Source organism: Oryctolagus cuniculus, chromosome 11 (genome assembly GCF_051225735.1).
Source record: "Oryctolagus cuniculus isolate XC-2025 breed Fujian yellow rabbit chromosome 11, ASM5122573v1, whole genome shotgun sequence".
NCBI classification, from domain to species: Eukaryota; Metazoa; Chordata; class Mammalia; order Lagomorpha; family Leporidae; genus Oryctolagus; species Oryctolagus cuniculus.
The window spans coordinates 27,995,169-28,122,388 of NC_142877.1; the positions used below are offsets into that span (position 1 = coordinate 27,995,169).

Below are 127,220 nucleotides of genomic sequence, written 5' to 3' on the forward strand. Positions count from 1 at the left end.
TGGTTCATTTTTGAGAAGCAGAAGAAAATCATTTGAAATAGCTGCGCACTGATCTGCTGGCCCCCTTCAATGTGCACCTGACATCCCAGCATCTCTGCCGGTTTCTATCCTGTGTTTCTTGATCTCAGGCTGCGAGACCAGCCTGAAGGAAATTCATAGCCAGTGACAACTGAATTTGGTCAGAGGATATGCCAAAACCGCTGGATGATCTCGGAAGTTCACATGAAACTCTTGAGGCCTCAATATGCCTTGAACAAAAAACAGGACAAAGAGCCAGACCACATCTTTGAATGGTCAGCGCTTAGATCTGTAACTCGTAGGACTAGGCAGTCAGCCAATTAACTTACAGAATCAGAGTAAAGTAGGAAAGTGCATCTCCAATTGTTTCCATAAATGCCAACAAAAATCACTGGCCCCAAACCCACATGGGGAGCTGAGCACTTACCCTGAAGAGGGTCAGAGGCTTCTTAAAGCAGTTTCAGACCAGGCCGCATTGGGGAGCCCTGTAGGCTACAGCTTTACAAATAGGCAATGAGGCCAGAAAACCAAGCTCTCCCCCCTTACACACCTGTGGGGAGAACACGAGAGCCCTTTACCCCAGTACCCAGGGGCACAGACAGAGAAATAAAAAGGCCTAGCAGCCCTTCTCAAAGCTTGTACTTGGCTAGAACTAGAGAGCAAGGCTTGCCGGACTAAGGAAGGAGCTCTCCTGGTGTTCAACGTCCCCTTCTACGCCTGCCCTCTGCAGCAGGAGAGCAAACAGAGAGGAACCAACTAGCTACACCACCACCAGTCACCCGGCCCACCCCCCATCCCCTCCCCACCTCCACCAACCTTCCCCTCGGGCGCTACTCACTTGATCTTCCTGAACTCGTCACAGTCACAGAGGATCAAATTCATGTGCTTGTCAAAGGCCTTAAAGGTGCCGATGAAGATGCGGCCATCCTGCAGGATGCACCTCATCCTGTAGTCGATGTGCTGCAGCATCTTGCTGCTCTTGCCCACCGTCTGCAAGACGCGGTCGGGAGGGGGGACACTCAGTTCTCGGGCCCACAACCCAAAGCAGCCACACAGGCCTCGCTGTCCACATGCCTTTCTCCACCTTCCACCCACAGCCCCTGCCCGGGAATTCTCCCATGTCACCCTGTTTTCAGCCCTGACCTCTGCCCAGTAACCTGCTCTTCTCCCTCTTCCTGAAATCAGTCTTTCTAATATTACAACTGCCTTTGTCTATACAGTGTCAGTTTCAGGGGAGAGTGGAGGCTGTCATCTACCAATCTAATCCGCTCACTAGAGATCAGCCTTCAGCACCGTGCAGGCTACAGGTGTGACTCCAGGAGTGCAACACCCAATTCCCATCACAAAGGCAGAACAGGAAGCGCGGAAATGGGTCTGGCACCAAACTCCAGTTATCAGGAAGCTTGCTATCAGCAAAGAGCTGATCATCTTGGAGGTGAGGAGAGGCCAACAGTGGGCTCCAAGACTGTCTCTGGGAGAGGGAAACGTCTACTGGCCAGGATCTAACCAGTCTGGACAGGTCACAGCACTGACGAACGTATAACGCCACATTTAATTCTTAACTAATCAAACACTTCCACTTTTATAGCCTGGCTTTGGATGTAGCTTTGCTAAAATAATAGACTACACAAACACAATATGACGTGTCAGGTGCCTTTCAGTTTTTCTTCTCCCTAGAAAAAAATCACCTGGCATTGGATCTGTCTCTCCCCACCTGTCTGATTAGTGTAGGTCAGTTCCAGCTCACCCCAGGGCCTTTTATGTACCGGGCCGTGTGTTTATCCTTCACCCCTGTGAGCCTGGACAATAAATCAATGTGTGCATCAGAAACTCCGAAGTCCTGCCTGCCACCCCGAGGACTCAGCTTGGGTGGTTCGGGCTCCCTGAGAGGACAACTTTAACTGGCACCTGCCCACAGGGTTCTGACCTTCAGGGCAACACTCACTGGTCCTTACTGGATGCCCGCTATGAGAAGCAATGTTCATCTCAATTAATCCTCAAAAGTGGGGCTCTCGTCAGTCTTGTGTTACAGATTAGCGCACCCAAGCCGGGAGAGGTTAATTAACTTGCCCTGTGTCACAGCTGGGAAACCTAGCCTGAATCCAGTGCCTGTTCACCTAAGCAATTCTCTGTAGTCAGTATCCCCCCAGGTTTCACTGCTTCGGGCCTCAGCCAATACCTAGCAGTTAGAACGACCTTTCTAAACGAGCTAAGTTCCTGTCATTCGGCTGGCTGAATTCTTAAACGCGACGTCTCACCACCGACAGAGCAAAGCAGTATGCAAGGCCTTGGGCAACCAGGCTCCTGCCAATTGTTCCCAGGTCAGCCTTGACCTCTTCCTTCCTTTCCCCACCGCCACATCCCAGGTCTGCTACCCTTCCTCTGCCTTTGCTCTTGGAGTTCTCGGGGTGGAATATTCCGCCAGGAGCAGTCCGTGCAGTCTATCAGCTCCGCTCCAGCACCGCTTCCCGGAGAAAGCGTTCTCCCCCCACCCCCCGCCCTCACTTCTGCCCACGACCCGTGTCCCGACTAGAAAGTGAGCTCGGTGAAGGAAGCAAGTTCATCTCGTGGCGTGGTCCCAGCGCCTAGTAAGCCGGACATTCGCGAACGTACACACAGGCCGAACAAATGCGCCGAACGCGTCTCCAAACATCCTCATCCCCCCCCCACCCCCGCGCCCGTGCACGAGACTCAGCAAGACCCAAGGAACCGCCCCCAAGTCCTCCACCTCCTTCTGCAACTCCTCAAACTCTCATCCGCTTTCACCAGCACGAAATTCTGGGTCCTCCCTAGCCTTCCTGCGGCTCTAGCGCCTGCTCCGAAACTCCCAACATACACGAACTCGGTAAAAGTTTACTCGGTGCTACCGGGTCCCAGGCATTACCGCTACAGCGGTGTCGGGAGCCGCGGTTCTACCCATGTCCCTCCTGTACGACCCGGCCTCCGTGTCCCGGTTGTTTTTTCCCCGCTAAGTCCGAGATTTTCCTGCCCGGATCCAGCGGCCGCGGCCCGGGCCTACACAGCTCTAAGCGGCTCCAACCCAGATCAAACGCCATCCCCCACTCCACAACAGACTGGGAAGCTCCCGCGCCGCCAACCTGCGCCTCCTCACCATGTTGGCGGTTCTGATGGCTCAGATCCCCGCCGGATTCCCTTCCACCGAGGCCTAGACGCCAGCCAGCGGCCCGATTCCCGCCGTTGCTGCCGGAAGTGCAGCCTCCAGTAAAATGCGGTCGGGTACAAAGCTACTTCCGGCCACGACTCACGGCCCTTGGGTTCCGGCCCGGCACGGAGTTTTGTGTTCCGTGCAGAGGCGGGGCTTGGAGGCGGGGTTAACGTCCGGTTTTTAATGTCTTCAAGGATGCTCTTTTAACACCTTCCTAATTTAAGTGGCGCAGCTCCCAGTCACGATCGTCCCTTGTGCCCGTCCCCGCCCACCACCGCCAGGGGCTCGGTCCTCTGCTGCCACTGTCCTTGCTGTTCCGTGAACCGGCTTGACCGTGCTGTTGCCTCAGCACCTGCTTTTGCTTAGTCGGTCCCTCGGCCTGTGTGTGACGCAGCCCCTCGCTTCCTTCAAGACTTGAGCTTAAATAATGTTTTTCCCGGAGAAGACGTCCCTGGACATCCTCTTTAAAACTGCAACTACCCACCTCGCCCCCGTCTCTGCTTTTTCTCCGTAATACTGTGCCATATTTTCTGTGAGGGTACCAATTATTGTATATGGTTCCATTACTGAAATACCTAGAACACTGCTTAGCACAAAAATAAAGGAAAAAAATATTTGTTGAATTAATAAATGAATCGCATCTGAACTCATGACTTTTTTTTTCCTTTTTTTTTTTTTTTTTTTTTTTGACAGGCAGAGTGGACAAGTGAGAGAGAGAGAGAGACAGAGACAGAGAGAAAGGTCTTCCTTTGCTGTTGGTTCACCCTCCAATGGCCGCCGCGGCCGGCATGCTGCGGCCGGCGCGCCGCACTGATCTGATGGCAGGAGCCAGGTGCTTCTCCTGGTCTCCCATGGGGTGCAGGGCCCAAGGACTTCGGCCATCCTCCACTGCACTCCCTGGCCACAGCAGAGAGCTGGCCTGGAAGAGGGGCAACCGGGACAGAATCCGGTGCCCCGACCAGGACTAGAACCTGGTGTGCCGGCGCCGCAAGGTGGAGGATTAGCCTAGTGAGTCGCGGCGCCGGTTAATGACTTTTTTTTTTTCTTTAAAAAATATATTTTAGGGGCCAGCGCTGTGGCACAGTGGGTTAAGCCATGTCTGCAGTGCCAGCATCCCACACGGGGGCCGGTCTGAGACCCAGCTGCTCCACTTCTGATCCAGCTCCCTACTAATCCAGGGGGGAAAGCAGCGGAAGGCAGGCCAAGTCCTTGGGCCTCTGCACCCACGTGGGAGACCTGGATGAAGCTCCTGGCTCTTAGCTTTGGCCTGGCCCAGCCCTGGCTGTTGTGGCTATTTGGGGGAGTGAACCAGCAGATGGAAGATCTCTCTGTCTCTGTAATAAACAAATAGACTAATTATTCAGCACCTACTAAGATAAAGCACTCTTACTTGGACACAAGGAGCTTATGTTCTAGTGGGAAAGACAGCCAATACACCAAATGAAGACATGTACAATGTCACATGAGAATGATATGAGGGAAAATAATGACACAGGGGGAGGGGATGAGAGTGGTAGGGTGCACTTTTGGCAAGGCAATCAGGGAATGCCTCTCTGAGCGGCAGATGAACTGCTGTCACTATAGTTCTCTCTTCATCATCATCGCTGCCTCCCAGGCACATCAGCAGGGAATGCTGGACTGGAAGCAAAGTAGCCAGGACTGAAACCAACCCTCTGACATGGGGTGAAGGCCTTGCCAACAGAGGCTTAACTTGCTGCGCCACGCCAGTCCTGTGCTTTTTCTGACTTTCCAGACCTGCTATTCATTCTGTGGACCTGGGAAACTCCAATTGGACAAACTAATTTTTTGTAAGCTAGCAGATCCTCTCCAGTGAACAGTTTTTGGTCCAGGACAGAAGTCATTGTTAGGGCAATGGGGAGTTATCAAGACTGGGCAATTGGGGCTCTGAGAGAAGACTAAGAGGTGTGGCTAAACCATAGATCATTTGCCTGAAAACATGCATGCATAGGGGAGGTGTATCTAGGCTATCTTAGACTAGTTACTAGAGGGATGATGTGTGGCTGTCATCAGCAGGACCCTAGGAGTGGAGGCTTAGGGATTTCAGACATATTTTTTCTGCTCTGACATGGGAGTAGCTAAAAGGCCCAAATCAACGACTCATGACTGGAGGACATTTGGGCTTGGCTGAAGCATCAGCAAGGTGAGTGAGTAAAGGGTCTCTGGAATTGGAGGCTGTGAACAGACTGACCGGGAACTACAATACTGCGGTGCCGTAAAGAAGGATTCAGGAAAGAGACCGGAACAGAGACCAGAAAGATGGAAGGCTTCCAGGGAAGGGAGCTTTGCAAGAAGCCAAAGCAAGCAGTCAGGAGAGGTGACCCAGTCCCTGGAGACCTGGGAACGTCCCCCCCCCCTGCCGCTGGCCTCTCCAGATCCCGATCACCCCTACCCCTGCAAGGGAGCGGGTTCTCCAAAGCTGTCAGGAAATCTGGGATGTGAATCTGAACTGCTTGCCCCTTTCTGCTTGGATGAGTGACTAGGGTCCACAGCCTGAGCCTCTTAAAGAAAATGAGTGGCTGGCGCCGTGGCTCAATAGGCTAATTAATCCTCCGCCTGCGGTGCCGGCACACCGGGTTCTAGTCCCGGTCGGTGTGCCAGATTCTGTCCCGGTTGCTCCTCTTCCAGGCCAGCTCTCTGCTGTGGCCCAGGAAGGCAGTGGAGGATGGCCGAAGTCCATCTGTACCTGCATGGGAGACCGGGAGAAGCACCTGGCTCCTGGCTTCCAATCAGCGTGGTGCACCGGCCGCAGCGGCCATTTTGGGGGTGAACCAATGGAAAAGGAAGACCTTTCTCTCTCTCTGTCTAACTCTGCCTGTCAAAAAAAAAAAAAAAAATGAGATCGGAGCAGAAGGGAGGATGGGCAAGAACTGGTGCATGAAGAGAAAACAAGCCAATCATTCTTTGATTACTTAAACAAAGCCTATTTTTTATTCTGATTCCAAAAAGTGGAGGAAATGTCTCTTTGTTACTGCCATCCTCACTCTCACATGCAGTATAAGGGCCAGTGGTTGTGGTGGCCAGAATCCCCTTCATCCAGACACTGGATAAAGCTCTACTCTCAGCCCTGCTCACACAGGAGTCAAGGGGTGCCCTGTGGTCTCACTGCTCAAGTCCTGCCTGTGACCCCTGCACCTACAAGGCCTCCCCCTCAAGTGCACCCTCTGTTAAACATCACTGGCCCGGAGTCACGGGTCAGGAAGGCGAGCCCCTGGCTGAGTGCCAGTCCCTCAGCCCCACTGAGGAATGCACCTCTGCAGGCTGCAGCACTCTTCTCTCCAGCAGCTGGGGTCTTGGTCCTGACAAGGCCATCTGGGCCAAGTGCTACAGGGTCCGCCCATATAGAGTCTCCTTGTGGGTTGTGACACAAAAGCCTCATCCACACTCCCTGCAAAGAGCTCCCCTGAGTAGGCCACCTTGGGCCAGTTCATTCTTCTGACCATGTTCATCAACACTCCCTGAACGCTTGTCCCCCAAGTCCGCCCCTGGATATCTGCTATGGCCTCACCCACAGTCCCCCCACACAAAACCTCTCCCTTACACGTGTCCTCTTGTGTACACTGAGGGTTGACTCAAAGCTAGCTACCCGCACGTGTACACTCACACTCTGTGCCCTTGTCTGAATGTGTCCTGGGAGCCTCTGTGGTTACTCTCACACTCCATGCAAACATAGGGACTATGCACGTGGATCTCACCCACAATCCCTGTGTATACGCATCCTCTGGTGTCTGATGAGATCTGACTTCCGGCTAAATCCTCACCCGCCCTCCCTGCACACGTGACATTTCTCCCAGTGTCCTCTCAGGCATGGGGACAGCTGACTCTCACAAAAGCCTCACCCACATTCCCCACACACATAAGACTCCTCCCAAGTGTGTATCTTCTGAGGGCTGACTTGTCACTGAAGCCTCGTCCATACTCCGGGCACACACAGGGCTTCTCCCCAGTGTGACCTCTGATGTCTGATGCAGGATGACTTGTCACAGCCTCACCCACACACACTGCAAACAGGAGGCTTCACTCTCAAGAGCGTGCGCTGATGGCTGCCGAGGACTGGCGTCTTCCTACAGCTCTGCCCACACTCCCTGCACAAGCAAGGCTTGTCTTCTGAACGTGTTCTCCGGTGTCTGCTGAGGTTGGACTTCTAGCTGAAGCCTCAGTCACACTCACCACACTCAGATGGTTTCTCCCTCAAGTGTGTGCGATGGTAATTAAGAAGAAGTGACGTTTGGCCAAAGTCACGGCCACACTCACTGCACACAGATGGCTTCTCTAGCGAATGTGTCTGATGGGATCTGAGGAGGGCTGACTTGGCCTTGCCCACAGCTTCTGCAAACATGGGGCTTCTTCCCCAAGAGGGGCCTGCGGTCAGTGATGGAACCTGACTTTAGGCTACAGTCTGGCTCATACCCCCTACAGCTGATTGCCCCAAATCTCAAGGTTTCTAATTCCTTCAGTCCTTTGGCTGCACAGGGCTTGCCTCCTGGGCTGAGTGTGGCTCTGTTCCTCCCACCACGTTGCCTTCTCTGGGCCTTGCTGACTGTCCTTGGAATGGGCTGAAGAATGCTCTTCTTCTCAGTGTTCACACACACAGGGTCTAAGCCACCTGCTCCCTGCAGCCGTGGTCAGCACCCTGCTGCTTCCGATGCCCTGGGAGGAACCCCCTTGGCTGGAAATGATTTTCCGCACACAAGTCCAGGAAGATCTGAAGCAAGTGCTGGCTGAGGAATTTGACAGGAGCAGACCAGCGCAGGGGAGCAAGGGCAGACTTCCGGCTTTGGCTCTTCGGAAGAAATAAGTTGTCGGAGGAGTCGTGAGCGGTGCTGCTGGGCCACTGCACCTTGTCTTGGGAGACAGAATGTCTTACTGCCGCACCTGTAATTGATAATGTGTCTCCTGAACAACTTGTTTCCCACCAGAACCCCCTATGTTCCATTTTTACACATTCTATTTTCTACTGCAATCCAGAAAATCTACACCAAAGACATCTTCTATGTCACACTAGGAGAAACTTTCAGGCAGGCACTCCACAAATAGTTTCCATTTGAGTTAGCCTTTTCCTTCTACTAAAATCATTTAAGGGGTCAGCACTGTGGTGCAACAGGTTAAACAGCCACCTGTGATGCTGGCACCCCATATCAGAGTGCTGATTCAAGTTCAGGCTGCTCCACTTCCTAACCAGCTTCCTGCTAATGTTCCTGGGAAGGCGGTAGAAAATGGTCCAAGTACTTGGGCCCCCTGTCAACCATGTGGGAAACCCAGACAGATGGAGTTCCTGACTCCTGACTTCCACCTGGCCCAGCCCTGGCTGTTGTGGCCATCTGGGGAGTGAACCAGCAGTTGGGAGCTTTCTCTCCATTCTGCCTTTCAAATTAATTAATTAATCTTTTAAAAAAATCAACTGAGCCATTAATATATGCTGTCCAAAATACTTTGCTCTACTTGGCATTAATGGCTCCTGTGACCCATGTGGAAATTTCCTCATGACTTTTTTTTTTTTTAATAATTATAAAACAGGGACTGATGGGTGGGTGTTTGGCACAGTGGCTAAGATGCTTGGGGCATCCACATCGCATATCAGGCAGGCTCTGTTGGAGTCCCGGCTCCACTTCTGATTCCAGTTTCCTGCTAATGCACATTTCTGGAGGAAGCAGATGATGGCCCAAGTACGGGGTCCTTGCCACCTGTCTTAGGAGATCTGGACTGAGTTCTGGGCTCTTGGCTTTGACCTGGCTCAGCCCTGGCTGTATTAGGCATTTGGGGAGTGAATCAGCAAATGTAAAACCTCTCTCTCCCTGCTCCTTTCAAATAAATGTAAAAATACATATATTTTTAAAGGGGATTGACAGACATGAAAAGCCACCCAGTCTGGAGGGGGTCCCAGTGTAGGAGACTATGAAACAGTGGTGACAGAGAATGCATATGCAACTCATTTGAACTTCAGAATTTCCGCTTGTAAACAAACTTAGAACGTTTCTCAGAGCCAGGTTCCCAGCTAGGTATAGGGCGTTCAGCAGTGGACAGGGATTCCAGCACCTTGTGCCCCAAACCACTCCAAAATCTGCCCTTTTTTCAGTTTTTTCAAAAATCAGTGCAAAAGAAAAACTTCCCATTGACAGCAGCATCTGCCTAAATATTTTTAAGCAAACAAAAAGAAAATATGTGGTTTCTGAAGCCCAACAAACACAACAAATTTGACACAGTGTTAACCTGTGACACAGAAGGCCTCACCACTTCTCTCCTTGCAAACCTGCTGCAGCCTCACTGGCCTCCTTGCAGTTCCTCATAGGGCAGGCACAGCCCTTCCCTAAGGTCTTCCAATTCCCCTCACTTGGATGCTCTCACTCTAGATACCTAGTGTTTTTGTTTTGTTTTGTTTTGTTTTGACAGGCAGAGTGGACAGTGAGAGAGAGAGAGACAGAGAGAAAGGTCTTCCTTTGCCGTTGGTTCACCCTCCAATGGCCGCCACGGCCAGCGCGCTGCAGCCGGCGCACCGCGCTGATCCGATGGCAGGAGGCAGGTACTTATCCTGGTCTCCCATGGGGTGCAGGACCCAAGGACTTGGGCCATCCTCCACTGCACTCCCGGGCCACAGCAGAGAGCTGGACTGGAAGAGGGGCAACCGGGACAGAATCCGGCGCCCCGACCGGGACTAGAACCCAGTGTGCCGCGCCGCAAGGCAGAGGATTAGCCTAGTGAGCCGCGGCGCCGGCCCTAGTGTTCTTATTATCTTTTTAAAGATTGTAATTATTTGATTTTATTTCACACTAGGTGGGCACAAAGCAATCTTCCTTAATAAAGCTGACAATGAGCTTCACTCAGAACATTTTTAATAATGCACATTACAGTATTCACCTTACAAATTTTTCTACAATGCCGATAAACAATAGCTTGGAAAACAATGTTCAGAAAACAAAAGCCAATGTAAAAAGACAGATTAAGACAACTAGCACATTATGGGCATTACACGGCTTGGATGTTACAGTTTTCTCATCGCAGCGTCAGTGTTAGAAACCTTTCCTTCAGCTGGCTCCACGGCTTTGGCTTTAAAGAAACGCCATTTCTTCCTGCTTTCATCTCACCTTCTGGGTCCATCCAGTATTCTGGAATATCAGCTAGAACTTTCCCTTTGAAGCCCTGAACACCAATGGACCTCACTTTCCCTGTCTGGCGCTCGCTTTGGCAGCACACAGAACTAAAACTTTCCCTATCTGAAACATGCTCTCCTCTCTGCTGCCGCCGCTCTGTTTGGAAGATGACAGAGCTCCGGACATCTTTTGCGTCTTCACAGGTTTTTCTGGAGCAACGTGCTTTTTCCTCTTTAACTTGTTGTCATCTTCACTGTCAGCATCACTGCCAGATGAAGGAACAAGCTCCTTGGACTTGGGCATTGCTCCGTTCCTGCAGCTGAACCGTCTCCTACTCGCCTACTTGCTGATACCCAGAGCGCTAAGTCTCTCACCACATTCTGTCTTTGAGCAAGTGTTACTTCCACACTGCCTTCAAACACCCCATTGCAACATTCAGCTAGTTGCTCCATTATACCCCATACCCCTTTATCCTGTTTTATCTATTTTTTTCACTATGAAGCAGTTATCACTGTGTAACATATCATACTACAATATCCCAGCACATGAAGCTTTTGTTTGTTGTCTGTCCTCTTATACTAGAAAGCAAGCCCATTTAGGGGACAGGGTTTGCTATTTCATCCTAGGTGTTCAGAACATCTCCTGGTACGTGGTGGTGGTCAGAACATCTCTACCGAATTAATGAGGAAAAGGAAAGAACAGCCTCACCCAAGGAGAGCAGATTCCTGCCACGCTCCAGCATCACTTCTTCATTTGGCTCCATCATCTCAGAGCTCAGCCTCTTCCATCCGGACGCCATGAAGATTACAGCCACATCCCTGGAGATACCGGACCCTGCAAGGAACACACTAGGGTAGAGCAGGCCACATTGCCCGGGACAGTCTGCATATGCAAGAGGTTGATCTTTCCAAAGAACATGGTTCTCCACAGCCAGTTCTTCTGGGAGTTGCCACACACCTGGTTTGGAGTAGAAGCCTGTGAGGGGTGTAGCTAATGCAGGAAATACATGTTAGGCCTTTGAACACCTAAGGACTTCCTTGGACAAAAAATTTGTGCACCCATTTGAAAACTTCAAGCAGTGTCCTTCAAGAGTAGCCTTGAGGCCGGCGCCGCAGCTCAATAGGCTAATCCTCCGCCTTGCAGCACTGGCACACCGGGTTCTAGTCCCGGTCGGAGCGCCGGGTTCTGACCCAGTAGCTCCTCTTCCAGTCCAGCTCTCTGCTGTGGCCCGGAAGTGCAGTGGAGGATGGCCCAAGTCCTTGGGCCCTGCACCCGCATGGGAGACCAGGAGAAGCACCTGGCTCCTGGCTTTGGAAGGGAAGGGAAGGGAAGGAACCCTGCCCCTGAGCTATTAAAAAAAAAAAAAAAGAGTAACCTTGGAGGGTTTGTAATGGAAGAATTCAGAGATGGAAATTTGAACTGGAGAAGGAAAAGCAATCATGGATGCAGGGCCTGTGCTGGGCGTCAGTGGGTGGTAAAGATTTAGAGGAGACAATGGAGAAAAAAAAACAAAAACAAAAAAACAAAACCCTTGATTACCAAGACAAGTTGAGTGAACAGATGGGGTCTGGAAGGTGCATTTTTGAAGAGTCTAGGTCACCAAACGGTAACTGTAAAATCCCTGGGTTTTTTGTTTGTTTGTTTGTTTGTTTGTTTGTTTTTTGGACAGGCAGAGTGGACAGTGAGAGAGAGAGAGACAGAGAGAAAGGTCTTCCTTTGCCGTTGGTTCACCCCCCAATGGCTACCGCAGCTGGCGCACTGCAGCCAGCGCATCGTGCTGATCCGAAGCCAGGAGCCAGGTGCTTCTTCCTGGACTCCCCTGTGGGTACAGGGCCCAAGCACTTGGGCCATCCTCCACTGCACTCCTGGGCCACAGCAGAGAGCTGGACTGGAAGAGGAGCAACCGGGACTAGAACCTGGTGTGCTGGTGCCGCAGGCGGAGGATTAGCCTACTGAGCTGTGGGCGCCAGCCCCCAAATCCCTGTCTTGGCCTATGTATTTTCACATCCCTTTTCAATGAAGCCCTGGTGTTTCATTCATCTACCTAAATGCTCCACCCCTCCTAAGGCAATGCAGGCAAAAAATAGTGTGATCACAGCTCACCACGATTTGGGGCTTTCCTTCTTTTTCTTGGAGCCAGTCAGCATCACTTGAGAGAGAGCAAACCTAGAAGAAGACACAGAAGCTGAGAACCAGACTTCCCACGGTGCTCCTCAGTAGTCCTTCTGTGGCTCAGGATGCAGGAAGTAGCCACACTACTCCGCTGTGACCTCCGCATCAATCTCAGGTGAACCTGCAACCTCTCGACTCTCAGGAACTCTCATTTTCTGCCTCATGGATTTTGAGCCAATTTCCTCATGGTTTCCGTATCTTCACCATTCTTGGAAGGCAAAATCTCCTAGTCCTGCCCTCTCCAGGGCGGGATCAGGTGAGATCATGGCCCCAGAGTCAGCCCAGGGTATGCCTTGATAGTCTGCCAGAGGGTCAGGTAGACGTTCTTTCATCTCCAGATGGATTTCTGCTGCGCGGGGAGGACTCAGGTCCATCTCGTTTCCATGTATGAAGGACCTGTGGGACGGAGAAGCAATGTGACATTGCTAGGGCTGTATGTGGCCCTAAGCCTATCGTCTTCAGCAGGGGGCCTGTCATCTCACAGCCCCATCCAACAAACAGGGAGTTCTCTGGATCCTCTACCTTCTTTCTTTTCGGACCTGTAGGCCCTCGACGTTGTCCCCTGCCACTCTCCCTTACCTCTCCCAATTTACAGCTTCCTTTCTGATCAATTCAAGGTCACCTCCACTCACTCCAATCAACCAAGGCAAATTAAGGTCCCCCCACTCCCTCCTGCCTCCAGTCGCCACCTGGGACACACCCTGCCCCTCCAAACAAAAACAAGACCCTTGGACTTCACCATCAACCCTAAGTTTCACCACTATTTGGAGATGCAGAAACCCAATAAGCGTTCTCCCTCCCCAAAAATACCCCAGAATACAGAGCCCTTAGCGGGGCCCCCCACTGTCCAGAGAGGATGGCTAAGCCCACAGCCCAAATAAACTTCGCGACACACGATCGGAACCTTCCTCCCCATTGGTTAATTGGCACAGCATAACCTCTTCAAAAGAGACCAGACTCTTGCTTCACACAAGCAGGTTAAGTCCCATGGCCACGCCTGCGGTGTCCAAACAGAAACATCTTGAACATCCGGACAGAGCCCCCCGGCCCCGGCCCTGGTCGCCAGCCACGCTCTATTAGTACTAGCGTTCCAGTACTAGCCTGGCCTTTCCAGACTCTCCCTCCCCCGACAGGAAAGGGCACCCTGGGACCACGGACCTGTGCGGGCCTCGCTCACAGGGCCACCTACACCAGCCCGTCCCGCCATCCGACGCTAACCTACACCAAAGGTCCTCACAGGACCCGGTTCCCAGAGGCCGCCACGGAGCCGCTTCTGGTCCATGCCATTTATCAGCACGATGACGTCTCTTTTCTTAATATACCTGAAAAACACAGCGAGGTGCCTAGGGAAGTCTCAGATCCGAGACCCATTCATCGGAAAGACTACATTCCCCAGAAGGCCTTGGGGCAGCTTCCGCCAAGGCATTTCCGGTCGGCGAGTCCGTCACTGAAGCGCGCCGACTAGTGAGCGTGCTTCCGGCTTGGGTTTTTGCGCCTTAGCCCACGTAAATTCTCTGAGCTAAGGCCTTCCTTAGCGTACTAGGTACCTTACCTGAGGACCTTACGAGTTTGACCTCATTCCGCTGGCGCATACCTGTGGTCATTCCCATTTTCCTCGAGGGAGATACAGAGCAAAGCCATTCCCCAGCCCACTTAAGGCCTCACCCTAAGGGTGCTCCCTTGGGTGCCTCGCAGTAGTTTCCTGCTGTGGAAGTCCTCAAAGCCAGCAGCAGACCCTCATGCAGTTTCTGGAGGACAGAAGCCTCGCGCGGGCTGGAGCCTGGCGTCCTGCCCTTTATTTACGATGCTGGTTAGGAATTTGCCTACGATGGTGGCTTGTGCAGCTTGCCAATGGGGCTCTGCAAAGCGCGCCTACTACACTTCTTGGAAAAGAGCGGTTAAGTGTAATGGTAAATAAAAAATTGGATTTTCCCTGCTGCTTCCCCTCCCTCCCTCAGCGAATTTCCTTGAGACCTATTTGTAAACCACGTGCCTGATGGATACGTGTGTAGATCTTTGGAAAGAGGAATGAGTATCTTGTCAGCTTTACAAGTCGGAGTGTTTTCTTAGTGGCAGCAGTAGGGGCGAAGGAGGGGACACAACTCTGAATCTTGTGCCCAGGTCGTTAGATCCCCGCAGAGACCCCTAGAGAGTCATCACACCGAACTGCAAAAGCAAGGTTTATTTGAGAGTACAAGCCGCGACAGGGACCCCATCCAACCAACCCGTGCATCGGAGGAAAGAGTGAGGCCCCATCTTTGGGAGAGTTTTTAAAGGAAAAAGCCACAGGGTTACATCAGCGGGAGCTTTGGGTACAGGGAGTTACTTTGTTTAACAATCTCTACTGTGCTGTGCTTGGTCTACTGAGCTAGCTGTCCTTGGTAAGCTTTGATGTCTCCAGAATGCCTGAATGTCTGCTTTTACAAGAACTCGGGTCTGCTACGGGAAACAGAGGCTGCTTTATTACGGGAAACAGAGGCTGCTTTATTATTATTATTATTGTTGTTGTTTTAAAATGGAGTCACTTTGGCTCTTCAATCTAAATATTAAGGAAGATTGCCCCATCTCCCTATCATCAGGAACTTAGAGTTAATGCCTGTGGCTACCTGTTTGTAATAGAGATAGATAGAGGTCTTATTTTTCTTTATGGTAAAGGCAATTTAGCACAGATGGCTTCCCTAATTACCCAGTAACCTTAGAATAAACTGAAAAGTTGTGTAGCAAACCATGTCAGGTCTTTTTTCAAGAAGATATTGCCGTTAATCTTGAGAACGTGTGTAATAGATTGTACCTACTCAACTTTGAAAGAAGTGAGAGTTCCTTCTGTCTTAGCAACCTCATAGCAGCTTACCTATGATGTGCTCTGCAGTCTGATTAATGTTCAAAAACAAAACTGGGGCTGGCATTGTGGCTTCAGGATCCCATATCAGAGCGCCAGTTTGAGTTCTACCTGCTCTGTTTCCAGTCCAGCTCCTGGCTAACACACTTGGGAAAGCAGTAGATGGTGGCCCAAGTACATGCGTCCCTGAAAGCCCTGTGGGAGACCTGGATGTAGTTCCTGACTCCTAGCTTCTACTTGGCCCAGCCCTGGATGTTGTGGCCATTTAGGGAGTGAACCAGTGGATGGAGGATTGATCTCACTCTTTCAGCTTCCCTCTCTCTCTGTCACTCTGCCTTTTGAATAAATAAATAAATCTTTTTAAATTGCTTTCTGGCCGGCGCTGCGGCTCACTAGGCTAATCATCCACCTGCGGCGCCTGCACCCTGAGTTCCAGTCCTGGTTGGGGCACCGGATTCTGTCCCGGTTGCCCCTCTTCCAGGCCAGCTCTCTGCTGTGGCCCGGGAATGCAGTGGAGGATGGCCCAAGTGCTTGGGTCCCTGCACCTGCATGGGAGACCGGGAGGAAGCACCCGGCTCCTGACCTCAGATCGGCGCAGTGCCGGCCGTGGCAGCCATTAGGGGAGTGAACCAATGGAAGGAAGACCTTTCTCTCTGTCTCTCTCTCACTAACTCTGCCTGTCAAAAATAAAAATAAAACTGCTTTCTGTCTTTTTTTTTTTTTTTTTTTTTTTTTTTTTGACAGGCAGAGTGGACAGTGAGAGAGAGAGACAGAGAGAAAGGTCTTCCTTTGCCGTTGGTTCACCCCCCAATGGCCGCCGCAGCCGGCGCACTGCGGCCGGCGCACTGTGCTGATCCGATGGCAGGAACCGGGACAGAATCCGGTGCCCCAACCGGGACTAGAACCCGGTGTGCCGGCGCCACAAGGTGGAGGATTAGCCTAGTGAGCCGCGGCGCTGGCTATCTTTTTTACTTTTGCAAAGAGGATTTTCCAGGTTGTCAGGAAATCTTACTTTCATTTCCTTTTCATGCCATCCTTCTTTCTGTCTTTCTTCTCTTCACCGCCCCTGTATTAGCTTTCTGAGACTTCTCTGTTCTTGAGTATTATGGAGACAGAGAAAAAGGCCCCAAGGCTACTGTGAGCCAGGATGATACAGGTCAGCTGAGGACCCCTGAGTGGAGCTCCGCCTCCCCCCCAAGTCCCACCACAGCGTCCAGAGGGTCCTTGACTTCAGTGAGAGACGGAAGTCGATCTCAATCCAGAAAAGTGAAAGGAAGGTGGTCTTATTAAAGAGAGCAGCACAGAGCAGACCACTCCACAGACAGTGCAGCTCATCGTATTGTTGCAGTTCTACCTTTAAGGGGTTTAAGAAATGTGTATTAATATTTGGCTGGAATATTCATCTTATTTCTGGGAAAGAGGTGGTGACTTCCAGAAATGAATAACCCCATATCATTTTTCTCTCCTTGTATGGTCACATCCATAGGTTGCCATAACCATTGTAAATTGTCATGGTGTGAGTAGTGGTTGATTTTTACTATCTGAATGGATATAATGAGACTGTTAATCTGGATGCCATATTGGACCCAACTGGTTTGAACTAGTTCCTTCACCTGAATCTTGATCTTTAGTTTTGTTTGTTTGTTTGTTTGTTTTTTAGTCTACTCTCTGATGGGTGGAGCTAAGGCTTGCCACATACTATTTCAAGGACAGACGTAAGAATATCCTGAAAATTTGTCCTGGATGTCACAAAACAGAGTCATTCTCTTCTTTTCTCTCAGATGTTGTTGCATTAGCACTGGGCAAATCCGGCTCTGAACTGGAGCCCTCTGCCAGCACCCTTGTGGGCTTCCCATGTGAATCCCAAACAAGTGGACTTCAAAAAGATCATGGGCAATAGAATTAAAAGGTAAGTTTATTTTGGAAATGACAAAAAAAGAAGTCCAAGCATATGATGAGTCTTCAAAAGTTTTGTGGAAATGTGTATTATGAAAAAATTGTGCTTGGATTACGATTCTTTTTTTGCACCCAAATACTTGCTTTTTCTTTTTTTGACCATTTCACACATATACAGTTATTTTTGGTAATTAGTCATTCATATAATTTCTTTCAACGAAATAGTCCAATGGCAATGTAACATCTAAATATTTCCTGTGTGGTTACAAGATAATTAAGTTCATTTAGACTTTAAGCCATTTCCTCTCAACAGTTTATGCTCAGAAATAATTTTTTGCAGATTGCAATGCAAATAATTATACATTACTTTTTTTGTACTCTATTAGTTACCACAGATCAGAGAAAACACATGGTATTTGTCTTTTTGGGCCTGGCAAAAATCCTTGCTATATAATTACATTTTTCACAAACTTTTTGAAATATGATATACATGGACCAGTTAAAAAGTACAAGGACAGAAGTGACATCAATGGAAAATATAACTTTCTGCTCAATTTTTGCTATGAACCTAAAGCTATTATAAAACTGAAAGCTATTTATAAAAAGAGAAAAAGTGGGGAAACTTTGCAGTTTTTACTTGTCTTTGTCCCACTCACATCCCTGGTTCCACAATAATCCTTTGCTGCTCCTCCTTCTCCTTCTCCTTTAATGTTGTTTCAAAGGTTCACCTCTTAGTCCAGCCTCTGGAAGTGACCAGGGTGTTTCTTGTTTATTTGAGAGGCAGAGAGAGAGAGAGAGAGCATACACAAGCTCCTATTTGCTGATTGGCTTCCCAAATGCTCACAATGGAAGCCAAGAACCTGAGACTCAATCTCAGTCTCCCACGTGGGTGGCAGGAACCCAACTACTGGAGCCGTCAAACAGGAAGCTGGAGTCAGAAGCCTGAGCCAGGATTCAAACCCAGGCACTCCAATGCAGGATATGGGTATCTCAACCACTAGGCCACTGCGGGGGGCTTCAATTGAAGAGGAAATGAGGCCGCTAAACCTTTGCCGTACTTCCATGTTCCAGTGACTCAGCGTTTCCAACAACCCAAGATGGCCCCTGGGGGAGGTACCTAGCCTGACAGGAGACTTCCGTACTCGTGAACAGTTTGTGTCCTCAGCTGTGATTGGCCCTTGAGGGCATGCCCGGCTCGTGTCCTGCCTTACCATTCAGCTGGTTGGCTCAGTTCCCTTGTGCCCTGGACAGCCCCCTTTCTGTGTCTATAAAAGCTTTCCCCCTCCCAATAAAGTCGAGAACCCAGCTGCGCCCTGGGCGTTGACTGATCTCCCAGCTCTGGTGGGGTTCCTTGACCGCCTACACTCAACATCCTGCTTGGCCCCCGAGCTCCCCAGGCTGGCCCTGAGGAGCTCTATCGGACCTGCTGCCCCGTGATGAGCAGCAGGCCACCAACCCTCAGCCAGCAGGCTTGAAGCCTGCAATCACAGCATGGAACCCTAGACCCAATTTCCATGGAAGCAGAGCAGAGCTTACTCTCAAAAAGTGTGTTTGTTCTAACGCGTCTGGGATTCATGAAGTGTTGAAGCAAGGTACTTACCTTTGTTTTTACCTAACTCAAACAAGAAACAGAAATAAAAGGCATATAAACTGGAAAGGAAGAAATCAGTCTACTCACAGATGATCTGATCTGATATATAGTAAAGGCTAAAGAATTCACCCCTTCCCCCCCCCCCAGAAAAAAAAAAACCAACCATGTTAGAGGTAATAAATAATTCAGCAAAGAGGCAGTATACAAGACCAATAGGCAAAGATCAGCTGCATTTCTTTCTACATACTAATATTGAACTCTCTGAAAATGAAATTAATAGTTCCATTTACAGTAACATCAAAAATAACATACTTGGAAATAAGTTATAGCAGGGCCAGTGCTGAAGTATGGTGGGCTAAGCCTCAACCTTTGGTGCCATCATCCCATATAGGAACCAGTTCCTGTCCTGGCTGCTCTTCTTCCGATCCAGCTCTCTGCTTAGGCGTGGGAAAGTAGCACAAGATGGCCCCCAGGCTCAGGCCGCTGCACCCTTGTGGGAGACCAGGAAGAAGCTCTTGGCTCCTGGCTTTGGATTGGCCCGGCTCCAGCCTTTGCAGCCATTGGGGAGTGAACCAGCAGAGGGAAGAGCTTTCTTTCTGTCTCTCCCTCTCTCTGTAAATAAATAAATATTTTAAAAAATAAGAAATAAGTTATAGCAAGGAGGCTTAAGACTTGAACACTAAAAATTTGAAACATTAATGAAAGGAATTTAATAAGATGTAAATAAATGGCAGTACACCCTGATTCCTGAATTAGAAAATTCAGTATTGTTAAGATGGTAATACTCCCCAAAGTCATGTATGTTTTCAGTGCTATCCCTCTCAAATTTCCAATAGCCATTTCCACAGAAATGGAAAAGCAGATTCTGAAGTTGATTTGGGATCTCAAGGGACCTCAGATAACCAAAACAACTTTTGAAAAGAACAAACCATGCAGAGCCAGTGATGAAAACAGTGTTTTGCTGGCATGGGGTTGACATATGGACCAGGGGAATGGAGTTGAGAATGCCAGTTGATTTTCAGCAATGAGGGGAAAGAGTAGACTCTTTGGGGCAGGTGTTTGACAAGTCATTAAATTGCACCTTGGGACACCCATATTGGTGTGCCTGGTTTGAGCCCCTTCTGATCTAGCTTCTTGCCAGTGCACACACCAGGAGGCAGCAGATGAAAACTCAAGTGCTTGGGTTCCTGCCACCCACATGGGACACCTGGCTTGAGTTCCTGGCTCCTAGCTTCAGCCCAGCTCATCCCTGACTGTTGTGGGCATTTGAGGACTGAACCCATCCCTCCTCTCCCACCCTACCACCTTTCAAAGAAAAATAGATAAATAAATGCACAAAATGTTAAAGAGTTGCAGTCGCTGAAACAGAATTCTTATGTAGAATATTCATAGCACCACCATTTGTTATAGCCAAAAAGTAGAAATAATCCAAGTGTCTATTGTCTGACAAATGGATAAGAAAAATATGGTATAGCAATAGGTGGAATGTTATTCAGGCATAAAAAGGAATGAGGTACTGATATGTGGTATGGCATGGGTGAACCTTGAAAATATACTAAGTGAAAACAAATTTATAGTTCTACTTCTAACCCATAATTCATAAAGACAGAAAGTCGATCAGTAGTTGTCCAGTCTGGTGGGAAGGTGGAATGACCAAGTGAAGGGTACAAGACTTCCTTTCGGGATGATGAAAATGTTCCGGAGCTAGGTGGAGGTAATGGTTGTGCAATGTGGTGAGCATGCTGAATGTCACAGTACGCCTTAGAATGGTTAAAATGGAGCAAAGTGAAACTTCCTGCTTTCATTAGAATGAACCAAGATGACATCATCTTTAAATGAGCTAAAAAACAGAGGAACATTCACATGCCTCAACTGCACTTCTTCCTGCAAGTGAGACCAAATTACATGTAGCTAAGCAATGGTTTATGAAAATGAGCTTGAATTGCATACAGTTCCCTAAAGAACCTTCAAAAGAATTCAAAAATACTTGCAAGTTCTTTAAAACTTCAAGGATCTCAGAATTTCACTTAGTGAAGCAAAGCAGTATTTACGTAAATGAGCTCATAATCATGCATGTTCTCAAAGAACCTTCTTTTTTCTTTTTTTAAAGATTTCTTTTATTTATTTGAGTTACAGAGAGAGGTAGACAGAGAGGTCTTCCATCCGCTGGTTCACTCCCCAGATGGCTGCAATGGCCGGAGCTGTGCTGATCTGAAGCCAAGAGCCAGGAGCTTCTTCTGGGTCTCCCACATGGGTGCAGGAGCCCAAGGACTTGGGCCATCTTCTGCTATTCTACGCCACAGCAGAGAGCTGGATCAGAAGAGGAGCAGCCGGGACTAGAACCAGCGCCCATATGGGATGCAGCGCTTAAGGCCAGGGAGTTAACCTGCTGTGCCACAGCGCCGGCCCCCTCAAAGAACCTTCTTAGTGCTAGTCAGCTCAGAGTGAGATGAGCCTAGTCAGTATCTATAAAAATAAGCAGAGATCTCTGTTGAGAGCCAGAGTGAAGATAACTGTGGGTGAGGATCAGGGCTACAGAGACGCTGAGAGTCAGAGTGAGGCTCAGGTTGAAGCTACAGTGAAGGTGAGGGCAGGGTATTGGACATCTCAGGGTGAGAGTTAGCAATAGAGGGAAGAAGACCATAAAGATGAGCATGCATGAGAATGAGGGTGGGTGTCATTGTCAGGCTTGAGGAAGATTGGCTGTTGGGGTCAAGGTGAGAGTCAAGTTCTGCATAAGGCAGGGCTGGGGTGAGGTTCAGGATGAAAATGGTTCTGAAGAGGTAAGAAAAATCACTGTGTTTCCTACTCTACTCTTGTGCACTTAGTACCGCACTCAACACAGAATACCTCACCTCTGCTCACCAAAACATGTTTGTGTTCCCCATCCCACACATGCAGGAAGGTCTCTGAGGAGGACCTGTGTGAGAGAGTCTTAGTCTCTGCTGTGAGGAGCAGGGATCCAGCCTCTGCTATGGGACATAGACACCTAGCCTCTGGAGCTGGAATCTGGCCTGGTGGTCTCAGTCAACACCACCTCTGTAGCTGGGGAAAGGGGGCCTCTATGTGCCAGGCCTGAGGAGCCCCACCATGAGTGAGGGGAATAGGACTGTGGGAGATGAACACATGTTTCTGACCTTGTTCACACATCACGTTTGCAGGCACTTAGGAGGCTGCTAAGGTTTGTTTCAAATGAATGAGTGATTTCAAGCTTGATTTCACAGAAACACCAAATTACTTTTGAGAATGCTTAAGTCTGTACTTGTTTTCACAGCAACTACTACATATGAATTACCTCTAAAGAGCAGTTGGAAGTCGCATTTGAAAATGAGTGACTTTGAACTTGATTTCATGTAAAATGTTTAGTATTATCTAGGTTTACTCTAGTTCCTCATGACAACTTAGGCTAAGGAATAATGACACAGTCCTTAGTACTCATTTTTATTTCCATAACTCATTTTTATTTGCTCTTTCTCACCATTTCTTAAAGGAGCATGTCTGATTTTTAGCCTTGTTTATAAGCATACTGCTTGTTTGTACACATTTACTTCATCTTCATTTTCATCAACTTGACTTCAGTAACTTTTGATTTACCTTAGCTATAAATGTGATGTGATGATGTTTTTACTTGGCCTACTTAATTTGCTCTAACTTATACTTAGGTGGTGGCTTTGAAGTGACTGTGTTCTGAGCTTATTTGCACATATAAATTTCAAACAGCACTTAAAACCCATACATTTTATTTTAAATTACTGATTTTTAAGCTTTGTTTCACACAAGCATGATTTGTTCTACTTTCCCATAGGAAGTTGGGTTTAGAAATAGAACCAGCTCTGTCTTCATTTGCTCTAAGTGGCAGTGCTATTTAGTAGGTGATGGGTCTTTCTGAGTAGTTTGTTAGCTGGTCATCTGAGCTAATGTGCTGTAGCTCACCATAAGTCAACATAGCTTAGTTTCAATTTTAACATAAGCTGCTTAGTTACATGTGTATTTGCTGTAACTCACAATCAAAAGTTGCTTTTTAGATTAAAGCGAATCAGAGTCTGTAAAATTATACTGCTTAGATACATCTATGGTTGTTCTCAAAACAGCGCTTATCCTGACAGAGGACGTGAGGTTTGGAGCTTGGTCAGTGGCGCACGCTGCTGCCCTCCTCAGCCTCAGCTTCTCATTGTAGTCGGATTCTGTTTCCTCCTTGTTCGCCCTCGCCGCCAAGGCCAAGTCCAACATGACCAACAGAGGGCGCACTACAGAACCGCCAGGGCTGATGCTGGCGAGCAAATTCCCAGGGCCTATTCCTTGGGTCCCAGGGCTGGGAGATCCCGGGGGATGTGCTGGAGGGACCCCGGGCACCTTGGCAGAGGGCATGGAGGGTTTTCAAGAGGGACACCCCCGGTTCAGGCTGGTGCTCCCTGCTCTGGCCCTTGGCTGTGCCGTTCTTCTTCTTCTTCTTCTTTTTTTTAAAGATTTATTTAAATGTCAGAAATAGAGATGGAGAGACAGGAAGAGAAAGATCTTCAATCCACTGGCTTACTCCCCAGATGGCCACAATGGCTGGGGCTGGGCCAGGTGGATGCCAGGAGCCAGGAGTTTCTTCCAAGTCTCCCAAGTGAGTGCAAGGGGCCCAAGCACTTGGGTCATCTTCTGCTGCTTTTCCAGGCCAAAAGCAAGGAGCTGGATCAGAAATGGAGCAGCCACGACTCAAACTGTTACCCATATAGGATGCTGGCATTGCTGGCAACAGCTTAACCTGCCACGCCACAGCACCAGCCTGGCCACGCCATTCTGTGTACAACAGCAGGAGAGGGGCTGGCCTCCACATCCATGCCGGCGTGCAGGCACCTTCCAAGAGGAGACCCTCACCACCTGGCCTTCTCTCCAGAGACCAGGAAAGTTGTCAGAATCAAAATAAGGTCACCTGTGTCAGCCCTCAACAGATAAGTCAGTAGTTAAAGCCATGAGGTAATGAAGAAAGGGTTCTAATTGCCTGATAGTAACTGTCACAAAAGATCCTACCAGAATCGCAGCATGACTCGGAAGCCATGGCAACCTCCACCAGCGCTGGGCAAGGACGCCTTCCCAGCAGTCCTTCAACACTCCCGTCACCTTGGAGACATACCAGCATGACAGGAGATATTGTTTCAGTAATGCTTTTGCCTTCAAAAACTTCCAGTTCCCTCAACCTCTTTGAATATATCCACACTGTACTGTGGCGTGCATATCCCCCTGCAATGGTCTGCTGCTCCCCAGTGAATAACATTACTCCTGGAGGATCTTTCTCTGTTGTTTAGGTTGCTGAGACTAAGTGATGACCTTTGCCTCAAGGGACCTGACCCCTCCCACCTGGTGCTCACGGGGGACTTGGTCCTGGCCGTGGCTGCAGAGAGTGACCTCGATCTCCTTGCTCAGGGACTGAGTGTCCACCATGGCTGCCAGCCACGGAGTGCCCAGTTTCCACCCCACCCCACCCCTGCAGAAGCTGAGACCTTGCTTCTCACCCAGAAGCAAAGTCCACAGCGTTGGCCTCAGTGACCTGAGTCCTGAGGCAGGAGCCCAACCAAGCAGGAGTCCCCGTGGGATCCCCGGGACTCTGGTGCTAGGGAATGGAGCTGGATGGTTATTCAAGGGTGTGCACTAGACCTCTACAAAGCTGTCACTAAAAATAAAACAAAAGAGGATTCAGTGGGCTCCAGACCTTCTCCTCCCCCCTGCAGGTGCAGAGTTGGCTCTTGGAAGACACTGACCAAGTGGGAAGCTCCAGGCCCAAGGATGGTGGACACAGCCTGGGTGAGGGGAGGAGCTACACTGAACATAAGGGAACGGGATAGACATCCGCAGATGAAGAGTGGGCTCTCATCTCCTCTTTCTCGGCTCCTCAAACCCTGGCAGCCAAGGCATATTCCCCAGGCAGGACATCGGGAAACTTTGCTCTGGGAATTCTTCCCTGTCCAAGAGAAAAGGCCCACAAACCCTAGGAGTAGGTGTCTCTCTGCCCTGCCTCACCACCCTACAGCCTGCTTCTCAGCCTACAGTGATTTTACCCTCCAGGGGACACATGGTGGTACCTGGAGACATTGTTGATTGTCTCACAGAGGGAGGGGAGGAGGTACAACAGGCATCTAGTAGGGCTGGTGTTAGTAGTGGGTTAAGCTACCACCTGCAGCACCAGCATCCAATATAAGTGCCGAGTCTTGGCTGCTCTACTTCTGATCCAGCTCTCTGCTAATGCACCTGGGAAAGCAGTAGAAGATGGCCCAAGTATTTGGGCCCCTGAACCCATATGGGAGACCCAAATGAAGCTCCTGGCTTTGGCCTGGCCCAACCCCAACCATTGTATCCATTTGGGAAGTGAACCAGATGGAAGATCTCTCTCTCTCTCGATCTCTCTCTCGATCTCTCTCTCTTTGTCTCCCCTTCTGTCTCTCAAACTTTGCCTTTTAAATAAATAAATGTTAGGGAAAAAAAGCCATCCTAGTAGGCAGAGGCCTGGGGTGCTGCCAAACATCTCATGATGCACAGGACAGCTTCACACCACAGAGAATAGTCTGGACCAAAATGGCAATAATGTGGTGGATCTTGTAGTGCAGAGGGTTAAGCTGCCTCTTGGAACACTTGCATCCCCCCTCAGAGTGCCTGGTTTAAATCCTGGCTATGCCAGCTTCCTGCTAATGCTCCTGGGAAGGCAGTGGAGGTTGGTTGGCCTATGTCTTTGGGTCCCTGTTACCCACATAGGAGACCTAGATGGAGTTCTGGGCCCCTGGCTTTGGCCTGACCCAGCTCTGGCTGCTGAGGGTATTTGAGGAGTGAATCAGCAGATGGAAGATCTGTTTGTCTATCATGTAACTAGCTAGCTAACTAGCTGTCTTTCTCCCTCTTTGTGTCACCTTTCAAATAAATAAAATATAAATAAATGTTTTTTAAAATGGCAATGATGCCAGGGTAAGAAACAGGTCCTGAAGGCCTGTGCACCTGCAGAAAGCTCCCATGTAGCTTTTTAGTGCCTCACAACTGAGTCTGGAAATCATGCATGTATAGGAATCTTGAAAACATATATGGAAAAGATGTACTGTGAAAACACTATCCATGGATTTCCACTTGTTTGCATTAAGGCAAACATCTATTCATCCACTCTTCCACAAACTTTTTGAAGTACCCTCATATAGACAACCAGACATAGCGCCCCTCCCCCCAAGCAATAAATCCAGTATCAGAAGAGTGAGGAGCTAGCAGAGCCTGCCCAGGTGACTAAGGGAGAGCCAGGTTGTCCCTGGTGGGCACACGACCTCGATGGTGAAGCCCCCTGCCTCCTTCCCAGCTTCCTCTGCCTTAGTCCATGCTCACTGGTAGCACTCCAACCACAGGGCTGGTGGTTTCCCAGGGATCTTAAAATAGGGTGTGTACAGTTTATCGAAGATCTTTTTCCTGGCCCCAATGGTATGCATGAAGACCTTGATGGTCTATTTAATCAGATGAGCAGTGTCTTGCTAGAAGAGTAAATTATAGAAACAGAATGATAGACAGAATACAAAATATCAAAGTGGCCAGGGAACTTAAAGCTGTGAAGGTTGTCCCTGTTCGGGACTTTGTGCCCTGGACTGCACTACAGCCACACCAGGTTGTTCTGAATGACTGGTGGTAAGTGACCGAAACCCACAGCCGGGGCTTAGTGCTGCTGTGGCAAATAGAGGAGTAGGAGCTGTTCCCCTCCTGGAGACAGATGGGACAAAGAACACAGCAGAGGTGGGGGTGGGACAGGTGACAAGGCAGCGCACCCCTGTCCACATGTCGGTGAAGCAGTGAAGTAGGAGTTTGGTGGAGGTGCATAGAGGAGAAGAGGTCAAGGAGCTCTTCCATGTCCTGGCGGAAGTGGGGCCCAGATACCCTGCAGGCCCAAGCACTGAGTCTATGAGCAATGACAAAAGTGAGAGTCCCATAGAACCCTCTCACGCTGCAGGACTTTGGGTGTCCCAGTTCTAGCCACACCTCACTCAGTCCCCAACAGACCCTTTGTAGGAGTCATAGCAGAATCACCCCACCCAACAGACAGGAAACAGAGGGAGAGAAATCTTCAGGGTCTGGCTCTGGTCCATGGTAGTGGCAGGGGCCAAAGAGGGATTTGTACCTGTCAGAGTCCAGCAACACCTGTGAGTGGAGTTGGACTTATGTGCTTTGAGAAGAGTTCTTGTTATGAACCATCCAGAAGTAACAGACCCTCTGAATCTTGACTTGCTCCTGTCTTTCCCTTCGGCCTCTGGCGTGGTGGCAGAGGAAGCCAACCAATTAAAAGCATGACCCAAAGTCACCATTTGCTGCAGTTTGCCTTGTGGGCTGCGTGGGAGGCATCTCTCAGTCTGCCTGGCTTTTGGATGTGAAAGCAATCACTCCTTACTGCCAGGCCCCATATACTGAGTGTGGGTCTAACTTTTTTTTTTTTGACAGGCAGAGTGGACAGTGAGAGAGAGAGACAGAGAGAAAGGTCTTCCTTTTGCCGTTGGTTCACTCTCCAATGGCTGCCGCGGCCGGCGCATCGCGCTGATCCGAAACCAGGAGCCAGGTGCTTTCCCTGGTCTCCCATGCGGATGCAGGGACCCAAGCACTTGGGCCATCCTCCACTGCACTCCCGGGCCATAGCAGAGAGCTGGCCTGGAAGAGGGGCAACCGGGACAGAATCCGGCGACCCCGACCGGGACTAGAACCCGGTGTGCTGGCGCCGCAAGGCAGAGGATTAGCCTATTGAGCCACAGTGCCGGCCGTGGGTCTAACTTTTTAAGAGCCCCTGAAAAGCAAGACATTTCTGCCTCACCTTCAGTGCTAACCGAGAAAAGCAGGGAGAACTAACTAGCTGCTCAAAGAAGGCTGAGGAACGCCCCACCTGTGATGTGCGTTCCAAGGCTTGTCGGGGACACGCTGCTGCCATCCGTATCTCCCAAGCCCCCTGCCACTCGGTGCCGAAGCAGGGAGCACTCTGGTGTGGGTTAGTAGGTGAAGGGCCGTGGCCTTGTGGCAGTGCCGGCTCACATTGTCCAGCTGGGGTGTTACTGCTGCGAAACTGGATCCTCTCCATTGTGCTGGTTTACAACGTCCTGTGAGAGATACTGGATGTTTTGTAAGCAGATAGCCATAGCTAATTATATATATACATATACTTTTAATTGGAGAGATAAGTTGACAAGAGGGTCCAAGAATCTTCCCCTTTTAATAGGGTTTTGTGAAGAAAGCACTACACTAGTTTTGGATGGAGGGCCTATGACTTTTGATTGAGATTGCACAATACTTTTGTTGCTATTATGTTGAGTTTTAGGGTTTTATTTTGATCAAGCCACTCAAATGAAAGAGACTTAGTACAGGAATACTATCCTTTTAAAAATAAATTTTATTTATTTAAAAGGCAGAACACGAATGAGAGAAAGAGAGAGAGCCTCCATCCACTGGTTCGCTGCCCCAATAGGCTCAATGGCTGGATCCCGGCCAGGTCAAAGCCAGGAGCCAGGAACTCCATCCTGGTCTCCCATGTAAGTGACAGGGGCCCAAGCACTTGGGCCATGCTCTGCTGCCTTCCCAGGGCATTAGCAAGGAACTTGGTCAGAAGCAGAATAGTCAGGACTCAAACCTGTGCTCAGATATGGGATGCCAGCACTGGCACTGTGGCATAGTAGTTTAATCCTCCACCGGTGCTGGCATCCCGAATGGGCACCAGTTCGAGTTCTGCTGCTCCTCTTCTGATCCAGCTCTCTGCTAATGGCCTGGGAAGGCAGTAGGAAATGGCCCAAGTTATTGGGCCCCTACACCCACATGGGAGACCCAGAGGAAGCTCCTAGCTCCTGGCTTTGGATCCCAGCTCCTACCATTGCCGACATCTGGGGAGTGAACCAGCAGATACGGGATGCCAACATCAAAAGCAGTAGCTTAACCCCTGATCCAAAATGCCAGAACCAGGCTTAATTTTAGCAATAGGAACATTCACTGTCTTGATAAAATAAAACCACTTCAAAAATATTATGCTGCAGGACAGCATTTACTTATGTTGACTTAACTGTGTTCAAACTAGATTTTTTTTTAACCTGCAAAGGTGTGAAATCAAGAAGCTTTACATTACAGGATGTTGAAATCACCACAAAGAAAAGGCAGTTTTTTTTTTAAAAAGGAATTTATTAATGGTTTTAATTCATTTTTATTTTTAAAAAAATATTTATTTGAAAGAGTGACAGGGGAAGGGAATAAGAGAGAGAGAAAGAAAGAGAGAGAGAGAGAGAGAGAGAGAAAGAACCCTGTCCACTGGTTCTCTTCCCAAATGGCCACAACTGCCAGGGCTGGACCAAGCTGTTAGGACTAACGTTTGTGATGGCAATGTTGCAAGTGGTCCCTTAACCTGCTACGTCACAACACTGACCCTGAAAAAGCAAATGTTGATGGAGCAGAACTCAAAGGCAGACTAGTGGAAGAACTGTCTTAGAAGCTTGAATATTTTCCTCGTCACCAGCTGTTGAGGGATAGTGCGTTCTCAGAGTCGAGCTGTTGCCACACTGTGTTTCCTCAAGATAAGCACAGAGCTTGTCTTCTAACAGCAATCTCAAGATGGGCTCATGCACACTGCCCCCCTCTTCTCTGAAAGAAATTACCACCTGTGCCAGGGCAAGTCAGATGCCCATCCCCTGTGCCTCTCACCACCCTCCCTGGGGTAGCCAGCAATGATGGCAGTGCCTGGCAAGAAGCCCCTCTGTTTTCTTGGAATGATATTAAATAGCAGAAATGAAGAACTCCATAGTCCAGTGCACTGAACCACGTGACTTTCCTCCCTTTTTCAACAAAGGACCCTGTGTTTTCTTTTTGCATGGAGTCTCACAAACTGTGTAGCCAGCATGACTGCTTTTACTATTAGCCCTTAGGGTCAGGGGAGTGAGTGCCAGAGAGAAGGCAGTCGAATCCCAGTAGTCACTGGACACTAGGGTGACAGGCATGTTTTGATCCAGAGATACTTGAGCTCTGGGTCCAAGCAGGTGAACCAGTGCAGGGCAGGCCACGGCCGCCCCACCCTCTTCTCAGATCCCATCATTCCCTTGGGCTGCACGGGCATTCTTGCCCCTGCCCTTGTCTGCCCTGTGCCCTTCATCCCCACCAGTCCAGCTCCCAGATTTCCCGCTCAGCCCATGGCAGAGGGATGTGAGGCTCTTGCCCTGGCCTAGAAAAGGCCATGCTAGGCCTAGTGCCTGGTAGTAGCCCCACGGTGGGCCTGGAGGACAGCTCTTGGGGAAGGAGGAGACAGCAGCCAGGACAGGGCAGGGCAGGGTGGAGAGCAAGGGCCTGCTGGACAGTGGCTTCCGCCTGACCTACAGGGAGCTCAGAGTATGAATGAAATCACAAAGTCACCATTCCTTTTAGCAAAGGGACCAGGCCACCATTCCTCCATGTCAATCCGCTAGGGCTGCAGGCTGACCCAGGACTGGGGAAGGGAGGTTTGCTTGGGGCTCCTCCCTAAGAGGAGTCAGATGCAGGCCTTCAGCCTGGATGTCTGCACTTGCACTGAGTGGGAATCCGGACAGGACACCAGCAGTGTCCACTGCAGAGTCCAGTCCTGAACAACAAGGAAGCTGAGGCCCAGAGTCAGCGTGACCTTCCCAACATCCTTGGTCAAAGCCACGTATCCCAGCTTCCAGATGCTATCAGCCTCTGCCACAGACCTGCCCAGGGGACGGTGGGCTCTGCAGCTTTTCATTCCCTCCGTCTGCACACTGGATGACCACACGGCCTCGCCAGGCTGTGGTGAGGTGCAGGAATGTCTGGTAGGAGAGCCCCTGTGGAGCTAGCACGGAGCAGTGTGCCATGCATGTGCCATGTGGGAGAGTACACAATATTTTCTACTCCCTGGCATGAAGGAGTCTTACCCCTACCCAAATGTCCAAATGTGTGGTGATCTTAGGAAGTGCTGGAATGGATATCATGAGCAAAGAGAAAAGCAAATTACCTGGCCCCAGCAGGTGTTTATGCTTCTATGGGGGGAGGAGGAGCAATGTGGCATGTCACTCAGTGTAAACAGGTAGGCACTGGCGAGGAAGGTGGTGAGGAAGCCCGACCTCTCCCAGTTACAGGGAGCCAGGAAGGGCAGGTTCCTCCCTGCACAGTGGGAGCAGGGGCCTGACTCCTCCTTCCTCTGCTCCAGACCACCCTAGAGCTGCAGTTAGCGACACTGGCCCCAATTTGACAGGGTCCTGCAGAGGACAGCCTGGTGGGCAGAGTCCCCTCACTGCTCTTGTGCCCTGGCCTGGGGGGCCACTGCAGGAGCCAGGTGGGTCAGAGATGGAGGTGAAGTGACTGAGAACAAAGGTGAAGAGCTTGAGCTGACCTGGGGCTGTGCATTTCAGATGGCCCCACCCAAGGCAGGTCCTGTGCCCTCCTCCCTTCGCCCAGGCCACAGGGAGACCACATGGGACCACTCTTCCTTCTGACCCCCTTGGAAACAGGGCATGAGCAGGCTCAGGGGCCTGGGTAGAGGCTGAGACTGTCCTTGACACCCACAGGAGGCTCGCCCTGGGGAAGGTACTTTTGTTATGCCTTGTTTTTGACTTTGGTTTATCCAAAAACAAACAGCAAAGGAAAATGAAATTTTATATATAAAGTCAAAATAATTTGTTCCACAAAATCCTTTGGCATGCCAGTGAGAGTCATAGAAATTCTCAGAACATAGATCTTAAAGGCATTAAATATCTGTCACGTCATGACACATGTGCTTCCTAATAACTAAACAACAAGATCTCGCAGCAAGTCTGTAATCATTATGATTTCAAAGTAGTGATAAGCATAAACGGTATTTTGAGATATCCCCTGACAGTTTAATATGACATAAAAATATCTGTGTTGGGACAAAATCACATGTTTTTGTCTTCAATCATAATTGAGAAAAATGGCAAGTTTCAGTTAAAGGGCTGGGGAAAATGAACATGCCGTGGTGTCTATGGCACTCTTCACAGATCCCCAGAATCACATCCGCAGCTCTGGGAATGCCAGGGACCCCAGGTTAAGAACCTTGAACTCCAAAGCCTGTGGCCACCTTCCAGAGGGTTCCTCAGATTTTCTCTTAAAAAAAGTATAGGGGGCCAGTGTTGCCCATCTGGTAAAGCCACTGCCTGCAACACTAGCATCTCATATGGGTGGCTGTTTGAGTCCCAGCTGCTCCACCTTCAATCCATTCCCCTGCTAGTACACCTGGGAAAACAGTGGAAAATGGCCCAAGTGCTTGGGTCCCTACACCCATGTGGGAGACCCACATGGCTCCTGGCTCCTGGCTCCTGGCCTCTGGCTTCTGCTTGGCCCAGCCCTGGTCATTGTGGCCATTTAGGGAATGAACCAGCAGATGGAAGACACATCCCCTCTCCCTCCCTCCCTCCCTCCCCCTCTTTCCCTCTCTCCCAAACTCTGCCTTTCAAATAAATAAATCTTTAAAAAATTTATTTATTTTGAAAATAGAGTTACAGAAAAAGAGATATCTTCTATCCACTGGTTCACTCCCCAGATGACTACAATAGCAGGACTGGACCATGCTGAAGCCAGGAGCCTGGAATTCCATCTGGGTCTCGAACATGGGTTCAGGGACCATTATCTTTGGGCCATTATCCTCCACTGCTCTCCCAGGCACACTGGCAGGGAGCTAGATTAGAAGTGAAGCAGCTAGGACTCGAACCTGCCCTCATATGGGATGCAGGTGTTGTAGGTGGCAGCTTAACTCACTGTGCCACAATGCCGTGCCCATTCAGAATCTCTTGTAAGGATTTTCAAAGCAAGCAGATCCATCCTCCTGGAGGCTGGGTGATGAGAAGTCAGCAGGTGGCCCGAGACTCGTGGGTCAGGATACTGGGGACAGGTCTGTGAGGCCTAGCCTAGACCTACAATTCCCACTCCCAGTGTTCATCCTGAAAATCTGCATTTTTAATGGATGCCCAGGGGTAACTTGAACAAAGTCATAGAATTCCTCTGGTGCCTTGTCCCAGCTGGAGTATCAAGATGTTGGGAAAGAGCCCTGGGAGGCTCCTCCCACCTTTGCTGGCTGGTGTGCAAATGGCATCACTGCCAGGAGAGGGCCTGTGGCTCCTGGCCCCTCCAGGGCCCCTCGTGTGTAAGTGATGCCTGAAACGTGACGCCAGCGCCCCTCCGCAGGGAAACCTGAGCAGAGGAGTGTGCGGCCGGATTGATGGGCCGGGAGCTGGCTGCCTCCCTCCCCGCCTCTCTCCACATTCAATCTCTAAGAAGCCAGGGAGCACTGGCTACTGCCGGGGCCAGGAAGGCAGGTGGGCAAGCATGAGGGCAGGAAAGTGCCGCTGGCTGGAGGCGAGCATGGACAAGCAGGCTGTGTGAGCCCACGCAGGGGTCCCGGGAGTCCTGCCACCATGAGCCTCCAGCCCAAGGGCCTGGAGGATGAAGGTGAGTCTGCACCCTCATCCTTGTGGGGCCCACCACCGGGTTCCTGGGCACTAGTGGGCACAGGGAAGCAGATGTGGTCTACACAGAGGGGCACGAGCTACATGCTGGGCGACCTCAGTCTGCTCACTCAGCCCCTCTGGGCCTCGTCTGCGAGGTGGAAGGACCGTGCTCAGCACCTGTGTGACTGTGAGTGCTGGATGCCATCATGACCTCAGAGCCTGCAGGGTCACTGACCTCTTGTTGTCTCCGTTACGGTTGCCTTTTCCTTGGCAATCGCCTCAGCAGATGTCTGTCTGTCTGCCTGCTAGCCTGTCTGTCTGTGTGAGGCAAGGGGATGGAGGAGGTTCTGATGTCATGACTTCCCCAAGGTGTCAGGGAAATGCCACAGACTGGGGACGCAGAGCTTGACAAGCCAATCACCTGGAGCAGGTTCCAGTCCCAGGATTCCCATGGTGAAATGGGGGTGCTGTCGGGGGCAGATTTTCCAAGGACATTGACTTACGCCGGATCCCATTTCTTACAGCCCGAGGAGGGAGAGGGCGGGTGAGGAGCAGCTGTCCGCACACAGGTGAGGCGGGGGATGGGTTCCTGGGGGGCCTGCCATGCCAGCTCAGCTCCACCAGCCCAGGTGTCCACCCACCCACCCCACATCCTCCTTCATCCTCCCTCTCCCTGGAGGCAGGCATTTAATCAGGGAGAGGCCTGAGGGCCGGGCAGAGAGAACCAGCACTCAGCCCTGGGCGTCAGGGAGACGCCAGGAGTCAGTGATGCTTTGAGCGGGGCCCTGGGCAGCAGTGAACGTTGTCCAGGCTGGAAGCCCTGCTCTCACTCTCCCGCAGGTACCAGCGGTGGTGGGGCCTTCCCCTGGGGGCTGGGACTGCAGCTCTTCCCTGGGGCAGGTGCGGGGCCTGCTGGGAGTCACCTGTGGGTAAATCACCTTGCATGGGACTGAAGTAGAAGCTCCTTTTGCTGAAAACACAAGCCTTTTCCCTCTGCGATGAGTCTCCCTCTCTGCTGCTGCTATTTTTCCATTTCCCATAGACAAGAGGAACTGGGTCTGAATTTTCACTTCAGGGATCCTCACAAGCAAGGGGATACAGTGAAGTTGAATCTTGGGAATCCATCAAATTAAAAGTCCAATTATATAAAGACTTATTTTTTTTTAATATTTGTTTATTTATTTGAAAGGCAGAGTTACAGACAGAGAGGGATTGCCCATCCACTGGTTCACTCCCTAAATGGCCACAACAGTGCGGGTTGGGTCAGGCTGAAGCCTGGAGCCAGGAGCTTCCTCTGGGCCTCCCACATGGGTACAGGGGTCCAAGCACTTGGGCCACTTTCCACTGGTTTCCCAGGTGCATTAGCAAGGATGTGGACCAGAAGTCAAGCAGCTGGGACTCAAACCAGTGCCCATAGGGGATGCCAGTGCTGCAGGCGGCAGCTTAACCCACCATGCCACAACGCTGGCCCTCTTCTATTCTTTCATTAATTAATAAAACAATTTAAAAGGCAGAGTAACAAAGAGAGGGAAAAAGAGACCTTCCATTTGCTGGTTCACTCCCCAAATAGCAGCATCTGGGGTTGGAAGAGACTGAAACCAAGAGTCAGGAAGTCCATCAGGGTCTCCCACAGGGTGGCAGGAACTCAAGTACTTGAGCATCATCTGCTGCATCCTAGGTGCGTTAGCAGAGTTGGAGCAGCTGATACAGGATGCAGGCATTCCAAGCTCACCTGCACAGTACCTGACCACTCTAAAGCTCCTCTGAGCTCACCTCTGAGGGGACCTAGTATCTTATTCCTTCTGTTTATACTCTACAAGGAGGGAAAAAAAATGTCTGAGAATACAGAGCTCTCTTCTCAAAATCATTACAATCTGCTCTCCCATCAGTTGAAATGAAGGATCACAGCTCTCCCTCCTCCATAGCATCTGGCAGGTGCATGGAGCCATTAAGATCACCACAGTGGAGGACAGGCCAGACCCGCTGGCTCTTCTAGCTTCCGCTCAGCCTGGCTTGTGCTCTGTGAATTCTGTGACTCAGCCAGGTCCATAAACATGAGGAGGCCTCTTAGGTTCAAGGGAGCTGTGCTATGCTTGGAGGGCTTCCTAGCAAGACAGCTGCCTGTTGAGCTCCTAAATTATGCATCAAGTGGAGTGCATGGAAAAGTGGCGATGAAAGAAAAACATATCAAACCAAACAGCGTGTTTTCTCTGTAGACAAAGTTTGGGGAAGATTCAAGGGCAAATGTTTTCCGCACCCCACACGAATTTCCTTGAGTTGGGGAATGAGGTTACAATAGGAAAACAATTTGTGAACCCCACATTATATCTACCATGCTTGGAAGAATGCTGGCTATAGTTCTTTACCAAAATGAAAACCCTCCTATTGGTTGATTGGAGCCATGTACAGAATTCAGAAGAGGATGCAAACATATATTAATGACTTTCTCACCTTTTAAGCCATGTGGAGCTAGTTTTGATGGAAGCCTGGGAGCACCTTCTCCCTGCTCCTTGCCTCTGCGTCTGCTTCTCTGTCCTCTCTGAGCACTTGGCTCAGCCCTAGAGTTCCCCTCGGTCACACTGTTTCGCTCCAACACCCCCCCCCCCTTCCCAAGAAGGGGCTGAAGCCTTCCGAAGGAATGGAGAGGAGCATTTATTTACATAACAAATCAGGTCTCACTGACTGGGACTAGCTGGCTTCCTAACTTAGATGAGTTATGCCAAATGGTCTTTCTTTACATTGCCTTGCCAAAGACCCTCTTCTTATAGGGGATGAGGAAGAGGAAAAAGAGGATGATTTAGGAGTTGGCTAAGAAAATCCACCCTGTCGCACATACAGTTACCTATCTTTGAATCCTTAAGTAGCACTCCCATACTTCTGAGTGCACCTATACTAGTTACTTCACTGGTTCCTGTAGAAAACTCAGCGATTGAAAACCAAATCCCAAAGGTTGCTAATGTCAGGGTCACTCCTGTCTCATACCTCTTGTGTTCACAGCAAGTGACGCTTCCCCAGACCTTGCCTACAGCTACTGGGGACCAGTTCCCAGCCCACATCACCCTGTGCTGTGCTGCCACTGTGATCTTTTAATGCAGATCTCACCCTACAAAATGTGCTGCCAGATCACACCCTCACTCCAGAGTATGTCGTGTGAGCATGAGGATTGTTTTGAGCTGAAGGCAATTACCGTTGTCCTCCCTTACCTGCCATTTCACTTTCAGTGGTTTCAGTTGCCCATGATCAACTATAGTCTGAAAATACTAACGGAAAATTCCAGAAATAAGTGATTCAGATGTGTCTAATTGCATGCCATTCTTAGTAGTGTGATGAGATCTCTCGCTGTCCCCCTCCATCCTGCTGAGGATGTGAATTAGTGCTTTGTCCAGTGCATCCACCCTGTATACACTACCCTCCTGTTAGTCACTTTATAGCCATCTCAATTATTAGATCAGCTGTCATGGTATGGCCTTGCTTGTGTTCAAATCACCCTCATTTTACTTAATAATGGCCCCAGGGTGAAAGAGTAGTGATATATGGGTCAGTATTGTGGCAAAGCAGGTTAAGCTGCCTCTTGTGATGTGGGCATCCCATATCAGAATGCTGGTTCAAGTCCCTGCTACTCCACTCCCATCTAGCTCCCTGCTAATGAGTCTGGGAAGGCGGTGGAAGACGGCCCAAGCAGTTGGGTAGTTATCACCCATAGGATGGTATAGGATAGGAGATCAGGATAGGGTTTCTGACTCCTGGCTTTGGCCTGGCCCCAACCTGATTGTTTCAGCCATTTTGAGGAGTGAAACAGTGGTGGAAGATTCTCTCTCTCTCTCTCTTTCTCTTCCTCTTCCTCTCTTCCTCTCTTTCTCTCTCTCCCGCCTACCTCCCTCCATCTCTGTAATTCTGCCTGTCAAATAAATAAATGAATCTTTTTTTAAAAAAAAATCTTGTTTTGGGAGTGTCGAGTCATGATGCTCACTCTCAGATACCAGTCCTGGAGCTGTGTTCATTAACACTCTAATTAAAGGATTAACATCTCCATGTTAAAAAGACTCATACAGGGTAAGTGATTTGCTCAAGGATGCCCCAGCTAAGAAGTGATGGGGAAGTTGGTTATTAACACCAGGGCCTCTTGGTTGTAGCTGTATTCTATCTGTAAATGCCTGTATGGATGGTTGTGCTTGAACTTGCTGTTGGGGAAGCTGTTGTGGGAAGTTCATACTGCAGAGGAAACTCTCCCCCACTGGATATTTGTTGATGCCACAAAGACAACATTTAAATAAAAAGAAAAACCATTTCAGTGTTGGGAACAGGGCTTAAACTTGGCAGGGCAGCTCTCAGCACCACCCCTTCCTCACACCAGGAAAGGCACGTCAGCATTCAGCCTGAGCCAGGCCTTCGTGGCTCCGTGGTCCAGCCTCACCAGAGGCCCACACCTGGCCTTGGCCCTGAGGGTTGGCCCATGACTCAGCTCGTACCCAAAGACTTGAGGGTTCAGGCAACAGTGTGGGAGAGCCACCCATCAGAGGAGGCAGGTAATTCTGACTCCAGACTTCCTAAATTTGTGGACTTGGGAGCTCTAGAGGAGAAAAGATTAATCCCTTCACCCATCACAAGGTTCAAGGCAGAGACCTCCTATAACAAGACAGACTAATGAGAAAAAATACAGATTTACTTAATGTAAGTTTTATGTGACATGAGAACTTCTAGAAAAACCCAAAGACCTGGGGAAAATTGTGCTTTTATGGATAGTTGTGCAGACATAGAATCAGGGGACAATGGGGTCACCATCCTGGGGGGACCCCAGCAAGGCCTTTGTGTTCAGGTTCTTTCAGCCTCTGTGTGACATTCCTTCCCTCCCTGTACAGGGCAGGACTCTTGTCTGAGCAAGGGTCTGGGGGAGGAGGGAAAATGTCACAGTGGTCTTCTTGCTTCTGCAGCTTTCTCAATCCTTTTAAAATGTTCCATGTGCACCGTGCGGGATCGGGGGTGTCATGCCACAGGGGAGCCTCCTAGACATCTCGCTTCTCAAGGTGAGGGCAGGGGTAGGGCACTTTCTGGGGCTGAGGCCGATGGAGCCAGAACAGTTGGTTTCCTGCCCCTGCAGGTGACAGATCTGGGCAGAGACCCTCCAGGAAGCTGGATCCCAAAACCAAGGCAGCTCCGGGCAGGTGCAGAGCCTGGCCCGGCAGGACAGAGCGCACCGCGGGCAGCTCCAGGCCAGGGTCGCCCCAGAGGAAGCAGCTGGAGCGCAAGCGAGGCCATGAGTTGCTGCGGGCACCGGAACGGAGCTCAGCCGGCAGGACCCGTGACAGCCGGAGGAAGAGGGACGGGCGAGCTTCCCTCAAGGAGCAGAGCTCATCCGCAGAGAAGAAGGGGCTCCCGAGGAAGGAAGAGGCGTGGGAGCAGCTGAGGAAGCCCAGGTGTGTGGGGCTGGGATCCAGGGTGGTCTTCTGGCCCCTTTGCCTCTCCTTGGCAGCCCTTGTCCTTCCCCATGAAGGGTCAGTGTCCCCCTCCTTGCGGGCCGCAGCCCCTGCCCTGCTCAGGCCTCCACTGCCAGGCCCGGCTCTCCGGGTGTCCGTGCAGAGCAGGTTGAGGCTCCCAGGCCGCCCCAGGTGACCCGCGTCACACAGCGCAGGTGAAGCTCTGGGTGGGGCGTGGCAGCAGCAGGGACCAGAGCCCAGGTGCCCCGAATGCCAGCTGCTAAGGGAACATGAGAGGGTTTAGGGGCCATGGGGTGGCTGAGGCTGCCCGTCCCCTCCCTTGACTTGTTTGCTCTTCAGGAAAGGGGATATCGGTCTAGATGGCTTGCTCAGGTCTAGCTCTGAAATTCTGGGATGCCAGAGTTTGAATTCCTTCTTTTATCTGTTTTGCTCCATCAATACTAGCACATGTGTGGTAGTGGACAGAGCCAGCTCATGCAATCAGCAAGCAGGGATTTTCATTCCATTTGTCTTTGTTTATTTATTGAAACCAATTTTCTTGTAGTGACTTGGCTGTCTTTTCCCCGTTTTCACTCACTGGGGTCAGTAATCTACCCAGTTCTCAGGAATCCTGTGAGGATAGGTGAGGGCTTTGGAAACAGTTGGAAGTATCAGGATCAGGGCAAAGACCTGATGTTGCATCCCATGTGTTCCAACAGTCCTCTGCCCACACCCTGAGTGGGATGTGCCATGTCCTGAGTGGACCTCACGGGAGGGATGGCAGATGCAGAGTAAGGCAAACAGCCGAGGACCCATTCGTGTCATTTGCGTCCGTGCCCTAGGGCAGGGTGTAGAGAATTGAAAAAGACCCCGTTTCTAGCAAGGCAGACAAGACATAGGCTGGAATGAAAATGCAGAGCACAGCATGTATACAAGGCAGGGTTTGGTAGAGCTCTGTCCTGCTGGGGGCGGGGCGTCAGGTTTCCTCCATGGACAAGGTAAACATATCAGGAAGCCTTTGAAGAACCGGGCATCGCCCACCCCTAGACTGAAGGAGCACTCTATGCAAAGACACAAAGGCAGATACTGTGGGGTGAGCGTGAGGTCCGGCAGAACACCCTGCTCCAGGCTTTCTTGGCTCCCAGGGCACCCTAAGACTTCTTCTTTGCCCCTCAGGAGTTAACCAGAAGCTAAAATTCATAGAGGCTCCTGCATACTGGCCTCTAAAACCTACAGTAACTCACACCCACATCCTGGTTCTTCCATTTATGAAACTGGCTGAGCTGCCCAGGCACCACCGTTCCCCAGCCCACTCCCTCACCTATCAGCTCAGCGGCTGTTGCTCAGCCGAGAGTCACTGCTTTAATCAGTAAAGGGCTCACCATGAAGGCCACGAGGAGCACTCACAGTAATTGGATTTTGTTACACAGAGCACCCAGTGTTGTCTGGGAGATGGGGAGGGTGATCCCACTGGGGATTCTAGCTGGACATTCTCTACAGCTGTGCTGTCCAGTGTAATAGCCATCAGTAACATGTGGCTGTCAAGCATGTGAAATATAGCCAACAGGACTGAGAAACTGAACTTCTAACTTAATTTTTAAAGATTTATTTATTTATTTGAGAGGCTAAGTTACATAACAGAGAGGAAGAAACAGAAGCTGTATTGGAAGCGGAGCAGCTGGGACACCGACTAGCACTCACATGGGATGTCTGCACCGAAGGCAGAGGCTCAACCTACTACACCACATCATCGGTCCCCTAATTTCCTAATTTAGTTTTTTTTTTTTTTTTTTTTTTTTTTTTTTGACAAGCAGAGTTAGACACAGAGAGAGAGAGAGACAGAGACAGAGAGAAAGATCTTCCTTCCACTGGTTCACCCCCCCCCCCCCAGATGGTTGTTACAGCCAGCGCACAGCGCCAATCCGAAGCCAGGAGCCAGGTCCTTCCACCTGGTCTCCCATACGGGTGCAGGGCCCCAGGACTTGGGCCATCCTCCACTGCCTTCCCGGGCCACAGCAGAGAGCTGGACTGGAAGAGGAGCAACCAGGACAGAATCTGGTGCCCCAACCAGGACTAGAACGCGGTGTGCTGGCACCCCAAGGTGGAGGATTAGCCTAGTGAGCCGTGGTGCCGGCCCCCTAATTTAGTTTTAATCTAGTGCTCATACCACACTTGACACAGAGTCAGTGAATTCGCTTAACTTGGACAGAAGGTATAGTTTTTTGTTGTTGTTGTTAAGATTTATTTATTTATTTGAAAGTCAGAGTTACACAAGGAGAGGAGAGGCAGAGAGAGAGAAAGAGAGAGAGAGAGAGAGAGAGAGAGAGAGAGAGAGAGGTCTTCCATTCACCGGTTCACTCCCCTGTTGGCTGCAATGACCAGAGCTGCGCCAATCCGAAGCCAGGAGCCAGGAGCTTCTTCCAGGTCTCCCACGTGGGTGCAGGGGCCCAAGGACTTGGGCCATCTTCTACTGCTTTCCCAGGCCAAAGCAGAGAGCTGGATCAGAAGTGGAGCAGCCAGGACTAGAACCGGCGCCCATATGGGATGCCGGCGCTTCAGGCCAGGGCATTAACCTGCTGCACCACAGCGCCAGCCCCAAGGTATAGTTTTGAAATGAGTTTTTTTAAAGATTTATTTATTTGAAAGGCAGAGTTACAGAGAGAGAGACAGAGATCTTCCATCTGCTAGTTGACTCCCCAAATGGCTACAACAGCCAGGAGTAGGCCAGGCCAAAGCTGGGAGCCTGGAGCTTCCTCCAGGTCCCCCACGTAGGCACAGGGGCCCAAGCACTTGGGCTATATTCTGCTGCTTTCCCAGGCACATTAGCAGAGAACTGGATCGGAAATGGAGCAGCCCGGACTCAAACTGGTGCGTGGCATTGCAGGCAGTATCTTAATCTGCTGCACCAAAACACTGGCCTCTTGAAATGGAGTTAATTTCACTTTGAAGCCAAAACATTTCTTCTACAAAACAGTAAGCTAATTTTGTCAACCAGAAACACATATCACAGGAACGTGATATTTTATTACTTGATTGAATTATTGGAAAACACTTAAGTGTGTCTAAAATGATTTGGGTAAATGAATCTATTTTTTTTCAAGTATAAATTTATGAAATCCAGATCAAATAGGTCCAATGAAAATGTAATTTCTGAATTGACACATGCTGTGTGTGTAAAATGGATACCATGTTCTGAAGACAGTACCAAAAAAAGACTAAATACCCATTAGTAGTCCGTACGTTGATAATCTGTTGAAATTGCAATTTTTCATATGTTGGATTAAATGAAATGTGTTATTCAAGTCAGTTTATCCATTTCTTTCTTTCTTTCTTTCTTTCTTTTTTTTTTTTTTTTGACAGGCTGAGTTAGTGAGAGAGAGAGAAAGGTCTTCCTTTTCTGTTGGTTCACCCCCCCAAATGGCTGCCATGGCGGGCGCACTGCGCCAATCCGAAGGCAGGAGCCAGGTGCTTCCTCCTGGTCTTCCATGCGGGTGCAGGGCCCAAGCACTTGGGCCATCCTCCACTACTGCTTTCCCAGGCCACAGCAGAGAGCTGGACTGGAAGAGGAGCAACCGGGACAGAATCCGGCACCCCAACTGGGACTAGAACCCAGGGTACTGGCGCCGCAGGCAGAGGATTAGCCTAGTGAGCCACGGCACCAGCCTATCCATTTCTTTTTACTGGTTTCATGTGGTGACTAGCAAGTTTGCAGTTACAGTACATGACTGGCATTCTGCTTCTGTGAGGCAGCACTGCGTTGGAGTGGGGTGTATTGGGGAGGTAACCCTGCAGTGCCCTGGGCTACAGGATGGTTTTGGCCTCTCTGACAGTAGCTGGGGGAGGCGGGGGACAGGGGAGAATCGTTGACTTCTGAGCAGGGGCAGGCGTGGGCAGCCAGCTGAGTGTCAGGGAGCCTGCCCCACTGCCGCTCCTCCACGTTCTAGAGTGTGCAAGGACACAGCCTCCTTTCCAACTCCCCCACACCTGCCCTGGCTCTGCCTGCAGATCAGTCTCTTTAGCATCCAGTGGTTCTGGTGGGGAGTCCCTGTCTGAGGAGGAGCTGGCCCAGATCCTGGAGCAGGTGGAAGAAAAAAAGAAGCTCATTGCCACCATGCGGAACAAGCCCTGGCCCATGGCCAAGAAGCTGACCGAGCTCAGGTGAGCGGGTTGGTGGTTGATGAAGGCTTCTCAGCTTCTGAAAGGCTTAGCTCCTTCTGGTGGGAATGGGAGGCCCTTCCTGCTCCCATCCTCCTGCCTCGCCAATGCAAACAGCACTCAAGGGGAACATCTCGAGAGCCAAGGCAGAGGTGAGCCTTGCCAGCACCAGGAGGGACATGGGCGAGGAGAGGCCCTGACCTGTGCCCCACTCTCCCACTACCCTCCTGACTGCCTTCCTTGTTGGGTGGCTCTGTGCCTCCCTCATGACCCAACACAGACATGTGTCTGCTACAGGAGCTCTCTACAACAGCCCCCCCCCCAACACACGCACAAGATCAGCTCTCTCTCGTGTTCTTTTTTTAAGATTGATTGATTGATTTGAAAGGCAGAGTTACAGAGAGGCAGAGGCAGAGAGAGAGAGAGAGAGGTCTTCCAACCAGTGGTTCACTCCCCATATGGCTGCAACAACTGGAATTGGGCTGATCTGAAGCCAGGAGCCTGGAGCTTCTTCCAGGTCTCCCATGCTGGTGCAGGGGCTCAAGGTCTTGGGCCATCTTCTACTGCTTTTCCAAGCCATAGCAGAGAGCTGGATCCAAAGTGGAGCAGCTGAGACTCAAACTGACACCCCTATGGATGCAGGCAGCAGCTTTACCTGCTATGGCACTGCACCGGCCCCTCTTGTGTTCTTTAAACACCCAGCCTCTCTCCATGTGTAGCCAGCGGCAGTGGATGTGCATTGCATGAGTGAGGACACAGTCTGTCTTAGCTACTTGCACATCCCTGCTGCTGATGCTGCTTCATGAATATTGCTCTGGAAACGACGCCAGGCCTTGAAGCTGTGCCACTACACTGCCCACTCCTCTGGCTTCCACATGAAAGGCTGGCACATCAAGCGTTTTAGGGATTTTGAGTCTGCTGCAGTTTTGAGATGAGAGCAGAAGTAACACTGCATCGTTTGCAGTTCTTTACTAAAAAGTTCCCAACATTACCATTTCCCCCAGGTCTGTCTTCCCTGTTTTCTTTCACAGCTTTGGAGTGACTCTCACCTTTGTGTTTCTTCTGCATAAAATCCATTTCCCCTGGCTCCTCCCATACTACTCAAGGCTAACTCCAGCCCCTGCATGCAACAGAGAGAAAATTTGGCAGCTGAGTTTTGACACAGCTTACTCCAATGGCAATATCAACACAGCACAGTCCCTGAAAAGCATTCTGCTAAGCAGAGCTTATTCCACTGCCCTGGAAATTATTAGCAGGGATTTTAAAGAGTTCGTGGAAAATGGAACTAAAGGATAAATGTATTGGGGCCAGCATTATGGCACAGCAGGTTAAGCCATTACTGGCAATGCTGGCATCCCATATCAAAGTGCTCAGCATCTAATCCAGCTTCCTGCTAATGTACCTAGAAGGGCAGCAGAGGATGGCCCAAGCGCCTGGACCCCTGCCACCCATGTGGGAGACCCAGATGGAGTTCCTGGCTCCTGGCTTCAGACTGGCCCAGCCCTGGCTATTGTGGCCATTTGGGCAGTGAACCAGCAGATGGTTCTCTCTGATTCTACCTGTCACATAATAAATAGATAAATGAGAATATTTTTAAAAGATGTTTATTTTGATACCAAAATTTACTTAATCCCTGCATGATTTTTTTCATAACATACATATTCCACAAACTTTTTGAAGACCTCTCATATACACAGATTTCAACATATTTTTGTACCAAAATAATCTTTTTTAATCAGAAAAAAAACATTTTGTGAGGCAGAGTAACAGAGAAAGAGAGTGAGAACTAAAGGATAGCCATCTCCCATCCACTAGTTCACTCCTCAAATGTCTGGAAGCTGGGAAATGGGAACAAAATTGAGGTCTACCTCATGTATGGCAGGGACTCAGCTACTTGAGGCATCACTGCTGTCTGCAGTGGGCTCAACATCTCGTCTTCCAGATTTCAGACTAGCAGGTACTGTCTCCCAGTGTTCTATCTGGGACAGCCACACGCTCGCTCACTCTCTCTCTTTTAAAGATTTATTTATTTGAGAGGCAGAGTTACAGAGAGAGGGAGAGAGAAGTCTTTCATCTGCTGGTTCCCTCCCCAAAGAGCTGGGCTGATCTGAAGCCAGGAGCCAGATCTCCCACATGGGTGCAGGGACCCAAGGACCTGGGCCATCTTCTGCTGCTTTCCCAGGCCATAGCAGAGAACTGGATCAGAAGTAGAGCAGCCGCAACTTGAACCTTTGCCCATATGGGATACTGGCGCGCAGGCAGCAGCTTTACCTGCTACACCTCGGCGCCGACCCCCAGCAACACTCTAAGGCTTTCTCCCATCCACAAAGGTAGACTTCATTCTCCATCTCTCTGTTTGGTTTTATCCAGTGGCTGTAAATAAAGCGGCTCTCTGAGGGATGAAACCCTGACTATAGCATTTGCTGATTTCCATGGTCTAAATACTCCCACCTTTGCCAATTTGAAGTTGTTAGCAACTGGTTGGCTAATTTCCCAAATGTCTAACCACCCAGTCTCAGACCTAGTCCTTACCAGCTCCAGCAGACAACTCCAGGATTTTTTTTTTTTTTGACAGGCAGAGTGGACAGTGAGAGAGAGAGAGAGAGACAGAGAGAAAGGTCTTCCTTTGCCGTTGGTTCACCCTCCAATGGCCGCCGCGGCTGGCGCGCTGCGGCCGGCGCACCACGCTGATCCAATGGCAGGAGCCAGGAGCCAGGTGCTTTTCCTGGTCTCCCATGGGGTGCAGGGCCCAAGCACCTGGGCCATCCTCCACTGCACTCCCTGGCCACAGCAGAGAGCTGGCCTGGAAGAGGGGCAACCAGGACAGAATCCGGCGCCCCAACCGGGACTAGAACCCGGTGTGCCGGCGCCGCTAGGCGGAGGATTAGCCTAGTGAGCCGCGGCACTGGCCCAACTCCAGGATATTTAATAGACAAACTGATCCATATGCTTTTCATCCAGCTTCCACTGGACGTTCGCTCACTCATTCAGCATTCATGCATTCTGCAAATAGCTATCAAATGCTGTATGAGTATTAATTTTCTGTTGCTTTTGCAACACATTAAGCCAAGCTTAGCAGTTTAAAACAACACTCATTTATTACTTCACAGTTCTGTAAGTAAGAAATCCAGCATGGATTGGCTGGATTCTCTGCTCAGGGTCTCACCAGGCTTAAATCAAGATATCATCAGGGCTGCGGTTCTCATTGGGTACTCAAGGCTCTTTTCCAAGCTCACTGGTTGGTGGAATAATTCATTTCCTTCTCATGCTGTCCTAGAAACAAAGCCAAGAATTTTCCTGCTTCCAATTTCTCTGACTTCACCTCTGCCACTCATCTACCTGCTTTTGCCTTCCTCTTCTGTTATTATCCCCTCCCCCCCCCCCGGAAGGCAGAGAGAGAGAGAGAGAGAGAGTGAGAGAGAGAGAGAGAGAAAGGAAGGAAGGAAGGAAAGTAGGGAGGGAGGGAGAGAGGGAGGAAGGAAGGAAGAGCTCCCATCTATTGGTTCACTCCCCAAATGCCTGTAACAGCTGGGACTGGGTCAGGCCAGAGCCAGAAACCCATAGCTCAATCTGGATCTCCCATACGGGTGTTAGGAACCCAACCAAGTACTTGGAACATCATGTGTCACCTCCCAGGGTATGCATTAACAGGAATGCCAGAATTGGAAATGAACCCAAGCTCTCCAATAAGGGACCCAGGCAACCGAGTGGCATCAACTGCTGTACCAATTCCTGCCTCATTCTCCCAGCTTTAAAGCCAGTAGTCTTATTATACCCACAGTTTCCTTTTTGCCATGGGGCACAACTTATTCATGGGTATAACACCGACGGGCAAAGGGGAGGACAGAATTTTGCCTACCACAGTATCTACTCTGTACCAAGCACTTGGGAAATTTGTGCTTGATATTTGGAAAACCTCATGGACAAAACAGAAAAAAAAAAATTGCCCTGACTTCATAGAATTTGTGTTCTAACCCGGAATATAAAAATGCATAAGGCTTTCAGCCACGTAAATCCCTTTGTAGTTCATATGTCTTTTGGTTGGGTGTTAATTGAATTCCTCTCCTTTTCCTAACCAGGGAGGCCCAAGAATTTGTGGAGAAATATGAAGGAGCCTTGGGAAAAGGGAAAGGCAAGAGACTCTACGCCTGCAGGATGCTGATGGCTAAGGTATGCAGTGCAGAGGTAGCAACCCTGTGGGAGAGGCCTGTTTAGCTTCAGAATATGGGGCATCCCAAGTGCCTGCTGAGACTCACCATTTGCACCCAGCTATCCCCAGAATCCTGAGAACAAAGGAAGGGAGGGAGGAAGGAAGGAAGGGAGGGGAGAATAGAATTCATTCCAATTCACCCAAGAATGAAAATCAACTGTCTCCTGCCTTTTCTCTGTATGTATGTACCTGTCAGGGCTCTGATGTATCTGAGACTCATTTCTTCTCTAATGAATAAATTCACAAAATGACTGATGTGGCCGGTGCCGTGGCTCAATAGGCTAATCCTCCACCTAGCAGCGCCAGCACACCGGGTTCTAGTCCCGGTCGGGGCGCCGGATTCTTTCTCAGTTGCCCCTCTTCCAGGCCAGCTCTCTGCTGTGGCCCGGGAGTGCAGTGGAGGATGGCCCAAGTGCTTGGGCCCTGCACCCCATGGGAGACCAGGAGAAGCACCTGGCTCCTGCCTTCGGATCAGCGCAGTGCGCCGGCCGCAGCACGTGGGCCACGGCAGCCATTGGAGGGCGAACCAATGGTAAAGGAAGACCTTTCTCTCTGTCTCTCTCACTGTCCACTCTGCCTGTCCAAAAAAAAAAAAAAAAAAAAAAAAGTAAAAAAAACAAAACAAAACAAAATGACTGATGTTAAAACCACCAGGATCTTATTTTCCCAAACCCAAATGAGGATGTGTGGCTTTGATGAAGATCCCACAAGGCTATGGCGATCAAGATTGTGTGGGTGACAAACAGTCATGAGGAGGACAATCTGCTTTGTGGAGTTACGTCATAAGCTGGGCTTCTGATTTAGGCTGAGGATATTTCTGAATGGCTGTTTAATAGAGGACTTACTGAAGGCTTACGCTTTGCAGTATTGAAGTACCCACTGACTCAAAAACTATTCTTTTTCAGGGCTTTTATTTCAAACTATCATCTGGTGTCATCATTCAGCTCATCTGGTGCCCAATCATCCTAGTTTTCTCTATATACATTTGTTTTTCAAAAATGCCTTGGCTTTGTCTTGCCAATTTTCATATGCACTTTTAAAAATATTTATTCAGGGGCCAGTGCTGTGGCATAGCGGGTAAAGCCACCGCCTGCAGCACCGGCATCCCACATGGGCACCAGTTTGAGTCTCAGCTGCTCCACTTCTATCCAGCTCTCTGATATGGCCTGGGAAAGCAGAAGAAGATGGCCTAACTTCTTAGGCCCCTGCACCAGCGCGGGAGACTCAGAAGAAAAAGTTCCTGACTCCTGGCTTCAGATTGGCACAGCTACAGCCATTGTGGCCATCTGGGGAGTGAACCAGCAGATGGAAAAACCTTTCTCTCTACCTCCGCCTTCTGTAACTCTGCCTTTCAAATAAATAAAGAAATCTTTTTTTTTTTTTTTTTTTTTTTTTTTTTTTTTTTTACAGGCAGAGTTAGACAGTGAGAGAGAGAGACAGAGAGAAAGGTCTTCCTTTTTCCTTTGGTTCACCCTCCAATGGCCGCCATGGCCAGCGCTCTGTGGCCGACACATCGTGCTGATGCGAAGCCAGGAGCCAGGTGCTTCTCCTGGTCTCCCATGTGGGTGCAGGGCCCAAGGACTTGGGCCATCCTCCACTGCACTCCAGAGCCATAGCAGAGAGCTGGCCTGGAAGAGGGCAACCGGGACAGAATCCGGCGCCCCGACCAGGATTAGATCCCAGTGTGCCGGCGCCGCAAGGCAGAGGATTAGCTTATTGAGCCATGGTGCTGGCAAGAAATCTTTTAAAAAAATAAAATTAAGGGGCCAGTGCTGTGACACAGTGGGTTAAAGCCCTGGCCTGAAGTGCTGGCATCCCATATGGGCGCCGGTTCTAGTCCCGGCTGCCCTTCCAATCTAGCTGTCTGCTATGGCCTGGGATAGCAGTGGAGGTTGGCCTCAGTCCTTGGGCCCCTGCACCTTCATGGGAGACCCAGAAGAAGCTCCTGGCTCCTGGCTCCTGGCTTCGGATCGGCGCAGCTCCAGTTGTTGCGGCCATCTGGGAAGTGAACCAGCAGATGGAAGATCTCTCTCTGTCTTTGCCTCTCTCTGTTAACTCTGTATTTCAAATAAATAAAATAAATCTTTAAAATTAAATTAAATTAAAATATTTATTTGTTTGAAAGGCAGAGATATATATAGAGAGAAAGGGAAGGAGTAGGAGATGGGGAGAAAAGGGGGAGGAAGGGGAAGAGAGAGAGAGAGAGAGATCTTTCATCTGCTGGTTCACTCCCCAAATGGCTGCAATGATCAGGGCTGGGCCAAGCAGAAGCCAGGAGCCAGGAGCTTCTCCCATATCTCCCACATGGGTGGCAGGGACCCAAATGACTTGAGCCATCTTCAACCTTCCTAGGCTCATTAGCAGGGAACTGGCTCAGAGGTAGAACAACTGGGACTTGGACCCACGCCCATATGGGATGCTGGCACCGCAAGAGGTGTCTTAACTTTCTACACCACAGTACCAGCCACTTTCATATGCATCTTTTTAAAAGATTTATTTGGGGCCGGCGCCATGGCTCACTTGGTTGGTCCTCCACCTGTGGTGCCGGCGTCCCATATGGGTGCCGGGTTCTAGTCCCCATGCTCCTCTTCCAGTCCAGCTCTCTGCTGTGGCCTGGGAAGGCAGTGGAGGATGGCCCAGGTGCTTGGGCCCCTGCACCTGCATGGAGGCTTGGGGGAGGCACCTGGCTCCTGGCTTCGGATTGCCGTGGTTCCAACCGTGGTGGCTGATTGATTGATTGATTGATTGATTTAAAAGGTAGAGTTACAGAGAGGCAGAGAGAGATCTTCCATCTGCTGGTTCACTCCCCAAATGGCCACAGTGGCTGGAGCCTGGCCAATCTGAAGAGCCGGGAGCTTCTTCCCGGTCTTCTGCACAGATGCAGGGGCCCAAAGACTTGAGCCATCTTCCACTGCTTTCCCGGCTGTGGCAGAGAGCTGGATATGAAGTGGAGTAGCCAGGTCTTGAACCTGCGCCCATATGGGATGCTAGTACTGCTGGCAGCGGCTTTACCCACTATGCCACAGCACCAGCCCCCTCATATGCATTTTTTTTTTTTTGACAGGCAGAGTGGATAGTGAGAGAGAGAGAGAGAGAGAGAGAGAGAAAGGTCTTCCTTTTGCCGTTGGTTCACCCTCCAATGGCCGCCGCGGCCGACGCACCACGCTGATCCGAAGGCAGGAGCCAGGTGCTTCTCCTGGTCTCCCATGGGGTGCAGGGCCCAAGCACTTGGACCATCCTCCACTGCTTTCCCGGGCCACAGCAGAGAGCTGGCCTGGAAGAGGGGCAACCGGGACAGAATCCGGCGCCCCGACCCAGACTAGAACCCGGTGTGCTGGCGCTGCTAGGTGGAGGATTAGCCTAGTGAGCCGCGGCACCAGCTCATATGCATTTTTGAAACCATTTTGTCAAGTTCTAATGTAGCCTATTGAGATTTTAATTGGAATTTTTAAATCCTTTAGTTCATTTTGGAGAACTCCTGTTGATCTGTTTAGTCTTCACAAATGAATACTGCATATTACTCAAGTTATATTTCACATTCTTCAGCATGGTTAGTCATTTTCTTCATCTTTGCCATGTTCTAAGTTTATTTCCATGTAGATTATTTTCTACGTGCTTTTATGAATGGGGTAATTTCCCATTAATTTAATAACTACTTATTGGGGGTATATAGAAAAGCTTCAAATTTGTGTAACTTTGCATCTGGTTGCCTTATTGTACTCCTAATTCTAATCATTTTCATCGGATTATTTATATAAAGATGATTCTTGAGGGGTTCTTCTAAATGTGATAACAACTTCAGTGCCTGAGCTTCTCCCCGGCCTCTCTGCGTCAGCCCAGCTCCAGGCTGGCACTTCCCAGTCGCAGACCCTGCAGCCTTCAGGAGCTGTCAGGTGGTTGCCCAGGGAGAGGCGCAGCCTCCAGGAGCCTCACTTGGCACTGTTCATTACCCCTGCGCTCCCCAGCCTTGCAAGCCTATATGTTATTCTGATTTTATCAGCACCCTGACAGCAGGTCCATTTCTCAGTGGAAGACTCACATGAATAAAGTTTATGAGACTGATACATAAAACCAGGTATGGCATTATTAATTTACAGGGAGAAATTACCAGTGCAAGAACCAGGAAATTCAAAGTCTACCTGTCGATTAGTTTGGACAGTCAAGTTAGTTACCTAGGAAGTCAAGCCATCATCCTATGTCCCAGCTATTTATTACAGTGAAAGTCACCATCAGAGACACCAAAATACTCACCCTGGGTGGTCAGTAAACTCCCATTGGAAGCCAAATCAGCCAAAGACTGTTGTTGAGCATGGAATCAGAAATAAGGAGAGAAAAGACACATCCAGTGTCGTCTGCCATCCCCTTCATCCCCCCAGGCTTAAGGGCTTAGGAGCCCCTCTTCTGCTTTGTATCTGTGACCATTTCCTTTTAATCATAGATGGTTTCCTTCTTCCTGCAGTAACTGCTCAATCAGGATATAGTCAAAACCACAGTGGAAAATCAGGCATAGAAGCCAATCTGATTCTTCCCATAAATTTTTCCTTTTTATCCTTTAGTGAATGTACAAAGGAAAATCTAATTTTCTTTATGAATATGTTCTTAGGAGACCTTTTAATAATACAAAGCGTTCTTAGGATCTGCTCTCTCCTACCTCATAACCTGCTGTCTGGGTGAGAAAGAGAGATTTTCCATCAACTGGTTTACTCCCTAAATGGCTGCAATAACCCAGGCTGCAAAAGGAACCATGTGTTCCATTCAGGTCCCCCATGTGGGTAGCAAGGCTCCAGCATTTGAGCCATCATCTTTTGCTTTCCCAGGTACAATTGCAGGGAGCTGGATCAGAAGTGGGGAAGCCGGGATTCAAACCCATGCTGTGATGTGGGATGCTGGTGTCACAAGTGGTAGCTTAACCCACGATGCTACAACACCAGCCCTTATTAGCTGTTTTTTTTTTTTTTTTCAATTCCAAGTGGATTTATTTCCAGGCGGTAAGGGTGGTGAAGAGCAGTCCCTTGGGGAGTTGACAAAGCAACATGATACCATCAGACAGACAGCTGCTTGGGTTTCTGGCTGATATAGACTGGGTGTCAGAGCATGAAATGGAATACCTGCGTGCCAGACCATGAGAAGGGATAAAACACCTTCCTAACTCCTTTCAAGGTTGTCGCTTCTCTGGGAGAAGAATGGGAAACCATAGATCAAGATCTCTTACCACTTCCACCAGCCTGACATTTTAGCAACAACTCCTATCAGATTTAGGCATTTGGCTGTCTGACAAGTGTTGTGAGATTTCTTTCATCCAAAAATTGTAAACAATTTCTGAGTTCATTTATATATTTTCCAAACCTGAGATTTTTATCAGCAATGTAGTCAAAAGCAAAGTATTGATATTGCCCTGGATTCTCTCACTCCACACCTGACTTTGGAAAAGCCAAGACTTGAGCATGCACCTCTGGCAGCCTGGGATCAAAGATTACAGAAGATGGGGACCCCAAGAGTGCAGTGTCACTCACATGTCCACCTCACATCAAGATCATCAACACGTTCTTCCAGCCTCCCTGCTCTGTGCTCCCCGTCAGCATGTTAATAACTGAGAGCTTCACCTGTTTTATTTCAGAAATGGGTCAAGTTCAAGAGAGACTTTGATAATTTTAAGATGCAATGTATTCCTTGGGAGATGAAAATCAAGGACATTGAAAGTGAGTATTTCCATACCATTGCCTTTTGATTGGTTTTCTGAAGCATTTTCCAAGGGCCAGGGCTGTGTTCTTGACTTTCTGGTTAGACTATTTCATAGGTCCTGTTGTATTAGAAAAGAAGAATGGGTTTGGACTTGTGAGACCAAGTTCTGAGTTCTGCATCCGCACATTGTGGTCGTGGGCAGTTGGGCAGGGAAGTTACCCTTGCAGGTTATTCTATCTGCAGGAGAAAGAAGGGAGATCAGGCTGTTTGCTCCACAGACGGATGTGAAAACTGAATCCAGCACACACAGGGCTCAACAACATCTGTTCTCTCCTCCTACAGTGCTTAACCCACCCACTTCTCCTCTGCAGGTCACTTTGGTTCTTCAGTGGCATCATATTTCATCTTTCTCCGGTGGATGTATGGAGTCAACCTCGTCCTTTTTGGCTTAATCTTTGGTCTCGTCATAATCCCAGAGGTAAAACAAGAGCTTTCTGTATCTCTGGGTAACGTCAAGGCTTATCATGACCACTGTCTTCATTTATATTAACCAAAGCTCCATTGTACAAAAGAGTCAGTCATTCATTTTAAATTTAATTGCTCAGATAGATCAGTACAAAGAATGGAACCAAAATTCTTATGTTTCTGAATCAAGAGATGAACCCTACATTTCATTTTACCTTAAGATCAATGAAGAATAACTATCTCAGTGAGTTTTTATTTTTTTTTAAGTTTTTATTAATTTATTTGAAAGGAAGAGTAACGGGGTGGGGGGAAAGAGACAGATTGATCTTCCATCTTCTAGTTCACTCTCCAAATGACAATGCCATGGCTGGGCTTGGTCCAGGCCAAAGCCAGAATCCTGGAAATCTGGGTTCTCCCACATGGGTAACAGGGCCCAGGTACTTGGACCATCCTTCTCTGCCCTCCTAGGCACACATGCCAGGAGCTGGATCAGAAGTGGAGCGGATGGGACTCAAAATGGTACTCTGACATGGGATGCCAGCCTCATAGGTAGAGATGTAACCTGCTATGCCACAACATCAACCCAAAATTTTTTTTTTTTTGACAGGCAGAGACAGACAGAGAGAAAGGTCTTCCTTTTGCCGTTGGTTCACCCTCCAATGGCCGCCACGGCCGGCACGCTGCGGCCGGTGCACCGCACTGATCCGATGGCAGGAGCCAGGTGCTTATCCTGGTCTCCCATGGGGTGCAGGACCCAAGCACTTGGGCCATCCTCCACTGCACTCCCTGGCCACAGCAGAGAGATGGCCTGGAAGAGGAGCAACCAGGACAGAATCCGGCACCCCGACCAGGACTAGAACCCGGTGTGCCGGCGCCGCTAGGCGGAGGATTAGCTATTGAGCCGCAGCGCCGGCCCAACCCAAATTTTTTTAGAGAATGGTGAAATATATTATGTTGTAGTTTATCATCAATAAAAACCTAGCATTTGAGTTATTACTCCTAGCTATTTCTCTCATCTTGTTGTAGATGTAGGTAGATCCTTGCCTACAGATGACTAATTGAGAGACAAAAAAGGGGATAAGTGACATCTGCAAATCTCACAGTAAATTTGAGCTGAATTAAGACCCTAGGTCCCCAAGTATTGCCCTGTGTTCTTTTCCAGTGGCACATTGGTCCACTAGGCCATGAGCACTGCAAGTGCCACAGTCCTGTTGAATTGTTTGGTGCTGGTGCTAGGTATACCACAGATCTACTTCAACAGCTTTCAACGTAAACAGTATGTGTGCTTTAGTATTTTCTTCCCTCCAGACTTATCCACTGGTTCCATGAAGACTTACTGATCCTTATCTTATTATAAATGATTCTGTGAGCATATTGGAGGCAACTCTATCTGCAGGCAAATGCTTGACTTTTCTGCACATCCATTTTTCAGAAAATGAATAACCTTCCACATAATGTGAATTAAAGCAGATTAGTTGGAAGAGGTTGACAGCACATTATAATATTGCTTTTTAACAAAGAAATGTTACATTATTTATAAAACCATTGAATTCTTTTCTATATTACCTAAGGAGTGTACTGACAGATCTGTCATTAATTTACCCTTCTAGCCCTTTATATTCACACATGGAGATCAAGGTTATGAGTCCACTTAGCTCTGCTTATATTTTAACCAATATCACCATCCAACCCAGGAGTTAGGATTTTCATACTTCTGGCAAGTATATGCAAATGCTCTTGCACCCACTCTGGTTCTCCCCAGGGGATAAATATTGTTAGGAGATAACTAGAAATGTCATTTCTTTTCTCTGTAATGAGACAAATGTGAAAAGTTTTCCCAGCACTCACGGGGAAAATTGACCTTTCCAGAGCTCTTGGCTCTCTCTTGGGAGTTTTAAAATTCCAAATGGATTTATTCACTTCCGAGAGAAGAAAGGCTATTTAAATGTGAAGGGCCTATGAGACATCATAGGCTTATGGGCCTGTGAGACCCATACAGTGGTCCAAAAGGCACTCAATAGAGAAATAAATAGTTTTAAGGACATTGAGTGTTTTAAATGAACCATTAACTTTGTGAAAATTACATAAATGTTTACAACTTATAAATATCTCATATTGAGGAGACATTTATTTGAAACAAGGAAAACTTAGTGACTGGTGCATTCCAGTGAAGCCACCAGGACCTAACCATCCATGCAACAGCACCTCTATTTTGATTGGAGTGGTGGTGGGGAGGGGCTTTGCTGAATTGAAGGCCCTGGGGTGGGAGGCCCCAGGGGGACCACCAGTGGAGAGGGACAGAGGTAAAGATTTGTAGGAGCCTGTTGTAGCAGCTTGCTCCTAGATCAGGGTAGCATCAGTGGGAGTGGGTTATAAGTGATGAATTAGAAGTAGCATGAGGCCGGCGCGCCCGGTTCAATAGGCTAATCCTCCGCCTGTGGCGCCTGGTCAGGGCGCCGGATTCTATCCTGGTTGCTCCTCTTCCAGTACAGCTCTCTCTGCTATGGCCTGGGAGTGCAGTGGAGGATGGCCCAAGTCATCCCACCTGCATGGGAGACCAGAAGCACCTGGCTCCTGGCAGCGGCCATTGTGGGGTGAACCAGTGGAAAAAGGAAGACCTTTCTCTCTGTCTCTCTCTCACTGTCCACTGGAAATTAGACACATGAGAATCAGATTCACTGCAGATAGAATGGAGAGAGTACCTAGTCTGTCAGAGACAAATAACTTTAGGACCCAGAGGTTTTGAGTGTAAGCCAGTGATCACACACCCCCATGTCTCAGGGACAGTGAATCAGAAGGTCAAGGAATAAGACTGCAGAAGTGTTCAAATGTTAAGCGACCTGAGCAGAATTTCTTCTCATAGTCATTTTCCATTGACCACAAACACTTGATATCACTGGAATTAAACAACCCCCAGCACACCAGCAAGAAATGCTAGAATGCGTCTTGTTCAGCTTTAATGGCAATTACCTTTCAAACCCAGGGTGCCTACTGGATCCCTGGGGAACTCTCAGTTATACTGCAGGAACTGGCTGGCAAGGCCCTACCAGCTGACAAGTTCGTGTATTTCACTTTTCAGCACAGGCTGCATGTGAAAATCACCTGGGGAGCTTAAAAAATTACCAGGCTCAAGGCTCACACCCCCACCCCACCAGAACCCATCAACTGAATTTGAATCACTGAGGGTGTAGCCTTTGCACTCCTATTTTAAAAGCTCCTGTAGTAAGCAGCCTTACAAGGTGCCTCCTGTGCGCCACCTCCTGGTGTTCAGGCGCTGGTATTAAGAACAGGCTAGACCCAGTGACTAGCTTTTATTTTTTTTTAAAGATTTATTTATTTATTTGAAAGTCAGAGTTACACAGAGAGAAGAGGCAGAGAGAGAGAGAAGTCTTCCATCCACTGGTTCACTCCCCAATTGGCTGCAACAGCTGGAGCTGCGCTGATCCGAAGCCAGGATCCAGGAGCTTCTTCCGGGTCTCCAATGTGGGTGCAGGGGCCCAAGGACTTGGGCCATCTTCTACTGCTTTCCCAGGAAGAGAGCTGGATTGGAAGTGGAGCAGCCAGGACTCGAACCAGCACCCATGAGGGATGCCGGAACTGCAGGCAGCGGCCTGACCCACTATGCCACAGCCCCAGTGACTAGATTTTTTTTAAATTTTTTTTTATTTGAAAGGCAGACTTACAGAGAGGCAGAGAAAGAGAGGTCTTCCATCTGCTTGTTCACTCCCCAGATGGCTGCAACAGCCGGAGCCAGGCCGATCCACAGCCAAGAGCCAAGAACAACCTCTGGGTTTCCCATGTGGGTACAGGGGCCCAAGGACCTGGGCCATTTTCTACTGCTTTCCCAGGCCACAGCAGAGAGCTGGACTGGAAGTGGAGCAGCCAGGACGCAAACCAGCACCCACATGGGATGCCAGCACTGCAGCAGTAGCCTCACCCACTGCACCACAGCGCCGGCCCCAGTGACTAGCTTTTAACAAACAGAATATAACCAAAATGATGGGCTGTCATTCACATGGCTAGGCTATAAAAGCCTGTGGCTTCCATCTGCTGGCATTCTTTTTTGATTCCCCTCTTAGCTTTGATGAAGCAGCCTGGAGAGGATTCCCTGGCAAGGAACTGAGTGACCATTGGGAATATGATGATAAATCACTCTGATTATCTTGCCTTTCCTAATTTAATTACATGAGCTCTTTTTTTTTTTTTTTTTTTGAAAGATTTATTTACTTGAAAGGTGGAGTTACAGAGAGGGAGAGGCAGAAACAGACAGATTAAGAGAGAGAGAGTGAGAGAGAGAGAGAGATCTTCCATCCGCTGGTTTACTCCCCAAATGGCTGCAATGGCTGAAGTGGGGCCAGTCCAAAGCCAGGAGCCAGGAGCTTCTTCTGGGTCTCCCACGTGGGTTCAGGGGCTCAAGGACTTGGGCCATCTTCTACTGTTTTCTTAGGCCATAGCAGAGAGCTGGATTGGAAGCAGAGCAGCCGGGACTCAAACCAGGCCCATATGTGATGCTGGCACTGGAGGTAGTGGCTTTACTCACTGTGCCACAGCACTGGCCCCACCATTAAATTTAACTTTTTACCTCTTTCCTCAGCCCTTTGGTCCAAAATCTCTGCACACTTTCATAATCCCTTGGCTCTCCTATCTAAAACCAGCAAATGACTCCTGGAAGACAGCAATCCACAGTCCCTTGTCCCCTGGGTGATTGCCACACAAGTCAGCCTTGTCCACTTTCTGGTTGTTCTCAGTGAGACAATGTGCAAAGCAACTTACTTTGTCTTTGCCAGCAGCATTGGTTTTAGAAGTAAAACCTGGGGGCTGGCCCTGTGGCGCAGTGGGTTAAAGCCCCAGCTTGAGGCGCCACAACCCATATAGGCACCAGTTCTAGTCCTGGCTGCTCCTCCTCCATTCCAACTCTCTGCTGTGGCCTAGGAAAGCAGTAGAAGATGGGCCCCTGCACCCACATGGGAGACCTGGAAGAAGCTCCTGGCTCCTAACTTTGTATCGGCTCAGCGCTGGCTGTTATGGCCATTTAGGGAGTGAACCAGTGGATGGAAGATCTCGCTCTCTCTCTTTATCTCTACCTCTCTCTATAATTCTGTCTTTCAAATAAGTAAAAAAAAATAAATCTTTTAAAAAATAAATAAATAAAATAAAAGTAAAATCTGGAAACGACCCCAAATGTCTATGAATGTGTGAACGCATTGTAACACGTTCGGATCATCAAGTATTACATAGCATGAGTGCTTAGTCATCATCAGAGGATCTCAAAAGGGCCACGTTTGAAAAGCAGTTCACGGGAGAATGCTTATGCGTGATTCCATTTATATAAAGATTCCAAAGAGGCAAAACTAAACAATAGCTGAAAAAGATAAAAGGAAAAGCATGATTTTCATAAACGCACCACGTCTTAGCTGCATGCTAGGGCAGAAGAGGGGTGAGGTTCTGGAGGGTCTTCCCTTGCCCAGGTGGTTATCAAGGCCTGGTGAGCTTCAGTTTCTTAAGCTGGACCGTGAATACAGTGTTTTCATTAATGATCAACTGTGCATATATGTCACATATATATATATGTATGTATATATGCTATTTTATATACAACATATTTCCCACTAAGATTATAAATGAAAAATAAACAAGATATAGCAGAAAATTATCTAAAGTGATGAATCTACAATTTAAAAAAATAAAAGTAATATATTTAAATGGTGAAAAACTAAAGTCTGTGCTCCTATGGCATGACCTCAGCCTCATTGGTTTTTTTCTTTTTTTTTTAAGATGTATTTTATTTATTTGAAAGACAGAGTTACAAGTAGAGACAGAGAGAGAGGGAGAGGTCGTCCATCCTCTGGTTCACTCCCCAAATGGCCGCAACGACCGGAGCTGAGCCAATCCAAAGGCAGGAGCCAGGAGTTTCTTCCAGGTTTCCCATATAGGTGCAGGGGCCTAAGCACTTGGGGCATCTTCTGTTGCTTTCCTAGGCCATAGCAGAGAGCTGGATCAGAAAAGGAGCAACCAGAACTCGAACTGGTGCCCATATGGGATGCTGGCTCTGCAGGCTGGGGCTTTAACCTGCCGTGCCACAGCACTGGCCCCCTGCTTTTCAGCATTATTATTATTATTATTATTGGGCAGGCAGAGTGGACAGTGAGAGAGAGAGAGACAGAGAGAAAGGTTTTCCTTTTTTCCGTTGGTTCACCCCCCAACAGCCGCTGCAGCCGGTGCACAGCGCTGATCCGAAGTCAGGAGCCAGGTGCTTCTCCTGGTCTGCCATGGGGTGCAGGGCCCAAGCACTTGGGCCATCCTCCACTGCACTCCCGGGCCACAGCAGAGAGCTGGCCTGGAAGAGGGGCAACCGGGACAGAATCCGGCACCCCAACTAGGACTAGAACCCGGTGTGCCGGCGCTGCAGGCGGAGGATTAGCCTAGTGAGCCACAGTGCCGGCTTTTCAGTATTATTTTCAAATTTCTAGCTAATGCAAAAAGTCAGGAAAATTAAACATCTTACACATTTTACACAAATACAAAATTATCTAATCTTGCAAGTGATGTGTTTGTGGGCCAAAAGAATCCCAATAACTCTGCCAGAAACTACTGGAATTTAACAAAAGAGTGCATCAAGATGGCTAGAGTTAGTTAGGCTTAATGGACAAACAATGAAGGCACTTCTCTATATTTTGAATATTCAGTTTAAAGTGGAATTTAAAATATTCATAATCATAATAGCAATAAATCTACAAAATAACTGGTAGCAAATTTAGCAAACTAAAAGATTTCTATGAGATATACTATAAAATATTCCTTTATAAGACCAAATAAGGGTTCTTCCTCTCATGGAAGCCCCTTTCTGACTGCTTCGGCAGGAGGTTTCCAACTTAACTAAATCCTGCTTTTCTCTCTGCAAAAAAAAAATAAATAAATAAATAATAAAATAAATAAATAAATAAATGGAAGGACACAGTCTTGGAAAGGAGACTTATAAAAAAACTCCATTCTTCCTAAATCAGTATGGACATTTAATACAATGTCTACTTTTTTATAATTAAGGATGTGAATCAGGGTAATATATGTATGTACATAAAGGTATTAATAATGGAATTATGCACACATGAAGAACTAGAGATACTCTCATGCCCAATGGTAGGTGATTTGTTATGTAAGTTTATAGTACAGTACATCCAATTAACTAGGCACTTCAGAATCATTTTATTTTGAGAAATACCTTATGGCATAGAGAACTGGTCATGAAGTAATATAGCTAAGCAGATACATTAAGATTCTTATATATAGACTACATCAGATATAACTGAAAGGAAATATGTGAAAACCTAACAGTAATTATCTTTGGGTTTGGAAGGTAATAGGCAATTTTAAAAATACTCTTGTGTTGGGGCCAGCGCTGTGGCATGGCAGGTAAAGCTGCTGCCTGCAGTGCCGGCATCCCACATGGGTGCCACTTTGAGTCTCGGCTGCTCCACTTTCAATCCAGCTCTCTACTATGCCTGGGAAAGCAATGGAAGTTGGCCCAGGTTCTTGGGCTCCTGCACCGCATGGGAGACCCGGAAGAGGCTCCTGGCTCCTGGCTCCAGATCGACACAGCTCCAGCCGTTGTGGCCAACTGGGGAGTGAACCAGCAGATCAATGACACATACACTTTCTCTCTCTCTCGCTCGCTCTCTCTGCCTCTCCTTTCTCTGTGTAACTCAGACTTTCAAATAAACAAATAAATCTTTTAAAAAATACTCCTGTGTATTTTTTCACATTTCCTACAGTACGTGTGCATTACTTTGAAAACCAGGAACATGGTTAACGTCACTTACAGAAAATGTGCATGTCTGCCCTGAGAAGGGAAGTGCTTAAACCGGGACAGTGCATGAGCTCCGCATTTGTGTTTCCTCCGCTTACGCTTGGTCATTCTGTCCCTGCACAAGGTGCTGATGGGCGTGCCCTATGGAAGCATCCCCAGGAAGACCGTGCCTCGGGCTGAGCAGGAGAAAGCCATGGACTTCTCCGTCCTCTGGGACTTTGAGGTACCATCACTAACGTGCCAGTGCACTTCCTCTCTGAGACTGTAAGGTCAAAAGCTTGCACGGGCAGGTGTGAAATACTGCATTTCAGCATGAGGAACTCACAGCCACATCTCCACAATCTCCCCCAGCTGTCCTGCACAAGCCCCTCTCATACGTGAGCCCCCAATGAGGCTGCGGCTCATCTCACTCTGCCCTTCAGTGAAATCTCTATGGAAGGGGGTCCCACAGTATGGTTTTCTCCCCTAAGACATGAAGATCCCAAGTCTTCCTCCCCTTGAGCCCTTTCCCTAGTCTCAACATGGCGTCTCCAATGAATGTCTAAACTGCTCCTCAGATTCAGCACCCGGCCAACCAAAGCCCGCACCTCTGTCTCCCGTCTCCATTACTGGAGCTGCCAGTCGTTCCATCATCCAGGTGGTCACTTACTTCTCCCTCTGCACCATCCCCCTCCAGACAGCTGAGCCTGCCTACTAATATTTCCTGAGGGCCGGCACTGCAGCTCACTAGGCTAGTCCTCTGCCTGCGGTGCTGGCACCCCAGGTTCTAGTCCCGGTTGGGGCGCCGGTTCTGTCCTGGTTGCTCCTCTTCCAGGCCAGCTCTCTGCTGTGGCCTGGGAAGGCAGTGGAGGATGGCCCAAGTCCTTGGGCCCTGCATCCGCATGGGAGACCAGGAAGAAGCACATGGCTCCTGGCTTTGGATTGGCGCAGCGTGCCAGCTGTAGAGGCCATTTGCGGGGTGAACCAACGAAAGGGAAACCTTTCTCTCTGTTTCTCTCTCTCACTGTCTTACTCTGCTGTGGGGAGCAACTCGGACTAGACTGTTACTGGAATTAAGACTTATTCTACGCATCTGCTCTCCCACAATATGGCTCTGGGAGAGGAGGAAACAGCTTCTACTCAGCTGCCTCCAGTTCAACCAATAAACAGCAGGACCTGCTCCTGATTGGAGGAGAGCAGCGTACTCGGCGTGTGGGTAGCAGAGTTGGGATTGGTGGAAGAGAACTATAAAGGAGGAGAGAGACAACATGCACCAGGAACATCTAAAGGGAACACCTGAGCAGCCCCCAAGAGAGCCGGCCGGCGGTGTGCCGCTCCCCCGCGGAAGTGGGGAATGTGGCAGGGGGAACCGCCCTTCCACGGAGGTGGAAGGGACGGTAGCCAACCCGGGAAGAACCAGCAGCAAACCCGGGAAGGGCCGAGCAGACAAAAGAACAGCGCAGGGTCCAGTGTCGTTCCTCCGCGAAGAGGGGGAGCGACACTCTGCCTGTCCAAAAAAAAAAAAAAAATTTCCTAAATCAGCCTCCTTTCTCCATCCCTCTTACCTCTGCCTTGAATAATGCTCTCTCACTTTACCAGAACTGTTGTAAGACTCTTCTAGAAAATTCTAAAATCTGCATTCCCTCCGCTGCCAGAGTTATCTTTCTGAACTGCACATCTGAGCTGTCACTCTCCTGTCGTGGTTAGTCATTGATTCCTATCCCAAATGGAATAAAAGGCAGCGTTCCCCACCGTATTTACAAAAGAACAGTTCCAACCCCGCGACTCCCTACTTCTCCAGGCCCATGTCTGCCCAGTACCTCACACTTTAATACCCCGATATTATCCAGACTGGGGGGAGCCCCAAATGCATCACACACCTTCAGTGCCTCCCTGCCTTTGCCCATGGTCTTTTTCCTGGAACACCCTTCCCTCCTCCTGTGGGAGTGCCCACATCCCCTGCTTCTGGCTGAAGCTCCAAGGGGTTCCTACAGCTGGACCACAGGCCGTGGTACCTCCCACAATGATTCACCACTGCCACCACGCTTCATTCTCAAAGCCAAGTTTGAGACCTCTCAGAAATATATGGGCCGGTGCCACAACTCACTTGGCTAATCCTCCACCTGTGGCTCTGGCACCCCAGATTCTAGTCCCAGTTGAGGTGCTAGATTCTGTCCCAGTTGCCCCTCTTCCAGTCCAGCTCTCAGCTGTGGCCCGGGAGTTCAGTGGAGGATGGCCCAGGTGCTTGGGCCCTGCACCCACATGGGAGACCAGGAGGAAGTACCTGGCTCCTGGCTTAGGATCGGCGCAGTGTGCCGGCCGCAGTGCACCAGCCGTAGCGACCATTTAGGGGGGTGAACCAACAGAAAGGAAGACCTTTCTCTCTGTCTCTGTCTCTCTCACTATCTAAATCTGCATGTCAAAAAAATTAAAATTAAAAAAATATATATATGAAAGTGAGTTGGATTAATTTCCCAAGTTATTTGTAACAGGAGCACTCAACTAACTTGCTATTAAGAATTTCCTTAATTCTTTATTTCACGCAATGTTCCCTATTGCAGCATTTTACCTACCAAAAACAGTCTTAATTTATTCAACAATAACCCTTCCCTTTGTATTAAGCAAAGACATATAAAAAGTGCTAAAAGTCTAAGTTACTATTGTACCTTAAAAATATACTAATTACATCTAAAGCCAGTTACATTGAAAAACCAAAAATGAAATAAAATTTGAGGTTGAGTTAGATTCTGAAACTTTACTGTGTGCAGTTTTTCTTGGAAGTTTTGAAACACTGAGAAAGATCACAAGTTCCAATCTACTTAAAAAAAAAAAAAAGATTTATTTGGAAGACAGAGTTACAGTGAGACAGAGGCAGAGAGAGATCTTCCATCCACTGGTTCACTCCCCAAATGGTCACAACGGCCAGAGCTGAACCAATCAGAAGCCAGGAGCTTCTTCCAGGTCTCCCACACGGGTGCAGGGGCCCAAGGACTTGGGCCATCTTCTGCTGCTTTCCCAGGTCATAGCAGAGCCGGATCAGAAGTGGAGCAGCTGAGACTCAAACCGGTGCCCATATAGGATGTTGGCACTGCAGGCAGCTACTTTACCTGCTACGCCACAGTGCCGGCCCCTCCAGTCTACTTTAATTGTGACCCTGAGGATGGGGAAAATAACTTGAAGTTATGTGTGCATATTTGTGTGTGCATGGACACACACACAACTATCCCTGATTTCATCCCGAACGCTAGCAGCGCTGGTCCTTGCCTCTTGCATCTCCACGCACTCCATGGAGTGGGGTAATCAAGGGAATGAAGCAGGAAGGAGGAGACAGGGACAGATCCTGGAACCATGGGGGAAGGCGGAAGAACAAGAACACCCAGAACTTTCCCCTCATTAGACTCTGGTTAAAATGCTGAGAAAGGATTCTGGGAGGATAGAGTGTCTGAGATCTGTCCTCTGAGCTCACAAACCAGAGCATCTGGATTTGCCTTCCTCCAGGGCTACATCAAGTATTCGGCTCTCTTCTACGGCTACTACAATAACCAGAGGACCATCGGTTGGCTGCGGTACAGGCTGCCGATGGCTTACTTTATGGTGGGGGTCAGCGTGTTTGGCTACAGCCTGATGATTGTCATTAGATCGTAAGTATAACTGCCTCATTTACGAGCTTTGACTTTTCTTCACACAAAGAGCTCACTCCCCACTCCCCTGGCCACTGGCCACTGAATACCTGCTTAACCTTCTTGTGGGGGCAGTTAGAGAGGAAACAAGGAAACAGATACTCAAAGCAATTGTGGATTGTAACACATGGTATAAAATGCAGAAACTGGGCAATGTGGGGTATTCTTGGAAGTGGAATGAAAATTCCTTTAGATGAGGCCAAGAGCTGCCAGCCCAAGTCTGGGTGCAATGTTTTAGACACAGGAAGAGCATATGCAAAGGCCCTGAGGCAACAAATATCCTCTTGTGTTCCCCAAACTGTCCGAAGCCCAGTGTGGCTTGAGAGGGAGCAGGTTATCTGATAAGGTGAGGCTGGAGGTGTGCGAGGCCTATTCCTGTTTCTCTCCAGAGTTTGGCTTCCTTGGAAAAGCTCCTCTGGCACTCCAGCCAAACTGGCCCTACGAAGATAAAGACAGCAAACCTACCGTAAATCAATGTGTGTGGCTACAGCTAATCTCTCTGACCCAACTGCACCTGCCCCTGGGGTCAGAAATGGGCTTTCAGTGGAATGGGTCTGTGCCTCTGAGTGCATATTCTCTGAGGGACAAATTCGGCCCAGTCCTTGCATGCCCTTTTTGGGAGCCAGGAGACCCTATCCATGGTGGCTGGGCTGGGGTGGGGCACAGACTCCTGCTCCAGCCTGACCACCAGGGCCCACTCGCCCTCCAGTGAGGCCTCCAGGGTTCCTTCTCCCAGATCAGCATGTGTGGCTGTGCCCCTAGGAGAGGAGAGCTCTCTTGAAGCCTGGTTCAAACCCCTGAAAGGGCCGTGGGTAAGCCCGGCTTGGCTTCCTGCTGCATCGTCATGGGGGAAACTGCTGCTGTTCACAAGACCCTGCCCAGCACTCAGCAGTGACCAGGGGCGATACCTGGCTCCCCTGCTCTGTAACGCTAAGGGGAAAAAACCAGGATACCAGATTGGTTTCATTCTGAGCCCTCATGTTGTTACTTTTTCCTTCTTTGAAAATGTATTTATTTGAAAGACCATGAAACAGGGACAGAGATACAGAGAGAGGTACTGGCTCACTCCCCAGTGCCTATAACAGCTAGGCCTGGGCCAAGCTGAAGCCAGGAGCCAGGAATTTAATCTGCACCACCCACGTGGGTGCCAGGGACCCAACTAGTTGAGCCATCACCTGCTCCCTCCCAGGAGGTACATTAGCAGGAAGCTGGAACTGGAAGCAGAGGCAGGATTCGAACCCAGGCACACTTGGATTAGTGTGGGCATCCCAGTCAATGAATTAACGACTATACCAAACACCTGCCCACACTGTTCCCTTTTACTATCCCAGATAAGTGTAGAAATAGGCAATGCTTCCCTGGTGAATGAAAACAGCTAACTGAGTCCTTCAGAACAGAAAATCCACAAGCCAGCACACACGATAGGATTAGGGAGCATGACTGAACTCCAGAGACCAAGGACAGTAGGAGAAATTAGGAAGGTCCACGGGACTTTCATTTTGCTAAAAAAAAAAAAAAAAAAAAGGGTGTGAACAATACCCAATTGTAGTGCCAGCCACCTTAGAGTTTGTTGGGTTTTAAAACAGACAAAATACATGTCTGTGGGGAGCAACTCGGACTAGACTGTTACTGGAATTAAGACTTATTCTATGCATCTGCTCTCCCACAATATGGCTCTGGGAGAGGAGGAAACAGCTTCTACTCAGCTGCCTCCAGTTCAACCAATAAACAGCAGGACCTGCTCCTGATTGGAGTAGAGCAGCATACTCGGCATGTGGGTAGCAGAGTTGGGATTGGTGGAAGAGGACTATAAAGGAGGAGAGAGACAACATGCACCAGGAACATCTAAAAGGAACACCTGAAGGAACACCTGAGCAGCCCCCAAGAGAGCCGGCCGGCGGTGTGCCGCTCCCCCGCGGAAGTGGGGAAAGTGGCAGGGGGAACCGCCCTTCCACGGAGGTGGAAGGGTCGGTAGCCAACCCGGGAAGAACCAGCAGCAAACCCGGGGAGGGCCGAGCAGACAAAAGAACAGCGCAGGGTCCTGTGTCGTTCCTCCATGAAGAGGGGGAGCGACACATGTCCATCCAGGAAAATGGGTGTCTTAGAAGGCCGCGCTGGGATGGCCATTTGGCTTAGTTCTCTCTCTCTCTCTCTCTTTCATTTTTTTAAAATTGTTTCGGCCATTTTTTTTTTACAGAATTTAAATTTCTTCAAAAAGATACATTCCTTCATTCAGTCAATGGAATGGCTGAGCTCTTAGGGTGCTGTTTAAGACACATACACCCCACATCAGAGTTCCTGGGTTCCGTTTCTTTCTGTGGTTCCTGATTCCAGCTTCTTGCTAATGCAGACCCTAGTTGGCAGCAGTGTGGCTCACGTAATTGAGTTCCTGCCACCCACATGGGAGACCTGAACTGCCATTCCCAACTCGTGGCTTCAGCCCTAATCCCACCTCAGCTGTCATGGGCATCTGAGGGTGTGAACCAACACATGGGAGCTCGCTGTCTTTCTCTCTGCCTCTCAGACAAATAAATGAATTTCCAAAAGATGTTTCAAAAAGAAAGGGATGTTCCACTTCAAATATCTAAGCAGGCAAAAGACTGCTTCCCCTCGGAGTCTGTTAACCACAGAGATGATACACTTACTTAACAGAGCAGACATTGGGAGAATTATGTGAGTCGATATGGGTTAGTGAGATCTGAGCACAGTAACTGGTCATTGTTTGGAAAATCTGGTCATTGGTTGAAAAAGTACCTGCAAGGAGTTCTCAAACTGCATTTGCAGGTGAGCCAGGGCACAGGAATCAGGTGTGGGGTAGAAAAGGCTCCTTCTTCCCCCACGGACACCATGCTTGCAGGGGACCCCGAATTTATAGGGAAGACCCCCTGGCTGTCATCAAAGCTGTCTTGGCTCAAGTTCCTGCCTGGCTCTTCCCCTCAGTGGATACCTGCCACCTGTTCATCTTGCATGTGCCCAAGACTGGCTCAGGGCACAGTCCCCTTGAGTGACGCAGCAGAAACAGAGCAGGCGTAACGATGGTGGTGTGTGCCCTGCAGGATGGCCAGCAATTCCCAGGGGAGCACGAGCGAAGGGGAGAGTGACAACTTCACCTTCAGCTTCAAGATGTTCACCAGCTGGGACTACCTGATCGGGAATTCAGAGACAGCCGACAGCAAGTACGCCTCCATCACCACCAGCTTCAAGGTAACTGCCCGAGGCAGGTCCCAAGGGCTGGGGCGGGGGGGGGGGGTCTCCGGGTGCCCCCAGCACTTGGAGACTTCTCCCAGCTGCGGCAGAGGAAACAAATCCCCCAGGAGCATGAGCCCAGTTCTCAAGCCTTCCACAAAGGAAGCCCCTGGCTGGAGCCCACTTCTGTTTTGGAGAACCTCAGTGCCAGGGTCTGGTCCTGCCTGTTTCCTAGTGGAACTGCTTTCGGCTGGAGGAAGTAGCTGGACTGAACTGGGATGGCCATTCTCAACCTCTTTTGCAAGCCACACTACCTGAGGAGCTTTGGCAGCTTCCTGTCCCTGTCCCCACCACTCTCAGGGATTCCGATGTAATTAGTCTGGGCTGGGGTCCTGCTGTTGGTTTTTGGAAAGCTCCCCACCTAAGTAGAACACCCAGAAAGGGTGTAGGAGTAAAGGAATCTGCTGTGTGTTTCTTACGATACGCACGTGATGATCTCATTACCTTGTCTCAGAGACGCTTGAGGTGAGGTTCAGATAAAATAAATCAGTAACTAAGGTGCTGCCTGGGGCCCTGGCGTCCCACATCGAGTGCCAGATTTGAGTCCCAGCTCTGTTTCCAGTTCCAGCTTCCTGCTGATGCACGCCCTGGAGGCAGCAGGTTACGACCCAAGCTCTTGGGTCCCTGCCACCCATGTGGAGACCCAGTTTGAGTTCCAGGCTCCTGACTTTAGCCTGGCCTGGCCCTGGCTGTTGCGGGCATATGGGCATATGGGATTGAACCAGTGGATGCAAGAGATCTCTCTCACTCTCTCTCTCTCTCCTTCCAACTAAAATGAAAATAAATTATTTCTTAAAAAAGAATACCAGTAAACCAGATGGCGAGGAAATGAATGGAGGCAGAAGCCATGATACTGAGGCACTGCACATCATCATCTTCCCCCATCCCTTTAAAAACCGTGTCAAGTTCTTGGGCGGTCCATAGACTTCTCCTGAGTACTCAGGCTTTCTTTCCCTTGGGACCTAAGAGAGGTCACATTTACACCACAGCTCTGTTTTTCTGTCCCTTCCTCTCTCTTCTTGCCCAGTTCTTCTGGGGCCAGTGGCTCTGCGCATCACCAATGCCTGCACATGGCAGGGACACCCGCCAGGCAAAGGCGATTGACTACACAGGTTTCACGGCCATGGGTGGAGCAGGGAGCTGACCCAGTCCTCCTCCTCACAGCCATGGGGAGCCTATGGCCACCTGCTGACCCCCAAATTAGAAGACTCAATATTGTTCAGATTCAGTTCAGATATAACTGATCTGTAGATTTAAAGCAATCCCCTCTCAACAGTTACTGAAGTCTCCCCAGTCCTCGTGTCTGCAGGGTGGGTGCTGACCGTAACTGCCGTGTCGGTTCCGTGTTTGGGTTTAGAGAGCATTTGGTACCACATCTGGCACGTGGTGAGCATTCGATCCATCTAAGTCTTCGTTATGTGTACTAGATAACAACAAAAAATAGATTGCTTTCAAGAACGTAGTCAGCTCTTCACAGGGCACGGGTTATTACATCGCCCTCTATTTTATTTCACTTGTAGAAGTAGAAGGTAATTTTCTCAGGGACCCAACAGTGCAGCTCCTGTCAGTTCCTGGCCTGAAATTGTTCCCATCTCACTTTCACACATCAGGAATCAATCGTGGATGAGCAAGAGAGCAACAAGGAGGAAAATGTCCACCTGACAAGATTCCTCCGCGTTCTGGCCAACTTCCTCATCATCTGCTGTCTTTGTGGGAGCGGATATCTCATCTACTTTGTGGTGAAGCGATCCCAGGAGTTCTCCAAAATGCAGAACGTCAGCTGGTATGAAAGAAATGAGGTAAGAAGGATCTCTCTCATGATGGGAAGACTGAGGGTAAATACTGAAATCACTGGTTCCCATGCCATTTAGTGGAATTACTGGAAACCTGGATTATAGAATTTGGTTTAAAAAGTGAGATTATAGGCCGGAGCCGCGGCTCACTAGGCTAATCCTCTGCCTAGCGGTGCCGGCACACCGGGTTCTAGTCCCGGTTGGGGCGCCGGATTCTGTCCCGGTTGCCCCTCTTCCAGGCCAGCTCTCTGCTGTGGCCAGGGAGTGCAGTGGAGGATGGCCCAGGTGCTTGGGCCCTGCACCCCATGGGAGACCAGGAAAAGCACCTGGCTCCTGGCTCCTGCCATCGGATCAGCGCGGTGCGCCGGCCGCAGCGCACCAGCCGCGGCGGCCATTGGAGGGTGAACCAAAGGCAAAGGAAGACCTTTCTCTCTGTCTCTCTCTCTCACTGTCCACTCTGCCTGTCAAAAAAAAAAAAAAAGTGAGATTATATCACTTATCCCATAAAGTGACATTAACATCCTGAATGAAGAATCACCTATTGTTAGGCCTTCGGGCTAGCTATTATAACTAGAGAAAGCCAAATTATAATTAACATATCAATCAACCGCATAGCCAGTTGTCCTATTTTTTTTTTTTGTAATGATTTATTTTTTTGAAATGAAGAGTTACAGAGAGGCAGGGGCAGAGGAAGAGAGAAAGAGAGAGAGAGGTCTCACAGGTACAGGGGCCCAAGAACTTGGCCCATCTTCCACTTCTTTCCCAGGCCATGGCAGAGAGCTGGATCTGAAGTGGAGCAGCCAGGTCTTGAACTGGCGCCCATATGGGATGCCAGTGCTGCAGGTGACAGCTTTACCCACTAAGCCCTTAACACCAATTATTAAAAAGGCAGCCATTTCCTCAACATCTCTGCAGTGCCGTACAGCCCGACCACGTGTTCATGAAAGCACGGGTGTGATCTTGGGCTTTGTTCTCAGTTCCAGAGGTCTATTTCTCTGTTCTTGCATCCGTCACATACTCATACACTATGGCTTTACGTCTTGATATCTGGGAAACTGTGCTCTCTCATGCAGATACACAGTAAAATCCACTAAGGATTTATTGTCGTTAGATCGAATCTGTAAATTTCTTGGGAATTTGACAGCTTTGGTAGTTTGCAAAAAATGGTACCCATTCTTATATCTTTTATGCACATTTCTTCACAATGCTATTTTTGTAACTCTTCTCATGGCGGGGAGGGGAATCCGTGTTCCTGTTCCTTAAATCCAGCTTGACATGGCTGTGTGACTTGTTTATTTTATCATTAAGACAGTTGAGTTGCAACCTGATCCCTTACCGCTCTTGGGAAAGCCGAGACCTCCACCTGGGAACCAGCTCTGGCCGTCCTGCTGAATGATGAGAGGTGCAGAGCAACCAGTCTCACAGCGGTTAGGATGTGCAGGCATTGCTGACTGCCCAGGACCACCTAGCAAGTTGTGGAGACCCAACTCTAGGGGCAGAGAAGAGGGCCCTCGGGCAGCAGAGATGGATGGCCATGGGCATGCAGGGATGATGGCTCAGCAATGACATTGATGACGTAAGTGACCCCGGCTTGCTTGACTTCTCAGGTGGAGATCGTGATGTCCCTGCTTGGGATGTTTTGTCCCCCTCTGTTTGAAACCATTGCTGCCCTGGAGAATTACCACCCTCGCATTGGACTGAAGTGGCAGCTGGGACGCATCTTTGCGCTCTTCCTGGGAAACCTCTACACATTTCTCTTGGCCCTGATGGACGATGTGCACCTCAAGGTAAGAGCTGCCCGATCCCTGGTGCCCACCACATCTCCTCCTGTTAATATACTAGTTTCATTATGCATAATTCATGTTAGGGAAGTAAATGGTGGAAATTCAGAAAAGTAAACAGAAAAAAAAAAAAAAGTCTGACCCGAAGATGACAGCCACTAACATGTTGCTGGAGTTCTTTACTGTCTTTCCCTCAGGCTGCCTTCCTCACACTGTCTACAAGGCGCCTGGTACCGCTGGGATTGCACCTGTAGACTTTTCCATGTTGTTGCAAAGCTGCCATAAGGGATTAGCAGCCAGGGGACTGTGCCATGGTGCTATACCTGCTCATCAGTGCTCACAGGACTGGGAAGGTGCTCCCTCTGTGCCAGGCCCTGCGGCACCACAGAAAGCAAGACACAGCCCTGTTGCAGTCATGCTCCCACTATGGGCTGGGAGGCGACTCCTCCAGGACAGCAGGGTGTGGGGTGTGCTCCAGTGGGGGCAAGCCCAGGGCAGCTCTGCAGGGCCAAAGAGGGCCTCCAAACCCCACTCTGGGGAACCTTGGCCAAAATGCTGGGGAAAGCAGGGGGAGCAGCTGGTGCCCACAGGGAGTTTCAGGATAACAGAACAGTGCAGTTCAGGGGACAAGGTGGGAAATGAGACTGGGGGAGGGCCAGATGATGACACGCCCCTTCCCTGCCCCTCCATCCTCATTGAGCCACAGGAACTCTCCTGAGATACAGGAACTTACAGGAAATACTGTATGTTTCTAAGTGTGGGAGTGCCTGGACCCGGCCCTCACCCCCACCCTCATCTCTGGCTTCCCTCTTCCCCCGGGAGACTCTTCCACCCTCCTGCGCCTCCCAGATCCTCCACAAAACAAAATGCCCTCTCACCTCCCTCTTCCCACTTCTTCTCCCTGTTTTAAAATAATCCCTCAGTTGCTAATCCTCCCAGATTCGGCCCAGATGTCACTGCCTCCAGAAAGTCTTTGTGGGCCCCCTCGGTGACGTGGACGCCGCTCAGTCCCCACCGAAAATCTCCCCAGCTCCTGTCATTCTGCTCTGTGACTGTTAGCTCCATACCTCACTAGACTGTGAACTCTCCGAGAGAAGCCCTTTCTCTTGTGGGCACCCCTGTATCACCTCTGCCTCGCGTGCCCAGAGCACACCCTGAGTGAATTGGTCTCAAAAGAAGAATGAATGACTGGAAGACGGATGACTGGAAAGATGTCAACCTGGAAAAGAAGGTCACTGCGTGGCAAAGACCCAAGGACTGAACTCCGCTGTCCCCCTCCCCGTATAGACGGAAAGCCTGTGGGAGACATTCCTGGAAAGACTGTTCATGGTTAGGGCAGAAGCTAGATGATAGTATTATGGCCTATGCCAGCTGAAATTGTTGTTCCCATGGAAACAGTTGGACTGTCCCTGGCTCCACCCAACCCCGCATCTGCATCTTCTGTTCTAGCTTTCTAAGGAAGAGGCCATAAAGAACATCACCCACTGGACCCTGTTTAACTATTACAACTCCTCGGGCTGGAACGAGAGCGTCCCCCGGCCACCCCTGCACCCTGCAGATGTGCCCCGGGGTTCTTGCTGGGAGACTGCTGTGGGCATTGTGAGTGCTCCCCTCTCTGCAGAGGTGATCCCTGCTCTCAGTTCTTTGTTTTCCTTCCTTGATATTTGCATTTTTAAGACTAATTAATTTGAAACGTGCAGTGAAACAGAGAGAGGGATATATATATATATATAGAGAGAGAGAGAGAGAGAGAGAGAGAGAGAATCTTGCATCTGCTGGTTCACTCCCCAAATACCTACAACTATCGGAGCAAAGCTAGGTTGAATTCAGGAGCCAGGAATTCCATATCTGGTTCTCCCATGTGGGTGGCAGGGTCTCAGCTCTTGAGCCATGATCTCCCAGGTGCCTCAGCAGAAAGCTGGATGGGAAGTAGAGGCAAGACTCTACCCCAGACACTCTGATATGAGATGGGGGCATCCCAAGTGGTGGCTTAACTCACTGTGCCACAACACCCACCCCTGAAGTTTCCATTTCTTTCTCTTTTTTTTAAGATTTTATTTATTTATTTTAGAGTCAGAGTTACAGACAGAGAGATTTCCTATCTGCTGGTTCATTTCCCAAATAGCTGCAATGGCCAGAGCTGGGCTGATCTGAAGCCTGGAGCCAGGGGCTTCTTCCGGGTCTCCCATGGGGGTGCAGGGGCCCAAGCCCTCGGGCCATCTTCTGCTTTCCCAGGCCACAGCAGAGAGCTGGATCCGAAGTGAAGCAGCCAGGACTAGAACTGGTGCCCATATAGGATGCTGGAGCTGCAGGAGGAGGCTTAGCCCAGTACACCACAGTGCCGGCCCCAGTGTATTTTTCTGTAAAGAGAATTAATGGTTTTCATTAGAATCTTAAAAATTAAGAATGTCCCTGACCCCCTACCCCCTTCGCCACCATTCCTGTGGCTTGCCCAGTGCAGACTTCAGATCCTGGTGCTCTTTGTCTTCCTGAGCAGACGTGTTCATGGGTGAGATAGAGCTCGGCTGCCTCCTCTTCCTCCACTCCATCACTTTCCATTGCACCTGCACCCCCACTGAGATGCAGCGCTTGTCACTGTTGGCGGCTCCCTGGAGGATGCACTCACACAACACTGGACACCATGTTTGTAACTGAGGGTGACGAGGGGCCGTGGAGGGGCAGGTGACTCACAGCCTCATAGCAAACTGCCTGTGAGTCCTCCAGAGGACGACTTCTTCTTTCAGAAGCACTCTCTCCCATGAGGCCTGGGGTCTTTCCTCCCCCAGTTCTTTCCTGGAGGACTCAGACTCCCCACCTCCTGTCTCCTCCTGTCCAGACTCCCCCCATGCTGTTCAAATCCTCCTTACCTCTAAGGAGTAAGCGCAGAGCGATGCAGCTTCCCCAGCCGCTGCATTTCCAAACCCATCACGGCATGTAACAGAAGAGTCCTCAAGTCAATAAAACCACCCCCATCAGCAGACGGAAGAGTTAATCACCCACGTGATTCCTTTGGGCCAGCCCACTGTAGAATTCGCAGGTCCAGCCTCATCTCTCTGGCACTCCTCCCTGACTGCCCATCACCTTTCATATCACTGACTAAAGTGTGTTTCTTGGGGCCCGCGTTGTGGCATAGCAGGTTAAACCTGCTTACAATGCCGGCATTCCATATCAGAGTGCCAGTTCCAGTCCCAGCTACTCCACTCTGTTTCCAATCCAGCTTCCTGCTCATGCACATGGGAAGGCAGGAGTACCCCGTACCACGTGGGATTCTAGGATGAAACTCTTGTCTCTTGGCTCTGGCCTGGCCCAGCCCTCTCTGTTGTAGCCACTTGGGAAGTGAACCAGTGGAATGAAGATTTCTCTCTCTCTCTCTCTCTCTCTCTCTCTCTGTCATTATGCCTTTCAAATAAAAAGATTTTTATTTATTTATTTGAGAGGTAGAGTTATAGACAGAGAGGGAGAGACAGAGAAGAAAGTCTTCCATCCAGTGGTTCATTCCCTAAATGGCTTCAATTGCCAGAGCCAGGCCAATCCGAAGCCAGGAGCCAGGAGCTTCTTCTGGGTCTCCCACGTGGGTGCAGGGGCCCAAGCACTTGGGCCATCTTCTACTGCCTTCCCAGGCCATAGGCAGAGAGCTGGATAGGAAAAGGAACAACTGGGACACAAACTGGCACCCTTATGGAATGTCAGTGCTACCAGCAGAGGCTTAGCCTACTACGCCACAGCACCAACACCAATATATTTTTTTAAAAAACGTGTTTCTTTCTGAGCTCGTTGGTAGGATGGATTTGAGGTGTCACATCCTGCTTACCCCCACCCACTACCACCTCCACAGGGGAGAGACTTGACACCTGTTGGCTCATCTTTTCCTAAGGAGCACTAACCCGAGTTCTTGTTGGGGAATAACCCTGAAAACCCATCAGCTGTTCACCCAGCAAACACTTCTGAATCGTCTTGGGGGTACAGAAATGAACAAAGCAGGCCTGCAGCCCCCAGGAACTCCGGATTTATTAGGTGTCTCAAAGGCTGTGACAGTGTCTCGGAGATCTTTTCAGCTTTTTCAAAAAAGTAATAAATTATACACAGAGAGACTACCTAAGTAGAGCATGCTTTGTTCTTTGGCTTTTGCCTCGCCTGCTAGGTTCCTCTGTGCAAAAATTGTTTTACCTTCTCTACATATTAAGAAAAAATCCCAGGGCCAGTGCTATGGTATAGTAGGTTACCCCTCTGCCTGTGGTGCCAGCCTGTGGTGCCAACTTGTGTCCCAGCTGCTCCTCTTGCGATCCAGCTCACTGCTAATGGCCTGGGAAATCAGTACTTGAGCCCCTACAGCCATGTGGGAGACCCAGAAGAAGCTTCTGACTCCCACCTTCAGATAAGGCCGGCTCTGGCCATTGCAGCTATTCAGAGAGTGAGCCAACCGATGGAAGACCTCTCTCTCTGTCTCTGCCTCTCTCTCTGTCTGTAACTGTGCGGAAGGAAGGAAGGAAGGAAGGGAGGGAGGGAAGGAGGGAGGGAGGGATAGAAAAAAAAAACAATTAGCAGAAGCTAAAGCAAGCTAGCCATTGTCCCCAGGGACTGATGTCACAGTCCGTCTTAGCAGGGGCAGCTGTCACTGCAGAGCAGGTGGAGGATGCTAAGGATGTGGCTTCAGATCCTAAACCTCTGCAACAGTGCTGACAGCTGCCATGCACCAGCCATCACTAACCCCTTCCCAACAGCCCTGCAAGGTTGATATCTCTATCAGCTTCAAGAGGTTACAGGATTATTTCAAAGCCATACAGATAGCAGTCGGTACAGCTGGGACCTAAAGTCAGCACTCTCCAAAGCCCAAGGTCCTGCCTGCACCATTCCTCTGCCACGAAGAACGGGGATCGCGAAGATGAGTTCAGGCGGGTGGGAGAGTGTGGCTGCAGTCACGCAGCAGAAGCAGGCAGCTGGAACCCTGACGACCACTTCTGTGTTCCTCCTTGCAGGAGTTCATGAGGCTGACAGTGTCCGACATGCTGGTAACGTACATCACCATCCTGGTGGGGGACTTCCTCCGGGCGTGCTTTGTCCGGTTCATGAACCACTGCTGGTGCTGGGACCTGGAGGCTGGGTTTGTAGGTCCCGACACCCTGCACAGAGGCACTCCCACCCTCCCATTTGATGCGTACAGGCAGGCGCACCCTGTGCGTCTCACTTCTCCAGATGCGTGTGTCAGGCTCTGCTCTGAGAAGTGCAAGGCTGTTCAATCTGTTTCCTTTAAGGGGCCTCTTAAAAAGGAAACTGCTTTTTTTTTCCAATGTGATTAACAAAATGACCTGTAAAAAAATTTATCTTCTTGGAAGGCAAAGAGAGAGAGGGAAACCTTCCATACACTGGTTTACTCCCAGAAATGCCTGCAGGGGCCGACGCCGTGGCTCACTTGGTTAATCCTCTGCCTGCGGCGCCGGCATCCCATATGGGCACCAGGTTCTAGTCCCAGTTGTTCCTCTTCCAGTCCAGCTCTCTTCTGTGGCCCGAGAGGGCAGTGGAGGATGGCCCAAGTGTTTGGGCCCCTGCACCCGTAAGGGAGACCAGGAGGAAGCACCTGGCTCCTGGCTTCGGATCGGCGTGGCGCTGGCCATAGCGACCATTTGGGGAGTGAACCAATGGAGGGAAGACCTTTCTCTCTGTCTCTCTCACTGTCTATAACTCTAACTGTCAAAAAAGAAAAAAAAAATGCCTGCAACAGCCAGGGTTGAGCCAGGCCAAAGCCAGGAACCCCAGGGACCCATACACTTGGGACATCATCTGCTGCCTCCTAGGCACATGAGAAGGGAGCTGGGTCAGAAACAGAGCAGCCAGGACGGCTGCACAGAGGCTTAACCAGCTGCACCACAAATGCTCACCCTGCAGTGTGTCGTACTGACCCGGGTAATGCAGGCACTGGCCTTGGGGGGAAATGAACCCTACATTTCAGTGCTGAGCAGTTTTCTGTGCTTGTTAGGGAGGCTGAAAGCCTAGAGTGGCTGTGAATGTTTCCAGAAGTCCTAAAGCACCCCAAGAACACAACCATCGCCTGCAGATCCAAAGGAATGTTAGCTCCTCTCTCTGCCGTAGCCTTCCATGACCTTCTGAGAGCCTCTGGCCTGCTCACCTAGCCTGTGTGTGTCTCCCCCTCAGCACCTGGTGGGCCCACCCAATGATCATGTGGTGTGAGCTGAGCTCCTGGTGGAGGCCCCAGGTCTTGTTTAACTCTGTGGTCCTCACTCTGGCCTGTAGTAGGGTCCCCGGCCCAGGTTAGGGCCCAGTACAGGTTTCTGCCGTACTTTTTTTCTTTTAGTCACCAGCCACAGTTTTAAACAAACCTGCTCAGCTCCTTCTCCACAGCAAGGAGACTCACAGCCTTGTCTGAGAACAAGGGGGGAAGAACCTTGTACTCAAACAGGATCACATTTTGGACAGAAACACAATATTGCTTGTATGTCACTATCCTCAAAGTAATTCACAAGTTCAACAAGATCCCAAAATAGTACTAAAGTTTATTCAAAAATTAAGCATGTGGGGGCCGTTGCTGTGGCGCAGTGGGTAAAGCCGCTGCCTGCAGTACCGGCATCCCATATGGGCACCGGTTTGAGACCTGGCTGCTCCACTTCCGATCCAGCTCTCTGCTATGGCCTGGGAAAGCAGCAGAGGATAGCCCAAGTCCTTGGGCCCCTGTACCCATGTGGGAGACCTGGAAGAAGCTCCTGGCTCTTGGCTTCGGATCGGCGCAGCTCTGGCCATTGCGGCCAACTGGGGAGTGAACCAGCAGATGGAAAACCTCTCTCTCTCTTTCTGCCTCTCCTTTCTTTCTGTGTAACTCTTTCAAATAAATAAAATAAATCTTAAAAAAAATAAACCTGTAGATCCAACACTTATAGTCAATTTTAAAAAAAGGCATGTGGGAAGATCTACAAATTATTTTCTTTAAAAATTTATTTAATTATTTTCACTTATTTGAAAGGCAGAGAGACAGAGAGATCTTCCATCCAACAGGCTGGAGCTGGGCCAGAGGAAAGCCAGGAGACCAGTACTCAATTCAGATCTCCCAGAGGGTGGCAGAGATCCAAGTCCTTGGGCCGCTACCTGCTGCCTCCAAGGATGCACCTTAGCAGCAGGCAATGTAATGTGGGAGGTGGGCGGCATCCCAATGGCATCTGAGCCACCCTATCAAATGCCTGTCCCGCCAGGAGACATCTTTAACAAGAAGAATGAGGCTGCATGTCACAGCAGGTTTAGCTGCCACTTGTGACACCAGCTTCTCATATCGGAGCGCCAGTTCAAGTCCTGGTTGCTCCACTTCCAATCCAGCTCCCTGATAATGTGCCAGAGAAAGCAGCAGTACTCCTGCCCCTGCCACTCTCATGGTAAACTAAGATGGAGTTCTTGGCTCCTAGCTTCGGCCTGGCCCAGCCTTGACTGTTGCAAGCATCTGGGGAGAGAACCAGTGGTTGGGAGATCTCAATCTCTCTTTTTCTCTCTCTGACTCTCCCTGTCACTTTGCTTTTCAAATAAAAAACAAATAAAATAGAGTAATGAAGTGACTAGCTCTATCATATGAAAACATATTAAGAAGGTATAATGACTAAAACTGGTACTGAGGAATAGACAAACATCAATAGAACAGAATAAAAAGTCCAGAAATAGAATCAATCTGTACACAAATTGAGCTTATGATAAAAGGAGCCTTTTGAACCAGTGGGAAAAAGAAGAACTGTATAAAAATGGGTCGGGCAGATTAAAGCCATAGTCTGCAGTGCCAGCATCCCATACTGGCTCTGGTTACAGTCCCAGCTGCTCTACTTCCGATCCATCTCCTTGCTAATGTTCCTGGGAAAGCAGTGGAAGACGGCCCAAGTGCTTGGGCCCCTGCACCCATATGGGAGACCCAGAGAAAGCTCCTGGCTCCTGGCTTCATCCTGGCCCAGCCCTAGCCTTTGCAGCCATCTGGGGAGTGAACCAGCAGATGGAAGATCTCTCTGTGACTCCTCTCTCTCTCTCTCTCCCCCTGTAACTCTGCCTTTCAAATAAATAAATAATTTAAAGAAAATGGGTCAAGACAACTGGTTAACCACTGGGAGATGGGAAACTATAAACCCTTCTGTCATTTCACCTGATCTATTAAGAAGAAGTGAATTCAAGTTGTAAACACTAAAAAAGGCATTCATAAATTTCAAAGAGAAAATATATACAAACTTAGAATCCTGGAGTGAGGAAGATTTTTCTAAGCAGGACAGAAATCCCAGTAGATACATTCTTAAAAATATTTTAAAACATTAAACATTTAAATCCCCAAGGCTGAATCCCACCACCACCACCGGGTGTTTCCTCCTTTGATAGGCACTTCTTTTCTCTTTCCTAACTTCACTTTCCTCTCTCTCATTCTTTTTTTTTTAAGAAAGCTTTTATTTAATAAATATAAATTTCATAGGTACAGCTTTTGGAATATAGCAGTTTTCCCCCCAAACACACCCGCCCTCCCACTCCCAAACCATCCCACCTCCTACTCTCTCTTCATTAAGATTCATTTTTATTTATCTTTATATAAAGATCAACTCTATATTAAGTAAAGATTTCAACAATTCACACTCATACAGACACACAAAGTATAAAGTACTGTTTGAAGGCAAGTTTTACTGTTAATTCTCATAGTACAACTCATTAAGGACAGAGGTCCTACATGGAGCAAGTGCACAGTGACTCTTGTTGTTGATTTAACAATTGACAATTGATCACTCAGTGATCACCTAAGGCTCTTGTCATGAGCTGCCAAGGCTATGGAAGCCTTTTGATCCACAAACTCCGTCAGTATTTAGACAGGGCCATAAACAAAGTAAAAGCTCTCCCTTCAGAGAAGAGTACATTGTTCTTTGATGGCCCCTTCTTTCCACTGGGATCTCACAGAGATCCTTCGTGTAGATCATTTTTTGCCACAGTGTCTTGGCTTTCCATGCCTGAAATGCTGGCATGGGCTTTTCAGCCAGATCCGAATGCCATAAGGGCTGATTCTGAGGCCAGAGTGCTATTTAGGGCATTTGTCATTCTATGACCCTCTCTCATTCTTGTCACCCTTCATCTCCATTTCTGGAAGACAAATTGGCACACCTAAGCATGTTTCACAAGGGCCCCAGCTCCACCAAAATGCTGAAAATCAGACTGAGCCCCTTCCTTGCCAAGAACAACTCTCAAACTGGAGGAAGGAGATAGGGAAGGAGAGTCAGAGGAATGATTTGGGTTTTGTTCGTTATTAAACTTTCTTTTCCTCTGACTCCTCATTTAGTTATTTGTAGTCCATTGTTTCCAAGATTTGTTCCTTGAGTGTAATTTCCAGATCCATGGCTGACTCAAACACTGATAGAAATCCTCCACGAGCACACTGTCGACCTGCAGGGTCAAAAAGGCAGAAACTCTCACATGTTTTGTTGAAAATCATTCAGTTTTGACAACTTAAAGAAGTTTTCTTTAAAGCTAAAACATGTTGGGGCTGGGGGTGTGGTGTAGCAAGTTAAACTGCCACTTACGATGCCAGCATCTTGTATCAGAGCACCAAGTCAAGTCCTGCCTACTCTGCTTCTGATCCAGCTTCCTGCTAAGGTACCTGAGAAAGCAGCAGAAGATGGCCCAAGTACCTGGGTCCCTGCCACCCACATGGGAGACCCAGGTGGAGTTCCTGGCTCCTGGCTTCAGCCTAGCTCAGCTCTGACCAGTGTTGCCTTTTTGGGAGTGGATTAGTTGTTGGAAGATCTCTCTCTGTGTCACTCTGCCTTTCAAACAAATAAATAAACCTGGGTTTCTAAAAAATATTTATTCATTTACTTGAGAGGCGGAGTTACAGAGAGAGAGAAACAGAGAGGTCTTCCACTGGTTCACTCCCCAAATGGCCTCAATGGCCAGAGCTGGGCTGATCTGAAGCCAGGAGCCAGGAGCTTCTTCTGAGTCTCCCATATGGGTACAGGGGCCCAAGCACTTGTACCATCTTCCACTACTTTCCCAGGCCATAAGCAGAGAGCTAGATTGGAAGAGGAGCAGCCAGCCAGGGCTCAAACCAGCTCCCATATGGGATGCCAGTGCCACAGGCAGAGGTTTAACCTACAAGGCCACAGCGCCAACCACAATAGACCTATTTTAAAAAGATGTTTAAAAAGCAAAATCCTGAACCTTAGGTTTCCTTCTGGTTGCCAGAGCGGGCTGTTTTGGATGGAGTGGCCTTGGATTGGCCAATTGTCTGGTAGTGGTCTAACATGCTTCTCTCTCTGTTCCCTCACTCCCTCTCTCCCTCTCTTCCACTCTTTCTCTCCCACTTCCTCAGCCCTCCTATGCTGAGTTTGACATTAGTGGAAATGTTCTGGGTTTGATCTTCAACCAAGGAATGATTTGGTGAGTTTTCCATTTCATCTGGGGATCACCTCATTCCTCTGGAATGCCAGACTTTGCTACTCAAGTAGCTTGGAAGAGTCCAGAGGAACCCAGCCCAGAAAGTAGAGGACGGGACTAGAGGAGAACAAGGGCAGTTTCTGGCCCACCTGGGAGCTGCCCTGAGCTGCCCAGGGAGTAGAGGGAGGGAGAGAATGGAAATAGGAAGGGAAGCAGGGAGGGAGCAGGGAGGGAGGGAGGGGAACAAACGAGGGGAAGGGGCCAAAGGAAGGAGAGGACAAGGAGGGAGGGATAAGAGAAAGCAGCAGAGACGAAGGAGAAGGGTGGTCCTCCTCTGAAGCAGGTGATGGAGCCTACGTGACTTCAGCCAAAGCTTTTGAGTTGCCATGGGCTCCTTCCAGCCACTGTGTCATTCTCCCAGTTGAGGGGCTTCAATGCTTCTGTAGCAGCCATGTTGCTTGGGGAGAAACAGGCAGGAGACCACGTAATTTGCTGATACCTGGTGGCGAGGCAGGGGTGAAACTCTGGCCAGAGCCCCAGGCAGCAGCGCTAACGGGGCTCTGGATGCATGTGAGGCTCCCTCCCTGGGTCCCGTGCCCCTGACCCAGCCTCCCATCTCCTGCTCATGTCCCCCCCTCGCCTTCCCTACCTTCAGGCCAACCGGAGGTCGGGTCTGTGTCCCTGCAGGATGGGCTCCTTCTACGCCCCGGGACTGGTGGGCATCAATGTCCTGCGCCTGCTGACCTCCATGTACTTCCAGTGCTGGGCCGTGATGAGCAGCAACGTCCCCCACGAACGCGTGTTCAAGGCCTCGCGATCCAACAACTTCTACATGGGCCTGCTGCTGCTGGTGCTCTTCCTCAGCCTCCTGCCCGTGGCCTACACCATCATGTCACTCCCACCCTCCTTCGACTGTGGCCCATTCAGGTGCACGGCCGTGGTCCCACATGGGTGCAGCTTCTCTCCTGAGGCCATGGGAGGGCCTGGGCTCTGAATTCTGGCCTGGTTTCAGGTCAGCCCGTGAAGGGCCATGGAGCGTTGGGCAAATCAGTGCAAAAACAATGCTGTTCTCAGAGTTTCAGTCTGTGCTGCACAGTAAGCACTCGCTATGAGAATCTGAGGCACGGAATCTCTAATTTTAATTCATTTTAACACAAACACTCTGCAGTAAGACAAGAGGTGTAAGCTGGGTTCGCTCCCACCTAGGGTTGAAGTCAGGTGAGACACTGTCCTGGTGTGGCGCTGAAAGAAAATTCTCCTCCCCCTGTGCCTCATCTGCCTGACCAGAGCCCAGGCACTGCCTCCACTCAGCGGGGAGAAACTCACTCTGGGCAGTGCCCATCTGGTCTTTCTCCATTGGTGAGGGCCTAACCCTGGAGAAAGCCCTCTGGTTGATGGGGCCCAGAGGGGATGTTAGCAGTAAAGTCCAGGAGAGCGTGGTTTGGTCAAACAGGGCTTCACATAGAGTACAGGGAGAGTCAGTCTAGAGTGGAAAGAATGGCTGAACTGCAGAAGGCCTAAGACACCAGGCTGAGGACACACCACATGCTAGAAGCTTCTTCCTAGGCAAGGTATGGAGGGCTGGGCCTGGGTACAAATACCACTATTGTTTGTTTTCAGTCTGTATCCTCTAAGCAAATAATGTGTATAATTTCATATAGTAGTACATTATACATACGAAGAAACCAGGGCACAGAAATTGTCAGTACCCTGTCCAAAGATACCCCACCTCTGCAGCATGTGCAATAGGAATGTCTATAATGATAGAAACATTGTCTGCTCTCCTACCGTACCAGCTCCTATCATGACTATAGAGGATTAAAATGTATGGTTGAGGCTGAATTCTTTGTTTTGTCTCATTATATTTCATTTTGATTCATTTTTATCTGATTTTTATCAGCCACAGTTGATAGTGCAGCCCTAGAGAGGACAGTCAGCGAGCCCAGACAAGCGTAATGTCTCACAGCTAATAAAGTGGGGAGCAAGGATTTGAACCCAGAGTTTCAAGTCCAAAAGCCCACTTCTTGGCACCAAAATTACTAAGAGCCATCAGAATCAGGGATTTCTGGACAGACATTTGTAGAGTCTGTCTGCATTATTGTCATTAGGTATTTGAAGAAAATAAAAATTATTACTATGAACTGTCTAGGGTGATCCAGTCTCCCAGGATTGTAATCTGAAGGCCGATTGTGGTTACTCTGAGAGGCCCTGTGAAGCCTTCCATCATGGCAGCCTGTGGAGAGCCCAGAGGAGGCTCTTTGCTGGCCTTGTAGCTACATCATAGGCAGTTGTCTCCCATTGTAACTTGAGAAAACCCGTATTTTTCTCGCTGAGGATGGTGTCAAACATGAAGCCCAGTGTAGTCTGAGAGGCTGTGAGACACCCACCAGCCACGCGAAGCTGTGAGCCTGCATGCAGAGTCTGCCCTACAGCCCTGGGGCTGTCTTACTGTCCATCTGGAGCAGAGCTTGGGGTCTTCCAGGGAGGTGGTGCAAGCACAGCTGTGGGCCTGTGGGGCTGGGGTGTGCCAGATGAGCTGAGCAGCATGCCCTAAAACGTCCTCTCCTCTTCCCAGCGGGAAAAACAGAATGTACGACGTCCTCCACGAGACCATTGAGAATGACTTCCCGACCTTCCTGGGCAAGATCTTTGCTTTCCTTGCCAACCCGGGCCTCATCATTCCCGCCATCTTGCTGATGTTGTAAGTCAGCCAGGGCCCGTGGCCCCACCCCACGCAGACCTCCTCTGGCAGTGGAGACTTCCTTGGCAGGCCCTTCTCCCTCGCCCTCCGAGTCTGGATTTCTCAGGAGCAGACTCTGAGACAAGGACTCAAATGCAAGTAGATTACAAGGGAGTGGGTAGCGAATGGAGATGGGGAAATGCATGGTGACCGTTCTGGATGGCTCGGCTTTGATCCTGGGGAACTCTGGGAGACAGTGTGTCTCAGTGTCACCCCTAATGGTGAGGAATGAGGGCCATTGGCAGAGCAGCTCCTGTCAGTCACTGGTTTAGGACCACTGGAGTTGGTTCATTCCCTGGCAGTTTTAGCCAGCTGTGTTCATGGGTAGGTTGGCTTCAGGTAGTGGAATGGAGGGGAGCTTCTCATTAACTGAAGTACCAGAGAGGGGATGCTGAGGAAGGAAGAAGGTTTATTTCTGTCCGCATTTTGGAGGTTCACAGCCCAAGGCCATCAGCCCCCTTGGTCTGGCATCTGATGAAAGCAGTAGGTGGCTGAGCGCTTGCAGAAGGAGGGTCACCTGGTGACCCAGGAAGCAGACAGCAGCTAAGACAAACTCTGTTATCAAGCCAGCTCAATCTCTCGATCTCTCATTTGCTCTGCCTTTCAATTTAATCATAAATAAAACCTCTTTAAACATCAGCTATTGTTCTTTTTGAGGATTCCTTGTATGTGATAAGTTGCTTCCTAGATTCTCTGTGACATTTTATGTTTTACTACGAAGTGCCTTGGCTTAGATCACTTTTAGTTTCTCCTGCTTGGAGTTCATTGAGCTTCTTGTGTAGATTAATAGTTTTCATCAGATTTGAGAGTTTTCAGTCATTTCTTCAAATATTGTTTCTGACCCCGTCTCTGCTTCCTTGTCCAATGTGTGTTGGTATGACATGATGTTGCCGCACAGAGCTCTAAAGCTCTGTTGTTTTACCTCATTTTTTTTTATTTCTATTCTTCAGACTGTTCAGACTGTATAATCTCAATTGATCTGTCTTTAAGCTCATTGGCTCTTTCTTCTGTCAATTCAAATATACAGTTGAGCCCCTCTCTGAAATTTTTCACTTGTTATACTTTTCAACTCTTTTTTTATTTGTGATTTCTGTCTCTTTATTGGCATTAGTGAGACATTGTTTTCATACGGTCATTTAGTTCTTTAGCCATGGTTTTCTTTCATTCTTTGAACTACTTACCATAACTGATTTAAACTTTTTTCTAGGATGTATAGCATCTGGACTTCCCAATGAGTTTCTAGTAACTACTTTTTCTCTTGTGTATGGGTCTTGTTTCTATGTAAATCTCATAAATTTTGTTGAGAACTGGGTACTTTAAATAATGTTATGGGGCAACTCTGGAAATCAGACTCTCCTCCTGTCCCCAAGGCTGTTTTGCTGTTTGTTGTTGTTGTTCTAGTAACTTTTTGGAAGAAATTCTATGAAGTTTGTTATTTGTTCTGTGTGGCCACTGAAGCTCAGGTAGCTTAGTGGGCAACTAATAACTAGACAGATACTTTCTTAAGTGCCACACCAATCAGTCTCCCAGTATTTGCCGTACCAAGTCTGCAGATACATTAGGGTGTGTCTTCAATACTGATCTAGGCAGTTTACAATTTCACCTTAGCCTTTACTTCTTGCTTGTACAGATTCTCTAGTTTGGCCAGAGATGAGAGCTCTCTGGAGTCTCTCCCAGACACCTGCACAGCCCTGGGTGTGTGTGCACACAGTCCTACAAAGCATGCACATGACCTTCTATAGCTTTTCAGATCTCCCATAGGACATCGTATTCCTTATCTTTTCCTTTGAAGCTTTCTGGTTTGTCTGTTGCTTACCCCAGCTACTATTTACTGCCTCACACGGCCATGATGGTCCATAGTTGCTTATGGTTATTTTTTATATCTCCTGGAGAAAAGGCTGTTCACACCATCGAGCTCTGAGTCAGGTCAAACAAAAACAGTCTTGTGAGTGGAGTCTTCCCTGGAGCCACCGGAGAAATCAAACAATGGTAAAGCTCTGGTCCCGAGACTTTGAGGAGCTCCAACCCCATACAGCAGCCTCTGGTGACAGCCAGGCTACTTGTTCTCACCATGTTTTTGAACTGCTGGTTTTCAAAACTACCGCAGAACTGGGATGAGGAATTGGAAAGAAGGGGATAACGAGTTAAAATGCTGCGAAGCTCACTGTTCTTGCTGAGACTCTTCTCTTTCTTTGGATAGACACTCTGGATTTGCTGGAAACTTGGGTCAATTTCAGAGTTCCGAGAAAGTTGATTCAGGCAATCTTTGCTGGTGTTCTTATTAATTTTAAGGGGAGATGATTTTCAGAGGTCCTTACTCTGCCATTTTGCCACTGTCTGGATTGAAATTTAGCCTCGGACAGTCTCTGAAGATTTTACTAAAATCTTTCCTCTTTAACATCATCCTTGTTATTCCACAGACATCTCTTTGTTTCTTAGACAGTGTCCCTGCCTTTTGTGTGTTGAAATTCCAAAGGACATTCCACCTCTGCTATTCCTCCTCAGAGCTCCCTTCAACTCCAACATGATCCACTGCGGCCAGTCTCCCCCAAGCCTGTGGTCAGCTCCCAGGTGCTGCACCAGGGCTGCCAGGCTGGAGAAGAACTGTAGCGCCACACTCTGAGATGGCCCCACCACCTCGGCACTCCCCGCCACTCTCCACTCCTCCCGCCCAGTAGCCTTCTGGAAGTGGATACAGGCTCAGACTCGCAGGAATCCAGGGCCGTAGAGGGACCCATTTTGGACACAGAATCCTTTCATTTGTTCATCCATTCTTGTAACACCTACTTTGTTTTAAGATTTTATTTTATTTGAAAGGCAGATATACAGAGAGAAGGAGAGGGAGAGAGAGAAATCTTCCATCTGGTGGTTCACTCCCCAAAAGTCTGCAAAGGCCAGGGCTGGGCCAGTCTGAAGCTAGGAACAAGGAGCTTCTTCAGGGTCTCCCATGCAGGTACAAGAGCCTAAGCACTTGGGCCATCTTCCACTGCTTTCCTAGGTACATTAGTAGGGAGCTGGATAGGGAGTAGAGCAGCCGGGACTCGAACCGGTGCCCATATGGGATGCCGGCACTGCAGGTGGAGTCTTTACCCGCTACACCACAGCACCAGCCTCCACACCTAATTTTTTAAGCTCAGCTCTGCACAAACACTTATGTGTCATTTTACATCCTTGATTTCAAATACCTTTTCTAGTCCTCGATTGAGAGGGACTGACATGATAGTGACAATTCAGACTGCCACGTGACCTGAGGAAATTCTGGAACCCAGACATGCATATGTGACCTTTGCAAGCAGCAAGGAGTGGTGCTGAATGTGGAAGCAACCTTAGGAGGAACCAGCCACCTCTTAACAATTTATCCATTTGCTGGTTGTGTGATCTTGACCACTGGGTTAACTTGGAGATAGGGAGGGCCCTGGCAGAGAGTAGGGGACCTTACAAAACTGGGATTGGTCCCTCCGGCCATCCTCCCTTCTCTGCTCCTTTTACCCACAGTCCTCTGAGTCCTTGCTGCAGGAGGCTCATGGGACAACTTCAGACCCTGGGTCTATCCCGAGGACAATGTGGTTCCTCTTCTCTGGCTGGAGAGGATACAACTGGGCCACCTCTGGTGTCCCAACCTGGAGGGGAAGGTCTCAGAGACCCAGGCTGGAGGAACTAAGGCTTGGAATTCAAGGAGGAAAGTGTCTAATGTGGATGTACCTAAAAAGATCACAGGCAATGGGCCTGCAGCACCTCCAGCCCAGTGGCCTCTGGCTTTTCTGCCCTCTCCCCTCCTGGACAGCACAGACCAGGTCATAACCCCATACCCTAGGCCCTGCGACAGGGAAGCCCAGGCTGCAGTCTCAGACACCCAGTCACCCATGCAGCCAATGGGGCTGGACCCTAAAAATCACAAGGCCAGGGCCAGACAGTGCGCCCTGGGCAGGGGCCTTCCCGGCATCTGCAGTTGGGTGATTCCTTTTGCCAGTGTTTGTTGCGCATTCTGAGAACTACAAATGTGTGGCCCATGTCTACTCTCAATGAAATAGACAGGAACAGGGCTGTGCAGGACCTTCTCCACCTTGAGGAGAGAACTTAGCACAGCAGGGCCTCTCCCGCTCTGGCTACACGCAAAACCTCAGCACCTGTTCCAGGAAGGCTGCCCTGAGTCCCCAGAGAAGGCGCCTAGCTCCTGCCAGTTTCCAAGATGGCAGGACCATCAGAGGCACGCTTTTGTCTTGCAGCCTGGCCATCTACTACCTGAACTCAGTTTCCAAAAGTCTCTCCCGAGCTAATGCCCAGCTGAGGAAGAAAATCCAGGCGGTGAGTCTGTTGGGAGTTTTGTCCTGGGGGGGGGGATGGCTGTCAGAGTTTTAGTTCTCACTGATTTTGTTCTGGAGTTCAGTCGTTATCTAAATGGAGTTCTTCTAAACCAAACCCCAAAATACATGTCTTACAGGAAGTAGCCTTGCCTTTAGGACTTGGGGGACAGTCATGTTGAGAGGCAGCCAAAGAACAGGAGAGATTCAGTGGGTTCTGCTGATGCTAAACAGAAAAAAACCCAGCACCCACAATAGTTCCCACAGATGAAAACTAGTAGTACAGTTTTGGACAGAAATACCATTTTCAAGATGACACCGTGCTTATGCCCCTCGGCCTTACAGGTCCCCTGAGGCCCCGCCTCTCTCAACATCCCAGCTAATGCTGACTTCTCACTGCCCCCCCACCACCACCACGCACCACCCTGAGGGTCACACCCCACCTGCAGCCCTGTCCTCCTGGTTTCTGGCTCTACTCTCACGTCTTGTTGCTGTCTGTCCCATCCACACTTCCTGTCAACCTCCCTGGGCTCCTGCCCAGGTACAGAAGCTATTAAGATAGAGGCGTGGAGGGGTTCCGTGCTCCTTCCAATGCCGTGCATCTGAGAGCCTTGAGCTGCCCTCTCCCAGCGGTGCCCTCACCCTCCTGGGCCTGTGTCCCTGGCCAGACCCACAGTTCATTTTTCCCTGCAGCTCCGTGAAGTCGAGAAGAGCCACAAATCTCTCAAAAGCAAAGCCATGGCCAGAGACTCAGGGGACACACTGGAAAGCGGCTCCAAAAATGCCACCCAGCTCCAGCTCACCAAGGAAGGTAAATTCTCTTTCACGGTGACTATTTTCTAGAAGGCCACGTGAAAAGGTGACAAGAGCATATGCTGTGGAATCAGGCTGACGTGGGACTACCATCAAAATGCTGACTGCTGTTCCCTGTAGGAAGCTGGGTGGGTTAACACAGCAACAAAGCAGCCCCCACCTCGGGGGGTGGTAAAGGTGGGATAGCATGGAAAGCCTGAGCCCAGTTCCTGGCCTGAAGCATAAGCTGATAGCGGCAGTTTCTATTCTCTCGGGCCAGGCTTTGGGCAGCGGGTGAAGACAGTGCTTGAGATGCCCACATCCATGTCAGAGTGCCTGGGCTTGAGTTCTGGCTCTGCCCTCAATGCCAGCTTCCTGTTAATGTGCACCCTGGGAGGCAGCAGGTACTGCCTCAAGTACTTGGGGCCCTGCCGTCCACATGGGAGACCTGGATGGAGTTCCTGGCTCCTGACTTCAGTCTATCCCAGACTTGGCTGTCGTGGGCATTTGGAGAATAAATCAACAGATGAAAGGTCTCTCTCCCTCTGTCTGTTTCTCTCCTCTCACCCCATGTCTATCTTTCAAATAAATCAAAATTTTAAAATATAAGAATATCTAGGCCGGCGCCGCGGCTCACTAGGCTAATCCTCCGCCTTGCGGCACTGGCACTCCGGGTTCTAGTCCCGGTGGGGGCGCCGGATTCTGTCCCGGTTGCCCCTCTTCCAGGCCAGCTCTCTGGTGTGGACCAGGAAGGCAGTGGAGGATGGCCCAAGTGCTTGGGCCCTGCACCCCATGGGAGACCAGGAGAAGCACCTGGCTCCTGGCTCCTGCCATCGGATCAGCGCGGTGCGCCGGCCGCAGTGCGCCGGCCGCAGCGGCCATTGGAGGGTGAACCAACGGCAAAGGAAGACCTTTCTCTGTCTCTCTCTCTCACTGTCCACTCTGCCTGTCAAAAAAAAAAAAAAAAAAAAAAAGAATATCTAGAATACATGAGTAGAAAGGAATTTCCCCAGGAAGTATGACAGGCTTCCAAAGTGGGTATCACAGTCCACCTCCAGCCTGCACTGAGGGGAGACCAAGCTGCAGGAGGCCATCTCCAGTGCCCGGCGTGGTGACCCTCAGGTTGAACTGCTGCCTGTGACACTAGCATCCCATACGAGTGCTGGGTTTGAGTCCCGACTGCTCTACTTCCAATCTAACTCCCTGTGGCTGTGCCTGGGAAAGCGGCGAAAGATGGTTCAAGTGCTTGGGTCCCTGCCACCCAGGTGGGAGACCTGGGTGGAGTTCATGGCTCCTGGCTTTAGCCTGGCCCAACCCTGACCATTGCAGCCATTTAGGGAATGAACCAGAGCATGGAAGAGATCTTTCCATATCTCTCTCTATCTCTGTAACTATTTCAAATATATATATATATTTTTTTAAAAAAAGAAAGAGAGATCACCCCTGAGGGAACCCAGTTTTCTAAGGATTAAATGGTATCATTATGCTGTCATTTTGCTCTGGAATGTGAGAAGTGACAGAGGAATGCCAGAAATGACTGATAGTTCAGAGTTGGAATTATTTTTTACAAGTCTTCCAATTCGTAGTCATTGCATTCTTAGTTATTTTTTTATTACTAAAGTATTAGTGACAATGATATTAGCTGCTATAACGAATTGTCCCAAAATAGGCTCCAACTTATAAAATCCAAACTGGATGTTTCCAACTGATGATGGCTGTAAGTGGCAATGCAGGGCCCCAGACTCCTTCCACTCCACGGCTCTGCCTGCATCAAACTCGTGCAAAGGGGAGAGCCTACAGGGCACACCTGGCGCTGCATGTCACAGCCTGGAGCCCCACCTCAGGCCACAGCCACCCCCAAAGGAAACAGGCTCCATTTCTGTGTCCCACAAGAAGAGGAACTGGGTTTGGCAAAGACAGGGGTGGTCATCGTCCCTAGCTTGGCTTTGGCGGGAGGACAAAACAGGAAAGCGAAAGAACTGGAGGCTGGATCTGATTCCAAGCCTTGCACAGCCGCATCCTCAGTCTTGGCCCTGGCAGTCGCTCTGAGAGGCTACAGTTTTACACTCTAGAGAACTGCAGGATCAGAGAGTCTAGCCTGAGGCCAGTTACAATGCTGGCATCCCATATCTGAGCTCGGGTTTAAGACCTGGCTGCCCTGCCTCCAGTCCAGCTTCCTGCTAATGCACCTGGGAAGGCAGCAGAAGATGGCCCAAGGGCTTGGACTCCTGCACCCACATGGGAGACCCGGTGGAGTTCCCGGCCCCTGCTTTTGGCCTGGCCCACATGGAAGATCCCTCTCTCTCCCTCTCTCTCTCTCCCTCTGTGTGTGTGTGTGTGTGTCTGTGTCTGTCTCTGTCTCTCTGTGTATGTATGAGGGAGAGAGAGATAAAGAGAGAGAGAGAGAGAGACACTCTGTCTTTGAAATAAATAAAAATCTTTTTTTAAAAGAGAGAGTGAGTCTAGCCCAAGGCCAGAGTTCAATGTCTAGGTACCCAGCCAGCAAACCACAGTCCTCCAGTGGATCTGCTTCTGCAAAGGGCAGGCCAGGGTGCCCCAGGCCCCTGAGGGCTCACAGCTCTCATCGCCAGGTAGGACCCAAAACCTATAAATACTGCAGGGCCACTCCACAGAGCTCCAATTCAAGCTGTCCACAGTCTCCCTCATCTTCTTTGTTGTCTTGGTTTAATTCCCAGAGACCACACCTCACTCTGCCAGCCAAAGCCAGACCCTGGACAAGAAGGCCCAGGACCCGGGGACGGCCTCCAGTGCTGCCAGCAGGACCGTGCCGCCTGCCCCCAGGAACCTTCCTGGATCTCGTCCCCCAGGGGTCAGAAAAGATTCTGGCCAAGCCCGGTCACAGGCTCATCCTTGGCGGTCAGGCTCTGGAAAGAGTGCTCAGAGACCTCGCCACTGACAGCCAGGACTCACAGGTGCGGGGGCTGAGCCCCAGGCCCCACCTTACCTTTCGAACCCAAACAGATTCTCGCTTCCTCTCGCCTCTCACTTAATGTGACCACTTTGATTCCTTAGTCTCAGTCCTTGCAGGAGAGCTGGAGCCTCCCTCAGTAGCCGCCCTCCCCACATCGTGCGTCAGGCAGCTGTGGAGTTCACGTTCACAGTGGCTTCCCTTGGCTCCAGAATCTGGGAAGAGGAGGCAGGGCCGTGGCAGCCCTTGTAGATTTTGTCCATGGGACCCCTCCTGGGGCCTGGGTTTCTGCACCAACTTGGAGGGGTGGGGGTGCTGCAGAGGGCCCTGCATCTGTGACCACCACCTCTATCGAAGGAGGTGAAGTGATACAAACAAAATATTCAAGTCACCTCCAAACCACCAGCCCATGGGCCTTGTGCTATGAACATTCTCATCATCCCTTGAACATGCCATGAATCAGCCTCCACACCCCTGCTCCAGAGGCTGCTGTCCAAGGGATGCTTCTTCCTCCTGCCTTCAATCATTCAAAAGACTGCTCTACAAGGCTTGGCTGGCAACAGCGCCTCCTTGTGGACATCTTCCCAGCCTTCCAAAGCCTTCTCTCCTGTTCCACATTTCAGTGCCACTGGGAAAGCATTTGTCCCACTGGATTACAATTAGATGAGATCAGGAATACTACGAGAGAATGGTTTCTTTGTTTGTCTAGCACTTAGTGAAGAGTGGAGGACAGCCCTTCGCTAATGTAAATGTAATGTAATGTCATTGCATGGCAAGCCTCAGTCCTGGCAGGCAGAAGGGACACCCACAGAGCCCACGTTGAGCCACACAGAACACGCTTGGCAGAATAAGCCCTGCTGCTGCATTTTCAGTCCCTCTGGCCACGGAATGGAAATACAAAAAACACCTTCCTGTCACTCATCTCAGGACAGAGGGTTCACAACTCTACGTTCCAGGTGATTCTGTCATTTCTATTCCTGTGCAAAGTCCAACCCTGGTGAGCAGGAAGACAGGTGGTACCCAGCACCCAGCCTGAGAGCACCTGTTGCACTAAACACAAACAATGCATTGGGGACGCCTAACGGTGAGACGAAGGAGCTAGGGAGTAATAGTGGTTTTCTTATTGACCTAAAAGAAGCAAAATATTGTACAAGGCAGAAAAATCTTTTGCATACAGCAAACTCTAAACCTGCTTATTATACCTTGAAGATGGTTTCCTTGAAGAGTGTTCAAAGGGCGTGATGCAAAGCCACCACGGCTGATTGGCGTCACGTGGTTCTCTGCAGGGTGTCTCGGAGGGACAAGGAGCCTCACTGGCAGGGACAGAGGCCTAGCAGGGAGGGAGTGGCCGTCCAGGATTCACCAACAGCCCCGGGTCCTTCCTCCCTCTACTCTGTACTCCCGGATCAAGGATCCATGTCACCCCTCCCTGAGCCACACATCCCACCATGCCACCAGGTCCCCAGGGGTTCTCAGGGGAACCCCCACAGCCTGGATGTCAGGTACAGCTCAGGTGGAAATATGGAGATTTTTACAGATTTCATAAGCAGCACAATTAAAGTAACCTCAAGGACCCACTCGACTCCTTCCTACTCCTAACCCAGCGCCCACCTCTTCACACACGGCCTGCAGTGGAGTGAGGGAGGGGACATCTGACCAGGAAACAGTCAAATGACCTCACCCCAGATCATGTCCAGGCAAAGCTGAAGATGCCGCAAGGCCTCATCTCCATGGAGCCCAGGCCTAACCCCCAAATCCAAAACTGCCCTGTGGCAGCTGTCTTCCTCTGGGAGCAAACAGCCTGACCCTAACCTGCCCTGCCTGAGACCCTGTGGGAAGGGCCTGTGCCCCAGAGTCTCGTGTGAATGCACGAAGGGCACAACTTTATCCAATTAAGGTGTCTGAAGCTGGGCCTTGGAGAGTGAGCCGATTGGCTCAGCTTGTTAGGAGACCACACCAGTAAGCCCTGGCTCTGCTCCCTGACTCACATGCGACTGCTCTGCCCTCATCAGATGCCCGACTAATGGGACTGCCGAATCTTGCCCTGTGACCCTGCAAAGCTGAGAGCCAAAGTAAATCTTCCTTCATAAGTAGCTTCTTGGGTATTTTCACTGTTGTGATGACAAGCTGATCAATACCGACCTCAGCCCAGGAATCCAGGCAATCTAATCCAGCCAACCAGGAGTGGAAGGCCCAGAGAAGGCCACCAGGCCAACATCTGCCTCAGTGCCATCCTGCAGATAATGCCAGCCGCCGGGGGAGGGAACAAGAACCGGCTGCCTTCCTGAGCCATCGGCCTCCTAGTGACTGCATCAGGCCTCGGGTGGTTACCGGTACACCTAAACACCCACCGCAAACACACACTCAAATCATGCTGTCCTTATGCCGCACCAGAGAGAGATCTGTGTCTGTCCATCTCGGTCTCTCTTTCAAATAAAAAAAAAAAATGTTTAAAGATGTAGTTTGAGCCTGTTCTTCAGCGCTGGGGATAGCTGTCACTGACCCCCATCTGCAGTGTCCCGCCAGACCGTTTGTTCTGCAGTGCAGTAAGTTTGGGAAACTGAAGACCCACGGTCATGGTTGGCTACATGAGGTATGCAGAGTGATCATCATTGATGTTGGAGAACCACGACTGTAAAATGGGCCTTACAAACCCAGCCTTCAAGTTCTGCTGAGACAATTCAACAGGTTGCTGCGTCTGAGACCATAAGGTGCCAAGCAGTGTGCTCAGTGGCCAGTAAATAAGACATTATCACAGGCCAGAAAAGCTCAGACATCTTCCATCTCGGTGTGAACACAGCAGCAAAGCCTGAACAAAACCTTCACCCTGGAACCCTAATCCACCGCTGTCTTCCGCGTGGCTTCTACAAGAGGAGGAAGGTGAGGCTGAACAACCTTCCCCGGGAGCTTGTCCCTCTTCTGTGTCTGTGCAGGGGAGGTGCATTTATGTGTCGCTGAGGACCAAGGAAGGCGGCAGGGCCTCTCTCCACGTCTCAGAAGAGAGCCCAGCAACTGCTGCTGAAGCCCTTGCAGAGTTGACGAGGATTTTTGTACTACGGACTGGGAGTCAAGCGTCACTGTCTTATGGTGGGTCTACGCAATTCCCTTTCCTGAAGCTGTCCTAGTTCCACAGATTAGTGCTGGGTGAAAACGGAGTTAATTTACACCAAAATGGCACTGTTGGCCATTGGCTAGGCCCAGTAATACAGGTCGGGTGATTTACAGTGTGTAATCCCCTCGCGCTCTAAGCTTCAACCTGGCGCACGCCTGGTAAAGCTGTAGCTCCCACGCAGACCTGCCCACCCATGCAGGGCCTTTCCAGCTGGAACCCTTTGGGCAAACTCTCTGGCTCCTCACCTCCAAATTAATCTCCAAGCAAACGCTGCTTGATGGAGAATCAGGAATGTCCTCAGACCCAAACCACTCATCCCAGCGTCCATTCAAGGGGTCCTGCGTTCTAACTACTGGCCTGGCTGAATGTCACACCTCGTGGGGGTTTTGCTTCTACTCTTTCCATCCTCGCGTTCTTTTCTGATACCTAAGATGCCCACCAGCCATGAAGTCCACCTGAGGAGCTACACCTGGCTTGGTCAACCTCCCTGCCAAGGCACTGCAGCCTTTGCACAAATGCAGTCCCTTTGGGTTGCAAAGTCTCTGAAATCAAGTCACGCGGTATTATCACCATGGTTTTCATTTTTTTATTTGAGAGGCAGAGAGACAAAGAGGAAGAGGTCCCATCAAGCGGTTCATTCCCCAGATGCTGGCAACAGCCAGAGCCAGGATAGGCAAAGCCAGGAGCTGGGAACACAGTCTAAGTCACCCACAATAGTGGCAGGAACTCAATTACTTGAAGCCATCGCCACCACCTCCGAGTCTGCATTGGTGGAAAGTTGGAGTCAAGAGTTGGAGCTAAGGCCGGTGCCGTGGCTCACTAGGCTAATCCTCCGCCTAGCGGCGCCGGCACACCGGGTTCTAGTCCCGGTCGGGGCGCCGGATTCTGTCCCGGTTGCCCCTCTTCCAGGCCAGCTCTCTGCTGTGGCCAGGGAGTGCAGTGGAGGATGGCCCAGGTGCTTGGGCCCTGCACCCCATTGTAGACCAGGAAAAGCACCTGGCTCCTGGCTCCTGCCATCGGATCAATGCCGCGGTGGCCATTGGAGGGTGAACCAACGGCAAAGGAAGACCTTACTCTCTCTCTCTCTCACTGTCCACTCTGCCTGTCAAAAAAATAAAAAAAAAATAAAAAATAAAATAAAAAAAAATAATAATAAAAAAAGAGTTGGAGCTGCAACTTGAACCCAGGCACTCCACTGTGGGGTGCAGACAAAACCCTATTCCCAACCATTGTTTTTATTGGCCTCCCAGTTCTCTGCATGGATGGCTCACTTGCTTCCTTGCGGTCTCTGCCCAGTACCACCTCTTCATTGAAGGCCTCTATAAAACAGTGCAATACCCCTTAACACGTCAACATCTCATGTGCTACATGTTCACTCGACTGTCTTTAATAGAATGTACTGCCATGCCAGGGACTTGGTTTCTATTGTAGTCCTAGTCCTGGAAAGATACCTGGCATGCAGCACACAATTTTTTTTTAATTTATTTGAAAAACAGAGTTACATAGAGAGGTAGAATCAGAGAGAGAGAGAGAGAGAGAGAGAGAGAGGTCTTCCATTCTGCTGTTCACTCCCCAGATGACCACAACAGCCAAGCCGAGCTGATCCAAAGCCAGGAGCCAGGAGCTTCTTCTCGGTCACCCATGTGGGTGCAGGGGCCCAAGGACTTGGGCCATCTTCTACTGCTTTCCCAAGGCATAACAGAGAGCTGGATTGGAAGTGGAGCAGCCGAGACTCGAATGGGTGCCCATATGGGATGCTGGCGCTGCAGGTTAGGGCTTTAACCCACTGCGCCACAGCACCAGCCCCACAGCACACAATTTTTTAATGAATTTAAAAACTGGGGGGCAGGTGCTGTGGTGCAGCAGGTTAATGCCCCAGCCTGAAGTGCCAGCATCCCATATGGATACCGGTTCAAGACCCAGCTGCTCCACTTCGATCCAGCTCTCTGCTGTGGCCTGGGGAAAGCAGTAGAAGATGGTCCAAATCCTTGGGCCCCTGCACCCGCGTGGGAGACCCAGAAGCTCCTGGCTCCTGGCTTCAGATCAGCACAGCTCCAACCATTGCAACTATTTAGGGAGTGAACCAGCGGATGGAAGACCTCTACCTCTAGCAAACAAATAAATCTTTAATAATAATAGTCTGTAAGTACCCTGGGTCAGATGTTTTCTTAATGGCAAAAGGCTGCCTAACATAAAAACGTCTGTGAAAGGTCAGGAGAATTGCATTGTTTCATTGGACTCTGAGGAAATAGTGATCCTGCTGCAGGCTCACTCCCCTGCCACTCGCCATGGCGCAGATCTTCACGCCTGCAGGTTAAAATGACTTCTCAGGGCCTAATGTAGACACATGGTGCCCACTCTCAGGGCCACAGCAACACTTACAGAACACATTGTGTCCCTTTTCCCTTTTCCTGGCAACTAGGCTGTGAGAGTGCTCCCATAAACCCCAGCACATTTAAGAGCTGGCGAAGACTCTCTCTCTTTTTTTTTTTTTTTTTTTAAGATTTATTTATTTATTTGAAAGAGTTAGAGGCAGAGAGAGACAGAGAAGTCTTCCAAATAGTCACAAAGGCTGGAGCTGGGTCGATTTGAAGCCAGGATCCAGGAGCTTCTTCCAGGTCTCCTACGTGGGTGCAGAGGCCCACGGACTTGGGCCATCTTCCACTGCTTTCCCAGGCACATTAGCAGAGAGCTGGATCGGAAGTGGGGCAGCCGGGACTTGACCCAGTGCCCATATGGGATGCCGGCACTGCAGACGGCAGTTTTACCTGCTATGCCTCAGCGCCAGACCCCAATAGAGGACTCGTACTTTAACAAGGATGCTTAAGCCAAAAACATCCAGAGTGCCAACCATCGGCAAATGTTCCTGCTGGTCATCTTTCCCTGATTCCAACACTTCATCAGATGGCAGTAAGCGTCCATCTACCGCCACTGGAAGTTGGAAAATGGGACCTTCTAGTGACTAAAATCACAGAGCTAGGCCAGTTCAGGGCCAGGGCTGGCAGGTGGGGGGAGGGCCTGATACCAGGAGGCCTGGAGCCCAGCTCCCACAGATGGTCCATACCCTTCCCACTACTCCAATCGACTGTGGGCATCAACCAAGTATGACTGGATACTCCTTAGAAGTCCATTCTGGTGGTAGAGAGGAAGATGGTACGGATGAGGGGGAACCTAAGACTTTGTAAAAGCCCACTTGGGTGAAGGTCTGACCAAAGCAGGAACAGTGAGCCTAGCAAACAGGCGTGAAGAAGGGTCTGGAACATCACACACGGGCGGACACCACCTGGGCTGGGCTCACGGGTGTTAGGGGCAGGTAAATGGAAGGGTGTGACCCCGCATCCCCATCAGCCACCTGTTTAAGATGGCAAGTCCATCACAGCGCCTCAGGGAGCAGAGCTCACGAATCCATTCAAAGTCTGACTGGTTATCTTTTGACTCACCGAGTGACTCAGGTTTTTAATATCCTGATTAAATACACAGAAATGTATATATTTCACATGTGTATCTACATGTGAAAAAGTATGTACTACATATGTATTTCTACATACTTATGTATACACATACACCCTACTTTGTATGGGACATACTCTTTTTTTTTTTCTACTTTTTAATCCATTTATTTACTTGAAGTAAGGAAGTTAGAGATTTTCTATCCGCTGGTTCACTCCTGAAGTGGCCACAACAGCTGGGGCTGGGCCAGACCGACCAGGAGCCAGGAGCTTCTTCCCGGTCTCCAACATAAGTGGCAGGGCCTAAACACTTGGGCCATCTTCCTCTGCTTTTCCTAGGCCATTAGCAGAGAGCTGGATCAGAAGTCAAGCAGCCAGGACACAAACCAGAACCCATGTGGGATGCTGGCATCAAAAGCAGCGGCCTTACCTGCTATGCTACAACACCAGCCTTAAAATGTTCTTTTTTTTTTTTTAATTTTTAAAAAGAAGCCCCCAACTTATCCTTAGTGGATAAGCACCTGTAACCCCAGGAAGAGTTAGTTTGAAGTTTGGAAATAATGAGGTAAATGGAAAAACGGATGTCACAGCACTAATATGTTAATATTAAAGCATCCGTTTAATTTGGCGCATTCAGCGTAGGGAAGTCTGTAACAGATGATTTTGCAATTCTGTTTTAAAACGTGAAATGCCCTGAGGTAGACTCCCGATCCTCAGTCGGTATGAGCGGCAAACTGAACCACATCAGCAGGCAATGTTGAGACTGAAGAGCCAGGGACTCCATTTTAAAATAATAATAATAAAAAAAAAGCAGCCTCTGTTTCCGTAGCAGACCCGAGTCTTTGTAAAAGCATTCAGGCATTCCAGACATCAAAGCTGGAATGGACAGCTCAGAAGAAACTGCTAAATAAAGTAGCTCCCTGAACCCAAGCCAACTGGAGACCCCCGTTCAACTAAGAGCAACTCCGTGCTGTAAGCCCCCGCTGATGGAAGCCTGTGGGTGTTTCCTTTAACTCTCCCAAACGAAGACCGGGGCCTCCCTCCTAACTCCGCTGCGCAGGTTGGTTGGTTGGGGTCCCAGTCGCAGCTTGTATTCAATAAACCTTGCTTTTGCATTTCGGTGTGATCCACTCTCTGGGGGGGGGGGGGGTCTCTGGTGATCTGCATTTCGGTGTGATAGACTCTCTAGGGGATCTAGTGATCGGGGCACAACAGAGATTATTATGATTAAGAGGTCCTGACCACATGGAACCCCAAAAGGGGGAATTTGTCAGACGGCTGAGGTCCACTAAAGCTGTGAACGCGCCTGCTAGTTGCGGCTCAACAGCCCAAGGTGGAAGGGCGTGCTCGTCCTCCCTCGGGGTGGCCAGGCCTGGCTTGTAAGTTCATTACTTAGCGCGGCTGCAGCATGGGGAGTCGTCGCCCAGAGACCCCCAGAAGCGGCTCCCGGGCCTCAGGGCCGCGAGCAACACCCGGCCGGCCCCGGGCCAGCGAGACCGCTCCACGAGGACTCGGGGTCGGGTCGCTCCGTTCCTACACTACCGACCGACACTCATCCGGCCCTAGAACTAAGTTACATATAACTCGGCAATGCGGCTGCGAGGAGCCACGTTCGCGGCGCTGACGGCGCCAGGGCGTCCCGCGTCCCGGAGAGGAGACAGCGCGCAGCCCACAGAGCTCGGGGCGCTGTCCGAGAGTGGGCGCCGGGAGCGTGGGCGCGCGGGCGGGCCTGGAGGCCGAGGGCAGCCACGCGGCGTGGGACGGGCTCTGCGCCCACGGGGATCCTCCTGCCCCCGCTTCACATATTACGAAAATACGGGCCATCGGACCATTATCCGAAAAAGCGCCCCTCCATGCAGGCCTGCGGCCTGCAGGGCCTTACCGATCCCGCGTGTCCCGGGCAACCGCGCCCGCCCGCGCAGCCGCAGAGACCGGAAAAGGCCGGTTCGTCCGCGCGCCGCTCCACCGCGACTCGCGCTCTGGGCGATACCACTCCCAGAGGACCCCCTGCGAAGGCTCTGAGATAGTGCCGTCCTCGGCCTCTGATTGGCCGACCCGACGGGGGGCGTGTCCTCTGGAGCCTGGTTCTGCGCGCCAGAGCCAGAGAGCCGCATTGCGAGCCGGGCAAGGAGCAGGCGCCATGGTGAGGAGTGGTTGCGGGTCGCGGGCTTGTGCGGAGGCCGTGGTCTGGGCCTGGATTCGAATCCGAATTCGAATGCCGGAGCTCAGGCCTCGGTGTGTCCTGGGAGTGTGGCCGGGAGAACGCAGGGGCTGAGCTGACGGCCGCACCCCGGCTGCCGTTCCAGGTGCTCCTGCACGTGCTGTTCGAGCACGCGGTCGGCTACGCGCTGCTGGCGCTGAAGGAAGTGGAGGAAATCAGCCTGCTGCTGCCGCAGGTGGGTGGTCTCGGTGGGCGCGGGGGGGGTCGCCCGGCTGCGCTGCAGCCCCTCGGTCGCGCGCCCCCGGCATGCACCGCGCGCTCCCACGTGGCCGGCCGCGCGGGCTGGAGGGGCCGGCCCGGAAGACTGCAGGGCGGGGGTCCTCAGCCCGTCGCGTGGCCGGGGTCGCGGTAGGAGCCATTGGAAGTGAGCGTCCCAGAGCAGAGCCCGGCCCCGGTGCGTCTTCCTGGCGCCCGGGGGCTGACGTCGGCCGCCGGCCGCGCCATTCATTGTCTCGGCAGGTGGAGGAGAGCGTGCTGAACCTGGGCAAGTTTCACAACATCGTGCGCCTCGTGGCCTTCTCGCCCTTCTCCTCGTCCCAGGTCGCCTTGGAAAATGCCAACGCGGTGTCGGAAGGTGAGTCGGCGTCGCCGCCCGGGGTCAGCTGGCTTGTTGTGATTAAGGTGCATTTCACGCATGCAACCCACGATGTAGGCTTTGGTTTCTTTGAGCATTGTAGTTAGCGATCAGTGGTTTTTTTTTTGGTGGCTGGTTTAACCTGCACGTGTGCCCAAGTTTGCCTAGACACGATTAGTTGTCTTATTAATTTTCTGCTGTGTCTTTTAATCTGTCGGAAGGGGCACTTTTGATAATTACAAGGGTGTTGGTCCCAGAAGGCAAATTGGGATAGGAGATACTATTTGAGAGGTAGAGATATAGACAGGGAGAGACCGAAAGAAAGATCTTCCATCCGCTGGTTCACTCCAAATGGGGCCCAAGGACTTGGGCCATCTACAGGGAGCTGGATTGAAAGAAGAGCAGCCGGGACTCGAACCGGCGCCCATATGGGATGCCGGCGCTGCAGGCGGAGGCTTAGCCCACTGCACAGCGCTGTACAGCAGGACCTCCCACGCCGGTCCAGACTTGGTTTAATGAGATTTCAGTTGGTGACTTTTGTGGTTACTACACGGTTTCTTCATTAGCTAATGTCTTAAATCGCCTTATTAATAAATTGGGCTTTATCCCATGTGTATCTAGGAAACACACACACATATCTGGGGTCTGGGATCCACTGGGTGTCCCCTGCAGTCGAGGGGGGCTGGTGTGTGTCCCACTTGGGCTGTTGGCCTGTGTCCGGTTTCTTGTGGTTCAGCCAGGCTTTGCAATGATGACTCAAAATAATCTGTCAATCCCCTGAGTCCTGTCACTGATGTCTCCATGTCTCTGAGCAATGCCTGCGGGGAGGGCTGGGCCACACACGCCCAGGGAGGCGGGATCCCTCGGCCCTCACACACCCGGGGAGGCGGGATCCCTCGGCCCTCAGCCACTTAGTGGGCGCCCTGCTCTTCGTCCTGAGGTGTCGTGCACGAGGACCTCCGCCTGCTGCTGGAGACTCACCTGCCGTCCAAGAAGAAGAAAGTGCTCTTAGGGGTTGGGGACCCCAAGATTGGTGCCGCCATACAAGAGGAGCTGGGCTACAGCTGCCAGACTGGAGGCGTGATAGCCGAGATCCTGCGCGGTGAGGCTTGGCTAGAGCCACGAGGTCGCTCCTGGGAGGGGCCCGGGGTGCCGGAGCTGGCTCGCTCACGCTCCCGTGTCGGCTGCCCCAGGAGTCCGTCTGCATTTCCATAATCTGGTGAAGGGGCTGACCGATGTGTCTGCGTGTAAAGCCCAGCTGGGCCTGGGCCACAGCTACTCTCGGGCCAAAGTGAAGTTTAACGTGAACCGGGTGGACAACATGATCATCCAGTCCATCAGCCTCCTGGACCAGCTGGACAAAGACATCAACACTTTCTCCATGCGCGTCAGGTAACAGCCAGAGGCCGCCCCTCACCGCGAGCCTCTGCAACGCCGGTCGGGCGAGTGTGGGCTGGGCCTCCTGGTGCTTACCACAGGCTGTGTTCTTACACTGACTGTATAGAAGGAGGAGGCAGAGCAGGCCCTCCCCATGTACACCTCAGCTCTGGCCTCATCGTGCCTGGGCTGTATTGTGAGTGGGGGGACAAGGCGTTGAGGGGACCGGCATCGGGCTTGTCCCTGTTTGCTCCAGGCCGAGTTGGGTGGCGAGGGCTGAGGCGGGTGCGTTTGTGGCCTCGCGGCAGCTGAGCCAAAACCAGGTGGGACTGTGTCTCTGCAGGGAGTGGTACGGCTATCACTTTCCGGAGCTGGTGAAGATCATCAATGACAACGCCACGTACTGCCGCCTCGCCCAGTTCATCGGCAACCGAAAGGAGCTGAACGAGGACAAGCTGGAAAAGCTGGAGGAGCTAACGATGGATGGCGCCAAGGCCAAGGCCATTCTGGATGCCTCCCGGTCCTCCATGGGTCAGCACAGAGCCTCACAGCTGGTACGGGGGGAGGGCTCCCAGCAGCTGGCACCTGCACTCACACTGGGGTGTTTCCAGGCATGGACATCTCTGCCATCGACTTGATTAACATCGAGAGCTTCTCCAGCCGCGTGGTGTCGTTGTCTGAGTACCGCCAGAGCCTACACACTTACCTGCGCTCCAAGATGAGCCAGGTGGCCCCCAGTCTGTCGGCTCTCATTGGGGAAGCGGTATGTCACAGGGAACAGGAGGGGTGGGGGTGGTGCTGAGGGGATGCGTCATCCTGCACTGCTTGCTGCTGGCCACCAGGGGGAGACGGGGAGCAAGTCCAGCTGGTCTCTGACTTGTTCCTTGAACCTTTCTCCAGGTAGGTGCCCGTCTCATTGCTCATGCTGGCAGTCTCACCAACCTGGCCAAGTATCCAGCATCCACAGTGCAGATCCTTGGGGCTGAAAAGGCCCTGTTCAGGTACCAGTGAGGGCACCTGCCTGTACTCAGGTGCCGCTTCTGGTGCCCACTGCTTGTTTGGGGATCACAGTGATGGCTGACCAGGGCTCCCTGACCTGTGCAGGCCTCTGCTATGGGGGTGATGGCCAGTCCTGGTGTCTGAGTGATTCCCAGGGCCCAGCAAAGGGACCAAGTTTCCAGGTCAGCGACATTGGATGCCTTCCCTCTGCCTCTGGGAGCCGGGTTGGCATGCATTGGGATACACGATCCAGCCCAGCCTGAGGCTCGCTCTGGAGACTTGGAAGGGAGGGGAAGAAGGGGGCGGAGCTGCCTTGGCTAATGGGGTAGAGATTGCTGATCTTAAACTCTCCACCAAATGTTCTCTCAGAGCCCTGAAGACACGGGGTAACACACCCAAATACGGACTTATTTTCCACTCCACCTTCATTGGCCGAGCCGCCGCCAAGAACAAAGGCCGCATCTCCCGATACCTGGCCAACAAATGCAGTATTGCCTCACGAATCGATTGCTTCTCTGGTATGGGGGGTGGCAGCCGTGAGGAGGAGGGTCTTGGCCGGGAGGGGGCTGACTACCTTCCCAGCTTCCACAATGATGGTAATATTTTTCGTCAACAGCAATTCACCTAGTGAGTGTTGATACTCTGGGTCTGAGTGAAGCTGGGGGTAGAGGGAGGGAGCACTAGGGGTGGGGGAGTTAGACCCTCAGAGGCTGACAGCACTTCGTTCAACTGCACACACACAGAGGTACCCACAAGTGTATTTGGGGAGAAGCTTCGAGAACAAGTTGAGGAGCGGCTGTCCTTCTATGAGACTGGAGAGATTCCACGGAAGAATCTAGACGTCATGAAGGAAGCCATGGTCCAGGTCAGTTTGGGCTCTGCTGGGTGCGGGAGCCACAGCTGGCTGGAGGTGATGAGCAGCCTCGGCCTGACCTTGTGGAGTGGAGGCGACAAAGCTGATTTAATGAGCCTGATCCAGCACAGCCGGGGAGGGGGGAGCCCGGGGCGGCCGGGTCTGCAGGCCGCTCACCACCTTCCTGTGGCCAGGCAGAAGCGGCGGCTGCCGAGATCACCCGGAAGCTGGAGAAGCAGGAGAAGAAACGCTTGAAGAAGGAGAAGAAGCGCCTGGCGGCACTCGCGCTGGCGTCTTCAGGGAACAGCAGCAGCGCCCCAGAGGAGTGCGAGGTCAGTGGGCAGGGCCGCCCCAGGGAAGAACCTAGGCCGCAGGATTTGCCACAGAACAAAGGATGTGCTGTGCCGAGCCATGGTCTGGAGCCCAGGCCTTTGGACTGCAACATCTAAACTACCTCTTGATTCTATAGGAAGGAGATAGGTGCTGAGAGAACTTGCTCAAGAGCCCAGAGAGCTGGTTGTAGCACACACCCGTCCCTGGGCAAGTGTGCGCTGTCCTCGGCCGCCTCCCAGGAGTCCTCAAGCCGGGGGTAGTGTAAATTCCTGCTCTTGTTCTCAGGCGTGTGTCCGGAGGCGGTAGCTTTTCACAGTGGGGCTGGGGGCAGGGAGGTCTCGGCATGCCAGGCCAGATCACTCCCGTGGGATCTTCACCCAGTACCCAGCGTGTGCTTCAGGCCCCTCTGGGACTTAGCACGGCGGCCCCGTGGTGACCAGCATGGCGGGCTTCACTGTAGGCTCTTAGTGGGCTGATAGATGACAGTCTGTGTTCATCTTAATGTCTAATGGGGAGTAAGTAGTGTTGGGGTGGCCTTCCAAAGGTATACCCACACAAGCAACCACCCCAGAAACCCTGGGCAGCTTTAACTGCCAGTGGCTCTGCCCTGTGGTGTGCTGGGATTTTAATTGGAGGGGGGGTGCACGTGAGCACCATAGGCAACAACGCTCTCACACAGACCTCCCCCATCTTGCCTTTTAGGAGACGCAGGAGAAACCCAAAAAGAAGAAAAAGCAAAAGCCCCAGGAGGCCCCTCAGGAGAACGGGATAGAGGAGCCGCCTGCCTCTTCCTCCAAACCCAAGAAAAAGAAGTCTTTTTCCAAGGAGGAGCTGGTTAGTGATCTGGCGGAGACAGGGGGCGGCGGAAGCCCTCCCAAGAGGAAGAAACCCTCTGCCCAGGAGGAAATGGCGAATGATGTGGAAGAGACAGGCCCCAGGAAGGTCCCCAAGAAAAAGAGGAAATTGTCCGCCAAGGAGGAAGGGGGCAGCGGCCCTGAGGAGGCCACCCCCAGCAAGAGCAGTGCCAAGAAAAAAAAAAAGCTCCATAAAGCATCCCAGGAAGACTGACAAGCACGGACATTCCCTGCACCTGCGAGGGGTACCCTTTCCCGCCCTGTGTCCTTGCCCCAATAAAAACATCACAAAATGCTGACAGACCAATGTTTTATTGAACACCTTGTACAAGCATGATAATGGGAAGGGCAGGGCCTAGTGGGGCAGGGCAGCAATGACAGCCTCAGTGAAGTCGTGGCAGGTGGCATAGCCACCCATGTCAGAGGTTCGAACCTGTGGGTGAGAATCATCATCATCCTGCAGCCTGGGCCCCACCCCCAGCGGCCCCCCCCACCAACTCAGGTCCCTAAGGAGCCAGCCCCAGGACAACCTAGGCTCTGCCCAGAGGTGGGTATGGTCCACTGTCTAGAGGCTCAAGGGCTCTTCCCTGGTCCACTGCACTGAAGGGATGTATGGTCCTTGTGAGGTTGGGAATAAAGGGCTCTAGCCCCCATGGGGGTGCAGATGGCCGATGACAGACTTGATGAAGTCGGTTGTGGTGCTGTAGCCGCCCATGTCTCGAGTCCGCACCTACAACCACCAGCGGCAACAGCCGTGGGGAAGAAGAGAAGACAGCCCGTGAAGCGGGGTAGGGCAATGTGATGGAGGACATGGAATCCAGGGAGGGTGACATGTTCAGAGAAGATGCGAGGCAGCCAGGATGGAGGGAGGTGGGCAGGTTTGGAGGAGCAGGGAGGCCCTGCCCCTCGCCCAAGCCACCGTGCGAGCAGTGAGTGCTGCTGCCGAGGCAGAATGGGCAGGCTGAGCAGGAAGGGGGGGGTGCACATCAGACAGCATGAGGTTGCCTTGGAGGAAATCGGGACATAGACCAGGTGGGAGGAAAGAAGACAGCAGGGGGATGGAGACTCGCCCAGGCCTGGGGAAGGCAAAGCTGGGGCCTCATCCTGCCTGCCTCTTCCTCTGCTGCTCCACCCACCCCAGAAAGACAGACGCCCCTGCGAGGGCAGTGGCTGGAGCAGGAAAGAGGGAACAGCAGATGGGAACTGAAGAGGCCAAGGAGAGCAGGAGGATGAAACAGCCAAGAGGAGGTGAAGAACAGCCCTGGGGGGGGGGGGGGCAGATGTTCTGGGGCCTGGGGGAGGAGGCGCCCAGCCCGGCCCGCCAGAGAGCAGCGCCAAGGCCCGGAACCCACAGCCTCTCACACTCACCTTGCCGACTTTGATCACCTTCTTCACGGCGTCCGCGATCATGCTGGAGTGATGCTCGAGACTGTCCACGGGGACGGGAAGAGGCTGAGACTCTGCCAGACGCCCACCCCCACCTGGGAGACCCGACCTCCCCGGCCCCAGTCTCCCGGGACCTACTTGAGATGCCGCAGCATGTTGGAAGCGGACAACAGCATGGCCGTGGGGTTGGCTATATTCCTGCCGACTGCCTGGGCAAATGGGTGCCGGGCACCCTGCAGAGGGGGGCGGGCCAGAGTGACTGGGAGGGCACGGGGGCAGAGGCGGGGCAAGCCAGGGGCACTTAGGAGGCGGCAGCATTGGGATGGAGGTCAGAGGAAAGGCAGGGAAAGGCTGGAGGAAGCAAGCTTGCTCACCGTCTCAAACACGGCATACTCGGCACTGTAGCTCTCCCCAGGGACCACGCCAGCTCCCCCCACCAGGCCAGCAGCCAGATTGTCGATAATGTTCCCATAGAGATTGGGCATCACGAGCACATCAAACTGGTAAGGATTCTGCACCAGCTGGGGGTGGGTGGCACGAGGGGGAGCAGTCAGTTCCACTGGCCACCCCACGCCCAGCACCGAGCCCCAGAACCGTGGTGACGTGGGAGGGCCTCACCTGCATGCAGCAGTTATCTATGATCATGGTCTCAAACTTGATTTTGGGGTACAGTTCAGCGACTTCCTCACAGCACTGCAGGAACAACCCATCTCCAAGTTTCCTGCTCAAGGGCCAAAGGGAACAGAATCAGTCAAGACGGTATAGGGGCTGCCTCCCCAGGAATCCACCCCACGCAAAGCCGGGTGCCTCACATGATGTTGGCCTTGTGGACGGCTGTGACCTTGCTCCGCCCCTTCTTGGTGGCATAGTCAAAGGCGAACTTGGCAATCCGCTGAGACTTGGTTCGAGTGACAATCTTCAAGCACTCAATCACGCCCCTTGCACTCTGGGTGAGAAGAGAAGGCAGACAGTGGGGGAAGGGTTAGGAGGGGCTCCGCCTCTCCTCCCCCGGCCCTGCCCTCCCTGCTCTCCAGGGGCTCACCTCATGTTCCAGGGAGCTATACTCCCCTTCTGTCTGCTCTCGAATGATCACCAGGTCTAGATTGTTGTGCCGAGTCTTGTATCCAGGAAGTGACTTCACATGGACCACGTTGGCAAACAAGTCCAACTTGCGCCTAGAGTGGACCAAGCCGTCAGCTCTGTGCTGGCGCCTCTGCACCCCCGTGAGCACACCCCACTCCCCACCTACCTCAGCCGCATATCATAGGAGGCCAGTTCCCCTTTATACTCCATCGGGGTATGGATCTTTCCTGTGCAAACCAAGTGGGGGAAGGGCTGTCAGGCACAGTGTCCAATCCTCCCACCCCAGACCCCATCTCCTCGAACTGCTTCTGGGGGCAAGCGGCAAAGGAAAACTACGTGGGTAGAATGAGAAAAACTTGCCTACTGCTTTATTTTCAGGCACTGTACCTAAATAGGTGGAACATTTAAAATGGCCTAAAAAGGAGGACAATCTTGTTTTCATGAAAGCCTTCATTTAATTCAGCTTGAGAAACAATGCTAGGAGATCTATGACCTTTCTGGTGTTTCTCTGTCTACTCATTTGATATCTGTCAGTCAACACTTACAGAGTATCAACCATATGTCAAGCAACAGGGATACCAACCAGAAACCACACGGCTCCCGCCTTCCAGGAGCAAGGGATGCACTCGGGAAGACCAAGACCATCAAAGACCTGATGAAGACCACAGGGAATATACCGACACAGAGGAGAAATCCCTTCTGGGCCGTCAGGAAATGTCACACAGGAGCCAGCACTCTGATCAGTGACCCTCCAAATGTCTGTCCATCTCTGGCCCCAAACCCGTGAATGTGACCTTATTCGGTAAGCATCTGCAGATGTACTTAAGAATCCTGAGATGAAGTCATCCTTGCCTAGGATGGGCCCTAACTTCCATGACAAAGGGACGGACCCAGAGGCTCCAAGGCGGAAAAGTCACATGAGGCCAGCAGCAAGACTTGGAGAATTGTGTCTACAAGCTGGGGAACACCACGAGCCACAGAAGCTGGTGAGGCAAGAAAGGAATCTCCCCTAAGCCTTGCGAAGAAGTGGGACCCTGCTAGCACCTTAATGTCAGACTTCTAGCCTCCAGAATTGTGAGAGGATAAATGTTATTTTAAGCCACCAGGCTTGTAGTATTTTTATGTCAACTATAGGACACTAATGCAATGCGTCAGCTAGAAGGCTCTGACAACATCAAGGAAGAACATTCTGGGCGGAGGGAATAGCATTAGACAGTATATACATTTGAAACTACCAGTCCAATGTGATGAAAGCACACCAAGGCAGAGAAGCTGAGGCCAACTTCTAAAGAACTTACTTGCCTGAGGCCAGCGCTGTGGCGTAGCAGGTTTAGCCACCACCTGCCATGCTGGCATCCCATATGGGCGCCGGTTCTATTCCCGGCTGCTCCACTTCCAATCTAGCTCCCTGCTGTGGTCTGGGAAAGCAGTAGAAGATGGCCCAAGTCCTTGAGCCCCTGCGTGGGAGACCTGGAAGAAGCTCCTGGCCCCTGGCTCTTGGCTTTGGATCGGCACAGCTCTGGCCATTGCAGCCAATTAGAGAATGAATCAGCGATGCAAGACCTCTCTCTCTTTCTCTCTGGCTCTCCTTCTCTCTCTGTGTAACTCTTTCAAATAAATACATAACTCTTTAAAAAAAAACTTAATTTCCTGTGCTAAGGTTGAGCTTGGCAGGGTCATCCAAGATATGAGAAGGGCAAGATGGACTGGTTGTAGGGGGAGAACAGAGAGCCAAAAAAATCCAATAAAGAGATTAAGGAGGCAGAAGGGAGGGCAAGAAGAAAAGGGGCAGCTAGAGCTGCCATTCTAGAAACACAGTTAACAAGACTTGATGACAGATGATGGACTTCAGGACGGACGCCCAGCCCCTGGAGTGTTCCGTGGCCTCTCCACCCGGGGCTCCCTACAGGAAGGCACAGGTGTCCAAGGGGCAGTGCTGGGAGGCCTGTGGGGAGGAGGGGGCCTAATGCACACCTGTTCTTCTGCACTTCAACGGCACGCGGCACACATACCAATGATGGCCACCTTGTTCTCCTTCATGGAACTGAGCACCTGCTCCAGCTTCTCCTCGGACGCCATATTCTGCACCTCGCTCAGGTGGTGCTCCTGAAACTCCACCGGGACAGCAGCAGCCTTCAAGGTCAGATCCCAAATCACCGCAGGGTCAAGATGGAGTGAGTCCTTTCCAACCCCCACCCCCACCCCCACACCTGCCAGGCCCTCACCTTGAACACCTCCTTGACCGCATGCATCAGCTCCGGCCCCACGCCATCTCCCGGCAGCATGGTCACGGGAAAGGCACCCTCCACCCGCAGATCCTCAGCCTGCGGGAGCGGAGAGGGCGGAACAGCTACAGCTGGGGCGAGGGCGGGGGTCCAGGGAAGAGGAGAAAGGGAAGGAAGAAAGCCAAGGGGCCGGGCTGGACGGAACCGGAGCCACACTGGCGCCTACCTGGTTCGGCGAGGCGGCGTGCACCACGGACGACGTACTCAGGCTTCTCCATGCCCCAGGGCTCCGGGCGGCGACCAGCGCCTGCGACAGACACCCAAGCTGGTCAGGTCAGACCTGGGACCGCCCCCACCGCCCGACCCCGAACACTGCAGGGACCTGGCCATCTTTTGAAATCTCGGGACAAACTCTCGGCTCCCCAGCCTGCCCATCCCCTGCCCCGTCCCCTGCCCGGCGTGTCCCTGGGCCTCACTCGGGTCAGGCAGCGGACACCGCTCAGCGCCGCCATGTTCTGCGCAGGAAGTCGCACCGGAAGTGACGCAGAAGCTGACGCGGCCGTGGACACCGAGTTCCGGCCCGTGCTGGGGGGCTCGGCGTTTTTCTCTCCCCGCAGCTTGCGGGACGTGGCCGCTTCTCTTCCTCATTTTTTCTGGCGGCAAAGGACTCGGACACTTGAGCGCTTTATCTGTTGCGTTGAGTTTGGAGCCATGTTTATGTTGAGACTTCAAAATGACATCAAAGCAGAATATGTGATTGCACGTTTGTCAGAGGAGACGCTGAGTTTAACAAGAGGTTGAGAACCAGTTCTGCGGAATCCATGTTGTCTTCATGTTTTGCGGCCTGTGGGTTGATTGTTTTCCCAAGCACTCACTGAACACTTAACCAGAGCCGTCGAACGAATACCACAGAGTCCACAGTGCATGGGAAACGCGGGTCTGGCTGCGTGGATCCCGCAGTCCGCCCGAGGGCTCTCTCTTGTTTCTGATCATTTCACTGCGGGGTCGAGCGCTTCTCGCGGACAGTTGCTTTGCTAAGCGTGTGTTGGCCTGAGCTCCCAGAGCAGACCCGTAATTGGTGCCAGAAATCAATTCATTTGTAAGTGGGCCTGAAGGGAAATCTCAGACCAATATCTTAAATTGTAGTCACGTGCTGTTTCCAAGTGATACGTGGAAGACCCCACTATTCTGGAACTGTGGTTTTGGGTCACATACCTGAGTAAACCCGAAGCGTTTGTTAAAATGCAGGCTTATGGGCCGGCGCCGCGGCTCACTTGGCTAATCCTCCGCTTGCAGCGCCGACACCCCAGGTTCTAGTCCCGGTTTCTCCTCTTCCAGGCCAGCTCTCTGCTGTGGCCCGGGAGTGCAGTGGAGGATGGCCCAAGTGCTTGGGCCCTGCACCTGCACGGGAGACCAGGAGGAAGCACCTGGCTCCTGGCTTCAGATCGGTGCAGCTAACCGGCCGTGGCGGCCATTTAGGGGATGAACCAACGGAAGGAAGACCCTTCTCTCTGTCTCTCTCTCTCACTGTCTAACTCTGCCTGTCAAAATAAATAAATAAATAAATAAATAAATAAATAAAATGCAGGCTTATGGGCAGGCGTTGTGGCATAGTGGGTAAAGCCGCCACCTGCAGGGCCAGCATCCCATATCACTTCTGATGCAGCTCGCTGCTAATGGCCTGAGAAAAAGCAGTGGAAGCTGGCCCAAGTCTCCACCATGTGGGAGACCTGAAAGAAGCTCCTGGCTCGTGGCTTCAGCCTGGCCCAGCCCTGGCCATGGTGGCCATCTGTGGAGTGAAATGGCAGATAGAGATTATCTCTCCCCCACCCCCACACACTCTTTCAAATAAATCTTACTAAAAAAAAAAAAGTGCAGGCTTATGAACCCTACCCCCTTGGTGACTTCAAAGTTAAATGTTGGGCCCCAGAAAATACATTTAAATAAGCACCCTTAGACAATACACATTAAAATTTAAGAACCACTAGCTAGATCCTCTGTGTGATGAATACCTCATTTGTACACTTCATCCAACCAGGCTCCCAGTCCAAGGGAGAGGATGCAGTGGTTCTGGTACTGGATATGGCTGATCAGGTTCTTGTCTTCATGCAAGAAAGAATTCCGGGGCCGGCGCTGTGGCATAGCAGGTAACGCCACCACCTCCAGTGCCGGCATCCCATATGGGTGCCGATTCGAATCCCAGCTGCCCCACTTCCTATCCAGCTCTCTGCTATGGCCTGGGAAAGCAGTAGAAGATGGCCCAAGTCCTTGGGCCACTGCACTAATTTAGGAGACCCGGAGGAAGCTCCTGGCGCCTGGCTTCGGATTGGCACAGCTCCAGCCATTGCAGCTAACTGGAGAGTGAACCAGCAGATGGAAGACCTCTCTCTCTCTCTCTCTCTCTCTCTCTCTCTCTCTCTGCCTCTCCTTCTCTCTGTGTGTAACTCTGACTTTCAAATAAATAAATCTTAAAAAAAAAAAAAAAGAATTCCCATGTGAGACAGAATAGTGGTAAGTGAGGTAGCAATAGGCCTTCTAGACCAGGTGGGCATTTCAGGAAAGAAATCTGGTCTGCACTGAGACTGGGAATGAGCACACCTTTCAGACCAGGCAGGCATCCTGGTAAAGGCCTCAGAGCACAGTCTCTATGCAGACAAGCGTTTTGATGCACATGAGTACGGGTCTCCCATTTCTCCTTCCCTCCTCCCTCTTCTGGGAAATTACTGGGTGAGGGTTTTCTGGGTGTGGAGTTCCCAAAAATCCTCCCAGGACCTTCTCAGCACAGTGTCGCTGGACCTAAGAGCACCCTTGGTGCAGCGCAGGGGAGAGTCCCCCAGCTGCCACCCGGGGGAGGGCTGAAGTCCATCTACCAGGGCTATTGGACAAGAGCAAGTTCTTGGGGTGTGACTGCTGGTCTGCTTTCAGGGCACGTTTCCTTGTTCCTTGCACATCAATTGACTTTCTTTGAAATTCCCATTGTCTTCCCATTGTCTTTTGCGTACACACATAGGCTGCTGTCTACCCAGCTACTTTAGCGGTTCTAATCCTGGGGACCAAGCATAGACTTTGTGCCTCCCTTTCCGCATGCCTGAAGGTGGGCCTTCTCTGTAGTAGCCGGATGAGAGGATTAGAGAGTAAGAATTCAGAAGTAATGGAAAGAACAGCATAAATACGAAGCTGTGATCATAGTTAATATAGAATCTGTTTGTATAACATACTCCTGTCTGCTCACGTATTTCCTGAAACAAATCAAAACCAGAGACCACCCCCGTTTTGCTCCCATACACCTCCTAGTCTCCACACTGCTGTTGCCATCATCACCACTTTTCTTCTCCAAATAGCTTTTTCTAATGAAGAAAAAAAGTGAATTTAAAAAAATATATTTTGTTTTACTCCAGGAAACTCAGATTTAAAAAGAAGAGAAATGGGCCATCTAGATCTGATTACTGATAATAATCTTATCTTTATTCCAGAAAATGTTCATTTTCTTGAGAGTAACTATCGTATCATCTCTAAATTCTGCAGAGAACTGAACCCAGCCTAACACTCAAGAAATATGTGCTGACAAACACCGTATGCTGTCATTAGGGTTAAAGGGACCAATGGGGGTTACCAATTGATCCAGGCCAAGGAGGTGAGACCATTACTGTCCAAAGGCCACCCAGCGTGGTCCCCCATGAGCTTGGCAGGCTCTCTCGGGCTCTGAATCGCCATGAAGGCAGATCTCACCAATGGTGCCTACCAACAGGGAAGTCCAGGCAGGACCTTTGAGAAATTCCTTAGTCACTCCCTTGAGGCACAGAAGGGAGAGGATACCACCTTGTTCCTTCTAACTGTTATAGAGCCTCCTCCACTTAACACCAGAGGCCATAACAAGGAATAACCAGCCCATACGTGTTCAATGTGCAGTGTGAGGCTAGGGGAATAGAATGTCAGTTTCTCAGGCCTGCTAATCCTCCACCACAGTGCTAACCTAGGATCAATAGAGCCCTCAGATGTCCATGAGGAAAATCAGTACTTTGAACTTGAATGGGGAAAATCCAAACATAGATCTTTTTTTTTTTTTTTTTTTTTTGAGAGGCAGAGTGGACAGTGAGAGAGAGAGAGACAGAGAGAAAGGTCTTCCTTTTCTGTTGGTTCACCCCCAAATAGCCGCTGCAGCTGGCGCACTGTGACCGGCACACGGCGCTGATCAGAAGCCAGGAGCCAGGTGCCTCTTCTGGCCTCCCATGCGGGTACAGGGCCCAAGCACTTGGGCCATCCTCCACTGCCTTCCCGGGCCACAGCAGAGAGCTGGCCTGGAAGAGGGGCAACCGGGACAGAATCCGGCACCCCGACTGGGACTAGAACCCGGTGTGCCGGCGCCGCAGGCAGAGGATTAGCCTAGTGAGCCGGCCTGAAATTCCAATCATATGATCCTTCTTCTTACGAACCTCTAGCTGCAAGTTAGCATTTCTTTTCTTTTTGAATGTAGGCCACAGGTCACAGTGATACCTGTAGCACCCTTGACTTTCTCACCAATAAAAGTTACAGATCTTTTCATACCACATTTCAGTGGCTGATATCTTTTGTTTAAGATTTTATTTATTTGAGAGGCAGAGTTACAGACTGAGAGGGGGAGAGACAGAGAAAGGTCTTCATCTGGCCGGCGCCATGGCTCAATAGGCTGGTCCTCCCCTGTGGCGCCGGCACCCTGGGTTCTGTTCCCTGTCAGGGCGCCGGATTCTGTCCCGGTTGCTCTTCTTCCAGGCCAGCTCTCTGCTGTGGCCCGGGAAGGCAGTGGAGGATGGCCCAAGTCCTTGGGCCCTGCGCTCGCTCGCATGGGAGACCAGAAGAGGCACCTGGTTCCTGGCTTCGGATCGTTGCAGTGCGCAGGCTGTGGCGGGGTGAACTAACAGAAAAGGAAGACCTTTCTTTCTGTCTCTCTCTCTCTCACTGTCCGCTCTGCCTGATAAGAAGGAGAAGAAGGAGAAGAAGGAGAAGAAGGAGAAGAAGGAGAAGAAGGAGAAGAAGGAGAAGAAGGAGAAGAAGAGAAAGAAAGAAAGAAAGAAAGAAAGAAAGAAAGAAAGAAAGAAAGAAAGAAAGAAAGAAAGAAAGAAAGAAAGAAAGAAAGAAAGGTCTTCATTTGCTAGTTCACTCCCCAAATGGCCATAACAGCCAGAGCTGGGCCAATCCGAAGCCAGGAGCCAGGAGCTTCTTCCAGGTCTCACACATAGGTGCAGGGGCCCAAGGATCTGGGCCATCTTCTACTACTTTCCAAGGGCATCAGCAGAGAGCTAGATCCAAAGAGGAGCAGGCAGGACACGAACCAGTGCCCATGTGGGATGCCCACACCAGAGGCAGAGGCTTAGCCTACTAGCCACAGCGCCAGCCCCAGTGGCCAATATCTTAAACTATCATCCTTTCTTTGATACTAGTTGACTCAACACTAGATCTTGTTATTTAATACATCAATAAATATATGAAACACATATAATAATATATCACAAGGTAGCTTTTCTACTACTATAGATGAAAACAATTAATTTTCTTTGTGACTCTATTTTTTTTTATTTTTTGACAGGCAGAGTGGATAGTGAGAGAGAGAGACAGAGAGAAAGGTCTTCCTTTGCCGTTGGTTCACCCTCCAATGGCCACCACAGCTGGCGCGCTGCGGCCGGCACACCACGCTGATCCGAAGGCAGGAGCCAGGTGCTTCTCCTGGTCTCCCATGGGGTGCAGGGCCCAAGCACTTGGGCCATCCTCCACTGCCTTCCCGGGCCACAGCAGAGAGCTGGCCTGGAAGAGGGGCAACCAGGACAGAATCCGGCACCCCGACCGGGACTAGAACCCGGTGTGCCGGCGCCGCTAGGTGGAGGAATAGCCTATTGAGCTGTGGCGCCGGCAGTGACTCTATTTTATTTTATGTATTTAAAAGCCTTCCCTAAGAATGGGTCCACAGACTTTAACAGCCTTCCAAAGAGGCCCCTGGCACACAGAAATTCCAGGTTTTTTGCTCTTTTAGGCCTTCTGGGTCTTTTTCTGCATCTCTAATCCATAGAAAATATAAGATAATACATTTCTCAATTCCTTGAAGATTGAAGTCCGAAAAAGTTTCTTGGAAGAGAGAGAAAAGTTGACATGGGATTGAAGGATACAGAGGAGAAATGACTAAACTCTAGGGGAAGCTGAAAATGTAGGTGCTGGGTTTGAATGTGTCTACCAAGTGTGCATAGAGTGGAGGCTTGGTGCTTGGTGTGGTGACTTTGGAAGGTGGTGTGGACCTTAAAGAGGTGAGGCCCAGCCGGCACTGTGGTGCAGCAGGTTAATGACCTGGCCTGAAGCGCCGGCATCCCATGTGGGTGCCAGTTCGGAATCCAGCTACTCCACTTCCAACCCAGCTCTCTGCTGTGGCCCGGGAGAGCAGTGGAGGATGGCCCAAGTCCTTGGGCCCCTGCACCCACGTGGGAAACGTAGAAGAGGCTCCTGGCTCCTGCTTCGGATCAGCCACAGCTTCATTGCAGCCATCTGGGGAGTGAACCAGCAGATGGAGAACCTCTCTCTCTCTCTGCCTCTCCTCTCTCTCTTTGTAACTCTGACTTTCAAATAAATAAATAAAATCTTAATAAAAAAAAAGAGGTGAGGCCCAGTAAAAGATCCCTAAATTATTGAATGCACTGCTGTTGATAGGGACTAAGGTAGTTCCCACAAGAGCAAATTATTTTAAGTGTGAGCCCCACCCCTGAATTCTTCTCTCACTTCCTGTCTGGCAATGTGGTCTCTTCCTCCCACACACGTTCCCATCACTATGATGCCATCTGCTATGAGGTCCTCACCACAGCTGAGCTGATGCAGGCATCATGCCTTTGAACTTGCAGAACTGCGAGCTAAAGAGACCCCTTTTCTGCCTCAGGAACTTCACTTTAGTTTTAAAAAATAGGTTAATGCAGTGTACAGAGGCGGTGTCTTAGGTCAGGTCCCTAGGAAACAGAGCCCAAGACAGGGGTTCTTAGACAAGCGAGTATTGAAGGAGTGTTCTCAGGAGAAACATGGCAGGAGGAAAGGGAAGGAGTCAGCCAGGTGCGGCTTCAACGGGAGTCCTCCTCAGCCTGGTCCCCAGGGAGCTGAGCACCAGAGTGATGTCCCAAGGTTGTCCCAATCTGAGGCAAGCTTTATTAAGGGTCTTGCGCAAGACAGGGACAACCCTCCAGAGAGGGAGGAAGCTGTGAGCATTCAGGCCACTGCCTGAAGCAGCTGGGGGGATGATGAACCAGCTGGCAGAGAGGATCAGAGCAAGGCACTGAGAAACAGAAGCGCAGACCTGCGTGAGGAGGTGCAGCCTAGTGAGGGCGATGACATAAGATTGGAGCGAGTCCTAGGGCCGAGAGAGATGGAGAAAAGATTTCCAATCAATACCAAGGACTTGGTTGATGTTGGGGACCACAAATATTATTGTGGTACAATTGTGGTTTCGGGAACAAGTCAAACATTTGGGTTCATCCGAATATGGTATTCTGCCAGAGATGGCTCAAGGGTCTTGAGGGTGCTGATAAAATGGGATCCAGGGGAAAGTGAGGACAGAAGCGATTTTGCTGCCTGGGGAGTGAGAACAGAATCAAAGATCCCAAAGTAGTCAAAGAAGAACACTTGTGGGATCAGTGAGCAAGTGGGATGGAAGTGGAGGGGGCTGCTTCCGGCAATGCCATGGGAGGTGGAGCAAACACAATGAGAATGAAGTCCTAGTTGGGATGATGGGAATGAGTGTCACGGAGAGCCTGGGGAGACCCTGCCGGCAAGGGCTCAGACCCCCGAACTGATTGAGTCACCTGTGTCATTGTGGAAGTCAGCCAGGAGAGCAGCCTCAACTGAGACAGGGGACAGGCTGGGATCCAGGTCTCTCTCTCTCTCTCTCTCTCTCTCTCTCTCTCTCTCTCTCATATGTGTGTGTGTGTGTGTGTGTGTGTGTGTGTGTATCTCCCCTCCCTCCCTCTCTCTCACTCTGCTTTCCAAACAAATACATAAATCTTTCAAATAAAAGAGATGAATTCCCCAAGCTCAGTGTTCCTCAGACGCGACACAAACCTGTGGCACGCACAGCACCTGCGGGGCCTCTCCACGTTGCCCCTTTGGGACCTGGGAACAAGGGAGCAAATGTAACCATTCTGCTCATGCTGCTTGCTGTGCCATGAGCAATAAAGTCCTTTGTCTGTGACCCAGGCTGACATCCATAGAACAGTAAGAAGCTAATTACTCATCAGCAGAGTAAAGGCAAATGCCAGACCCTCACGGTTTTGGCAATGAGCGTGGGATGCTGATAGACACATGGCTTCCTGGAAAAGGAGAGACAAGAACCATGTGGATCAGATTAGGGGGTGTGAAAAGGCTCCCTAGCATATGTCAGTGAATCCTACTCGGGTGGGAGGTGCTTAGGGTGAGACTCTCACGCTGTCCTACCTGTTAATGAGCCTAAGCTGTCAGACAGAGAATTGAAACAAGTCACCTGACGTTGCTTTGGATTTTGCCCACTCTCCTGCATGCAGGAGGAAGGGTTGTGGTGATGATGGGGCAGCAAGCCCCACAGCCCCACTTAAAAGGCAGTACAGCTATGACTGCTGAGTCAAAGGATCCCCAAGGTGGAAATACATGGCACCAGCCATGATGGGTCACACAGCACTTTAGGTGAGCCAAAAATATTGTGAGCTTGCTTGGTTGGGCCCCACAGGTGACCACTCAGATCCAAAAATGAATGCAGAGGCTGGCGCTGTGGCATAGCCAGTAAAGCCACTGCCTGCAGTGCTGGCATCCCATATGGACGCTGGTTCAAGTCCCAGCTGCTCCACTTCTGATCCAGCTCTCTGCTGTGGCCTGGAAAAGCTGTAGAAGATGGCCCAAGTGCTTGGGCCCCTGCACCCACATGGGAGACCCAGAAGAAGCTCCTGGCTCCTGGCTTCGGATCGGCACAGCTCCAGCCATTGCGGCCAACTGGGGAGTGAACCAGCAGAGGCAGACCTCGCTCTCTCTACCTCTCCTTCTCTCTCTGAGTAACTCTGACTTTCAAATAAATGAATAAATCTTTTAAAAAAAAAAAAAAGAAGCCAAAAATGAATGCAAAGCCTGGCTTCCTAGCACAGACCTGGTGCCTCCTTCTACGCTCCCCAATCCCTCTCTTCCCTCTATTCCACCCTCAGGTGCTTTAAGGAAAAACCTCAGTGTGCCTGGGAACTTCATGGAGGTGAGCTAACCTCCCCCACCGTCCTCCCCTCCCCCACTCTCCTGGCTGGGGTGGTGGGCATGATCTCTCGGCTGCTCCTGATGTGTATCCACTAAACTTCATGGTGTGATTCCCCATAAAGTTAAAAAAAATCACTCAAGGGGCCGGCGTTGTGGCGTGGCTGGTGGGGCCTCCGCCTGCAGTGCTGGCATCCCATGTGGGCGCCGGTTTGGGTCTCAGCTGTTTTATTTCTGATCCAGCTCTCTGCTGTGGCCTGGGAGGGCAGTGGAGGATGGCCCAAGTGCTTGGGCCCCTGTACCAACATGGGAGACCCAGGAGAGGCTCCTGGCTTCAGATCGCTGCAGCTCTGGCCATTGCGGCCATCTGGGGAATAGGCCAGTGGATGGAGGGCCTCTCTCTCTCTCTCTCTCTCTCTCTGCCTCTCTATAACTCTGCCTTTCAAGTAAGTAGATAAATCTTTTTAAAAAAAATCACTCAAGTACAACTGATGGGCTTGGGGAAAAGTTTGCAGTGGGGAAGGCACATGAAAGTGACCTTGTGTGTAGGGGCTTTGGGCCAATTCAATGGCACCTACTGTTGAATGTGATTGGTTTTGAGACTTGTACTTATCTGAAGGGTTTTGCCCATTCAGATTTTGCTGCATGTAGAAGGGTGATTCTTGGACCCTCTTGGGTGGTCCGGAAGAAATGGTAGACTTCCAAGGAAAGAGGAAATCAGACCATTAAAGATTCAAAATCTGTACATAGTGGGTTAAGCTGCCGCCTGCAGCACCGGCATCCCATATGGGCTCTGTTTCGAGTCCCGGCTGCTCCACTTTCAATCCAGCTCCCTGGTAATGTGCCTGGGAAAACAGTGGAGGATGGCCCAGGTGCTTGGGCCCCTGCACCCACATGGGAGACACCAAGGAGGCTCCTCCTGGCTCCTGGCTTCGGTCTGGCCCTTCCCTGGCTATTACGGCCATTTGGGGAGTGAACCAGGGGGTGGGAGATCTCTCCCTCTCTGTAATTCTTCTTTTAAAATAAATAAATCAAAAAGTCTTACTAAACAATAACAAAGACTCAAAAGCTATCCATTATTGAGGGCAGCTTCCAGCATAGCAATGCTACCTGTCCGACTTGGTCACCAAGCACATCCCTTTTTTTAAAAAAGAGACCCGCTAGTTAGTTACTCACCCAAAGAGCTCTGAAGACTCAACCCAATAGCCCTGTTTTGAGATGAGTCAACTTAGATTCACTGGTAGTTAAAGGAAGAGCACAAGGCTTCATTGTCAAGTAGAAATACTATATTTTGAAGCACAGCTGTTCTGGCCCTAGCATTGTCTGTTACATAAAAAAGAAGGCAGCAGAAATCCCTTTAGAGAAACTTAATCTCATTTTACCACCAGGAGCAAGGCTGCCAGCTCAATGGGACCCTCAAGCCACAGAGGGTCCCCTAAGCACCTGGTCTGGTACGTTGGTGGTTCAGCTAAGCTGCCACCTTTTGATGTTTATATTCAGAACCAGAGCCTGCTTTGCATAGTCAAAAGCAGGCCTGGTGACTGCTGCTCGTGGACAGAACTCAAGGCAATGCTGATAATCCTGGCCAAGACTTCCCTTGATGAGCCATGCTGTTTTCACTGCCTTCTGTGCTGTTGCCAATGGCCTAGCCACATTGTCTGCAAATTGGTAGATTGAAGACATTCTTTGTTGGAGCTGAAATCTGAGGAAACAAATTCAGTTGCCAATCAGACTGTCTGGAGATGCCCAGTTAAGAGCCCTTTTCCAATACAATCAACTAGAATCAGGCTGCGAATGCAGCCTTCGATGCCCAGACTACCATCCTTACTGCCTGGATATATTGTTGAACCAGACATGGTCACACGTTTACCATCGTGGACTGGACACAAAATAGAGAACTGTATTTTTTTTAAGATTTATTTATTTACTTGAGAGGCAGAGTTACAGACAGACAGACAGACACACAGAGAGAGAGAGAGAGAGAGAGAGAGAGAAAGATCTTCCATCTGCTTGTTCTCTCCCTAAACGGCCACAATGGCTGGAACTGGGTCAAATCCCAAGCCAGGAGCTTCTTCTGGGTCTCCCACATGAGTGCATGGGCCCAAGAACTGTGGTCATCTTCTCATATTTTCCCAGGCCATTAGCAGGGAGCTGGATCCAAAGAGGAGCAAGCAGGACTTGAACTGGTGTCCATATGGGATGCCAGCACTGCAGGTGGAGGCTTAACCTACTACACCACAGCACCAGCCCCCAAGAACTGTATGTTTCTGATTCAGAAGACATCACTACATTCCAGGTTGTGACTCTTCTCAAAATCTTTTTAAATTTTTTGAATTAATTCTTATTTTATTCAAAAAACCAGGGAGACAGAGAGAGAGAGAGAGAGAATCTTCCATCTTCTGGTTCACTCTCCAGTTTCAAGCCAGGAGCCCGAAACTTAATCCAGGTTTTCTGAATGGGTGGCGGGGACCCAGGTACGGTAGTCATCACCTGCCACCCCCATGGTACACATTAGTAGGAAGTTGGAATCAGAAGTGTAGCCAGGACCAAACCCAGTCACTCCAATATGGGAGGCAGGCGTCCCAACCAGCAGCTTAACTGCTGAGCCAGACACTCTCCCCATCTCTCAGAATTTACACCGTTTGTCTCACGGTGAAGGAAGCCACTTTGCACAGGGTCTTGCCCCACCTGCTCCTGGGTGACTGACTACATCAAATCACTGGGCCCTCACTAGGTTACTGTTCTCATCTGATTCAAGTCTGTGGCTCCAACCACACAATTTTGGCCCTTGAAACTAAGCCATGTTTTGGATTTTCAGACCACCTGCAGTCTGACAATGGTGCACTCTGTTGTGAAATTCACCCAACAGTAGGCCAATAGTCAAAGTACTCAATGGCCATGCCACACTCTCCACCATCTGCAGGCACCCAGGATGATTGAGCAGTGAAATGGTCTCTGCAAAAGCTTCTGAGTGGGGTGGGTATTTGACACAGTGGTTAATACACCACTAGGGATGTCCACATGCTGTGTCAAAGTACCCTGGTCCAAGTCCTAGCTCCATTGCTGATTCCAGCTTCCTGTTAACATGTACCCTGGAAGGCAGCAGGTGATGGTTCAAATAGGTCCCTGACATCCACAAGGGAGACCTGGACTGAGTTCTGGGCTCTGATTTCAGCCTGACTCAGTCCCAGCTGTTGCAGATATTTGGGGAGTGAACCAGCAGGTGGGAGACCTGTGTCTGTGTGTTTGTCTGGGTGTCTGTGTGTTTGTGTGTGTGTGTGTGGTGTTTTTCTCTGAGTCTCTGTCTCTATGCAGTTCAAATAAAATAAGTTTTTAAAATATTTAAAACTTCTGATCTCCTCCCAGTCCTCCTTCCAGTCTGCAGAATCCAGTGAGGCAGTGGGTCACTCAATGCAGCCATCTCAGACAGGATCATTTTCTATCAGCCACATCCTCAGAAATGATCAGGACCAATGGAGTGGGAAGACGTACAGATCCCTCCTGAGAAGCTGAGATCTGTTCATTCATGAGGCCGAGGCCTTCCTTCCCCTAACAGCCAGGTGGGAACACCCTCCAGGTGTGAGCATGGCAAAAGGGGGCTAGAGGATTCGGACTTAATTCTAATTCAGCCAGTTGGACTCTTGCTGGATGAACACAATCCTATATCACAAACATAGTGGCTGCTGGGTTGAATACATGGCTTCTCAAGCCCTACACCCACCCTCACCCCAGGCCAAGGAGGAAGAGACATGGGTTTCTGTATGTTTTAGGTAAATGTCCTTACTCTACTCACATCTGACTCTCCAGGCAAAAGGTCTGGGTATGAGTGGGAAAGATTAGAGAGAAGAGGGGCATGGGACATGCAGCTTTGTGGCCATGGAGACCTGGTGAGAAGATGCCTTAGATGCCAGCAGGAACACAGAGGCAGTATTAATATACCCTTTGTCCCCTGCACTGAAGCCCAGCAAAACCAGCGTCAGGTCCATCCAAGCCAGATGCCATCCACAGTTGATGATCTGATCCCTCTGGGTTTATTATGCTGCCCATGTACCATGAGCACAGAGATGTCCGTGTGAGCATGGCTGGTCCTGAATGCTTTGTGTGTGCCCTTTGTCAGCAGTGGCAGCCCCTCTTTGTGGAATCTCCTCCTCCCCCAGTCTGTGTCCAAACACATCATCCAACACAACCTTGCTTCCGTCTGACTGATGGCTTAAGTAGCCTTGGTTCGTGTATGGTGGTCATGGTAGCAACTATGCAATGATACTGCCCATGTGGCTTTATCAAACCAGTGTAGTGGTGATCCAATCAGATCCATCAACACATCCTAATTGGAGTAACACATGACCCTTTAGGTTGCATGATTGGATGTGGGCCATGGAACATCTCCATAGGGATGGGGCTTACCTTTTGGCCCAGGTATTGTCTCTTATAATGACTGGCAGTGACATCAAAGGCCAGCAGAGCAGTCTATAATCCAGGTGTTCAGGTTGTAATGGGTAATAGCTTGGCGTGAGAGTATCCTGGCCATCTGAACTAACACTGCTTGTCCCCTTGGAACTTTTGCAAAGGTGACTGAATCTGAGATGCAGACTGCATGGTTGAAGACAGTACAGTAGGTTGGCCTCATCTTGCTGCCTGAAGTTCTAATGATGGTTGCCTTAATCAAATTCTATGTGAGCCCAACTGATGGATTTGGTCCCAGGCTCTACTGATCAGATTAATTGGAGTAGTGGATGGAGTAGCATACTCATGTGAATACTTGAGCTCAGCCAAGAATGTGTAGTGCCAACTGTTGGGAGAGGCAAGCCACCCTTGGTCCTGGGCTTCCCTGCACATTTGTACTGAGTATGTCAAAAATACAAAGCCCTGACTACTCTTTGCCTGGGATATTTCTCATGGCTGTGTGTGTAGCAAGTGACCTTAAGGAATGAGAGCAGGCTGCTTACTACTGTCTGTAGAAGAGCTTGGTGCTCTTCACATGGGATGCAAACCCGCTGTGTGCACAGTGTCCACACAGCTCCTCCACATTGCTCGTGTGGGACTGTGAGTCGGGGGACAGCCAGGAGAGCTGGTTTAAACACAACACCTTGGCTACTGGCTGGGCTACCAATATTAAAGTTCTTTGAGTCTGATTCAGAAATCTCAAGTCTTCTGCCTGAATCCATGGATTCTGGTTAACTTGTTAACTGGGAAGTAGGGCAAAATCAGATCCAAGATACTTGTACATAGTGAAGTAAGAGAGAGCAAACGGTAACAGTGAGAGAGGACCTTACTGGGCATTGGTCAACTTAGGCCGACATGACAAGCTACCGGAGATGGAGTGGCTTTCACAACAGAAATGTATTTCTCACCACCCTGGAGGCTGGGCTGTCCAAGATCAAGGTGCTGACCAGTTTGGCTCCAGGTGACCTCCTTGCAGTGTTCTCACATGGAGGGGTCTTTTCCTATTAATTTAGGACCCCACCCTTCTGACTTCATTTAACTTTCATGAGCTCCTTACAGACCCCCTTTCCAAATACAGTCACACCGGGGCTTACTGCTCCCACATATGAATTTGGAGGAAGCCCCCCCCCCCCCAGTGTCACCCATGTTTCAGTTAAGGCTGAAACATTTAAAAGAAAGGTTGAGGATATGGGGAAGTCAGGTAACTTTTCAAAGGGATCCTGGGGGTTCTGGCAGATGTTGGAGGTGAAGAAATGAAGGTCAGAGCCAAGAGTACACAAGGCATATATGTGGCTGGGATGCAGCCAGAAGGGCCATCCAGTGGGAGCCACAGCTTTGGAGCTGAGGGACAAAACAGACACAGAAACACAAAAACTTTGCATTCAGTTAAATGTATGAAAAGTCACCACTAGGAACATTATACAGAAGTGAAAATAAACTACTCTTACACACAACATGGAGAAGTCTCAAGACATAATGATGAATGAGAGGCAGATACAAAAAACTACACAGTGCACAGTAGCTTTTACGTGAACTTCAAGAATGATAAAAACTCACTTATGTACAAGGAGTCAGGAGAGAGGGTTACCCCTGAGGGGTGTGTGTTGATTGACTTGGACTGTATTTTCATCTGGATGATGGTTGTATGGGCATATGTGTGTGTGTTTATAAATGTATCAAAGCATACATGCAATATTGTACATTTATTATAGCATTCTGTAAGTTATGCCATAACTTTTTAAAGCAAATACAATTTTAATTAAAAAAAGATAGGAATTGGGCCAAATTGATCATCCACATACATTTCACTCACATGAAATGATCTTGCCAAGAAAGAGGATTGCCTACACACAGCCTGGCATAGAATGTAAGGCTATCATCCAACACTCCTGTTCAAAAAAGGGAGCCCTCCATCACTGGGACCCACATGGGGGAGCTTGGAGAGGCCCTGTGTGCATCTCTTGCCAATAGGTTCAGTGCCCTCACATTCATGGTCTTAAATGAGCCATTGCAGGAACTTAGACATCGTGGAAATTGGCAAATTATACACATTGGATTATTGGATTATTCTAAGACTTGTTTGTTTATTTACTTATTTATTTTAAAGGTGAGAGAGTCAGAGGGATCTTCCATTCATCCACTGGTTCACTCCCAAATGCCTGCAACAGCCAGCGCTGGGATAGGCAGAAGCCAGGAGCCAGGAATTCCATCTGGGTCTCCCACGTAGGTGCCAGGAGTCCAAGTACTTGGACCATCTTCCATCGCCTTCCCAGGTGCATGAGCAGGGAGCTAGATAAAAAACGGAGTAGCCAGGACTCAAATCAATATGGGATGTGGGTGTTCAAAGCAGGGACTTAACTGTTCTTCAATGCCCACCTGTCGGGGAACGGGACAGCCTGGCCAGCTGTGCCACTCCCGACAAGAAGTTTAGTGCTGGGCTTTTTCCACCCTGCCCGTTGCTAATTGCAAGATCCTGTTTTGACTTTAAGCATCCTGTTATTGCATGTTTCCCACACTTAGTTGGTAACATGTTTTCCGTGAATCATATATA

At 50.4% G+C, this 127,220-nt stretch overlaps 4 protein-coding genes, 6 non-coding genes and 1 pseudogene across 21 annotated transcripts in view; 7 read left to right on the forward strand and 4 right to left on the reverse strand.

The window, feature by feature from the left end:
- The window catches only part of SNRPB (small nuclear ribonucleoprotein polypeptides B and B1), a 9,564-nt gene extending 6,332 nt beyond the window's left edge, over nucleotides 1–3,232 (reverse strand). For 2 of the 6 annotated variants that reach the window (XM_008256229.5, XM_008256230.5), the window contains exons 1-2: nucleotides 3,131–3,232; nucleotides 857–1,008 (exon numbers count right to left, since the gene is read on the reverse strand). In XM_008256229.5, the coding sequence (XP_008254451.1) occupies nucleotides 857–1,008; nucleotides 3,131–3,133 (155 nt within the window). In that variant the 5' untranslated portion in view covers nucleotides 3,134–3,232. Of the gene's footprint in view, nucleotides 1–445; nucleotides 569–856; nucleotides 1,009–3,116 lie in introns of those variants that run through there. The other 4 variants (XM_070052002.2, XM_070052003.2, XM_089308151.1 and 1 more) reach the window with 2 other exon arrangements.
- Nucleotides 3,233–6,108: 2,876 nt separating this feature from the next.
- LOC100341851 (uncharacterized) lies at nucleotides 6,109–13,882 on the reverse strand. Of its 5 annotated transcripts, none has more exons than XR_016216644.1 (4): nucleotides 13,785–13,882; nucleotides 12,394–12,858; nucleotides 10,999–11,124; nucleotides 6,109–8,077 (listed from the first exon to the last, which is right to left on the reverse strand). It is a non-coding gene; the product is annotated as an uncharacterized LOC100341851 (transcript). The 5 variants fall into 5 exon arrangements; XR_016216645.1 differs by having other exon boundaries at nucleotides 13,621–13,858; XR_016216646.1 differs by having other exon boundaries at nucleotides 13,685–13,856.
- LOC149123396 (activated RNA polymerase II transcriptional coactivator p15-like) lies at nucleotides 10,050–10,732 on the reverse strand (annotated as a pseudogene).
- A 19,284-nt stretch (nucleotides 13,883–33,166) lies between the features above and the next one.
- On the forward strand, nucleotides 33,167–96,423 carry TMC2 (transmembrane channel like 2). 2 transcript variants are annotated; one of them, XM_002710874.5, is made up of 20 exons: nucleotides 33,167–33,200; nucleotides 33,724–33,768; nucleotides 38,298–38,613; nucleotides 42,619–42,771; nucleotides 46,848–46,938; nucleotides 52,596–52,677; nucleotides 53,032–53,138; nucleotides 61,054–61,152; nucleotides 64,407–64,549; nucleotides 67,645–67,792; nucleotides 69,445–69,633; nucleotides 71,235–71,414; nucleotides 72,858–73,007; nucleotides 76,385–76,513; nucleotides 81,727–81,794; nucleotides 82,479–82,718; nucleotides 84,367–84,492; nucleotides 88,758–88,836; nucleotides 89,526–89,643; nucleotides 92,321–96,423. In XM_002710874.5, the coding sequence occupies exons 1-20, from the start codon at nucleotides 33,167–33,169 to the stop codon at nucleotides 92,539–92,541; spliced, it is 2,718 nt and encodes a 905-aa protein (XP_002710920.3). In that variant the 3' UTR covers nucleotides 92,542–96,423. The 2 variants fall into 2 exon arrangements, with proteins under 2 accessions (XP_002710920.3, XP_051701159.3); XM_051845199.3 differs by lacking the exon at nucleotides 33,724–33,768.
- A 4,803-nt stretch (nucleotides 96,424–101,226) lies between these two features.
- Nucleotides 101,227–106,621, forward strand: NOP56 (NOP56 ribonucleoprotein). The gene is made up of 12 exons (XM_008256233.5): nucleotides 101,227–101,257; nucleotides 101,421–101,510; nucleotides 101,795–101,909; nucleotides 102,850–103,011; nucleotides 103,103–103,301; nucleotides 103,630–103,817; nucleotides 103,898–104,049; nucleotides 104,187–104,287; nucleotides 104,655–104,803; nucleotides 105,029–105,150; nucleotides 105,333–105,470; nucleotides 106,174–106,621. The coding sequence occupies exons 1-12, from the start codon at nucleotides 101,255–101,257 to the stop codon at nucleotides 106,537–106,539; spliced, it is 1,785 nt and encodes a 594-aa protein (XP_008254455.4). The 5' UTR covers nucleotides 101,227–101,254; the 3' UTR covers nucleotides 106,540–106,621.
- LOC127491249 (small nucleolar RNA SNORD110) lies at nucleotides 102,653–102,724 on the forward strand. The gene has a single exon (XR_007919835.1). It is a non-coding gene; the product is annotated as a small nucleolar RNA SNORD110 (small nucleolar RNA).
- LOC127491232 (small nucleolar RNA SNORA51) lies at nucleotides 103,366–103,500 on the forward strand. Its single transcript, XR_007919821.1, has one exon. It is a non-coding gene; the product is annotated as a small nucleolar RNA SNORA51 (small nucleolar RNA).
- On the forward strand, nucleotides 104,350–104,435 carry LOC127491247 (small nucleolar RNA SNORD86). The gene has a single exon (XR_007919833.1). It is a non-coding gene; the product is annotated as a small nucleolar RNA SNORD86 (small nucleolar RNA).
- On the forward strand, nucleotides 104,871–104,941 carry LOC127491222 (small nucleolar RNA SNORD56). The gene has a single exon (XR_007919812.3). It is a non-coding gene; the product is annotated as a small nucleolar RNA SNORD56 (small nucleolar RNA).
- Nucleotides 105,191–105,262, forward strand: LOC127491221 (small nucleolar RNA SNORD57). The gene has a single exon (XR_007919811.1). It is a non-coding gene; the product is annotated as a small nucleolar RNA SNORD57 (small nucleolar RNA).
- On the reverse strand, nucleotides 106,619–111,548 carry IDH3B (isocitrate dehydrogenase (NAD(+)) 3 non-catalytic subunit beta). Of its 2 annotated transcripts, none has more exons than XM_008256232.5 (12): nucleotides 111,496–111,548; nucleotides 111,246–111,326; nucleotides 111,020–111,118; nucleotides 110,807–110,927; nucleotides 108,961–109,021; nucleotides 108,754–108,886; nucleotides 108,524–108,657; nucleotides 108,330–108,432; nucleotides 108,086–108,232; nucleotides 107,850–107,944; nucleotides 107,694–107,754; nucleotides 106,619–106,758 (listed from the first exon to the last, which is right to left on the reverse strand). In XM_008256232.5, the coding sequence occupies exons 1-12, from the start codon at nucleotides 111,529–111,531 to the stop codon at nucleotides 106,681–106,683; spliced, it is 1,149 nt and encodes a 382-aa protein (XP_008254454.1). In that variant the 5' UTR covers nucleotides 111,532–111,548; the 3' UTR covers nucleotides 106,619–106,680. The 2 variants fall into 2 exon arrangements, with proteins under 2 accessions (XP_008254454.1, XP_002710956.1); XM_002710910.6 differs by having other exon boundaries at nucleotides 106,619–107,055.
- Between the last annotated feature and the right edge of the window lie 15,672 nt (nucleotides 111,549–127,220).

Bases quoted from the DNA above. Each gene is read 5' to 3' on its own strand.
- TMC2 (XM_002710874.5), top strand. From the start codon at position 33,167: ATGAGCCTCCAGCCCAAGGGCCTGGAGGATGAAG. The intron at 82,719-84,366 runs GTGCACGGCCGT...TCCTCTTCCCAG, and splicing joins TTCGACTGTGGCCCATTCAG to CGGGAAAAACAGAATGTACG. The intron at 88,837-89,525 runs GTGAGTCTGTTG...TTTTCCCTGCAG, and splicing joins TGAGGAAGAAAATCCAGGCG to CTCCGTGAAGTCGAGAAGAG.
- IDH3B (XM_002710910.6), bottom strand. From the start codon at position 111,531: ATGGCGGCGCTGAGCGGTGTCCGCTGCCTGACCCGA. The intron at 111,327-111,495 runs GTGAGGCCCAGG...TGTCTGTCGCAG, and splicing joins GTGTCCGCTGCCTGACCCGA to GCGCTGGTCGCCGCCCGGAG. The intron at 110,928-111,019 runs GTGAGGGCCTGG...CTGACCTTGAAG, and splicing joins CGGTCAAGGAGGTGTTCAAG to GCTGCTGCTGTCCCGGTGGA.
- NOP56 (XM_008256233.5), top strand. The intron at 101,910-102,849 runs GTGAGTCGGCGT...CTTCGTCCTGAG, and splicing joins TGCCAACGCGGTGTCGGAAG to GTGTCGTGCACGAGGACCTC. The intron at 105,471-106,173 runs GTCAGTGGGCAG...CTTGCCTTTTAG, and splicing joins GCGCCCCAGAGGAGTGCGAG to GAGACGCAGGAGAAACCCAA.